A 142,663-nucleotide genomic window follows, 5' to 3' on the forward strand; every position below is an offset into this window, starting at 1 on the left:
TTAACTTTGAAGGAGGAGGAGTTTATCTTAGCTCAGGCCTTCACAGTCTTGGGCTCCACTGCCTTCAGGGAAAGCAGAACATGCAAGCAGCAGAGCACACTGGGAGGGAGCTGGTGACCTGGAGACTTTGGATAGCGGAGCTGGGTATCTGGTTCTCAACAGGCTCTTCGAGAGCACGGCACTCCACCCAGTGACCTTCCTCTTTACTGGGTTCCATCGCCTGAAGATCCCATCACATGCCCATGACTCCATCAGCTGGAAAACAAGTCTTTAGCCATGGCCTCCCGGGCCTCTTGGACCCAAACCATAAGGCCTCATAGCAAAATGGATGGCAGGCTGGTTAAGGCAGAGGAAGGCTTCTGCACTTGTCCAGGGAAGAGGGGCAAGGGATTAAACAGGTGTTTCACAAGCAAAACTGTAGTGTTAAGCTCTCTGAATACCAAATTTATGATCCTTCAAAATACCCCAAGGTCTGAGAAAGGGCTGGTGACGGTGCTAGAACTAACAAGTCAAGACAGCTGGGCGGCTTCACTGGAGTGCTTAAAATAAAATAAAATAAAATAAAATAAAATAAAAAGCCTGGTACCCTAGAATCTCAGAGATAGAAGCAAGAGCACCAAGAGTTCAAGGCCAGCTTCAGCTACATGACACCATCTTCTAAAAACACATCGTCCCTGAATTCTGGCTTGTTAATCTTGCCATCTACAGGATCTGGGGAAGGCCCAGTTCCCCAGCCTTGCCAACATCTCTGAGCCCCGTGCTGTGGTGCCAAGGAGATGCATCCAGTCGGAAGCCTCAGGTGCAGTAATGGGAGTTGTAAAGAAACCACTTCTGTGGTTCCAAATGCAGATGCAGTGAGATCAAGAGTATTTAGCTACAGATGTTTTACGTAGCTTATGCAAGCAAAATGCGTGTGGATGAGTGGCTCTGTGGTACAAAGAAGTCTTCCCTAGCCTGGTGCCCTGAACCTGCCCACAGTGCAGTGTGCGCAGCTCTTGGATAGGCCAAAGGAGGCTCCAAGTTGCAGGACAGAGAATCCGGCCCCTGGCAACTCAGGCTCCTGCACTAGAAGCGTCCACCCTATCTTGCTGGGGTTTCCTGGGCATTTGTGTTTTCGCACCAGGTTAGAATCAACAACTGCCTGGCTCTTGGAAACTTTGAGCTCTGGGTGGATACCCAAGTGCGCCTCAGGAGGAAGGATTTGTCGTCCAAGACACTTTGTAGATGGTAAGGTTCTAGGGGTGTATTTGCCCCAATAATCCACAGAAGCAACAGTAATCTAAAAATAGTCTTGTTTTCTGTCCTAAGCTCCTTTTAACTTTGTTAGTCATCGCCAACCCTTAAAATAAAACCCGTGTAACGTCTCTCCTGGTAGCAGCTATAAACAGACCTCCTCTAGAGGAGGCCGAAGGAAGAGGAAAAGAGGCGGTAGGGACGCGCAGGGAGCGCGGCCACAGGACGAGGCTTGAGCCCGAGGTGGCCGCAGGGCCTGGCGGACAGCGTGGAGCTGGCCGAGCTCCTGCGCCGCTGCCTCCGGAACTCCCTGCGCCTGGCGTGCGGCCACCGTGGTCCCGGCAACGGCATTAAACAGAGGGAAACAGGCCCGGGATTCCGTCACCCGCGGGGGATAAGGAGGGCATTGAGACAGACAGGAAAGGGCTTTTCTGGATGGGGTGAAAAGTTATTTATTGGAGAAGGAGGGGGAGGAGCAGACAGGAGGAAGAGGAGGAGCAGGAGGAAGAAGAGGGGGGAGGAAATGAAGGGTGAGGAAATGAAGGGTAAGAGCAGAAAGGAGAGAAGATGAAGAGGAAAAGGGGAAGGAGGAAGAGGAAGGAGCGGAGATGAAAGACGATCCTGGAAGAGTCCTGGCCCCTTCCTCCAAGCTTTGCATAGCCAGTCACGTCCGGAAAGTCCAAGAGTACGGACAGGCCAGTGTGTCTGACGCGACGTGTCATCGGAACTCCTCTGGCCTCCGGAGTCCCCAAGTTCTCGGGTGGGCCTTAGTCTTACCGCCACGCCCCGCGGATGATGCCTCCGCCCTGCCCCGCCTGGTCCGGGAGGGGGAGCGGGGGGGGGGCGGAAACTCTCAGGGCAAAATCTTGGCACCTTGTCTGGCGACACTAGGACTCACTGAAGAATGGATTTTTGGGAGGTGGGGTGGAGAAAAGGGTCTTGGGCAATGGGGTCTTGGCACCCCCTAGCGGCGGCCTCTTCTGAGTAGCGCAGGGAGGCTTCCGCGCATCCCAGCAGTTTTGGGGGGTTCCGCTTTGGCATCCTCGCCCTACACCCCAGCACCCAGCATCTTCATTGAGCTCGCAGCTACTTCATAGCTGCTCTCCACATCGTCGCGGAGACACCCTCAGCCTCGCTTCCCTCACTATCCTCTTGACCTATACTAGTGGCCCCTTCCTCTCAAGGCCAGAGGCAAGAAGTCCGCACCGCGGCCAGGTCTCCAAGCGAGCAGCAGGCCAGCAGGCAGTACACCTGAGACATGCTAGGCATCGATTGTGGCCATGCAGCCCCCACCGCTGCGCTTCTCCGCTGTGGTAGGAAAAGGGTGGCTCAGGGAACACTGGAAGGAGCAGGTAGATGCTTCTGGTGGAGTGAATGGGTTTTATACAAGCACTTTCATATTATTTAACATGGGGCCAAGTTGGTGAGCTCTGCTTGCTTGTTGGAACAGATTTCCCTAGGTTTGGGGGAATGTGAAGCCACTGGCTCAGTACACGCCCCTCGCGCCCCACAGTCTCGCTGCCCCACACCCAGACACGATTTTATGCCTTGTGGTTTTATTTTAACGCTCATGAGGTGTGGGCCAATAGACTTATGATTTCTATATACCAGACGTTCTAACTGCCCAACCCTCCTATGTCTTCCATCCAAAGCCAACAAGAAAATATGGTCGACTTTTGGCAGAAGAGCTGCGCCCTAGAAGATGCGGGGAGATTTGAAAGAGAAAAAGTGTGAAGCGAGGCGGGACAGAATCCGCAGAAGTTCCCAAGCACCAACTTCCTCCAAAGCCAGAAACCTCACGGTCACACTACAAAAATCATCCTGTGGTCCCCTTTCAGGCCCGCGGGCGGCAGGGCAAAGACACGGAGAAGGAGCTGTGTAGGTGGGCGCTCTCTCCTAGACGCGCTGCCCCTCTCCTTCTCATACAGCAAGAAATCTAGTTGCTCAGATATTTACAGAGTAAAAATGACAATATCTGGCTGTCCCGGGACGCCCATGCAATCTGTTAGTAATTTAGCGGGATGGGAATTTCCTTACTCCCGCCTGCCAGTGGAAGCGCTTTTCCAAATTTCCACAGCGGGGGAAGCCTGCGATTTTACATAATGACTTCAGCATGCAAGGCGTCTCGGCACCCCTCCCCCGCCGCCCGTACCCCCCCAGTCCCTCATTAAAGGGGAGAGTAACTCTCTCAGGACACCCCTTGAAACTGGGGCCGTCCAGGCTTGTCGCGTTCACCTATCGCACCCTAGCAAGCCCTTTCCTTTCCATTTCATCCTCGCCAGTCCCTAAGTCCCCACTCTACCCAAGAGTCTTTTCTCTTTAAGTCTCCCCTCACCTCCCTTCGCACCCCTATTTTCCCTCTTGAACACCTTTGCCCACCTCTGGGTGCCACTGCGCACCTCTGGGAGCCCCTTCCAGTCCCTTGAGTCCTCATTACCCCCTGCTGAGTCCCTTCCCTCTCCGCGTGACTGGCCGGTCCACCCCGGGGTACCCCTGCCCAAACCAGGGCTCCCCGCTTGCCCAGTGAACTGCAGCCGCTGCACACGGAGGGCGGCGCTCCGCGACTTGTCCCCCGGGCCCCGCGGCGGCTCGGGAGGGCAGGGGCGTGATGTCACTGCAGGGAGGGGGCGCGGGAGCGGCCGGGCGGGCGGGAGCCGGGGGAGGTGTTTTCCAGCTTTAAAAAGGCAGAAGGCAGAGCCCGGCCCTGCGTCAGAGTGAGCCCGAGAGGCTCCTAACTGGGCGGCAGAGTCGCCGCGCGGATTCGAGCGGCTCGGAACCGGCTCCCGGGAGCGGCACACACCTCCGAACTCGCGGCGAGTCCCGGCCGCAGACAGGTCTGCCACGCGTGCACACCTCCCGCATGCCACCTCCCCACAGTTCGCGGCGCTGAGCCCGGCCCCGCGCGTGTCGGCGAGGAAGAGGTCCGACTAGGGAGCCGGCCGGGGGCTGCTCGCCGCGCCAGCTCCCGCTCCTCCTCCTGCTGCTCGCCGCTGCCGCCACCGCCGCGTGGATGCCAAGTACCAGCTTTCCAGTCCCTTCCAAGTTTCCACTCGGCCCTCCGGCCGCAGTCTGCGGGAGCGGAGAAACTTTGCGGCCCGTGCCGCCCGCCGGAGGCACCATGAAGGCGGCCGAGGAAGGTAAGCTCCGCGCCCCTTCCTTCGTCTCCGCGTGCCCTCGCCCCCAGTGCCCGCCCGCCGCGCCCCTCGCCCATCTCTAGCCCTCCTCCGGGACCAGGCTGCCGGGGCCGGTCTGAGCGTCTAGGGAGGGGCGCGGGCGTCTGGCCGGACAGCGTGGCACACACTGTGAAGGGTGTCCCCCTGGTGTTTCCCCGGCGCAGCCCAGATTTCCAGCGCGCTTTCTTGCCAATAGGTGTCTCCTCTTCTCTAACGCCGAGTACTCAAACTTGGCTTTGGCTGGGGTCTCGGAGATCCCAGTTGGGGAAACTTGATTCACAGGGGTGAGATTTAAGGATGGGGCGCGTCGGGGGGAGGACCGTCAGAACCTGGGGGGATGAGGGCGTGGGGACACCCTAGGATGAAGTGAGGCTTCTTTGGAGATCAGATGAGGCAAGAACACCCGTTAAGGTGAAGAGCGAATCCATGACATGAAGTTGGAGGGTCTTACACCCTCCCAAGTGGGTCCGATGGTAGGTGCTTCTCACGAAGTAAGGGCTTGGCCAACTGGCCCCAAGTGGTCCAGGCTGCTAGATGCTTCTCAAGTTCTGCCTTAGAAAACGCCTTGGGAAAGATCGAAGAAGGACTGCCAGGTTTCAAGCTGCTTCTTCCAGGTAAAGAATAGACGCTGGAATCTTTCCTGATTTGGTAGGATCAGAAGGATAGCATTCCCCAGGACCCTTTGTGTCCCTTCACAGGAACCAGTAAAATAACTTTTAAAACATGTAGGCTCCTGCAGGTGTCTCTAGAACACCCTTTAAAGGATGGCTGACTCTTCAGCAGGAGATTAAGATAACCTGACCTGTGTACTATGGGACCTGGGAGTCATGCGTCCTAATTCCTTTTTGGCTCTGAAGATGTTACTTAAATTAATGACCACGAGCTGGACCCCTGCTAGGGTTGGGGTGCTCTTATTTATGAGGGCAGCCATCCTTTAGACAAGCACTTGGAAGGAAACTTTAGCTTCCTGTGAGACTCTGAGGAGTGTGTCAGGCAGGGGCAGCGGTGGTCCCCAGAGTCAGCCCTGGACACCTTGCTTATCTTCAAACTCAAGACCTATAATTTCATCACTAATGGATTCAGATTTTCAGGGTCGGCTGTCCTGGGTAGAGAGGATTTGAGTCAAAGGGAGCAGGTATTGCTTGTACCGTGCCATCGCCCTCAGTTTTAAAGAGGCCTAAATGTTGTCAAGGATATGTCGGTAGTCACAGAAGGAGCTCTTGCTGCCAGGAAAATTAACAGTGTTTTTGTTGTGGTTTGGATTGTGGATTTTTTGACACTTATTTCCACACACATTCATCATCCCCCCCCCCTCGGAACTTAAAGCCTACATTTCCTTAATTGTAGAGTTGCTATTTCGTTACTCAATAAGAAATCTTTTCTTCTAAGCTGAGCTTGACGGCTCACCCATAATCCTAGGTGTAATCTCAGCACTTGAAAAACTAAAACAGGAGGATTGCCATGAGTTTTGAGGCTAGCCTGGGCAAGAAACCAAGTACCAGGCCAGTGTCGGGCTACAGTATAAGACCCTGTGTCAACAAAACAAAACACACAAAAATGATTGTGTGTGTGTACAAAAGGAAAAGTCATTATGTGTGTGTGTGTGCGTGGGGTGGGGTAGTGGTCATCTCTTGTGTAACCTGCCTAGAAAAGGAAGTTTGAAATGTCTTTGCTGAAGCAGTGGACTGGAGGTAATAATGTCCTCTGACCAAATCATGTTGGTCATATTTTGTAGAGAGTATGTGTACGTAACTGTGCTAACCAGAGACTGTGTGATCCAGGCCTGAGACAGGCAAACCCATACAGGGGAAGGGAACTATATGAAGCAGGTCAGTGTCCAGCATTGCTGAGGACCACGGGGAAACACTATCCTTCTTGAGGAGGCCTTGACCTGGGCTCCAGCTTCTCTCTAAGATCTTCCCATTTGGTGGGCATCTGGATGGAGGCTCACCAGGCCCAGCCATTTCTGAAGGCCTTGTTGCTCTGCTCTGAAAAATTCCAAGAAACACAAGCCTGTAGGTAGCCACGGCATCAGAGTTGCCTCACACAACACCCCACAGGCTCTCCGGAGTGGAACAAAGCTTGCCCTGTTCCTCAGCCACTTAGTTTCATGGCATTGTTTCCTAATCCAGATTAGAAAATGCTGCGGCCTTGTACCCTGCTTCATCACACTCAGCCCTGGAGCCAGCCCATTAACATCTTACAGACTTGGGAGGAAGTAGTCCAAGTTAAACACTTCTATCAAAAGTGGAGTGTCTGTGGAACTGGCAAACCAAGCTTCATATCATGTAGAGGAAAGGCAAGGAGGCTGGCAGAGGCATGTGGGAGCATTTCATAAGTAGCTGTGTTGACTGACTCCTGTGTTAGTGAGCAGACAAGGAGGGAGCCAGAGCAGCCCCTGAGAGAAAGGCCCTGTGGCTTCCTTCCTATAGTCTCAGCATCTGGGGGCATGCAGGCAGCAGAAGACAAGTGCTTTGCAACTTTAGCAAAAAGCTTTATTCAAAAATCGGACAAGAAGGGTTATGTGTAATTGGGGAAAAGGTGGCTGAAGAGAGATCGAGGTTTCTCCACAGAAAACAGAACTTCCATTTCCCCGAAGGTCAGCAAAAAGCAAACTAAAACCAAACAAGGCTCCACCATGCATCTCAAAGTAAGAACTATTATTAGAAACTAAATCAGGCCAGACTGAACTATAGTTTATCACGGGAGAAAGCCAGCTATTGAAACAGGGTCTTGGGAGAAGTGGCAGCCCACGTGAGGCCCAAGTTAGCCTCCGGAAAAAGCCATCCCCCAGGGCTGCAGGGCAGGAGGAGGACACAGAGGACACTTGCATCTGGTGGCAGATACTGACACCGACCTTCCTCCTCTTTTCCTTCCTGCCTCCCTCCCTCCAGGGTTCTGATACTGGCCTCTCCTGCACTGGCCACCATTTCCCTGATATTCCAGATGTTGGTTTATGTGGTGCCAAGACACTAGGAAAGTTAGAACAAAAAGTTGGGAGAAACAGGAAAAGATGGATGGGGTCCGCACAGGCCCAGCCTTTTCCTCCTGATCACTGTGTTCAAGGCACTGTTTGAGTAGGTAACACCCAGCACCCAGTCAGCCTCTGGGAGCTCTGGAGTCACCCCTATCAAAACGGGAGTGTGTAGTGTTCTGGGAGCCGAAAGACGGAGGTCATTAGCGCATGAACAGTATTTGCTTTGAGTGAGGTGCCCACGGAATGAGGTGGCCACCATGGGTAAGCTTGAATGGTTTGTGAGCAATTGTGTCAAACCTCAGGAACCCCCACCCACTTCTTCTTGTCGCTTTCAGACAATTTCTTTAGTAAAAGCAGACTTAGTTACTTAGTTACTCCAGCACTTACTGCTAGAAGTTGTTCAGCTCTGAGGAGGGCTCTGGGATGCCTCCTTGAAGGTGGGGTTCTTCCTCCAGGAGTTCAGCTCAGGAAGCAACCTGGAGGAAGCCCTAGATAGATCAGCAGAGGTCATGTTTTATATATATATATATTCCTTTCTCTTCGAACTTTTGAACTAATCCAGTAGCCTTGGTCTTTTTCCTGGTGCAGGGAAACAGCACGACCCAGGGCACCTCCTTCGGCTGTGGACTGCGCACCACGCTGAACAGGAACCAGGGGACCAGCTGCGAGGCCCGGCGACGGGTCCAGGACGTAGCTCCAGCGCCGCTGGCCCTGCGCTCTGGTCTGGAAAGACTGTGCACCCCTAGGCTGTTGCGCTTGCCTTGCTGCAGCGGCAGTGCCGACGTTGGGGCGCGGACGACGGGGCTGCTTGCGGGGACAGGGTTCCTGCGGGGAGGGGGACATCCTACGGGAGACCGAAGTCCCACGGGGAGGCGGGGACCCGAGGAGCTGCGCGGGATCCAGCGGGGGACCAGGCATCCTGCTGAGGGGCGGGGATGTCCCTCGGACCGCGCGGTCCTGCGGGCGCGAGTGGAGCCCAGGCTGCGCTCGGGCTCGCGCGCGGAGTTTATTTAAAACTCGGAAGCCGGCGGCCGCGAGCGGCTTGTTTATGTAAACCCGGAAACACCCGGGGGGACAGGGGCGGGACCGGGGCGGGAGGCCGGGGAGGGGACAGGGGAGGGGACAGGAGGCGGGGGCCGCGTCACGCCGGGGACGCGCGCGAGCGCCGGGCGCACCAGTGCCGCGCGACCCCGACATGACAGGGCTGGAGCAGGACCCGGAGTTCGACTTCGATTTCCTCTTCGAGTTCGATCAGAGCGGCGGGGGTGCCGCGGCCGCAGGTGGGTCCGGCGGGGGGCGGCGGGCGCCTGCACCCCGCCGTGGGCCTGAGTTTGCTGAGGTCGCCGGTGCCCGCCCCAACCTGGCAGCAGTCGGGACCCCGGGCCGCCGCCCTGTGCGGCCAGGAGCGAGCGACGGGGACCAAGTTACTGCCCGCCGCAAGGAGGCGGGAGGCCACCTGTGGGGCGAGCCTGCCACGCTCACCCGCCGGGCACTTCCTGGCATCGGAGCACCCGGCCGCGGGAGAGGGCTCGCCCCTCCTTCCAGGAGGCCCTAACCCGAGGGGAGGCTGTGTCCGGCGCAGGACTTGGACCTCGTAGTTCGGGGACAGATGGTCAGCGGCGCTGCCAGAGGGCGGTCGGAAGCCGCCCTTTCTGAGAGCCCGACTGCTACCGCCGGGCCTCGGGATCCCGGAGCCAGGAGGCCCGGCCCTGTGCTGACCGCCACCGCAGCTCCCTCAGCAGGAAGGCTCCACCGCTTGGGTTTTCAGTCCACACCTCAGCAACCAGAACCTGTCTTTCATTTTCTCTCCGTCAAAAGTAAACCTTCCAGCTAGGCCAATAGTCAATGTGCTGTTTCCCCAAACTTGATTCTCCTAAACAATGTCAGCCCCCCGCCCCCGCACCCCCCAGCAGTTTGACTCTTTTCTCCATCTGACTTTCTGGTCCAAGTTGCACAGGGACCCCAGGCAGCTTTCTGTGCTTTCCTTGGGGTCTGCATCCCAGACGTGGGGATGGTACAGACAGGACACTTTTAGGGCACCTCTGAAATGAGCGTGTCATGTTTCCCATAACATCCACTACCCTCCCCCTTTAAAGTTCAACATCTTGTTTGCCTTTGAAAGTGAGTTCTCCAAGTTGGCTGTCACCACCCAGCAACTATCATCTGCCGCTTGCTAGCTAAAACCCTTTCCTGACTGGTCTCTTTCCTTCTTCCAAGGCCCAGGTTACAGGGCTCTGGGGTCAGTGGCATCCAAGGCAGGCAGGATCTGAAGACCTGATGGGAAGAGATCTGGGGCTCAGAATGGCGACTCTCTTGGTCTTGTTGCTTTGGGGAAGTTGGATTTGGCCGCTGTAGCAGTGCCTGGGGTGTTCTTGAGTTCTCTCCAGAATTCTCTCTCATGCTCCAGGCAAAAGAGCCTACTCCTGACCTCTTCTTAGGGTGTCCATGTTGGATTTGGATGAGTATGGTTCTGGTTCGCCTATGACACCTTTAGTTGCTGTCTCTTTAGGGATAAAGCCATGGGGTAGGGCATAACCTTCCTGGGCTCCCCAAGCTGCCTGTTATTTGGGTAGGGCCTTCCTGCCTTTCTGTGACCCACTTGTTTGAGTACAGGCCCAACAATAGGGACAGGGATAAAAATCCAGAACCACGTCCAGGTACCTGTGGACTGCTTGGGGGAAGAGTATCCTGCTGACCTGCTGACTGTTATCATATCTTTTTACCTGGGGAGGGGATGCTAACTTGGTAGTCATCTCCCCAGACCTAAGCTATGTATCTGAGGGCAAGGGTGTGTGTGTGTGTGTGTGTGTGTGCGCGCGCGCGCGCACGCTTGCTTGCTCAGGCCAGCATTGGCGACTCTCAGCACCACTAGCATCCTTCCCTCGGATCTTTGACTCAAAGTTGGACACAGCAGCTCTCTCACTAGGGTCTTTCCATATGGAAACACAGAATGCCAAAGCTGAGAGTCCTCCAGGCCCATTCGTGGAAGGAACACAGGATGCAGGTTTCTGCTGTGATCCATGAAAACACTGAGTAGGGGCTCCTGGGAGCCCCGGGCTCTATTCTGGCCTGGGAAGCAGGTGGCTCCTTGAACTTTGAGTGGCAAGTGGGTTTAGGTCACATCCTCCCCTCAGGCACGTGAAGGAGCTTTTGATGGTTTTTGTCTGAAGTAGAGTTGAGTGGAAAGGCGAAGCCTTGTGTGTCTCACGATAGCTCAGGCTGGGTGTGGCCCTAATGATACAGTGTCCCTGGAACAGAGTGCACCCTAGAGCCACACAGAGGTGCAGGGATATGCCTGTGGATGTCCCTGTGAATTGTGAGTCGAGCTGCTCCATCTAAGTCCAGCGCTTGCAGCTTGCAGGTCACGGGTCGCTGGAGAGAGCCCAGAGCTAGGGAGGTCAGCACTGGGACAAACTCTATTCTCTTTCACAGTGTTGAGAGAAGGTGCTGGAAGTCATTATACATGTAAATATATGCTACATTTCTCTGTGTGTGCGTGTGTGTGTAAGAGAGAGAAAGAGAAGGGGAGAGAGAGAGACTCGGACTTTTTCTTATTACCAATATCATAATTACATTTTATTAATTCCCCAATTACATTATTTATAATGCCTAGTCATATGAAGTTACCAAACTCTCCAGTCCCTAATGAATGGTAGAAAGACCTTCGCATTGTCTGGAATGGGTCTAAACCTACGTTCACTAATGAGCAAACATTTCTGAGATCAATTGCAAAACCAAGTAACCCTTGAGTTTTACAGATCATGCTGAGCACACAAATTCAAGTCCTTTCTAGAAAGAGATCTTGGCTACCTCAAAACAAGGGGACATGGTCCCCCTACCACTTAGCCATAGAGGGCAGGCTGGGCTGCCATGGGCCTAGGCAGGTTCACTGGGTTGCTCCCATGGTGTACCTGCCCTGTTGGGCCTTACCAGCCTGTTTGGAGGGAAGGGTACCTGGTGCTCTATTTCCAAAGCGCTCAGCACATGCTAGTAGTAGTGGCTGTACAGCAGCCATGTGTGAGTGGAGAAGAGAGAGGGTGTTTTGGAGTAAGCAGCCGAGGGCCTAACAAGACTAGACCCACACTCCCTTCCAATACCAGGCATCCTTCTGTCTCCACCCTGCCAACCAGTGGGCCAGGGTCAGTTTTGGGGGAGAAGCCGGGGCCCTAGGCTTCCTTCTAGGGCTCAGGAAATAGCTGCTTTGCTTGTCAGCTGGGAGGCGGGTGTGCCGCTTCCCGCCCCAGGGCTCCTGTTTTGTAAGTTATTTTGGCCTGGCCGCTTAGCTCTGTCTCCGTGGCAACTCAAGAGGAAACTGGCCAAGGCCCTGGGCCCAGACAGCTCTGCCCACCGGCTTCAGGCTTAACCAGTGTTCCAGTGCAAAGGGGGCTTTGCTGCCATGGGATTTGGGAGAGCTGTTATTCTCCAGTGTTTTCTGTTGAGGGGTGCAACTTCTCTTTTCCCAGCGGGATGGAGGGGAACCCATGTTGGTCTGTCACTCCCCACTGTAGGAATCCACGGGAGGGAGTGGACCTTGCCCTAGGAGAGTGTGCCCTGAGTGTGCTAAGGTTTGATGTTTCAGTCTTTGCTGGAGCAGCCTCCCTGTGATCAAGTTCTAGAGACGGTTTAATCAACGGCAGACTTCTCCGTGCGAGCAGGATCTGTTAGCTCTGTATCAGGTTTTCAAAGGAAGCCCTCGGCTGGGCAGAGCACCTTGGAAACCGAACAATGGAAAATAGTGCTTTATTATGCACCCGGGGGAATGTTGGAGTTCTTCGAGGAAAGATGTGGACCCAGGCTGGACACGGGACCCTTAAGCCTGCTGCGGTGAGCTTATTCGTGGATCGTTGGGTGACATTTTCTGTTACTCCAGCAAGCCCAGTTCTAGCCTGTAAATCTCCCTTCAGCACATCCTTGTGTGACAGTTCTTCAGAACCTGTTGCTGTCTGTCACCTCCCAGGACTGGCACAGTCGCCTCCACGCTGTCCTCCCTGGGTAGCACCATCCAACGCGCTAAATGACCAGCAAGAACTCTGCTGCCCCTGTCCTGTCGTCTTCTTTTGTTTCAGCTCTAAGTGTAGAAACGTTCAGCCTCACCCGCACCCCTGCAGACAGGCGCTATGGCGTGTGGAAAGACCTGGGTGGGCAGGCATCTGGAGGACAGGACCTGGCTGGCAGGCTCCTGCTGCTTCTATTTCTAGAGCAAGTCCTGCAGTGTAGTGCGAGGAAAGGCTAAAGGGGTGTTCCTTAAAACGAAAGGTGAACGTTGGCTGTAAAGTGCCGTGCTGTGTGTGTGTAAACAGTGAGTTCTGGTGGTGGTTCTGATAGCTATGCTTATGGGAGAGCGTCACATACGTTGGTGTGGCGGACGCACAGCGTTGTCGTAACTTCAGGCAAGATGCCAAGTGCCCTGAACGAGAGCTCCTACAGAGTGATTTCCCAGCAGGTGCCATAGGTCACCTGGTGGCCAGCAGGCATTCTCCTGCAGCTGCAGTGTCTTAAGATATACCAGGTGCTTTCATGGCATGTACTCTTCAGAAGCAATGCCTTGGCACAGCTGAAGTAAATTTTCCCGCAGAATCAGAGTATTTTGGTCAGCACTGGTTTGTTGGTTTGCTGAGGCCGGTAGGAGTTGGCCGGCCAAACGACTCTGGGTTTGCCCAGTGTTGCCTGCACCCCATCGCGTCCACACGGAGTTCTGCGTGCAGCAGGGTGGCTGAGAGAAATGAGCCAGGGCCCGATGACCTGTGGCACCTGCAGAGGACGGCTGTGCCTTCATTACGTTGGTTACGTGGCAGAGTAAAGGGCGAACTGCGAGAACTCTTTGCTTTCGACTATGCTGCTCTTCTGTGGTCCCTGCACCTCCGTTTAGTGACCCACCAAAAGCCAGGCTGCCAGGCACAGCAGTGTCCGATGTTACATAATCGCTTCCAACATCTCAGGACTGGTGAGGGAGTTACTGGGAAGCTTGGCATTCCCTATAGACTCTACAGAGAAACCCCTTTGAATATATAGGTGGAAGTTAGTGCAGGTGAAGGGCTAGCCCTGCCCCCAGAGGCCCAGGCTTTGAGGCAAGAGGAAGCTCAGCTGAAGTCAGCTGCCTGCCACAGAGTCAGTGGGCATGCTTACTCCAGAGGACTCCGAGAAGCAGACACACCTCTCACAAACAGGCATTTAAGCTTTTATTCTGGAGTTTGACCAAGGAAATTCATGTGTAGGTTAGTTAGTTTTGTTTCTAATATGTTTTTAGAAGGGGGCTCACATAACCCGATGCTAGTCTGACTCACTGTGTAGCCAGGATAGCCTCTAATTCATGATCCTCTGCCTCCCCGTCCCGAGTGCTGGGCTCACAGGTGAGCCTGCTTTATGTGGTGCTAGGTATTGAACCCAAGGCTCCTCCAATGCCAGGCAAGTATTTACTTACTGAGCTGTCTCCCTAACCTGTTAGTTTTAGGATTTTATTTTGCCCTGTTGAATACTATGTTATTAAACATTCTGGTTTAAGTAAAGGCCCCTCTCGTAATGTCCTGGGGCCTGTGCACCACATCCCACAACTTCCTGTCCCCTGCATCTGGGCCCAGAGTGAGAAAAACCTCCTCCTTCCTCCTTCTTGGGGCCTTAGAGAACCTGTTGCTAGGGCAGCCCCAAGGAGACAAGCAGAGATTTGCCATGCCATTTGCCCTCTCCCGGCCGCGGCCTTGTCTTCTGGAATCTTGCAGTTCCACAGGCAGCTGAGGCCCGCGCCTCGTATACTGCAGGGGTGTCGGGGCGGGACTGAGGAGAGCCCTTTGCTCGGAGTCTCCAGAGAAGCCTTCCAGTTTCCCCTTCCTACTGAGAGAAGGTGGTCAGCTGTGGGGCCAGCCCCGATCTGGAGTACGTAGGATCCTTTCACGTGGGGGACGGAGAACACGAGAGCCAGGTCTTGCACAATCGCAGGTGTGCCTCCTTGGGGTCTTGCAGCTCAAGACTGTGGAGGGCTGGCCCGGGTCTTCAGGCCACACCTCTGTGTGGAGAACTGGGCAAGCCCTGGGCTTGGCTTTCCCAGCATACACACAGCTGCTTGGACACCAGTGTTTCTCATTAGCCTCAGGCTCATACTGCCTCGTCTTCCAGAGCTGGTTTCCTTTAAGATGAAAACCAGTTCTTTTTTTTTTTAAAGATTTATTTTATGTGTGAGTATTTTGCCCACACGTATAGATGTGTACCACACGTGTGTTTGGTGCCAGCCGAGGTCAGAATTGGGCATCAGATCCCCTGGAACTAGAGTTCCAGGTAGTTGTGAACCACCATGTGAGAGATGGGAACTGAACCCAGGTCTTCTGCAAGAGCAGCATGTATTCCCAACTGCCGAGCCATCTCTCCAGTCTTGAAAGCCCATTCCTTCGAGTGTTAGGTTATTTACTGGCAGGCTTCCTGCTTTGCAGAAAGCTCTAGACACATGTGGCAGAATAATATTGGCAAAGCTTGACTTCCCAAGCTGATTAGGCTGGGGCCTGTGAAGTCAGCTCACCTGGGTGCTGTTTGAGCAACCATGGTACCACATGGGTGTGGTCACCACCGTTCTTAGAATGTGCACCTCCGGCACCTTTGTTCAGAAGTGGCGCCTCTGGCAAAAATTTGCCTTGCTGTGCTACTCCCCATGCCTGCTTGGACCCTGGTGGTACCACGGCTCAGAAGGCTGAAGGGCAGAGCACAGATGACCTCATCTTCAGGGGCCCTTTGAGTGATGAACAGGTGGGGTCATGAAGGGGTCACCCATCTGTGGTGGAACGGAGTCTATAATTTCTGAAGACCTTGGGAGATGACCAGAAGGAGCGAAGTGATGACCTCCAGAGAAACTTCCTGAAGGGAGCATGTTTCAGAGGATGCCGTACACCTAGGAGCACCAAGCCAGAAATCCTAGCTCAGAGGTGAACTGAGGAAAGAGAGGCAGACATTAGTTCAAGTTTAAGTGACTGCAAGCCCCCAACACTGCTGAAAGTTTTGTTGAAATAAGTTACCAAAGCACCCACCGTATTAGACTATCGTTTCCTTCTTCCTTCCGTCAGTATTCCAATTAGCAATGACACGGTGACATTTTGGGGTCCCCACCTTACACTCTGGCTTTGGTGGACTAGTTAAGACCTGAATTCTTATCTGAAGATGGGCAGATCCTGGCCTCTGAACCATGGAACACTGATTGTGCTTTTCTATTGAAAGTTCCAGATTGGAAAAGGTTGCTGGAGATCTCTGCAGCAACATCTTTCCTTGTGTCTGCTACCTGTGTGCGACAGCAAAGCATAGGATGCATTGAGAACCCCTCCTTCCCGGGCCTCCCCCTTCCCTCCCCCTCCTTTCTGCCTCTCTCCTCCTTTTGCCAAGATGAGTCTTCAGACAGCCTCTGGCAATAACAGCAGAGAAGACGGTGTCTGGACGTAGACATCTATCAATGCTGCTCCCGCATGGGGTCCCTGGTAACCTGCTCCAGACATGCCTGTGGGTGACCTCACAGAGCAGCCAGGTCGTCTGTCTTAGGCCTGGTTTTCCCACTTGCTCATCTCATACCTACTGGGTCCTCTGGGACTAGTGTTCTTATTATGTACCACCGCAGTCCGTATCCACCCCTATCAGTCTTCCCCATGGCTGTACTTGGGGTACTGGGGGTGGCCTGCCTCTGTCCAAGACTGGGATACACAGTTGGACCTGAAGGGGGGCTTAATGAGAGTGGACAGCTCTACAATCTTGTCCGGTGCTTATGAAGACAGCCTGAGCTTAGGAACTCAGCAAAGGCCTACTCTGAGACCAGACAGCAGTAGCCACCAGTTCTGTCTCTTCAGAAGCTTTGCCTTCTCTAGAAAGTGGCTTTAGAGTAATTTAGAACGGTGTCCTTTTCAGCGTTAGGCTCCAGCTTCTTGAGCTGTGGCGTTCCGAAGGGCAGCGGTGCTTTTGTACTACAAGGACCCTCCAACCACGGCCTTGGCTGCAGGGTCCACCTGGCGCAAAGGCAGCTTCCTGTTTGAGTTGCTACTGATTCCTCCAGCTGTCCCTTGTTCCGCTTTGTCTCAGCTCTAGTCTTTTCCAAAGGGCCATGGTGACCTAGGAATTGAGGACTACAATGTGTCCTCTTGCTGGACTCTGGAGTGGAACCCTTGCCTACCTCATAAAGAGGCTGCTGTGTGGCTGGAGGGATTGTGAGCGCCCCATTAATGGGAGAAGACTGCAGTAGGCAGTGATGGGAATTTTCTAACCTACCCGAGGCCTGGTTTGTTCCTCCTCAGAAATATCCTAGGGTTTGGCTGGTGCTCCGAGACCCTAACATTCCTGGAGTTTCCCCTGCTGGTTCTGAACCAGGGATCAACAGCGAGGTGTGCCTTCCCTGAGCACACTGTCTCGTCTCCCAGGCGGGCATGGAAGCCCGGTGTGGAGCTAGGACTTCTTTGTGCTGATTTCCGTTATTCAGAGACCTGGAGACGCTTGTCTCCAGACACACGTGAATGGCTCTGGGATGCTGAGAGCCTTTCCTGACGAGAAATCCAGAAGCAAGCCTTTCCTGTTGAGTGCTAATTAGAATAATGATTTTAAAAAAGTGTTTATCAAGATATAATTAGCACATAATGGCTCGGAGATCTAGCCGTGCCTTAGAACCATCTGTTTTGTTTAAGAAGCTCTGGAAGATAGATTTCCAGGTACCAGCCAGCCTCGGTAGCATAGAGAAACTTCAGAATTCACATTCACATCCATCCTTTGAGTGTGCTCTTTGCAGTCGAGCATGTGGGCTGCTGGAGAGCGGATTTCCTGTAAACACCTGTTTAAATGTCGGGGTCCCTGAGTCTAAAGCACATACCTCCGTTGACCTGTGCTCCTGTCATTCTTCCTCCCTCCCTCCACAATCTGCCCAGCTGCTGTCCATCCTTCTGTCCATCACCTGCCACTTGTGCACGGCCATCCGTGAAATACAATGAACACCTGGCTTAGAACTCACACTCCCCCTGCCTTGTCCAGCCTCTGAAATGCTAGAATTGCAAGTCCAAGGCTCCGCAGACAGCCATGAACCAGAAGGCTGGAGCATGGCTTCTACTGGTCAGAGGGATGGGAGAATAAAAATGTATGTTAGCTGGTGATGCATGCCAGAGAGAGGGATAGGGGAGGGATAAACTGGAGAAGATAACTCAGCTATTGGAGTAGGATATGAAATCGTTACAGTGGCTAGGGAATGCGGAGTTTAAATAGAGAGGACAGTAAGGGACAGCTGTGTGGCATTTGGCGGGGGACATCTGGCTGAGGAAGGTTTTCGTGCTAGAACAGAGTGAGGTCTATCAAACCTTGGAGTCCTTGGGGCAGCCTACTCCTGGGGCCTGGAGTCCTCAGGGGATGCCCCGGTCTTGCCTTTGTGAGTATCTGATGCTGCTCCCTGGCCTCATCTCTTCTCTTTCTCTTTTCTTCCAGAACACTACAGTTATGCATCCCCTGGCATCACCTCGACTCTGCCCCTTCCCACAGCGCACAGCTCCCTGCCAGCCCCATGCCATGACCTCCAGACATCCACCCCGGGCATCTCAGCTGTTCCTTCAGCAAATCATCCCCCGAGTTATGGAGGGGCTGTGGACAGTGGGCCCTCGGGGTACTTTCTGTCCTCTGGAAACACCCGGCCCAATGGGGCCCCGACTCTGGAGAGTCCTCGAATTGAGATCACTTCCTACCTGGGCCTCCACCATGGCGGCAGCCAGTTTTTCCACGATGTGGAGGTAGAAGATGTGCTTCCCAGCTGCAAGCGGTCACCATCCACGGCCACCCTGCACCTGCCCAGCCTGGAAGCCTACAGAGACCCCTCCTGCCTGAGCCCAGCCAGCAGCCTGTCCTCACGGAGCTGTAATTCCGAGGCCTCCTCCTATGAGTCCAACTATTCGTACCCGTACGCGTCCCCCCAGACCTCTCCGTGGCAGTCACCCTGCGTGTCTCCCAAGACCACGGACCCAGAGGAGAGCTTTCCCCGAGGCCTGGGTGCCTGCCACCTTCTGGGATCTCCACGGCACTCCCCATCCACCTCTCCACGCGCCAGCGTCACCGAGGAGAGCTGGCTCGGTGCGCGTGGCTCCCGGCCCACGTCCCCCTGCAACAAACGCAAGTACAGCCTCAATGGCCGGCAGCCCTCCTGCTCACCCCACCACTCGCCCACACCGTCCCCACATGGCTCCCCTCGGGTCAGCGTGACCGAGGACACCTGGCTCGGGAACACCACCCAGTACACCAGCTCTGCCATCGTGGCAGCCATCAACGCCCTGACCACTGACAGCACCCTGGACCTGGGTGATGGCGTCCCTATCAAGTCTCGAAAGACAACCCTGGAGCACGCACCCTCAGTGGCCCTCAAGGTAGAGCCAGCTGGGGAAGACCTTGGCACCACTCCACCCACCTCTGACTTCCAACCCGAGGAGTTCACCTTCCAGCACCTTCGCAAGGGTGCCTTTTGTGAGCAGTATCTGTCGGTGCCACAGGCCCCGTACCAGTGGGCGAAGCCCAAGTCTCTGTCCCCTACGTCATACATGAGGTAAGCAGCCTCCAACTGGGGTTGAACTGTGTTTGGGGGCATGCAGAAGGGGATGTGGCTGGGGTGGAGGAGAGCCTTGCCCTGGCTTCTCTGTAGAGATATGGTGTGCTGGTACATGTAGCATGTCCCTACCCCCTTGTCTCCTCTGGTGGCAGCTCCCTACGGGCCATCTCTGTCTGCCTGTTCCTTTTCTAAGGACACCTCAAACTAGATTAGGGGACCCCCAAAAGTATTGTTTCACAGACACTAATTTTTTGGAGGTTACATTCACAGGTGCCTGGGCCAGGGTGGTTGCTCTAGAATTCTGTGGCTGCCGTTCTGCTCAGACTGAGGGTCATCAGACACCCACAGATGTGTTTTGAGTAAGCCCAGCGAGGCAGTCATCCCCCTGTGTGTTCTGCCTGCTGCCTACCAACTTCCTTTCTCTGCCTTAATTGTTGTCGCCATGCTGGCGCAGATGGGCTCTCTGCTCCACGGTTCCCCAGAGCAGCCAGCTCACCAGGGTTCCAGCACCAACACTGCCACCGCCTCCCAGGAGACCAGCTCATGCTTGCTGGCAGTCTGCTCAACAGGGAGCTAGAGCGTGTTACAAAACTCCGCTCTTAAGTTGTTGGTTTTTCTTTTAAACAGGATGTATAGGGCTGCTTGCCATTTACCAGGTTCATTTAACCAGCTCAGGGTTTTTATTTTGAACTAAACAGCTTTCCGGACAGGTGTGCCCCTTGTGACGCCTGGCAGGCTGCTTTCTGCTCCAGGGTTTTCACACGAGGCATTAAAGCATCTAATCTGACACCAGAATCTGGACCACTTCCATGTGCTGAGGCACCTCTGGCCCAGGCGCCTGTCATGTCACAGGGACTAAGGCCTGGTGCTTCCCTTTTGCCTCCTTCCTATCTCCGTCTCTGCAGGGCACTCAGGCCACCGTGCCCCCCGTGTTGGCACTCGGTGCGCTAGACCCCAATTCCAGAGCTTCGGGCAAGGGGACTGGAGGTTAAAATACACAAACACAGACAGAAAGACAGCGACACGGGTCATCCTTGAATTCCCCAAGAATGCCCCCTTTATTGTGTTCAGGGGCAGATTATATGGAGATAGCCACGCCCCAGCCAAACCCACCAGAAACCACTCTCCTGCCATCAGGAACTCCTGAAGGTCTCGTGCTCAGAGCAGCTGTAGGCACTCAGGTCAGGGGATTACAAGAAATTCAGGATCTGGGGTCTCACTGCTCCCAACAATGGCCGCCTAGTGTTTGGTACCCTGATCTCTAGTGACTGTGAGGCCGCTAGCTCCAGAATTCAGCTGGAGTTTTTGGGTTCTTGTCACAGTGCAGCCATGCGGCCATGTGGGACTGGGGCTACTCCAGGGGATGTAGTGACCGGCTGTGAGTGACACTACTGGACGCTCTGTAAGGGGCAGCAATGGGAAGGAAGACTGATGTGAACTGAGGGCAGGAGGGCGGAACAGAGCTGTTGGCTTGCGGGATACAGGCTTCTGTCAGTCTGTCCTCTGTCTCTCCCTCTGTCCCAGGACCTCAAAGGGCTGGCAGTTCAAGTCATGTTACCAGAACCTGTCAAGATTTATCTAAAATACCGGAAGTTAAAATACATAAACAACTGCTGGGCCTACCGTACTATCACTGTGTTTAACTAAAACCAAGAATATTTCAACACTGGCCTCCCAGCTCACAGCCATCAGCATTACACGATTTGTTTGTGGTTCATGGACAGTGAAGGCCATTGTCACTCACTGAGACTTAATGGGATTCCTGAGATCAAGGGAAGAGGGATGTCCTAAAATATAACTGAAGCCGTAGCAGTAAGATCCTTGTAAAATTAAGATTCAGGTAAGCACGTGAGTGGCTTACTGGGGCTGGAGTGACAGGAACCACAGACTGGTGGCTTTCCCACCAGGCATCTGCTTTCTCCCAGGGGCTGGAAGCCCAAGGTGAATGCGTGTGTGGTCAGCTGGCTCCTTCTGCGACTCCTTCCTTGGCTTCCAAATCGCTATCATCTCTACCGTGTTCCACGGTCATTCCTCTGCCTTCCTTTAACTCCCCAGACCTGGATGTGGGTTCATGCTAGTGACACCACCTTGGTCACCCCTTTAAAGGAATTTTCTCCAGATCAGTCATCCTCTGGGGGGCCAAGAATCCAAGTTAGAGCTACGAGGACACAGTTCAAAACTGACTGCATGTCTTTCTTTTTCAGGGAAACAGCAAACCTCCTCTAAACATGAGATCTGTCCCCATGTTATGTTTTTTGGTTGGGTATTTCTGGTGGCGCACAGCTGGCTGGCTGCCCGTCGCAGCCTGCCAGCGTCACAGGCCCTGGAAGGCGGTTGATGTTGTTTTCCTCTGCTTAGGAGCACTGACAGGAGCCTACTGGCCTGCCAGCCTATGGCCTCTATCTCATGGTCATGAAATTCCTGTGAGCTAACACAAACACCACTCTATCCTGGGGGTTGAAGTTCTCCTTTTCCCACTGTTTTGCTTCACCTAAAATATGTTTCCTGGTCCCTTTTAATGGATTTCCATAAACTCACTAATGGTTGCTCCAGGCAGCTTGGAGCTCCCGTGGAGAGGAAATGTGGGGTGATTTGACCATCACCGTGATCTTAGAAGCCAGACTCCCTCCCCACAGATGCTCTTAGTGAACAAGCACCAGGCAGCAGGGACCTGGAGGTATCCCTGGAAGGCTGTGTTCCCATGTGTCCCCTAGATTTGGTCTGCCTGAAGAGTTTCCCTGGGGTGAATCCCCACCCCCACCCATCCTGGGTACGGTGCCTCCCTCATACTTTGAATTTCATTTGGGGATCTCGTTTGTTCTTTTCTGTGGTGTGCACTCCCTGTCCTGCTCAGGGTGCTCCAGTTAGCTCCATGGCAAAGATCAAGAGTGACACTGAGTTCTTGGTACAACTGAAGAAATTACATTTGTGGCTCTAATAAGGACAGTGGACAGGGTTTCACGGTTTTAGCCGCAGGCTCTAACTGGATGTTGCTGTGGAAAATGGCACAGTCGTGTGGTGACATGCTTGAGTCTCAGTGATAGCCGTGGCAGATACCTTCTATGCAGGCAGAGCCACCATTGTGTTGCTGCGGAGCCTGGGGAGGAGTGGGCCAGGGGTGGCAGTGTGCAACCAGGGCACTGGCACCTATTGAAGTGTGGGAAGAGCGCACCCCAGAGTGCCCGTGTCTGGAGATGCCAGTTCACATTAGCTTGTTCCTGGATGTGGTTTTCAGATTGTGGCTTTTAAGGAATTGTGTGAAGTGTATGTATGTACGTGTGTGTGTGTATGTGTGTATGTGTGTGTATGTGTGTGTGCATGTATGCACAAGCATGCCCGCATGTGCTCATGCACACACATGTGGAGATTATAAGTCAACTTTGGATGTCTTTTTTCTATTCTCTTTTTTTCTTTCTTTCTTTCTTTCTTTTTTTTTTTTTTTTTTTTTTGAGAAAGCACACGGACTCCGCTAGGCTGGTAGGCAGGTGAGCTTCAAGGATTCACTCACTTTCCCGCCCCCAGTGCTGTGGTTACAGATGTGTGCCACAGCTCCCAGCTTTACATGACTTTTCAGGCATGTTTACATAAACAGCAGGCACTTCACCGACATGCCACTACACAGCCACATGAAAAGACTTTTGGATTAACCTGAGGTACCTAAAGTTTAAATGGCTGTCCATCCATCCCATCCAGACTTCACAGCATACCTGTGCTGTGTGTCAGAGCTCGGGCCAGCTCTCCATAGAGGCATTTTCTTTCCTTCTAGGACAGGCTCATGGGACATGTCTTATTGTCCTAATGTCCTCAGCCAGTAAGATCTCTGGACTTGCCTATAAAAAGGCAAAATCACATGAGTAATTCAGATAAAAAGGAACTGGTTTGGGGCTGGTGGATGGCTTTTAACGGTGTCTGCGGCTTCAGTGGCATGTTTGCTGAGTTGGGTTGGATGCACGAGCCATTGCTTTCTGAAGAATAGCATTCCCAAGGGGTGGGGCAGGTTGGCAAACAGCTTTGATTCAGGGAAGCCGGCTTGGTTCAGATGATAAGAAACGGGTGCTCCGTTCAAATCTGTTTATGTCAGCCGTTGTTTCTTTCAGGCTTTGGCTGTGATGTTGGATGCCTTGATGATACCAGTGGCTTTGATGCTATGCACAAGTGTTAGCTTCAAAAGGGCCAGCCAGTCCTCTTGCATTTAAGGTTATCGGAGTAGCTCAGAGTTTATCCTACGTGGGAATAAGATTAAATACGCCTGTAGATGTTCACAACAAATCCAGGTCTTGTCTTTCTCCACGCTTGCCCAACCACTCTCATCAGGGGATTTTCACTTCGGATAGCTGCTCTGTGGATCCAGGATCCTTGCAGCCCAGAGAGGACACAATGTCTGTGAAGATCGTTCTGGCTCCTGCTGGTCTTCGGGTCCTTGGTGGTGACAGCCCACCTCAGGGCTCTGGAGGCCAATTGGCCTCTTCGTGTCTCTGGCATCGGCCAAGAACATCCAGACTCTGGGCTCTGGGAGGCTCATTAGAGACATGATGATTGTGGATTCATTGCAAGCTAGAGTCTAGGAAGGCCCTGCCCTTCTTTAGAGCACAGAGGGGCAAATGAATTGGTGGCTACAGGGAGCAGAATCTCCCCAGTGAACTCGGCTGTGCTGTGGACTTAGTGGTGCTCACAACAGCTCCTTGGGAGATGGTTCTGTGACTAACCAAGCCGTTTACAGCCATTCCTAATACCCTGTCTATACAAGGCCTAGTCCCCTATCTATACAAATTTCAGTATCACACCAAAGGATTATCAGTACTCTGTCTATACGATTCCCAGTACTTTGCCATAGGATTCCCAGACTTATATCCAGTGACCAGTACTGTGTCCCTTGAGTGCCACTCTCTTCTGGGAAAAACCTAGTGCCATGTTATTTCCAAGCGGTTCTTACTGCATCCTGAGGGTAGCATCTTAGCTCTTGTTTTAGGACCACCCTCCTAGGTGCTAAGCGTGTTGACTCTCCTGCATCTCCCCCTAGCTCTCATCAGTGTGCAGTGTTCAAAGTCAGGTATTGAGTGAAACTGGGAAAAGTCAGTGACCAGCATTGGGAGCTCACAGAGACTGCCTTCCCCTGTGCTTGTGAGAGCATTGTAGCGTCTCCACCCAGCAGAGCCAGACTCCTCTAGTGAGTGACACACACAGACAAGACATCCAGGCAGAGGCTGGAAAAGGGCGAGGCTGCCACAGGTTGTGGGTCCACGGACATGTACTTTGTGTTCTCAAGAGCTATCTGCTGTTTGTTCTTGGTTTTGGCGTTGGCCTTTGATTTCCCTGCCCCAGTTCCAGGAGAATGTCTCACCTGGTGGGGCGCCACACCCATCTTCTTTCTATGCTACAAAGATCCTGGATGTCTCTGGGGACTTGGAGAAGAAGGAGGGAGGGCTGGTTTGAGACTGGGAAGAAGTCTCTGTCACCCCATCCATATCTTAGGAGGCTTTGCAGATAAAGAGGCACTGGACCATGTCAGGTCCCCACACAGCCACCTCATCACTGACAAAAGCCCAAGGAGGTCTCTTGTTAATGTGTCCAGATGATAACTGATAAAGCCGGGACAGGCGTTCAGGATGAGCTGATCCCAAAGCCTGCATCCCAAATGCTACCTCTGTGATGTCCTCAACTCTTAAGTTGTTCCATGGGGTCAGCCCTCACATGAGCCCTATGTAATACCAGGAGGGCATAGGGCTCCAGAGCAGGGCTGTACCCAGGCCTCCTTGGGGAGAGCCAGAGCCCAAGAACTCACTGGTCCTAGAGAATGGGGCTGCCTTCTAGAACCTTTGGGGTTATAGGCAGAGCACTTAAGACCTGGGAGCTGTGTATGGAATTCTCTGTCCACTCCTGCTGTGCCTCTGTAGTGGGTGCCTGAGATGTTGGGTTCTTGTTTCTGGTGTCAGTTCACAGTTTGATACTTGGAGGATGGGCCTTGCTTCATTTACTTCTGCCTGGACAGTTAGCCTGCTGTTTCAGCTAGGATGTTCAAGAAGGCTGTGAACGCGAAGCTCCATCAGTATAGGGGATGTTGGCCTTTGGTTTCCTCTGAGCGTTTTGTGAGGAAAGGGAACTCACACACTTCCACGTTCCAGGGGAAAATAAGATGACATCAATCTTTGAGGATTGGAGCTCAGGCTCCCCTGGTTGTCCTGGAACTTGCTTTGTAGGCCAAGCTGGTCTCGAACTCACAGAGACCCACTTGCTTCTGCCTCCCAAGTGCTGGGATTAGAGGAGTGCACCACCACCACCCGGCTGAGCTGAGGATTTTTAAATGCAAACCGCCTAGACCTTAGTTGTTACCGGTCTCAGATAATCAAACTGCAGCTTCATGTCCTCAGGAGGGAAAAGAGGCTGTACCTGGTCTTGGTTGTCTCCAGTCAGGTCTGGGGGTGTTTTGGCTTGGAAGCTTTCACCAGTCTCGAATTTTAAGAATCTGCCAAACTGCTAAAACCCCAACTGGGAGGGAGTGTCCAAGGCCACATGCCTCCGTCAGCAATCACTGACGAAGCGGTCAAATTTCTGCTCACGGCCTTCCATCTGAGAAAAGTTGCAGGGAGTCATTGCTAGTTAGAGTTGGGGCTGCCTGTAGAGCATGCCTGCCTCAGGAGGAAACCCAGGTGGGAAATAATTGCTCACTTCTAATATACAACTGTTAGCTGCAAGACAGTAGGGCTGTGTGTGTGTGTGTGTGTTTTGGTATGTGTGTATATGTGAGTATATGTGTGTGGTGTGAGTGTGTCTGTGTGTGAGAGACAGACAGACAGACAGACAGACACACACACACACACACAGAGAGCCTGGAGGACATTCTCAGGTATCATTTCCTCAGGCTCCAGCCACCACTAGTTTTTTTTTTTTTTTCTTTTCTTTCTTGTTTTTTTCTTTTTTTTAGAGAGAGGGGATCTCTTACTGTCCCGGAACTTGCCAAGTAGGCTAGGCTAGCTGGCCCTGGAGCCCAGGGATCCACCTGTCTTCCCTTCATAGCCAGCACCTGGCTTCCCTGCATCCCCTGAGATGGGTGCATCTGACTTCCCCCCATACCCCAAGAATATGGGTTCTGGGGATTAAGCTCGGGTCCTGAGCTTGCAGGACACACATCTGACTGACGACAATCCCCACAGTTTGTCTTTTTGTAATCTACTCGGAAGTCTCTCCCAGTGGCAGGAGTGTGATGTGTTGGGACCTATGCAGCCTAGTCTTAAAGACCTTTGCCAGGGCAAGCGCCTGTAAGGCAAAGGAGGACTTAGCTACTACGGAAGCTTAGGCATGGCATGTGGACACTGCCCACCACGCCTGGCCAGCATTGCAGATGCAAGGGTTCCAGCCCCATCGGAAGGTTTCCCTTGGGACATGATGGTCATATGCACATAGTCTTCAGATGCAAACACTGCCGGGAAGTTTGGCACAGGAGTGGTCATGCACCTTTGCCCCTGCCATGGGCAACCCTGCACAGGTTGGCACCCAGCTCTGCCCCTGGTATATGGGCTACTGCTTCCAGAAGAGCCACTCAGGTCACCAAGATGCAGACTTCAAAACCCCTGAAAATACTTAGCTCACCCAGCAGGCAAATGTGGCAGTATGTGCCTAAAGCCCCAGGCAGTAACTTCCTATGATAACCTTGTTTTTGCTGGAACCAGGACTGGAGAAGGAAGGAGGCCTGGGCAGCCAATGACACTAATGGTCTAGAATCTCTAAGCTAGGCACAAATCTGTGACACCTTAGTGGGTGTCTGACTATAGGTGCTGATTCTACAGGAGACAGAAGCCCTGTGGCATGGCGAGGTTCTCTGACCTTGGGCCAAGGTGCCCAGCCTGTTTCCTGTCTCCTGATGATTGAGGGATGTCTGTGGATGCTCTGTGGGTTGGCACGAACTTAACCAACTTTCAGAACTTGACCAGCAACCGTTTTGGTATCACTTGGACACCAAGTTGTAGGAACTCACAGAAGCGCCGTGTGACTTGCTTATCCTTCAGCCTCTACTCCCTCGTGCTGTGTTCACGATATTGTGTTTGTTTTGATTTTCATTTTTTAGTAAATAACTCATGGCAGGTGTGGCCTAAAGCATTCTCATTATTAAAACATCAGGGATGTGTGCGCGGATCAGCGGCAGCTGCTAGGAGTTGTTTGGTGGCTAGAGAGAGGCACGGTGTGGAATAGGAAGGGGGGTGCACAGGAGAAATGCCGGGTATGCAGAAGTTGGGCCTGCCTCAGGGCGGAGAGAGCAGGAAAGGGCACACAGTTCCTTTCCCACAGAAATCCTCCTGGGAAGTGTTCTCCAACTGTCCTTCCTCCTTTCTTTGTTCTTTGTTTTCCAGTTGGAAGCAGGTGGGCAGGGCAGAGACCCAGAAGCTCTGGTCTCACCGTGCCGGGCTCATGAGTTCTGCCCTCCACTCACCCGGGTGCCAGGTGGTAAGAGTTATCTGGACAATGATGGGATACCAAGCCCTGGAGGGCAATTCTCGAGCTTTGGATACACAGGAGGAGGCTCCTGGGATGTCCTTGGGTCAGGGAGGTCTGGGAGTGAAGGGCAGAGTGTCCAAAGAACTGGAAGAAGTGTTTCCTTGGAGACACTCCACACCCTCATTGATGAGCTCTCAGAAAGCAGCCAATGTATAAAGTCGGTTAATCTGCAGTTCTAATACACACATGTAGGCCTGGATGAACATACACTTGATTGCGTATACACGTGTGCCTACTGTCTGTTTCCTGGAAGTTGCAGATTTGTGACTTTGACTTGGTCTCCTGAGCCAGGCATGTCCTTTGCTTTCCGTTACAGGGGCTGCCTGCCCACCGGGCTCTGTTCCCCTCCTAGGCAGGAGTCCCTGCCCCACACCCCACTACTGGAGCAGCACAGGGGTAGAATGGGTAGGGCACCGAATGCGTGGAACACACACTCTGGGTTATTGCTTTTAGGCTGTGTTAGGTCCTAGAGCACAGGGAGAACTTTGCAACACACAGCCGTCGTGGTAGAGGCTAGACCACAGATGGTGGAGCCAGGCAGAGGGCAACTTCTTTATCCTGAGTCCAGCTCTAGGCAGGAAACTTGGGGATCAGGTCATTTTCCTTCCCTATTCCTGCTTACACCTGGGGTTGAGGACAACACTGAGGACCTGTCTCCCACTTGGATGTAGAAAGGAGTCACTTTTTAGTGGCATGCCCAGGATACTAGTCCAATAGACAAGAATGTCTGGACACTAGTCTCCAGCAAGGACAGTGGTGTTCTGGAGCCCTTAGAATATGCCAAGCTGTCCTAGTTAATAAGGTCTTGCTTGTACCTTTACCCTTACCAACTCAAAAGGAAACATTTTTGCTAAGGCTCTGACTGTTGAGTCCCCAGGTCCCTGAGGCCCTCCCAGCTTGTCTGAGAAAGGCAGGAGCTCAGGAACCAGGGCTAGGCAGCTGGAAATCCTGTCAGAGGTGACCCTCGTGTTTAGGTGGAGTGAAGAAGGCATAACCCACACACCTGCTCCCCATCTGACCATCTTGAGGCTGTCCATCTTGTCTGAGGTGGCCATTGGTCCTCTTCTGTCCAGGCACCAGGTCAGTCTCTAGGAAGGCCAGCCCCACTTGGGTGAGGCAAGCTTTCCCAAGCCAAGAGTCCTATGGTCAGGGGCCATGGCCCAGATGTGCCCTCTGGACAGTGTTGCTGGGTGGTCTTGGCTTGGCCTTGGATGGATGGACAGATGGAGCCCTTGAGGCCCAACCTTTACAGAACCAGCCAAGAAGTGCACTGATTGACTTCAGCAACCATTTCTCCTCCTGTCTGCCTCCTTCCCTCTCTCTCTCCACCCCTCCATCCCCGTTCTATCCTCCCCTCTCTCCCCATTCCTTTCCTTCCTGCTTTCCCTCTTTCTTTTTTCTTAATTAAAGGAAGGCCTTTGTCTGCTGCCCAAGACAATGTGTTATAAAGCTGAAGTTTTAATTTGCTTCGATTTTCTTTCATGTGGGCAGACTTTGGCTTAGATTAGGCTCAGAATAGAGTCATGGATTTTAGGATGATGGAAGCACAGATAGCCCTATAAGACATGTACACATAGCGCTTTTATCTATGGAAGTTTTACAGTCGAAAGGATTTTACCTAAACTAAGCAAAACCGTGCCCCCCACAGGGTTCTGATTCCCAGGAATGACTCTGAAGCTCCTTTGCTGTTGTACCTGTATCTGGGATGACTTTCCATGGAAACTGATGAATGCAGCGCAGCACGAGGAGCTGAGTTGAGCTCTCAGATGACACAGAAAGCCGGAAGTGGCGTGAGGCTGGACTCTCAGCACTCCTAGCAAACTGGGAGGCAGAGACTGGCTTCTCTTTAGAAGGTCGTGGGCTGCCGTATGCAGCAGGGAACCACCGGCGAGACCCGGTCTTAAGTAAGGTGAAGTCGATGACCAACACCTTAGGCTGTCCTCACACATGAACATATACACATACGAGCCAAACTGGGCTCATTACTGTGTAATCTTTTTTCCTATTTGTTCTTTTTTTCTGTTTTTCCAAAACTGGGTTTCTTTGTGAAGCCCTGACTGTCCTAGAACTCACTTGGTAGATTAGGCTAGCCTCAAACTCGGAGCTCCTCCTGCCTCTGCCTCCCATGTGCTGGGATTATAGATTTGTGTCACCACAACCCAGCTGCCATTACTGTGTAATTAAAAAAATACATAAAAAGAATCACTTATCATGTAACTTAGTCTGCCATGGTGATTGTTTTCAGCTCCAGCTCTCCAAATCTGCCCCTCACAAGTTTCAAGTCTTTTGCTTTCCAGTGTAAGGCATTTTAGGTCTGGAGCCCCAGCATGGAGGGTCCTGGCTCTTGTCCTTCACCTCTGCCATGCTCGTCCTGTCCTCTGAACATCCCTGGGCTTCTCAGAGCTCCATCTGTAGGTGTTTTAATGTGCACAAGACAGGAATCCAACCTTCAAAACTGACTGTGACACCATTGACACACCTTGGAACCTCATATAGCATGAGCCCCATCTCAGGCCAGGGTTCGCAGCTCCCACATCTGGAATTTCCTTAGCAGTTGTTGGGCTCGGGTTTGGGGTTTGGGGTGGATCCTTCTTCAGTCAGCGATTCCCTCCCTCGCAGCTACACATTTTGTTTTCCTCCCCTTTTTCTTCCTGGCAGAAATTGTTCCGGACATTCACACCCCCACACGGATCTCGCTGAAGGTGTCACTTAGGGCCCTCTGGATTTGGATTCTATGGTAGCCCCATGGCCTTTGCATGTGGGGGCAGATGCCTATGTCCGTCCGTGGTAGCCCAGGTATCCAGTGACTGCTTTAACCCACTTGTCCTTTCTACTGCCTCCCACACAAGGTAGCTGTGAGGCCATGCCCTGCCCCCCTCAGAGGTCGCTTAGGAGTTTGAAAGGGAGAGGAAATTGCGTGACACTCTGAGTCGTTAGGGGTCATCTACCCAACCTTGGCTTTGAGCTCTGGTGTGAGTAACACCTTTGCTTTCTGAGGGTCCTCCTGTGTTCCCTGGGACCTTGTGTCGGGAGAAATGCAAAAGACAGAACTCAGAACAAGCACAAAGCAAAGCTCTGTCTTGGAAAACTGTTGCAAATGGACCTCTGTGGCCCACAGGTGCCTGCTGATACTTGGATGAGGTTCATGTTGGCTCCAGTCAAGGGCTGTGGTGCTTACATGACAAGCTTCGGAGCTGGGATTTGAGAGAGACCTGTGTGTCCCTGAGCAGCCTAGCTGAGCTGGATGAGGCATGGATGAGGTTGTGCAGAGGGGAAGTGATACTGGCAACCCCCAGTGGCCAACTGGAGAGCTGAGCGCCCCAGAGAACCTCATGGTCCCTATGCTTCAGCCTCAGATGCTGGGCGATGGTGGAGCTGGGGATTGTGGGTCTCGTGTAGACAGGAATCAGAGAATGTGAGCCCCCTTTGGCCTCAGGTCTGTGATCTCATGAGGAGTTGGTCTCTGTGTTGTGACCTGTGTGCCAACAGCATTTTCATGCTTCCTGTCAGTGGGAGGCGGAGCCCTTTCTCATGGGAACAGTGATTCAAAACAGGAGAGCTGGTGGCTTCTCCCTGCACTACGCCCACATACCAAGCACTGTGGAAGGTCTGACTTGCCCGTTATCAGGGGAAGCTGCCCATCATTCCCACGCAGCCTATCCCTCCCTCTTCCCCCCGCCCCCCAGCATAGAGGCTACATTAGCCGTGGTCCCTTCAGCTTCTACAGCTGGAGGCCATACAGCTGTGTGACCCAGGACCCTCAGGACCCCAGAATCAGGAAAAAGCTACACAAAAAAAATTCTTACAAGAATTCAAGAAAAAAAATCTAAATTTGTTCAAAACCACTGACTACTTGCTTTGAGCAGGCTAAGAGGAGCAATGGGTGCTTGATGTGCCTGTGGGAGGAGGGCAAGCTCCAGATCTCTAAGTCTAGCATACTGTAGATAACAACATGGCCTGACCACAGGCTGCTCACCTCCAATCTGCCTGTTTGATTCTGTAATGTGTTTCTTTTAATTATCACTACATATTTATTTCATTATTTATTTTGTGAGTGTGTCACAGTGCACACGTGGAGGACAGAGGACAACTTGCAAGAGGGCATTCTCTTCTTCCACCACGTGGGTCCCGGGGACCAAACTCGGGTCTTCAGATGTGGTAGCAGGTGCCCTTAGCTACTTCGGTGCTTGGTTTGATTTTTGAAAGATTTCTTTTATTGCTTTTAAGTGTGTGTGTGTGTGTGCTTGTGCGTGTGCATATGAATATTCACGCCTGCAGAGACTAGAGTTGGCTATGAGCAGTCTGACACAGAAGCTGGAAGTAAATCTCGGATCCTTTGCAAGAGCAGCCACTACTCTAAACCACTGGGCCGTCTCTCCAGCCCTGGGACCGTGTCTCAGGGTGTCTGTCATGTGGAGTGAGCAAGGCCTGACATTCCCTCTGTGGCATTCTGAGACTTTCCAGCACAGATGACAGTTTTAGACAGAGACGGTCCAGACACATGCTAACTGACGAGGGGTGAGTTGCAGAGTCATGGCCAGCCTCTGTTGGGGTGGCAGCTGAGCCCTGGAAAGTGTCGCGAGGTCCCAGAAGATCTTCAGGAAGACACAGGACCGAACTTCAGCAGGTGGTGAGGGGCTAGGCAGTCCCAGCTTTCCCAGCTTTGCTTCAGGGAGAGCAGAGCATCGCTTTCTCGCAGATGTGTGCTTTACCACACCCACTGCCTTCTGCTCTGAATTCAGGGCTGTGTGGAGGGGCAAACAGCAGCACATGAAGCCAGTCTGGGGGACAGTTTTGAAAGTGAGTAAAATATGTTAGGTTAATGTTACGACAAGTTGGGGCTGAGGTAGGAGGCTCCCTCATATCTCAGGGGAGTGTGAGACTAATACCTCAGGAACCCCAAAATGCTGACCCTGCATTTAGGATGGGGCAAATATTAATCCCTGATTTAGTTATGTGGACATCAAGTCAATGGCATTTATACTAGCTATGGACTAGGTAGTAATCAAAGTCCAGCTATAAAGAAATATTTGTGTAATAAAATGTGGTGTGGTGATTAAACCGCTTTTTACCATTACAGTAAGATGCTCAAAAATTGGTTCCTTTTTTTTAAAGGTTGGGATACCAAATTCTATGTTTTATGTAAAATTCATGCATCTCCACTCCCATTTATTTAGACGGTATCTTTGGATCACCGGTGTAGGTTTTAAACTATGCAGGGAACTTCAAATGACTTCATTTGTAGAAGTCGAGGGCTCTTAGGGCCCTCCCTGGCCCGCTGTTCCCTGGGTTGCTTTGAGTGTGACTTCCAAAAGGCGTGGAACTGAATTCACCGGGTGCACAAAATTTTGGGTCAGTCCTGGGCACTCATCTTCAGCAGGCAGTCACAGCCCCTATGTCTGATGTCAGAGACCACCCCAGGGGCAGCAGAACCATGGCAGTGCCCTGAAGTTTGGACCCCAGGAGGGCGGCAGTGGGCAAATGGTATTCAATCATTTCCTCCTCCAGCCCTGACCCCAGCTCTGATCCGAGGTGCAGTCCTGTGGGGTTGGAGAGATGTCCTATTTGTGGTGGGCATTTCTACCCAGAGCTGACAGTCTTAAACATGTAAGTCATTCTACATCCTGCCCCTTCCCACAATTTTTGTCTGTCACACTCTTTTTAAGAGTTTCCTAGGGGTTGAAACTAGTTCTTTTCATTGTGAAGCTTTCGATGTTTTGTTTCTGTTCACGGCAGAGCAACTCAAATGTACGTATAAGAAATACGACAGAGAGCCACAGGTGTGGGCTGCTTCGCAGTTGCCTCCCACACCACACCTGGGTACCCACGCTGCCTCTGGCTTTGAGGACTGTGACCCCACAGCCCTGGAAACACATCCCCTCCTGGAAGCAGGAGGCTGCTCCGCTCCCATGGGGTGCCTTCCCCAGGATGCGGGCCTCCCTCCCGGGCCGAGCCCTCTGCTCTGTGGCTCTTCCTTCCGCCTGACAGCTTCTGGAAACGGGGTGTGTGACATACACAGGAAACGGCCCTGACAGGCGTAGTGTGAGCTGCCGGGTGCATGGCAGCACTTCTACCTCTGCTCTGACGCCGCAGCGGGCCGAGCTCCGCCACCAGCCAGCATTTATCTGTGCTAGGCTAATGCAGCCCTTCAGGACTGTGGGTTTATGAGTCAAATTCCTGCAGGGATGACCCGGCTTGTACCTGCATAGTAACAAACACAGGTGCATCTTGTTAGAATTGGAACGGAAACAGGGGACATGGCAGTCTGGAGGAGGGAGTGGGCCCAGGAGTTCCTTCTTTCTCTTGGGTCTGCTGTAACTTAGCATTGTAGGGTAAGTTATTCCTAGAGCCCCATTTGGTCAAGGGTGCCTCTCAGGGCTTCCCCTAGAGGAAGGTGTCCTTTACTGTTCCTTGCAAAGGGTATTCAGAAGCCTGTATCCCACTGGTGGCTCTGCTAGCTACGAGCTGGCTATCTGTACCTCTTCATTGCTCTGGGTAGTAAGTTTGGTTAGCATCTTAAAGACTGGCTGGTTTCTTTTATTCGTGAAGCACTGGCAAGCTGTGACCACACATGAAGACATGGTCACCGTGGCCATACGGAGACTTTCCTTTGCCATCAGGATGCTAAGGGTGTTGTGTCTGTCAGCGGTGAGCGCTGTCCCACTGCCGGTGCCTCGGGGACAGCGTGGGCGACTGTGTCTTGGTGTCTACCTGCACTGAAAGCTCCTCTGTTCCTTTGCAGCCCATCTTTACCCGCCCTTGACTGGCAGCTGCCATCCCACTCCGGTCCATATGAGCTTCGGATCGAGGTGCAGCCCAAGTCCCACCACAGGGCTCACTATGAGACAGAAGGCAGCCGGGGGGCTGTGAAGGCCTCAGCTGGAGGACACCCCGTCGTGCAGGTATGGCGTCTGCTGTGACCAGCCAATAGCCCATGCCTTGGCATTTGTCAGTCGAAAACTGTTTTTGGATCCACAGCTAGGGACTTCCCTCAAACTTTAAACACAATCACCTCAGAGCTAGTTAGACATGCGCTATGTAATGTACCCCATTTTCTTCTGAGTAGGGATGTTCCTCATCTTCTGTATGGTTATGCCCCAGTGAAAATGCCAGAAGTCAAGATATATGCGCTATACCTGTGTCTTCTCACAGGCACAGCGTAGGCAGAATGTCAGCCACTCCTCTCGTCACAGAGAGGCTGGCTGAGTAAAATACGAAAAATTCAAAGTGTAATTTTTCTGAATGGGCATCACTTTCATACTAACCTAAAGTTAAAGGGAAGAAGATAAGTGGAACCACGGTGAGTCAGGCGCTGACGTGGGTACCATACAGTACTTTTCGTGACGTCTGTAATGGTTTAAAGGCTCACCCCAAACTGACTTACTCGCAGGCCTGGTTCCATTGCATCAACCGTTCTGCAACCCTATGTGTCCCTTTCCGAACTCTCTGCCCCTGGAGCAAATGCAGACTCTCCACCCACACCACAGACAGGGAATCAGTGGTCAGCCTATGCTTGTGCACCTGCCTGGAGGTGTCAGGGGTAAGGTCTGAGGGAGCAGGTAATGAGATGGCGTGCCAAGGGGAAGATGGCTGAGACGGGCACAGTCACACCCTTGGGACTTTGGAGAAGGAAATATACTCAGAGGGCAGATTCAATGCTCACCCCTGCTGGCCAGGAGGCACACTGGAAACGAGGAGGTTCGAGAGCATCACAGATCTAGCTTGCCCCTGCTCCGCCTGCACATCAGTGTGACATCCCAAGGGGCCGTACGAGGTTGTCCTTGCTTCCTTGTGTCACACCTGTTACCTTGTGAGCTTTAGACCCCCCAGACATTACTGTTTTAAGTGGCACAGAGAAGTGCTTGTTTCTCTGGCTGGCTCTGGTCACATGGTGTTATAGAGAGCTCTCTCCCCCAATACCCCAACATCATAAACCCGGGTGCCCAACCCTATTATTTCAGGACTGATGCAGACTGGAAGGGGGACTCGGCAGGGAACCATGTACTTTTATTTTATTCCATTTAGGTAAATAAAAAGCTGGCCAAGGCAGGAGGCCATGGAGACAAATGGCTGTTTGCCAACGCAGCAATCAGCCCCATGGCATGAGCCAGGCGAGGTGCAGAAATGAGGCACTTTAGCAGGGCTTGTGGGTGATATTAAGGTGATATTTGTGGCCCGTGTGCCTGATGCCAATTAATACCCACTTTGTTAGCGGCTTGATGTGATAAAATGCGGGAGAGACGTCAGCACTCAGCAGCCAACTTGACATTTTAAGTTTCTACCTCTTCCCAGGTGGAAGCCAGGTAGAGCGGGCCCTCAGCTGTGCAGGGTAACTACAGGTATTTACCGCTCCTTTCCTGCCGTGGTCGGCACTGAATGGAAGTGCATTATTGCTGAATGGAACAGGTTTTAATAAGAGAGGGCGTAAGCCCGTTAAAGGAAGGCAGGAAAGTTAGCGGAGAGATAATGGCCAGCCTCCTCCACTTACTTGGATCATATAGGCAAGGGGTGCTGGGCAAGAGCCAGGGGGTGGAAATACTGTGCCTTCCGCAGAAAGATGAAGCCATGGACGCGAGTCTGTGCCTTTCGGGGTTTCGTTGTTGGTGGTTGTAAGACAAAGTCGTTTTGGGGAGACAAAGCCAGGAGGAGTGTGGGGAACCCTTGTGTTTGGGTGGGGGGAGTTTGCTGTCTGCCAGCCTCTGATACTCGCTGACTGTGTGTCAGGTGCCTAGGGGACCTGCAGTCCCTGGAGAGCGGCACAGGGCAACGTTTATGAACCAGTGCAAATAATATCCAGGAAATGGAGGCATTTCTGAGGAATGGTGAAATTTAAAACGGCGTTTAAGAAGCACCCTCTGAATTATTTAAAGTGGTATTAAGGGAAGGTGGCAAAACCAGGTCAGGCCGGTGCTGCTTCCACCAAACAGCTACCCTCTTCCCCAACAGTGTTGATAGGCAGAGAAAAACAATCCCTAACCAAAAATGCCAAGTTCTGTGGCATGTCTCATGGTGAGAAATGAGGAACCCAAAGAGTTTCCTGGAATATTCTTACAAAGTAAGCTCACGCCTATGCCAGTGTGAGGTAAACAGCTAAAAAGAGAGGGCATTTTAGGGGGTTTGTTTTCTTTTTTCTTTTTTTTTTTTTTGGTTGGTGGACCACAAATTAGATAAAAATAGAATTTGCACATAATTATGAAACACGCAAAAATAGAAAATTCTCTTGGTTGCCATGAAAGCGCCGTAACCACAAAGTTCTACCCCGAGCTTCTGGGTTCTTTTGACACACCCTTTAGTGCCATCAGCTCTGTGCCTAACCTTTTAGCTCTCAGAGGTGGGTACATTGCACAGTAGTCTGGGTGAGGCCACGGGCCCACCCACATGTCCGGTATGCAGCCACTGCACGGGCCACTGTGTGGCCGGTGGTATTTGTTGTGCTCCTAACTGTTCCTCCATCTCACACATGAGCCCCTAGAAGCTCCCTTTGATCCAGCCTTGTCTCTGTAGTGGATCCAGCATCCTGTTTTCCTCTGTGTCTCAAGAAGTTGTCCATAAAGACAGCAGCAATCTTCAGAATGGGAGACCCTGGTGGTACCCAAGAGGAAAAGGGTGAAAGGGAGGAAGATGTGCCCTTAGAGCCGGGGTCCAGAAAGAGCTCAGGTCAGTGACCTCTTCCTTGTATGTATTGTCCAGGACCATATGGACCAGACCTGGACATATTGGGAGAGTCAAGGGCATGCATTTCAGAAAAGAAAGGGGCAGCTGCATCTGGCCTAGCTGTGCTTTCAGTGAGGTCAGGACCTGTGAAGGTCCTGCCTGAACAACCAGCTGTCTGGTGGGAGGACTCTCCCTCTGACACAGACTTTCATTTTGAGCGGTGTTCTCTTCTCGGGGATCATTGTTTCCCACCAGGATGGTGTCGCTTCTGCTTCTGTTGTGCTAGGATCTAAGCATCCAAAATGGCCACAGGCTCCCACTAGCCGTTGCATTACCACAAGCTACCCAGTCTTCAAGAACATTGGCTTTATAATCTGACATTATCTAAAAAAAACAAAACCAAAACAAGACAAGACAAAAAAACAAAACATCATGCCAAATCGGAATGAGCAGCCACGAGTTACTCTGGACTCAAGGAGGGGCTGGTAAGGGCTTACCTTTAGACTGTCTTGGCAGATCCCAGGATCAGTTTGAGACCCACCTTGCAGTGTCTACATGGACACTGTGCAAAGTCTGTGGGGAATATCCTTGGTGACATGGTAGCTCCCCTTATGTCCCTCCAGTTCCACTGTCTTCCATTAGTTACCAAGACGGGGGCTCCCACATCTGTCTACAGTGTGCTGTGGTCTTGCTTCCAGTATCACACTGGAACCAGTGAGAAAAGGCCTAAACTTCCCTTGACTCTGAAATTTGCTTTGGTAGACCAGATGTCTCAATTACTCTGTCTAAGGTAGAGGCACCTGCCTCTCCAGCTCCCCACAGTATGACTTCAGTATTGAGCATCACCCCTATCCAGCAAGGACCCTCCTGAGCTTAAGCTGGCCTCTGGCTATCAGGTCTCTGTGTCTGTTGGGTCTTGGCCACTGCTGACAGAAGTGGCTGAGGACCCCAATTCTCCAGAAGTGAGGCAGGTAATGTCTAGGTTGTCCTAAAGTGAACTGTGGCCTTGTAGGCTCCTGTTTTTAGGGGCCCTGACTGCAGCGCATTGTGGGGTCTGAAGATCACCTCCCACCCTGGGGGTCACAACATCCAGCTCTGCTTACCAATCACCAAAATGACTTGCCTGATAGTATCTGCGCATCACACACAGGCCCGCTCTGCTTGAATAATTGATAGGCCACTGACATATGAACACTCAGAAGCTGGTCAGTTCCTAACATTTAGGTTTGCAGCATGGGGCTTGCCATTTAGAACAGGGACCAGAGGAGCCCCTGCCTGGCCATGAAGGATTCAAGTCAAAGAAACACAGATAGTGACCCAGACAGGTGACCCAGCACTCAGCATGCATAAGTAATATACTCTCAGGATACAGACAATCTGTACTTGAGATTCTAAAGAAACCAGGGCAGTGTCATAGAGGAAGCCATCATAAGCCTTGGCTTGTGTTCACACACCAGGGCCAGGCAGAGGCCAGTGGGATCTCATGGCCTTAGGGACCCTTCAGAGGTCACTTAGCTTGCTCCCTCCCATATAGATTTATGACAGATGATTTTTCTGTCATACATGACATTTGGCAGCTGAGGACGTCCACTGGGGGATGACTTGCATTTCTCAGGTTGTTAAAATTGTCTTTGAGCCAGGCTGTTGTTATAATTACGTTTCTTTCTTGGTGGTGTCTTTCCTCAAGTCCCAGGGGAGGTTGAGAGTGGTGAAAATACTGTGGAAGGGGGTTGGTGAGGGTGTCTGACCTGTGGTTAGAAGGTCATTTGGTTCAGTGGCCTGGGATGCTCTGTCACGTGTGAACCTGCTTTCCCCAGTCTCCCAGGCTTCTCCTCTGGAATGTGCACACCTGGAGGCCAACAGAGCCAGGGTCCTTCAAGGGCCAGTGAGGGGTTTTGCTAGGTGTTCTGGTCAAAGCAGCAGGGCAGGGGTGGGGGTGGGGGTGGAGGTGGGGTATAAAATGCAGCACTTCACTCTGCCTGGGGCACAAGCTGTTAAAACATACACATCGCAGAGGTTAAACTGCAGCCTTGACCCCAAAGCAGAAACGTGCTGGCCCTGGTCTGCCCAGAGTCAGCCGACTCCATGAGGCCTGGATTAATTTTTTATGGATCTGAATGGACAGTGCACGGAGTCCTCTCTTCTTTCAGGGCCTTTCAATGCAAACGTTTTCCAGTCCCTGCCCACCACGCACAGGCTGACTGTTGGTCACTTAGACGTTGCTTCTCCCTTCCACACGTACCCTCAGCCCCCAAGTCCATTGTTCAGAAAGCACAAGGGTTTCACGAGAATGCCCCTTTGCTCACTGCAGCTTTGCTTACCATACAAGCTCCCAGTGGCACAGCTAAGGGTCAACAGACAACTGGTGGTGAGAGACGAGTTGTACCGGGAAGACCTCTGGGGACAGCTCCCACACCAGTGTGACAGTGGAGTGGAGATGGCCCTGTCGGCTTGCTCTGTCTACAGCAGTGTGATTGGAAAACTTCTCTGGCCTCTGTTTAGTTGCGTGGATGTACTCAAGGCTGGGGCTTCCTGTGGCTCTCGGTATCTGTGTGTGAGCTTGTTTCAGAACCCTGCTGACATCTTGGGCATGAAAACTGCAGCTGGCTCTCTAGTTGCATGCCAGCAGAGCTTGTTCTTAGGGTCCAGATGAGACAGGCCCAGTCGAGCCCCTGTCCTACCCTGGGATTTCAGCTGCCGAACTGGGGTGCCGTGAGATGAAGAACATGACTGGTGACGAAACAAGAACCAGCATCTCTAGCAACAGTGACCAGGAAGAGGCATGTCTCCAGCTGGCTCCTGGACGTGCATGGACCCCCTTCCTGGTGACTCCGTGGCTTTCACTGGCCCCGAGGACCTATAGGCACCCCGAGTGGAGTGTCACAGTCTACCCCTGAGCAGCTGTTCAGATGTGAAGAACATACAAATAGCAGGAGTGGAGTTAGACTGTAGACAGTGTTCTCTTGGGAGTCGGTCAGGGAAGGACTGGTGCTTTCTCTCTGAGTCTGTTGTGTTACTGTCCCCACTGTGGGGCCACCATGGGAAGTAGGGGTACAGAGAGAGACTATTTTTGTATGCCTGCCCTGGCCCAGCGAGCTCTTTTTCTGCCACCTGGGAGAGGAGAACACTGGGCTCCTTCCTGTGTGGATGGAGGCAGTTGGCTCTATATCAGCACAGAGGGCCACAGGCCTGTCCTAGGCAGCCACACAGAGTCCCCACCTCACTGGTCATGTGAGTAGATGCCCTCAGCATGGAACTCAGGGCCAAGAGATGGGGCAAAAAGAGAGCCGGTGCCTCTGGTGTGACACACAGGATCTGGGTAGCATCATGGGACCACTGCAACTAGAAGCCTTGGTAAGCTTTAAGTATCTTCAATCCTTCCTATCACATCCCAGCCCTCCATCCTCCCTTGACATTCCTGGGGCCCTAATAGTCTAATGGCAAGGCTCAAATTCTCTTACATTTACTCCGTGCATGCTTAATGCATGCCCTGAGCCCTGGTAGCCACACTGTAAACAGCAAAATTCACCGGTATGTTGGCACCCACAGGCTGGACTCTACAAGCTGGAGGGGTCGGGGTTCAGGACAGCAGCCATATTCTCTGGGGTTTCCTTGCATGTCTGGGTCTGAAATCCCCACAGTGGTATGTTGCTCCTGAGGGGCCTCCGCCCTGTGTACAAGGTAAGCACTAGCCTAGAGTGTCAGTGTGGAGCCTGGATAAGTCCCAGGAGGGTGGACAGGCGGCTGCTTCCGAGTCCATTGGGTCTAGTCTATGAGGGAGGGAGGGAGGAGCCTATGTTGGGAGTTTCTGTACCTGCTCACCAGCTTTGCAAACGGAATCTGCTAGCTTTTGGTGCCTCTTTCCTTGGATTTGGGTGGACAAATTTGGGTGGGTAAAGGCTGCCATCTGCAGGGCCAGCCTCAGGGATGCTAAATGCCATGCGTCACACAGAGATGATCCAGGTTGGTATGCAGGGGGCTGATTGGGCTGTGATCCTGGCCATGTTGACAGTTCCTAAGGACACCCAGGCCCTGGGGGCTCTCTAAAGCCTGCTTTAGGTCGCAGAGAGGTGAGCAGTGAGGTCCGCCCCACCTGTATGTTGCCCGAGTTTGTGCCTTTCTTTGTCCCCCGGCCCCTTTTGACCCCTCAGGCCTGGCGGGAATCAGCCCTGCCCAACAGTCCCACTGAGCCTGTGCAGAACAGATGGGCCCTGATTCGATCACACGTCCTTGATTTAATATCCCCACACTACCTTGCTGATGCCCAGATCTTGAAGGGTGATCCCATCCACTTCCATCCAAGAAACCTTCAAGTAAGGGGCATTTCCAGCAAGGGTGGGAGTGGGACTCCCACTCTCCCAAGCCAGCATGCAAGGCAGGAAGGTGGCCATTGGAGAAAAGCAGGGGTGCTGGCCTAAGATGCACAGCCGGGTGCATCCAGGCTGTGGATATGAACAACATTCCTCCGATGTCCATTCTGAGCTGTTCTGTGGCTCCTACCTGACAGGTCATAGAATTCATATCTGATGGTGGTCTGAGGCTCAGGCCATGTCCCCCTACCCCACCTCCTGTCTGCCCCAGCCTTCTTCAGGCCAGGAGAGGAAACATGAAATTTGTGAGGGAATTATTTCCTGGGATGGGGCCAAAGTTCACTTTCCAGGACCCTATAAGAAAGTGGATCTGGACCCTTTGACCCCAGGACAGGCAGCACTTGAAGCATCTGCAAACGCGCTCTCTGAACATGTGCAGTGTTTCAGGGGGCCATGGATGAAGACGACAGGGAGCCAGGGTTCTAAAACCTGACCGGCCAAACACCTCACCAGTTCCAGCTGCAGGCGAGCCATGAAGCTCATGGTCCATCTCTGAAAGCCGTGGAGTGTGGCTTCCTCCATGAGAACCTGCACTAGGGCGTTTTATCTGAGAAACTGTACCAGATGCTGGGGAGGGGCTAGTCCTAGGACGTGGGAGGTTGGATTCAGGGCTCAATAAAGAAGGAAAGGCATGCTTGAGTCCAATGCTTCCATAGACAGCACATGCTTTCTCATTGGGGCTTCAGGACGTCAGACTTTCTCCTCAGGAAAACTCTCCGCGGCACTGGGAATGAAGCTTGGGTCCTTGGGTGTACCAAGCAGGCATTCTGCCTCTTGAGTTACGCCTGCAGCTCTGAGACATCGTTGAGTAAATTAAGCAACTGATTATTAGAGGCCTGGATCAGCCTCAGGCCCTCAGCAAAGTGGGATGACTTTGCCGTGGGAATCAAGTCCCCGTGAAGGTGTGAGATGCAAAGTTCTCAGTGAGGGCCTAGCAGGCATCATCAGTGCGTGTGGTCTCTAGCTTGTATACCTTTGAAGTATTTACACAGACACGCCCATTTCGGTTCATTTTTTTATTAATTTGACTTCTCAGAAAGGTAGAGAAAGTGTGTACATGAAAAGACCTGAAGGAGCTACGTGCAGCCTCTCACGGTGTCCCTGTGTGGCCCTCAGCTTCGGGCTTTACCGGAAGGGGCCATGTGTATATGGCCACCGTCCCTTGGGATCTGGGGAACAACTGTAGGCCTCATTTTGTCTGTGTTTATAAAGATGGTTTTGGTCTTTAGTATGATGATTGTCTTCATGGGAAGAGTCCTCAGAATTATGTTGTATAAATGTCACATATGTGCAGACACAAAACCAAGTGCACACACTACCATAACCATGTGCTTGCTCACCCAGGCACACATTCATGAAACAAATTGCACAGGCTCCAAAACACATGTGTGCCCATACAATTCAGGGTCAAATGCACACCACATACACACATACCTACGTACATTCATAACATCCACATGTACACGAATCCCAATAGGTCATATTTACAGACACTATATGCTCATACATGTATAAACACATATATAGACATACACATGTCACATATATCAGTTTATGCACAAACACACACACATACACAGACTTGTACCTCCTGAAAGCCAGGGAATAGTTTCTGTGCAGACACTTAGTCACTAACACAAATTCTGTGGGTAGCCCATTGAGCAGCAGTGATGGTAACTTTGCTTTCTGTGCTAGGGAGCTGTGCCCGGAAGCTCTGCCCTGTACCTGCCTGCCTCATGGGGAAGCCCTGGGACCTTATGTCCTGAGCCCATTTGCTGGGACACAGGAGCTCAGGCAGTGGGTGTTCTCACCTAGCTAGGCAGAACAGGATAAGCAGTGTCTATCTGGCATCCTTCCAGGTGCTGCTGAGTACGTGAAGCTGTTTTTGTTTTTGTTTTGTTTTTGCAATATATGCTAGGCAAATCATTTACCACTGACCTACATTCCTAATCTCCCTTTTAACTTCTAATCTTGAAATAGCAGTCTCCTTGAGTTGCCCAAGCTGGCCTTGAACGCACTCTATAGCCCAAGCTGACTTTGAATGTGTGATCCTTTTGCCTCAGCTTTCTGAGTGCTGAGATTATGGTCCTGCACCACACAACCTGGCTCTGAAGTTGTGCCTTAATTGTCCCACTGAGTGTCTCCGAGGGGTCCTGACCCCACTGGTCACTCCTTTCCTCCCAGACAGGCACATGGTGGCATCTGGAGTGACAAACCGTTCTACAGCTGGCGATGTCCCGTGATGGTTGTTCTGAAGGGGGTCACCCATGGTTAAGAATAGCAGCTCCCCAGGGCTGTGCCTCTCGCTGAAGCTGGCGTGGTAGCCCCCACCTCACTAGAGTGACATTTGGCTCCCACCTTCTCAAGTTGTGAGACAGGAAGCTGGTTCAGACCTGGCTCCTGTGGGTGCATCGAGATCTCCAGGGCAGAGTGGTGAATTCCCAGGGTGCCTCTGTGCCCTGCCTGGAGACCAAAGCTCTGCAGTCTCCAGGAGAGGAAAATAGAGCTTCCAACAACAGAAAACTTCCCGTCTCCTGGCAGTGGTGTTTGTAATGAAGAGTTGGGCCTGAGAACAATCTGAGATAATGTGAGTTAGTACAACACACGAACTCTTGGTTAACCAAGTGGAGGGAACTGGGTTTAAAAACATAGTGAAACCCACCCTGGTGTGATCCTCAGCAGGAGGGAAGCGAGACCAGTGTGTGAGCCGATTTCTCTCGTCTTCGGGACGTGGTGGCATGTTCATGTTACTCAGGGTCTTAAATGCAAATTTCCCTTTAAGTTGATTATTTCAAGAGCACGTTATGTCCATGTGGAAGACTGTCACATGACCCTGTCCTTTGCTTAGTAACCAAGTCAGAATGGCTGGCTGAAAGGCAAACTGTTTTCCCCAGCTAATTGGCTCTGCTAATTCAGATCTTCCCTCCGCCGTGTAGGAAGGTGTGCACGCTGGCCCGACTCCAGCGCTGAATAAATTTGTCCTCCATCAGTCCGTTGGCCTGTCATTTCCCTGTGTAAGTGCTGAGGTGGCACAGAAGCTAAAAACAAACATTTTAATGTGCAGGAAACTGAGGAGTGCTTACGCCTTGCAAACGAAGTGATGCATTTTGCTTCGTTTAGAGGGAAGCCGAGGAGACTTGGGTTTGACAGGCAACTTTAGAGATGTAGTTCTGACAGACATTGTGGGAAGCCGGAGGGAGACGGTCCCTGCCGTGGGATGTGTGAGGCAGCTTAGATTTCGTCTCTTAAAGTGAACTTCGTGCTTTAAATAATAGATATTTACCTCCCAGGTTAAGCCTTAAATATTCCTATTTTCACTGAAATGGCATGTTTCTAAAGGATAAAATTATACCGTGTTCACTGCCTTCCATCCCGTAGGAAGCCTGGAGTAGCAGGGGTCCTGGGAGAATTTTCAGTTGTCATTTTAAAGTCATCTGACCCAAGCCAGACTTGGCCTTGGGCCTCTCTGAGGATTGCCCACTGAGAAGGTTTTGCTTATAGATTCATTTATATATTCTTGTGTTAAATTTCACAAGGTAGAATACTAACTGGCACAATTTGCCCCTGGATTTCTGATTTTTACTTATTTATTTACTTTAGTACATCACATTGTAAAAATATTCTAGCCCAATACAGAGTAGTGGTTTCTTAATGGATTTATCCCATTGCAAGAGGCAAGTGCCTGGCTCCCAGGTGTTGAGGGGCCTGGACCAACCAACCTTGGTTTCTGACCATTCTGGGCACTGTTTGCAGGGACTTTGTGCTCCACACTGAAGATTTAGACAGTTGCTAGCCTAAGGTGGCAGAGGTAGCTTTCTGTGTTCATGGCCTTGGGTGGGAGATTCTATGTAGTATCCATCCATTCAGCCAGCTAGGCCCACGGCAAACTGGGGAGAGATTCCTTGTACGCTTTGACTCACCAGACTTAATCAAGGGTTTTCACTGCTGTTGTCTCAGAATGGCTGGGTACCTGTGGTCTGCAGGCACCCTTCACACTCACATATATGTGCCCTTGGTGCTTAGCCCACCTGAAAGTATCCACGCAGGTGTTTAGTGACTCTGTCTGAAGTGATCAAGTTCATGGGTGCCGTGACTACACAACAAAATAAAAACAGATGCCTGGCCCGTAACTCCTGACCCAAGCCCAGAAGGAAATCTTTCCAACCTGACCTAGTGTCTATGAGTACACAGGGAAAGACAGACACAATTACACTGCCACACCAGACTGTCTCATGAAGGGGTTGACACTTATAAAACCCCCCAGATGATGGTTGGAGTCTGTCGGCTGCGCCGCATGCATCCAAGGCTCGTCACAGGACGAGCATTGATTTTAAGCATGAATCAGAGGTGCTCGTCATGCCGTGCAGAGGCCCGGGAGACAAAGATTCTCTTGGAGCCTCCTATGGTGTCAGGGAGTGGCTGGGCTGCAGATTCAGGCGTACCGCAACAGCATCTCCCACCTCTGCAGCACAGATTCTCCTGTCCACAGTTATGACGTCTGCATGGTGTCAGCCACAGGGATGGGTGGCTGTTTCACTCAGCCCCTCCACCATGCAGTTTGCTGTAAGCTCTTGATCCCCTGTCCTGTGTGGTGATTCACCATAGAGAACTGCTGTTCTCAGCCTCCAGATTCCCTTACATCTCCAGAAGTGAACCGGGGTAAGCTCCATCCCCGGCCCTCAGCTTGCTTGTGTAGACTTCTCTCCTGAATGCTGTCAGTAATGGACCATTTGACAGGATTCTTTTCTGGGAACTCAAATTCAGAAATAGTTTCTTTCCCTTTACAGGAACCAGAGGAGGGTCTGTATCTTTTGCTAATACAATGTGGAGGGATGGTTCCTACAGACTGAGCCGGGCTGTGGACACAGAGGTCTCTGGGCCATTCCTTACTCTCAAGCCTAAACCTTGCATGTCTGTATTGAGGAGTCTCTTGGGTTGGGGGGAGTTCGTAGGCTCACAGAAAGTTATCCCTACTTGCCTCTCAGGCCTTTGCGTTGGGAAAACAGAAGGTTTTGCTGAAGAAAATGTTGGGGTGCAGGGTCATCCCTCAGATGAATGCTCCTCACATTTGCCTTCTCAAAGTTGCCAGTGGCTATCACTTTGTATCAGCTCAGCAGGAAAAGGATAAAAGTCCCCCCAAGCCCATATGCAGGTCAGCCAGCCTCCATGTGGAAGCTTTCATTCCAGTCGTCAGTGGTGAGCCCTTTGTGGGGTTCCTAGTCCACCTGGCCTCCTTTGCTCTTGAGGCAACAAAGCCCTGGGCCTTTGCCCATTAGCCTCTGAGGAGTGGGGAACACATTTGTTCTTGCTGCGGCTGCTGGCACTGGGCTGATAATTGACCTTCAGGATCTTGGTGGTACCTGTTTGAAGTCCAGCCTTAGTCCCCAGTCCTTTCATCTTGGGTAGAGCTGGCACTGGCCGCATGCCACATGCTGGTGGATCACAGGACGGCTGTGCCTCTCCTAATGAGCCACTGGCATGCATCAGGCCAGAGGCAGTGGCTGAGGCCTTTGCGTGAGGGACATGCGAGCGGCCCGCTGCCTTGTAAAAACCCAATACCCAAGGCCCACATCAAAATCCAGCAGCAGCTAATTACACTGTCTGATTTTCTTGTTCCCATTCCTGGGTTTCTTTGTTTCCTTCCCAATGTTTTAAAATGAAAGGCACAACCCCTCTAAGAGCCTGTAAGGCTTACGTTGGAAAGGCAAGAGGTAGGTGGGTAGAGCCTGGAGTCCCCTGGACTCCCTCTCTTCCCTGTTGCCTCCCTGTCCTTTGGAAGGAATCTGTGGATCCGTTTCTTGTGCTGAGGTTTTTTCCGTTAGGTCTGTTTCATCACAGAGCTTCTTCCTCATTGCTTCATGATCCTCAGAGACTGCTGGCTGCCCTCTAGATGGGTGTTCATAGCCCTCCTGTTTGAGGGTGCTGAAACCAAACCCCTACACTCCAGCAACTCATTTCAGGTTCCCATCTACATGTCCCTCTTGACTCTGAGTTCCGTGTTTCAGGCCTCAGCCTCTCTACTCCACTGTGGCCAGGCTATTCCTGTGGCCTCCATGAAGGGCCCCAGTCTTAGCCCTTGGTGAAGTGGGTGACAGTGACTAGGGGAGGCTGTACTTTATCATAGACTAGAGCCTCGATGCTCATTGCAAGCACAGGTGCCCCCTGCATCCCGCAGTGTATGTCATCCAGTCCAGGCTTCTTTCAGGATAGTGGGGCACTATGGGACATTGTAAGCATGGCCCATGAGGTGGGCAGATCTCAATACTCTGAATAGAATGACTGGGAGGGGGCAGAGCTGCTAGGGGTGAGGAGGAGCCAAAGCCTTGCTGAAGATCGACTTCCCTCAGCTTGTGTGAGTCTCTCTGTCTCACACATTATCCCAGGATCCTCTGTGGTTGGGACCAGCATCACCCTGTGCTGGCACATCACCCGCACCTGTCTGGGCTGCTCGCATCATGCCTCATTGTTCATCATGTGTTTGAGTGGAGGCTGTAGGTCCTGGGCTCCTGGCCTGATGGACTTTGAGTTGTGACATTGGTGTTCTTGCTCATTCTGTGACTGTGACTTGTCTGAAAAGAGAATGACTTGTATCACGGTTGCTATTTTCAAAGAGACGAGAGAGAGCAGAAGAACTGTAGGAGAGTGAGCTTGCCCTACAGGACCAAGCAGTTCCAGGCCTGGTGGTATCTGAGTCCTCCAGACCTCCCCTGTCCTCACAGAGCCTTGGGGGCATCTTCCCACCCTGTGATATAGCACAGAGGGCCCCCATTTGGCCACAGTCTCCACGAGGATGACATTCGTTAGCTGATGACCAAAGGCAGTGCTGGAGATGGCACACACAGGGCTAATGCAGAGCTCTTGAGGGAGGGAAGGTGCATTGGGGACAAAGGAAAGTAAAGCTGATACCTGTGGTGACCCCACTTCTAAACTCTGGTCATTTATATTGAAGGATGGCTTTTTTTCTAGCACAAGGCCACATTATGGTTGTCCCCTGAAATGTAGGCCACCCATCCATGGCCTGCAAGAAGCATCTAGTTTTCTTGTCCTGGTTTGATTTATGCAGATATGGTAGGAAGGATAGTGGCTACGAGCATGGGCAGTTTCTCTGTGTCTTATCAGTGATGGCAAGATATTCTGTCTTCCTGACGAGCCAGCTGTGGGGCAGCAGAGCAACTGGCATCGATAGGATGTTTGTTGTTACCTCTTTCTGAAGGAGGGGTACACAGAGCAGCCATGAGAGGATGGCCTAGACACAGTTTGGTGTGTGTGTGTGTGTGTGTGTGTGTGTGTTTGTAACATTGCACTTGTTTGAACTGTATATAACTTTTGCATATGATGTACACACAATGTTTTATGGGAGTGTGTGTGATGGTGTACATGTGTGCACATTTGCACATTGCCTCTAGACATGCATGTGAGCTCATGTGCACACTGCCTGTCTGGTTATACCTGTTCAAAGGCATGTGTGAGGAGTGCATTTGTACACTGATGCATGTATATAAACATGTGTTATGATTGTTTGAAGATAGGACCAGGAATGTTCAAATTCTAATCTAGATTCCCAGGGCCTTTAGGATAGTGAGGTTTTATCTTATTTTTATTTTTTGAGATAGGATCTCACTGTGTAGCTCTGGCTGTCCAGACACACTCTATATAGACTCTGGCTGCCTGTGAACTAAGATCTGCCTGCCTTTGACCCGCAAGTGCTGGGATTAAAGGTGTGCACCACTGTGCCTTGCTGGATTTTGTATTATAATTTTAAGAAGTACTGATATTACACCCCACGAAGCTGAGGGACTGGGCATGGGGCACTGAGCACAGCTTTCCTTCTGAGCTTTCCCCTGCTGACGAATGGACCCCACTGTTTCTGTGCATGGAGCTCACTGGGAGTTCTTTGTTTTCCTGCCAGCTACACGGTTACTTGGAAAACGAGCCGCTCACGCTACAGCTGTTCATTGGGACGGCCGATGATCGCCTGCTGCGGCCCCACGCCTTCTACCAGGTCCACCGGATCACGGGGAAGACTGTCTCCACCACCAGCCACGAAGCCATCCTGTCCAACACCAAAGTCCTGGAGATCCCTCTACTTCCGGAAAATAACATGCGAGCCATGTAAGCTGAGTGGGGCTCCCTTGGGGATAGGCTCCCACTGTTGCCCCAGCTCCTGCCCTCTGCCCCAGCTTCAGCGCTCTGCCCCAGCTCCCGCGCTCTGCCCCAGCTCCCGCGCTCTGCCCCAGCTCCCGCGCTCTGCCCCAGCTCCCGCGCTCTGCCCCAGCTCCCGCGCTCTGCCCCAGCTCCCGCGCTCTGCCCCAGCTCCCGCCCTCTGCCCCAGCTCCCGCGCTCTGCCCCAGCTCCCGCCCTCTGCCCCAGCTTCAGCGCTCTGCCCCAGCTCCCGCGCTCTGCCCCAGCTCCCGCCCTCTGCCCCAGCTCCCGTGCTCTGTCCCAGCTCCCAGGGCTCTGCTCCCAGGCCCCAGGCCCTGTAGCTCAGACCTGAAGGAACTTTACAATTATTTGCGACAACAGATTTGCTTCATTCTGGGTTTTCAGTTGCTATGTAGTGTGCCACCTATGAGAACTGTCTTGGTCACAGAGCTGTAAACGCTACCCCCAGCGCCTGCATTTGGCGCCTAAGCACAGCACCTGTTTACTTCTGAATGCAGCCGCGCTCATTCAAGAAAAGGTTGAGATAAACACCGAAAAGGTAGAGAGGGCAACACCTCTGAATTGTGTTTTCAGTGAAAGTTGCCAATGTGGCTGATGTGGCCAGCTCTGGTGCACAAAGCCCATACGGCACACAGTTAGCTTAGAAAGGAATTCGTTAGAGCACATCACATAGTATGACGTTTTGAGGGCCCCAAACTGTGAGTGGAGCAGAGAGAACTTGTGTTCTGGTAGTTCTCATGGGAGTTACACTGAACCGGGACCCCAGACTGGGGACGGATGACAGCACACATGTAGGCCGTGTGAAAGCCTGAGCCTTACATGCAAAGGCTATGGGCATGGGTGAATTTGGGGTGTGTGTTCACACATGAGGAGGCCAGCATGGGGAGGGAAGGGCAGAAGACAGGCAGCTAGTGTGGTTGTATCACGCAGTACTTTGTGTGTGTGTTGATAAGTTCTTCATAACGTTAAGCCTTCTAAGCCCATGGCAAAGGGTGAGCTCTCTGTGTGCATCATCCTCTCAGGGATCCCAGGGCTTTACTGATCAGGACTTCACTGTCAGCCCCTAGGTTCCCTTCTCTAACTGTATAATCCAAACTTCCCAAGGACAGGACAGAGCCAGCGCATCTCGGAGGAGCCAGGCTCAGCCACAGCTGCTGGGGCCACTGTGACACAGCATGCTCCAGCAGGGGACCAGGGAGCAGCCATCAGCTAACACAGCCACATAACGCAAGACATACTCTAAAGGCTACGTGTGTGTGTGTGTGTGTGTGTGTGTGTGTGTGCTGAGCTACAGGGCCCCATACAACTGCTTGGCATGGGAGGCACATACTTATTCTCTTCTTGTATGGGGGAAGGAAAGGTACTGGTTTTATTATATCAAGATTTTTGTCATATTTGGAACATTTTACTGGACTCTAGATTTGAATGAGATTATGAAGTAAAATGAAATTATGTGAAACCCTAGAAGACAAGTTTTACAAATCATAAAAGATATCAAAGTGAACAAAGAGAATAATATTTCAGGCCTTGAATACATTGGCTAGAGCATGACAGGACACACAGGGAGGTGGAGCACAGCAGGATGCACAGGGAGGTGGAGCACTGCAGGACGCACAGGGAGCGGAGCACTGCAGGACGCACAGGGAGCGGAGCACGGCAGGACGCACAGGGAGGTGGAGCACGGCAGGACGCACAGGGAGCGGAGCACGGCAGGACGCACAGGGAGGTGGAGCACGGCAGGACACACAGGGAGGTGGAGCACGGCAGGACACACAGGGAGGTGGAGCACTGCAGGACACACAGGGAGGTGGGGCACTGCAGGACACACAGGGAGGCATATCCTTCTAGGCTTTTCCTCTCAGAGCTGTTCTGGAGTGTCTGTGATGTCTGGGACAGAGACTGTCTGGTCTCCAGGGGATGGAGCACTGCAGGACACACAGAGGTGGAGCACTGCAGGATACAAAGGGAGGCGGGACACTGCAGGACACACAGGGAGCGGAGCACTGCAGGACACACAGGGAGTGGAGCACTGCAGGACACACAGGGAGGTGGAGCACTGCAGGATACAAAGGAAGGCGGAGCACTGCAGGACACGTAGGGAGTGGAGCACTGCAGGATACAAAGGAAGGCAGAGCACTGCAGGACACACAGAAAGGCACACCCTTCTAGGCTTTTCCTCTCAGAGCTATTTTGGAGTGTCTGTGATGTCTGGGACAGCGACTGTCTGGTCTCCAGGGGCCCCAGGTGGAGACTATGGTCTACATAACTGCTCAGTTCCCATCCTCTGACATGCATAGATGCTGTAATCTTTCCCATAGGCTTCTCCTCAAGGAGGCCTGCACAGCATGAACAGGCTAGGACGGCTAAGTCTTTTGGCCTGGCAGCCAGATGGCTGATGCATCTCATATTCGGTGCTGAGATTTAAAGACAAGTCATGGCTTTTGTTTCTGGCAGCATTGACTGTGCTGGGATCCTGAAGCTCAGAAACTCGGACATAGAGCTGAGGAAAGGGGAGACAGACATCGGGAGAAAGAACACCAGGGTGCGGCTGGTCTTCCGCGTTCACATCCCACAGCCCAATGGCCGCACGCTGTCTCTCCAGGTGGCCTCAAACCCCATCGAGTGCTGTAAGTAGAAGTAGAATGAGCTGTAGTTATAACTCGTGAACTGAACTGTGCCATCGAAGGTCTGCTTCAGCCCACTTGACTGCTGCATCACCATAAGGGTGTCTGGCTGGGGTACATATCCCACATGAAGCTGGTTAGTACCTGACCAGAGTACACAACGTTCCTGTCCCTGGCAACTACAGACATTAAAAAAAAAAAAAAAAAAAAAGTTGGCCATGAAGCAGTCATGTTGACTGTATCTACATTTATTCCCTCTTTATTTGGGGGGAAATTGGGAAAAGGAAGTTTGGCTTTGCAGTCACCAGACTGGGCAAGGGGAAACAATTCCTCCCTATCCTTTCCTTTTCCTCTTCTGCGTTCTGCTCTTCTTCTCTTTTCTACCCAGTTCCTCTTTTCCCCCTTCTCTTTGCTACCTGCATCTCCCTTATTCTCCTTCTCTTCTCTACTTTTCCCATCTCCCCAGTCCGTGTGTGTGTGTGTGTGTGTACATGCTCACACATGCACACACTTCTGGGGATGGAACTCAGAGCTCCATGCATGGTAAACCAATGATCTGCTAGTAGACTGTACGCCATGTCCCAAACATGAATTTTGTAAATTCTCTACGGTTATCTTCCCTGGTGGTACCAAATTTTTGCCTTTAATATGGGTGGTGGCCACCAGACCAGCAACAGGTATGGCTATTGCCTTCTTATGCTCTGCTTGGCTGGTTTCTGGTTAACGAGCCTGGTCACTGCAAACCTGTTGGTTCCCATCCTGTCTACTTCCCTGCATGCTGAGAACTGGATTCATATGGGACCAGCCAGACCTCTGAGGAGAGACATAGTCTCTACCAGCCCTTGCTGCTTATTTTTGGTGCCTTCAGACTGTTTTGCCCCTCCCCAGCTCTCCTGGCTTTGTCTCCTAAGAGACTCCCACTGTGGGGTCTTTGGTTCCATGCTAACTCCCTATTCTACACACCCCACTGTCAGTGGCCCCCGGACTGTAGAGCAGGTCCACCTATGTGTCCAGCTAATCCCTGCTTCCCCCGAAACAAGTGGAACCTTCCACAGTCACACAAACTGAATCCATGTGGCTCTTCCCTCTGCCCCTTCTCTCTCAAGCCTCTGGAGACACAAATTTATAAGGCTGATCCTCTTCTCTGTGAGATGAACTCTTCGCTGCCCTGAACTGTGTGACTCAAGGTAGTCAAGGTCACCCATCTGACACAGATGTTAGAACGTCACGCCTCTCTCCAGGCCTCTGCAGCCTCCCTTGCATCTACTGCCCTCTTGAAGCTGCCAATATTCCATGTGGCCCCTCATGATACCTGTCAAGCTTTCCACTTTGCCCCTGCCCCCAGGCTCAGTCTAACACTAGAACCAGCTTTCCTATCCAGCTCTTCTGAGGGTCTCACTGCCCTCCCACTCCAGGAACCAGCATTAGGAATCTCCGATCCTATTGCTAGCAGCTTCTGAAGATAGTGTTCCATTCTACCGTGGACCATGTCCTGATGGGGTGCTGCTATACTCCTGACCAATTGGAGCAGCACATCTCTGGTAGTCCACATAACACAGTTTGAGACCCTCTACAAAGTTTAGGGCTTGGTCAGTCCCATATGTCGAACGGCAGCATACAGGGCCCAGCATTCCAGCCAGGGTTCCTCCAGGCAGGAAAGACTGTTTTACAACTATGACCTCTTCTGATACAGCCCAGCGGTCGGCCCAGGAGCTGCCCCTTGTGGAGAAGCAGAGCACCGACAGCTACCCAGTCATTGGCGGCAAGAAGATGGTGTTGTCTGGCCATAACTTTCTGCAAGACTCGAAGGTCATTTTTGTGGAGAAAGCTCCAGGTATGTTATCCAGGATCATGGGTGAGCTCCTGCTCTGGGTGCTGATGGGAACTGGCTCCTGGTTAGCAAGATATAGATTCTCCACCTGCATGATCCGTTTGCAGAAGGGTGTTTGGTCTTAGCATGGGCAGTCACCAGGCTCTGTATAGCCTGTGATTGCATCCCCTTTGCGGTTTTGTGTTACTGAAAGTCAGATGAAAGCTCCCCTTGGCATCTGCAGTCCCAGATTGGAGTTAAAGAAGCCTGAAGGCTGGGTATTTCAAAGGTACTTGCTTGGGGTCGTCTGGTTGCCTAGAGTGGAGACCAGGCCTGGCACCTGTTTTTTGCTCTTCCAGCCCTTCCTCCTGGCTTCCTCCTCCCCATTTCCCTTTCGTGAGGGAGACCTCACTTGACTTCTCTAGGAAGTCAGTCCCCTAAGCAAGTGCCAGTTAGTACCATAGTGGATTTAAGTATGAACCTGCTGACCTTCTTGGTGTCCATATCATGGACATCACAGCCCAGGACGGTACTCTCTTTGTCACTGGAACCTTCAGTGCCACAGCCATGTGTGTGAGTGTCCGTCCATCTCCATGGACCCCTGTACCCTATAAAGATCTCCACGAGAAGACAGAACATGATACTGGCACTTATAGAAGGAGACAGCAGTTTTGTATCCCGGCCGATCAGACTCAATCACACAGAAACTATATTAATTAAAACACTGTTTGACCAATGGCTCAGGTGTATTTTTAACTAGCTCTTACATCTTAAATTGACCCATTTCTAGTAATCTATATATTACCGTGGGGCTGTGGTTTACTGGTAATGTTTTCCTTCGGTGGCTAATGGCATCTCTTTTACTCTGCCTACTCTCTTTCTATATCTCTGGATTTCCTGTCTGCATTTACCCTGCTAAGCCATTGGCCAAAACAGCTTTATTCATCAACACATACGCTAAGGGACATCTCACATCAGGCACTGTCTCAGCTATAGCTTTCTTCTCACACTGTTTCATAATGGAAATATCTTATTAATTGCAGATATTGGGAATCAGAAAGGGTGATGTCCCGAAGAGTTGTGTGAGCTGTGTATTTTCTTTACATCTGGAGCCATTGTGTCTGTGTAATCCACGGGCCAAGAGGGCAGCCCAGGTCACTTCATTTGGACACTGGGCCAGTTGCTTATCATTTCTGGAACAGTGGGGACCCTTTCTGACTTCAGATGGAGGCAGCAACTTGGTAGAGCTGTGCTGACCAAAGAGGCTGCTGGGCACAATAGAAAGACCCTAGTCCACTGATACTCAGTTTTAAAGAACAAGGGGTAAGCTCGGCATGAGCCTCTCGGGTGGCTGTGGGTAGGTGTGCACTGACCCAGAGGTCCTCAATTGTCCTCCTCTACAAACGCTGTATGGCGTTTTGAATTTTGGACCCAGGTCTTCCAGATGGCATTTCTCAGGTATGCCACATGGGCAGCCCGGGCTGCATCTACTCAAGGCGGGAGTGTTAAAGACTTTTCCTCCTTTCTTACTTACCCACTGGAGTTTTCTTGCAGGTGGTCAGTCGGTACTTACCCTAATCACCAGAAAGCATGGAGTCATTCAATAGCCTCCATAATGGGATCTTGATTTTGTGCCATTCACAGGAAACTTAAGCACTTCAATCAACATAGGCTTTCAGATTTAACTCAGCTCGCCTCTGTAATCGTGCATATAATTGGAAAATATGTTTTAAATTATAAAGAAAACCCAACTAAGTACAATGATAAAGAGAAATTAGCAGTGCCCACACCCTTCTCTGGGGAGGTTCATTCTGAAACCATTTGACCTTCAGAACCTCGGGTACACCTCCCTGTCGGACGAGGAGCACAGACTTAATGCCTGCACTCTGCACAGAGTACATCTCTGTGCTCAAACCGAGGACAGCCATGCCTCCCCCCCCAATCCGGCCTTGTCACAAGCAGGATCCAGACAGCTTTCCTGCCTGTTTGTAGTTCTTCAGGATGGGGAAGCCTAGGATGGTGCCTCCCACATTGGAGAACTGATCAGAGCTGTAGACTTGGCAGTTCTCAGCCAATAGCAGGCAGCTGGGTCAGAGCCTGGCATGGTGCAGCAATAAGGGTGCAGTGGCAAGATTCACCTTTCTGCCTACTAAGTGAGAAGCCCTCCACAAGCCCCCACTTCACCAATTGTTCCTGCCTTCAAGCTAAGCCCACGAGGTTGCATGCTGGTTCCCTGACTTACTCTCCCAGGTTGCAGGTGATCTCTAGTATGCATAAGGCATGCAATACATGAGTAGCTATCACCAATGCATACAGCACTGTGAGCTTTGGCATGTGGGAACACTGCAGTTCTTTGTCTAGACGATGTTTGTTGTTTCGTTTTTTTATAATTAGATTATTTGCGTATCCACTCAGGTGTGTTCATGCAAATGGTATTTTTCTGAAGGAAGGAAACCAACATCTGCATAATTCTCTTCCTCTACAGTTGGTTTTCTAAGCAAATGCCATCACTAACCTACCATACCATGTGAGGTATGTAGAGACTAACTTTTTCTAGTTGTTTCTTTCTGAGAAACCACTAAATTTAATTTGAATTAATAGCAGAACTGGACTCTTGTCTTCTGATAGTATGTCTGGTCCATTTTAAAGTTCTGTTTTTAAACTGCTGCTTGCAGGAGGACCACACTGGGGTGCGAGGAGCCACAGCTGTGTGGAAGCTGCGAGTTGGGCAGTTGTTACCCTCTCTGGAAGAGGCCACCCCTGTGGCTGTGACCATTGTTGAGTCAGGCAATTGGGACTACAGCCAGGGTTGTGTTCTAATGTTACTTCCCTGTGTGATCGATGCAGGATGCCTGTGTCACAGGTACCCTGCTATTCTGTGGGTCACCATCCAGTGCTCCGGGCACAATGTTCAATGACTCAAAGATTCTGTGTATCCATCAGAGCGGTTCCCCTGCCCGGAAGGCCGTGGGAGTTGGGGCGTTTCTGCTGCAGGGACTTGGGTAGGGGTGGTGGAGCCAGTGGCTAGCTCCTGCACCATGCACACCTCACTTTGCCTCTGCACTTAGCAGTTAAGGGAAGTTACCCTATGGTTTCTGAGGCTGGCCCCTACCATGGTCGTCCGTTGATGCTCTCTGAGAGGGATTGATACCACAGGGCATTAAGCAGCCTGACTCTGGCTTATCCACAATGGAGAGGCTGCGGCTCTTCTCCGGCCTCCTCATCATGTTAGGCAATTGGTTACTGGTTGAAATGAGCCTTTCTTTCAAGGGTGAAGGTCAAAGGTTTATTCCTGAGTATCAGGGAACACTGCCGGATGATGTAAACCCTTGGAGGATATTTGCTCAGGAAGCAGGGGTAGAAGGTGAGGTGTGTGGGCATTCACATGGGTCCACACGTCCTTCCAGATGTTGTGGCAGACTTTCGACCCATTCACTCCAAATGCCGCAGGTGTCTGTCATGGGAGATGACAAGCCAGCTGTTTGCCCGAGTATGACTGTGTCTTCAGACATGCAGCCTGGGGGGCATGTTTGAATGTGAATGAGAGCCCCCGATCCCTGAGCAGTGAAAACGAGAGGCATCTTCCTGAGGCAGGCTCGCTCTTCATTGGAGAGTGACCCAAGGAGAGCAGAAGGTACTGGTTTCTAAAGCACCACCCAGCTCTGGATGTTGGCATTGCATTCAAAGTTTATACACTCACTTTCTGCTCTGTTTAAAAACCTTATTGAAGCCTGCTTGGGCTTCTATTACTGCATTGAAACTGCCGTCTGAACACCCGAACCCCAACACAGATAGATGACACCTGACCCTCCTCATGCCATCTTCTGCACTCAGTGCCACTGCCCTCTGAGGCCCTGAGATATGTCTGTCTCCAAAGCACAGACCTGGTATGCTCTGCTGCCCATGGATCTACTTTCCCGGCTGACCCTTCCTGGGTTGCTTGGGAAGGTGTGGGTGCAGGGACACAGGCATGGTTAGGCTGATTCTGGAGCATGCAAACAGAAGGTAGAGTTAGGGAAACGGTGCAAAGTTGTCTTCTATGTTTCTTTCAATGGGCATGGGAAGGCGGAACTGGCAGGTGGGCACGTTCCATCCCTTTGAAGTAAGGCAGGTGCTTAGATGGGAATTGCATTTCCTTGCTAGCTGACTTTCCCTGTTCTTGCAGAGTAGGGAGGTTTGAACAGGCATGGTGATATGCTTTGTTGAGAACCAAAGAGAAGGTGACCGTGGGAGTGGAAAGTCTCAGGGTAGAAGGGCAGACATGGATCCTCCTGAGTCTAGGAGAATGTGTGTAGGAGAAAGCCAAGGGGGCCAAGAGACACCTGTTCACCTGGAGAATGGAGCAGAGATATTTCATCACGGTGTGTCTCTCTGGGAACAGAGCTGGTCCCAGGGCTGGCCAGAGGAGAAGGTGCTAACCTGGGGAAGAGAAACCTCTGGACAGCTGAAGACAGCAGGGCCCTGGGAGGGGTGGGGACCTTGGACTCTTCATGGGCCATGTGCTCTGACTCTCTGCAGACTTTCAGCCTGCATGTTAATTGTGATGCATTCCAAGGGATCTCTGTGTGGGTAGCACCCACTCCTGGCTAGAACACATAGCTGGGAACCTTCAGTCTCCAGTGCATATAGCTGACAGTCTTTGCTCATTTCTGTTTTATTTTTTAAAGTACGAGTCTGCTCATGATTGCAGACTTAAGGGCATACTGTCCCGTGTCTAGGAAACAGTCTCCAGGGAGATCTATGGCTTTAAGACAGTATGTAGGGAGTGGAGGGTGTCAGTATGGAGCTGTGTCCCTTCATGGGGTATGTGTGTCCGTATGTATATGATATGTGTGTATGGCAGTGTTTAATGTATAACCGAATGGGGATGAATGTGTATGTATGTCAGTGTGTCATGAGGTATGTGTCTGTGTCTGTGTGTGTGTGTGTATGTGCATGCGGTAATATTAGTATGTGCATGTGTGACGTGACCGAGTACCCCATTGGCCCCAGGTGGAATGTCCCTGCCACTTGCAGTGAAGAGCAGGAGCACCTCAAATTTTGTGACATCTTTCCACCATATGGCTGTTACAGTTAGAGACAACCAGCCATGTTTCATCCACTGTAGTTCCCACTGTTCCTATCGCCAGGCAGTCTCCTGCCTTCTATAATCTCCGTGCCTCAGCCATGTGGCCACAGAGACCTCGTCTCTTCTGCTTCCTCAAGAACTTCTGAAAGTCCCCCAGATGCAGCTTCCATGGGCTTTTTTACTCACCGGGTGTCTCAGGGTCAGCTGGAGGCATTACACATACCCTGAAGCGGTGACCAGCTGTAGGAAAATGCTTTCCTTTTTCCAATTCCCTGGCCGTGGTGCTGGGTTGGGCCAGATCAGAGGACAGCGTCTGCACATGGGCTCTGTACGTCATCAGCCCTCTGAGCGTGTGCTTGTTTTCATCATGGGCATAAAAATACCACTGTGCTGACCTGGTCAGGCAAGGCTCCACGTGGCTACCGTCCACGGTCACTCAGCAAGATTTGGGGAGAGAGCACCCTTGAAGTTCTGCCTCACAGACATGCCCAGCTCTACATGGTTCAAGAAATCACTGGCCCAGTGAGTAAAGGAAGCTGGGGGACTGGACCCAGAATCTTTTGCACTGACAGCATTTCTAAGAGCCTTAGGCGGAAATGAATTGTAAAGGCAATGATAGACCCACCTTGGGCATTCAGAAATTAGACACTGCCCAGAGGCCTCCGTGGAAGGAGGGGTCTGCCTTAGCTCCTGGTGCTGACAAGCTGTGTACGAGCTGTGTATCGCTGGTGGGCTTCCTGGGCAGTGTGATGGAAGCCACACAGGGTCCCTAAAATGACCAGCTGGTCCTTGACCGTCTTCTCCTCTGAGTGTTGTAAGATCCCATTTGGCTGTCACACTCACAGTCCCACTGAGTTTCACCTTTCTGCCTAGTGTCTGCAGACAACAAACAACCAGATCTCTCATGGGGTGCACTTCCCGTGGCTTTATGCTGTCTGCTCTGTGCCCAGGATGCGTTCGTTCATCTTGACGAGAGAGGTCCCTTTTCCACGAGCAGTGGCACAGGTGTGATGGGTGTGTCTTTGACGCTCTGGGACTGGAAGTACTCATTGGAGTGGCTGTGTGGGAGACGCTGGACTTCATGGGGTGGAGTACAGTGAGAGAATGAGGTGTGTGTGTGTGTGTGTGTGTAAGTGGGGGGGGGGGTCATCATGCAAGCGACCAGAGTGCTGGTTAGCCAAGCGACCTGTTGTGAAGGGCAAGCCTGGTCCTCAGCCCTCTGGCACCCTGCCTAACTGTGGATCCTCTTCCACACAGACTCCCACATGGCACCATGACTACCAGCCCCTTTCTCCCCTGGGACAGAGTGGCTGCTGAGTCACAAGCTTCAGGTGGTCTGTGTTAGCCACAAAGAGCCCGAGAAGCCATCAGCGCTTCTCCTCTCCATCCAAATGCCCGCTCCCCCCCGCCCCCCTCGGCACACCTTGTGGATTTGCCTCTGGGATACCTTTTGGCAGTATAGTCAAGATGGTGTCTGTGCTTTGCTGTCTTGTTTCTTTCACATGATGGCATTTTCATGCCCCTAGTAGTAGAGCCCAGTGCTCTGCTCATTTCTTTGACTGACCAGTACCTCCATGTGGCCAGTCCATATAGATAGGTTGTCCAGTAGATAGGCATGAGTTGCTCCACTCTCTGTGCTCGTCATGAATGAAGTTATTGTGAATGTTCATAAACAAGGTTCTGTGAGTGTCTGAGCCTTCCTCCTGGCACATACCTGGGCGTGCATCTGTCCTCAGCTAGCCAGAGCCACCAGGCTGTTTTCCAAAATGCTGGGCAGTCTTGGTATACCTTGGGGTGCTGCTGAGGAGTGCAAAGCTGTCCTCCTAACTGGAGAAAAACATGCATCTCAAAGGTCATTGGCTTAAGGAGTTTCCCCAGCAGGGACCCAAGGGATACATATCTGTATACACCAGCTTGCATGGTCCATGGAAGGTTAGAGAACCCACACACGTCCCAGGCTGTCCACATCAGAGCCCCTCTGCAGTGCAGCTCTGCACAGCCTCTGTTGTACTCCCCCAACCTCCTAACTCACCATGCTGGGATGTTTGGACCCGCCCCTCTCGAGGATGGTGTGCTGTAGATGCAGAACAGGAAGGGTGAAACCTCCTGCCCCACCGAGCGGGGGAGGTAGAAAACATATCCCAGGATGCTCCTCCACTCCTTAGCTGGAAACAGTGGCTCAGCCCCTTCCCTGGCCTGTGACTGGCCTGTGGGCCTGTGGTGGCAGCAGCATCCTGCAGCCAGTGGAGCCGCTTCAGACCTGCAGGCTGGCTGTGTGGAAACCTTGGGTGGGTGCGGTGGGGAAGCCTTTCCGATGACTCACACTGCAGGGAATTCCCTAATGATTTGGAATATTTTTACTTCTGAACTGGAGCACAGTTTCCTACTGAGAGCCTAGGGAGCTCCCGATAAGATGGGACACAAAGGCCCTTTTAGGATGGCCGGCTGGCTCCCTGCTGGGAGAGGCTAGATTCTCAATAGGGCTGTGTTAACTTGCTCTGAGCATGGTCTCTTTGTTGAGGATGCCATGCTCCTCTGGTTCTAGGGCACCCCTCGCAGTTGACACTCTGACGATTTCCTTGGGATTATAAAGGGCCATCTCCACGGCATTGGGCTGCTGGGCTCCTGCTAGAAGCAGCCTGCCCTGTGTGCATTTGGAAGTCAGGTCAACTGTGTCAGAACAAGAAGAACCATCACTCAATTTGCTCATTGTGTGGCACCTGCAGATGGAATAGCGAGGTCCAGATGGGACCAGCGCTTTGAATACCCTGACCTGGGAGGAAGTGATTGACAGCAGCCCCTTCATCTTGGTGGCTGCAAGGAACCATATTTCAATGGGAAATGGAATCCGATGAGTTATCTAACTTGGTACGAGTTAGAAGACAGGAATGGAGCTCCGTCTTGTCTGCTGGTGGTAGGCGTGGTGCTGGATGGGAGCTAGCCAGCGTCATGGCAGCTCACGACGTCCTCCTCAGTCGCTCTGATGGAGGATTCCTCACAGGCAGCTGTGATAAAGGGAGGAAAAAGGCCTTTCTTATTTTGTGCGGCCATGTCCACAGTGTCCAATCCACCTGTGCGTTTCATTAAGTTTTTGCCACATGATTTGAACTCAGGCAGAGGCACTGCAGTTTCTCTGCCGCCAGAGAGTGGCCTTGCCCGGGGAGATTTCAGAAGCTGTGGCAGAGGTCGTAGAAATGTGCTGCCTCTGCCTTGTAGACGTCAAACCGAATCTTCACATGCACAGCATGCGGCAGGGCTGCACAGCCAGCACATGGTCAGAGAGCTGCATGTCGGCACTTCCCTCTCACCCTCGTGGTGACATGGTGACAACATTTCTTCTGCTCAGCTGAAGTCCCCGAATTGCCAGGGCCAGGGGGTCCACCGCTCATGACATTCCAATGCTCTAGGGATGGCCAGGTGTATTTTTAGTGTCCTGTTGTCTTCTCTGAGGGGTGCGGCTACGGAATCCAGTTAGAGCTCTTCCTGGGCTCAGCTGATGGGTGATTTGCTCGGGGCCTGGAGCGTCTCGTAGGCTGCTGTGGCCTGGTGAGCCTGGGTGGCTCTCGGAGCCTCTGATGACTCTGACTCACATTTCCACCCTGTGCCTCCACCCTCCACCCACCCCTGTCCGGGACTGAGGGAAGTAGCTGGTGTTTGATTTATCAGTAATGTAGGGTTAGCGACAGACAAATGGACTGGGAGCAGAAACCAAGCATGAGCCATTTTAACGGCTCACCTCAGGAACTGACTTCATTTGGGAGAAGATAAAAGCTGGGATGGATATCTGTCAACTCGGGAACCACCCAGCTGTTCCCAGGTCATGGGCCTGTCAGCAGGCCTGGGGACTCAGAGCCTGTGAGTGGCAGACACCCTTCCTCTAAGCACTGGGTCCACACCTCACCGCCAGCCGAGAACAATAAGAGCTTTCACTGTGCCTATGGGAGCCTTTTAAATTTTTTTTTTTTTTTTGTAACATGCAAACAGCCACTGGACTAAGGTTAAAAATACCGCGTGTTTTGCATTTCCAGGTCCTGATGTGGCATGAAATAGCCAAAGAAAGACTTTTCTTATCCTCAGCATTTCCTCTGGACAGAGGCTTGGGCATTGCCCTGAGCTCTCCCAAAACACACAGGGAGGCTGGTGGGAAAAGGCACCAAGTGCAGCGCCAAGTTGGGCTCTGTACATGTCTTGCCTTGCTGGGTTTCAGGGTTTCCCTGCCTCTATCTCTCTTCTGTTTTTGTCTCCCTCAGAAGAGGCTGAGGTAGGAACCCTCTCTTGATGTGTGCTGGGGACGTATGTAAAAATGGATACAAGGATGGACCATTAGAAACATTCTTGACTGTGTGTGTCCCTCCAGCTCAGAAGTTACACTGGACATTGTCTTTGGACTTTACTAACTATACAGTGCTCACCACTGGAAGGGTCTAGGGAGCCCAAAGCTCTGCCCTGACCCACACCCTGAGCAGCTAGGCACTATCATTCCCCACTATCACCATTCCTTCCCATTGTCCCCTCCTTGATCTTCAGTTTCTGGGTCACCTGGAAGGTTTTGAAGACAGACTATGCCCACACAAAGTGACAGATTTCTTCCTGCCCTTTGTTCCAGATGGCCACCACGTCTGGGAGATGGAAGCAAAAACTGACCGAGACCTGTGCAAGCCAGTAAGTACTTAGGATCCTGAATCAGGGACTGGAGGCCAGTCTAGGGCTCCTGTTTGTTAAAATAAAGAAATGCTAAAAATAAATAAATAAATAAATAAATAAATAAATAAATATAAAAAAAAAAAAAAACAGACAGAGGCGGTGAGAAAACACAGCCATAAATCTCTTGCCCAAACAAATGCCATCAGGATACAGTTGGGGCAATAGCAGTGACCATGAGGACAGAGACTGGATGGAACTTGAGGCCTCTTTGTGCTGTGTTTGCTTTGTCTTCTAGAGGTACCAGATTCTATCTCCTCTTACTAATGCTCTACCCCCCGGGAGATCTTGGTGTTCTAAGTCTCATTCATGGACACCAAGCACCTGCCTGGACATGCCACCCTGCCTGTGTGACTTGCCACCACCCTCTCCAGAGAAGGCCTCGACTACCTAGCACTCTTGTTTTGAACTTGACATGGATGAAAGGGTAGACCTAACCGGCTAGCTTAGATCTGCTGGTTGGGTTTGCGGTGAGCTGTGGTAACCATGTGGCATGACCCGTGGGTGACATAATTAGTCTCCCGCCTGCACATAGACATGGCACCTGCCCGTGCCTCTTCTTCACCTTCGCATCAGGCCGTTGTTGTTTGTGATTGGCTAATTATGTTGGAAATACATTTTGCTACCCCAGCGTGCTTCTGACTGTTGGTGTGGTCTCCTTTCTCACGGCCGCCAGTCTCTTCACCTCCAATGGCCACTGGGGACAAATTGGAGTCAGGCCTTGTTTGCAGACTGCAGTCTGTCTCCACCATTCTCACGGTTTTCTCTCTGGTTTGCTTGGCTTTTGCAGTGCCGGAAGTTGAACTAAGAGCCACACATGCTGGGCAAATGCTCCACCACTGAGCTATATTCCCAACCCCAACAGTGTCCTTTAATTGGACATTAGGCTATGGATGCTTAAAGCAATTATTAGTTCAGACAAGTCAGAAAACCCTTGCTGAGTTCTGTGTGTGTTCTCTCCAGTCTCAGGATAGCAGAACATACTACAGCCAGGGAGCGGGTTTTCGTGAAGGCAACTAAAATCCTCCCAGACTATAGCTCATTCCACTGACTCCTTTCCAATAGTCCGGGCAGCTCTTGTGAATGAACGCAGGACAAAAGGGGCCTTTGGTGTGCTCTGAGTGTGTGGAAACGGGGTTTAAATGATTTCAAAACCCTGGGCAAGGATGAGTATTTTCTCTTGGGCCACCTGTGAACACTGGGCAGCCAGAGTCACATAAACAGGCCATGCTGGTAACGGGACTCACAGAGCAGACAGGTGGTCACGGCTCTCGTTAGCGTACAGTCGTCAGGGAGTTTGCTTCACTTGTAGCAGGCACAGGCTGCCTTCCCGCCCTCTGGGTGACTCCGTCAGAATGAAACAGCTTTGCTTGGCTACCACAGTTCCTCTTCCAGGCACCAGTCCACTCTCAAGAAGCCTTTCAGAGTCTTTGTCAGGTGGACGAGTCTTCTCTGGCCAGGATGATACTGTTCGTGAAGGTGAACATTAATCATTCATCTGCAATGCCTGGCTTCTCCCTCCCACTGAGGAAGCCTTTCTCTGCCTCAGTCTAGTTTCTCAGCTTCACATAAGAAGCCCTTGTGGAAATATTGAAGATAGTGGCATGCGCCTAGGTGCACATGTGCGCATGTGCGTAAGCACACACACACACACACACCACATAGAGGCATACACAAACATACCTGCACTGCACACGCATTGTATCTGCAGATATTTCAAAGATGGGTTTCTGCTGTGTTTGTGGTTACACCTTGCATACAACTAAGAATATGAACTTGAGGCAGCCCATGCTAACTGCAGCTCGTGTTGTTCTGACAACATCGACAAGTCCTATCGTTGGATCTCAGGTCACGTTTCATCCAGCTCCTCCCCTGTGTCCTAGGGCGGAGCTTCTGTAGAAGCGGTCTCGGTATAGAGTTGAGGTGCCTTGATGTGCCAGGGAGGAGAGCCTGGCACTCGAGGCCATTTTGTATTCCTTATTCAGGGGCTTCAGAGACTTTTTTATTCTTTCTTCCTTCCTTCCTTCCTTCCTTCCTTCCTTCCTTCCTTCCTTCCTTCCTTCCTTTCTTTCTTTCTTCCCTTTCTTTTTTTCCTTCCTTCCTTCCTTCCTTCCTTCCTTCCTTCCTTCCTTCCTTCCTTCCTTCCTTCCTTCCTTCCTTCCTTTCTTTTTTTGGCTTCAGCTTGAGCATCAACAAGATGTGTCTCCTTGTATCTTCCCTTGCTTCCTTCTGAAGAGTTGTTTCTTTCATTACCTGGTAGCAGCTGCCGCCCCTGAGTGCCAGCTGTGCCTGCAGCTTCCGTCAATGCAGCACGTCCTAAAAGCCACCCAGTGACCGTCTCTGTCCTTTCACCTGACTGAACTCAAGCTTCACAGTGAGACCACTAAAAGCTGGACACAGCCCAGACCTGAGTCGCCACAGTTTGGGGCAGCCCCCTACAACGACCACGTAGCGTGGGCGAACGCGCCTTTTACCTGCCCCTCCCCCACCCTCATTTCCTCCAAAGGAAGGGGAGGAAATGCAACAGCTGCAACAGGTTGCTAAAGTGAGTGCTTCCTGGGGGATGGATCCCAGGAGACAGAGCCCAGTGCACCCTGGCCAGTCCTGCCCTGGTGCTGGTGTCAAAGGGCTCTCAGCACTGGGCTCCCTCTGTAATCCAAGAGGCTGGATCTGAAGTTCTCCTGATTTCTGTTTCTATTACTGAGGTTTTATTATTAACACAACTCAATAAAGTTTGCTGCAATTGATTTGCTACCATTATAACAAGCTATGGTTAATTACTTTAACAAAAGAAATGATGGATTTTCTGATATATATTTTTCCTGGCCTGTTAAACTAAAATCACATGAAAGAAACAAAATGAAGAAACTTTATGGATTTGAAATCGCCAGCAGAAATGTGGTATTGCCCTACGAAGCACTGGCTCTCTTTAGCGTGACTGTGCCAAGCTCCAGGTTCACCTAGGACCAGGCACCCCCGGGAGTCTACATTTGGATATTTCCACTGAGTTCCAAAGGCTTGTGCCTTGCATTTTTGTTTGCCCTTGAAAGAACATGTCCAAAGTTTGTATTTTTCTGTTTAAAAACAGGAAAGAAAGCCCCAGCCACCACAAGCTGTCTAGTTTTTTCTTCCCTGTGTTCTCAGCTATTCCAGGGTCCTGGACTGAGAGCTGCTTTGTCTTCATTTTGAGGAAATTGGGGATTGTGGCAGACACCACGACTGTTGTTACACCTCACTCTGGACAGTGTCCACAAGCAATGCCCCCTCTCATGTCTCCAAGTAGGCAGAGAGCAATTCTTTTTGTCTGAAGGTCACTGGGTCTTGGATGTTGGGGCAGTAGTAGTTCTTAGAGTCTGCTGCCCCAATAGCAGGGAGGCGACTCCATTCTCTGAGAGATGCTCGTGGGTTCTCTCTTCTTGGGCTCTGTTCCAGCATAAAGGTCTTCCAGCCTCTAGTGTGGGAATTCAGGGTTCCTCTTCCCTGTGAGTACACCTTATAGCCAATTCGTGATCAAACCTGAACGGGCCGCACACCAAAGTCGCCGTCGGAGGCCCTGTGGGTAGCCAGAGACGGCTGTTTGAGTTGATGGCAATACCTCAGTGCAAAGCATTTCTGGTCTGTGAGGTCCTGACTGCCTCTTTCTCTCTGCTGTTTTCTCACCAGAATTCCCTGGTGGTGGAGATACCACCTTTCCGTAACCAGAGAATCACCAGCCCTGTCCAAGTCAGCTTCTATGTCTGCAACGGGAAGCGGAAGAGAAGCCAGTACCAGCATTTCACGTACCTTCCTGCCAATGGTAACGCTGTCTTTCTAACCTTAAGCTCTGAAAGTGAGCGGCGAGGAGGCTTTTACTAAGCCACAGAGGCCGTGAGAGGATGTTGTTATAAAAACAGTGTGGCTGTGTTGCTCTGTTCACACCACATGATTGCCTATTCACAAGACCAAGTCGCCCATCCACTCAAAGAAAAGCGAAGCCTGGGTGTGTTTGCCTGTGACTGGTGCATGCTGGGGGAATCACTTGCTAGCCTTTTTGCAAATGCTCAGCGGCCAAGCAGCGGCACTCAGAAGCTGATGAGGTCGAGGTGTATCTATCTACCCTCTGTGAGTCTTTGGGGTAGAACAAGTATTTGTTAGAGCAATTTTGTAGGTAGCTTCAAAAATAAGCCTGCCACAGCCATATTGGGGAACATACACAGTGTTCACAGTGTTGTCCTTATAGCGATGGTCCCACACCGCATGCAGGGTCCCCGCTTAATAACGCCATCCCCTGGTGATGGGGCGCCTTCAGGTGGGAGGTCTTCTGCTTGAGTTTGTTCATTTGGGGAATGGCTTCTTTTCATTCAGATATGATCAGTTCACTGTTTCAACTTTCTAGACTGTTTTATTTAAGAAAATACTGTTATTGTTTTTGGTTTTTTTTTTTTTTTTTTGCTTAAAAAAAAAAAAAAACCCTCTTTAAGCTTGTAGGAAGGTGTGTCCCAGGCATCCGGGGTTTTCCTGTGTGGTGCAGGCCATTCTCCTGTGGCAGGATGTGTGTGCAGAAGCAGAGTGGGCTGTTATCCTGAGCTCTATTGTATTTTGAGTAAGCTCAGCCATGTCAACAACCTTTTTATACTGCTGCTTTCCCTCCTAAAACCTTAAGATATGCATATCATTTAAGAGCCCTGTTCAAGTCAGGTTTCACTACCTGTGAAAGCAGCCACAATGCTGTCTTAGTAAAATCAAGATTTTCTTTTTTTAAAGGTTTCAGGGTCTCTTTTTGAAGTTTAAAGACATTTGGAATATCTTAGTAAGAAAAATCAGTATTAAGATGCTGAAATCAACGGTCTTATCAGGCAAGCCCTAGGGATGCCCTTCAAAACTAGAACAATAACTTTGTTAAGTTCCCATACAAGGGTATCAGTGTAAGCAACTGTGAGAGCCATGGCGAGCCTCAGCACAGCTGCCCACACCCCATCCTGTCACTGCTCTGGAGTTTATTCCACAAGGCTTTTTCGTTCATGAAATAATGTACAACCTTTCTTACAAAAACAAATATTTGGTCTTTTTTATTTGTTTGAAAATGCAATGGTTGTGTCCTGATTATACTTTAAGCATGGTTGATCCAAAATTTACAAAGTTCTAAACCTTATAAAGAAAAAAAATTGTTTTCTAAAACAATGTAAGAAATTTCATGAAGATTAATGTTCCCTTGTTTGGTGGCATATCTGAGTCCTTGATAGAGATTCTGTACGGTGCCCAGTTTAGTAAAGAGCATTGTGCCGGGGAGGCTCTGTGGTGCAGTGAGGCCCCAGCGCCTGGTGTCCGAAGTTCACCACTGCCTCCCACACTGCCACCCCACATGGAAGCAGCTTCTAGGCAAGCCAGATGCTCCACACTTTGGTCTGTACCAGCCTGCCTCCCACAGTCCGCAAAGCCTCTTGCTGGAACCTACCAGCTGGCCATCACCTCCTGTGTGGTGCAGGTCTTCCTCAGCCCTTCTGGGTTCAGCCATATGGTCCCGACTTCTCTTCAACCTTTTCATCTTGCTGCCCCGACTCTTGACTCCAACCCCAAGATGGCTGCCCACCAGCAGCATGGCCCTGGGGACTGGCCATGTTTCCACACCACTAGACTGTGAGCTCCTTCAGAGAGACCTTGGCCATCGCAGGGTTGAACCCCAGCATTATTCATTGCCTGGTGCCTGGCTGGCTATCAACATGTGTTGTTTTTTTTTTTTTTTAAATAAATAAACACACAGATGGAGAACTCCCGCTCCCGTGTCCCGTGTTCTGTCTGGCGCTCTCCCTCCGTGCTCTGTGCCATCTGTTGCTCAGGGATGTGTCTCTGAGCACGTTGACACTGACAAAGGGCTGTATTTATAGCACCCGTGTTCTCGGATCGATGCGTTTGAGTCCTGGAGACCCTCCAGGGCCTGAGAGCTCGTAATTAACCTGGGTCCATAGTGCTTGTGCTTTGCTCCTTAGACACTGGCTGTGAAGTTACAAGCCTTCCCCCCAAGTCTTCCTGTACTATTAAGTGGACTTCACGTACATCCCTATTTCACGTACCTGTGACCACTGTGGACGCAGGTTCTCAAGGCCATAAAATATGCTGTTAGATGTTTGAGGAAGCAGGAATAAATCCTTTTAAGCCCTACCTGTGAAATTCATTTTCTTCCATAGACATATAAAATCAAAGCTCATTTTAGTTTTCCTTAAAACTTAGGTGTGAGGCTGCTTCAAAGGACCACATCAGACCCCCTTGTGGAAGGGTCCTGTTCTTCCACACAACTGCCCCTTGTTCAGGCTCCTCTGAGTTCCAGGGTGTTGGGAATCAAAGTGCCCAAGGTACTCTGCTCCTTAGGAGGCAGGAGGGACACCTCTTGGCCACTAGCTTTCTGCCCCATAAGCTCGGCGGGTTGACACCCACCTTGTACCATCCTCCTCCTTCCTTACTCTCAAAGTAAAACCGTGATAGGGATCAGGTGGCAGAATAATTGGACCTCTAGGTTCTGGGGTGGTGGTGGGGGAGCGATGTCTTTGGTGCATGGTCTGTGGTGGCCCTGGAAGGGCAGTTTGGCCTCTCCCTTCCCTGCCCCCATTTGGGGTGTGTCTAAGGGGAAGAGTTTCCACTTGAATGCAAGGCACTATTTGCAAACCGTGAACACCCCATTGGAAATCCTGCACCGGGCCCTGTGGTGTCTCTGGGATAGTCATCAGGCCCAGATGGTAAAAGCACCTGCAACCTGAGAGGAGGCTTTGGAGTCCCAGAGCCAGCCAGAGAGGGCCTCCCGGGCTTCCCGAGTCTCTTGCTTGTCACTGGTTTTGCTTTTCTCCCTGCAAGGGGAATATACTATCTTCCTCCCTGAGCCATAGGGACTGAGATGGACACCATCGTGAGATGGGGGCTATGCCAGGAAAGTGTAGGTCCAAGCCCTTATTCCAACATGTCAGTTAGAATTACAGAGTGATAAGTGGGTGTGGGGATGTCTCCCTTCTGAGTTGCAGGATGGGCATCTCTGCTAGTCTGAGCCCTCAGAAGAGCTCTTTCTCCCAACCAGACATGGCAAAAATCAGCTGCAGGGGTACTCAGAAGAGAATCGATCTATCTTGAAAACACACCCCAAAGTCAGTGTTCCTGTACCATGAAAAGATAAATGGAAATAAACTGTGGGGTTCTGGAATTCTGTCACCTCATCTGAAGCTGTTTCAGGTGGTTAGGAGCCCTGCCCTTCCCAGCCAGGGCAGGGCTGTGCAGGTGAGAGTGAGTGCTTCCTGTCCTGAGCCCAGTGCTCCCACCCCAAGCACTGGGGACTCACCTGGTGGCAGAGACCAGTGCCTGACTGTAGGACAGTAAAAGCACTCCAGCGGAACCGGTGTCAGGCAAGCAATCCCCCTGAGCAGGTGAAGCCCGGAAGGACAGAGCTGCCCTAGGCTCAGGAGTCCTTGAATCTCTGAGGCCCACCCCGCCACATACTTCTTTGTGTGAACTCTTGGGTGGAGCCATGTGCGACCTAGAGAATAAAATACCACAAGTTGCTTTCTTGAACCCTTCCTGGTTATTAAAAAGTGCATCTTCTGGTCATATGCCAGTTACCGAGATACATTTCCATCTCAGAGGAATAGGGGCAACCATGAGACTCCTTCTGTCAGGTCCTTGGCTGTGTCACTAGGTTCTGGAATCATGGAGACGCGGATGCAGTTTAGCAGAGGGCCTGGGCCCAACCATAGAAGTGGAGCTCCCACCTTATGGTGAATTTCTGGCATCATGGGCCCTGTAGCTTCGTCACTGCCCTGACCATGACAACCATGACTGCACTGAAAATATCAGGCCTCAACTTGTAACTGCCCTGGCCTGGGTTCAGAGACCATGATGACATGGCAGAATTGAGCACAGTTTATGGCTGTCTGCCTGTGTACCCACCGCCTCTCATGCAGCCGCTCTCCTATTAGAAGCCTGGGGCTGGAGAAGAGGACCAAGACTGCCCTGCTCCAAGGGTGTCTTAGGAGGGGTCACAGAACACAATAGCCTCTTAGGATAAAGGGCGGGACAGTTTCCCTCACTTGCCATCGTTCAGCTTGACCCTGTCTTCTTTAAAGAGCCCATGAAGACTTCAAACACAATGTAGTGTGTGCCATATAAGTATGATAATTCTAGGGACTGTGCTGCCAGATTTCCTTCCTGCAAGCTAAATAAAGTCCTTGTGAAGATGGCAAAGAGCAGGCTGGGTAAGGGAGTTGTCTCCGGCTCCTGGAGCTGCAGGTGGCAACTATTCTCAACTCCCAAATGACCTCAGTAACCAACTGGCCGTTGTAGCTGTGGTAGGTGTGTGCCTCAATGTTCAGGTGACACTGGCCAGTAGGCATTTGGGATAATGGCCAAGGGCTGCCTAGACATCTGGATCACAGAGTCCTGATCCCTTAAACTCTCAAATCCATCTCCAGTGAGGAGGGATGTTTCTCATCCTGACACCAATGTGACAGAGAGATTTGACTCTTGCCCTATGCCAGCCTTCTGCATCCATGAGGAATGTTGGGCACTGAAAGAAACCATTTCTGCATCTTTGTGGTCTCCCAGGTCTTTCCAGCTGTCAGAAGGCCTCAAATTGGAGTGAGAGTTGCTGGCACCCTTGCCTAGATGCTAACATAATGTCACAGCGATGTAGACAACTTAACCACGTGATATAACTGTGTGCACACACCTGCATCTGTGGACTTTCCGTTTTCATGTAGGGGAGGAATTGAAGGGTAGAGCTTGTCCTGAAGATATAGGATGAGAGAGAGGGGGAGAGAGAGAGAGAGAGGGAGAGAGGGAGAGAGAGAGAGAGAGAGAGAGAGAGAGAGAGAGAGAGAGAGAGAACGAACTATGGAACCTATGTGACACCCGGTTGCTGGGGAAGGAAGGGTTGGAGAGAGAGGTCCCAGGAGCCCTGCCCTGTGACCTCTCATGGAGAGATAACAGGACACAATAGCCTATTAGGATGGAGAGTAGGAAGGTAGCTTTGTTTAGAAATCTAAGGGCCATGTGCCACCAAAAACAAACAAAAATGTGAGTCAGAGTGAGCCGAACACCCAAGGAGATGAGTACCTAGACATGCATGGGCAGGAGGGTGGGCAGAAGGTAGCTCTGCCTGTGTTCTGCCAACAGAGCTGCCTGCCAGATGCTGCCTGTGCAGTACTTTCAGGTCCCTGGCTGCCCCACCCAGCTCTGTCCTATGTGGTATCGCAGCCCCTGAGCCCCAGCCGCTGGAGCGGGAGCTATGGTCACAAAGAGAAACTCCGGCAGCTGTTGGATAGAACATCACTGATGAATGTTTTTGGTGTGTGTGGTCTTTTCTGACCACCACTGCCATGGAACATAAATGGCCTTTATCACTCTCTACCTGACTGCGTCCCAGCTGATCCATGTGGGCAGTGGGCTGGTGTTCACAGACAGTAAAAATCATTTCCCTTCTCTGGGTCAAGAACTGCTCCATCGCTGGGAGCTAGGACCTAGTGACATGTCTAATATCTATCAAAAAAGCCCTTTGATGCTCTGTAAAGGGGATATTCCCAACCCTCACCTGCAGGACAGGTAAGAAGACTAATGAGGCAGTGTACAAAAGGCTTAAGTCAGCCAGCCTTGGCATATGCTGGGGATAGCTTCCATTCCTTAAGCACCGCCCCACCCCCCAATACATCCCTCAGTCCAGGTCTAAGCTCTCTGGGAGACTAACTCCCATGTTCCCAGGAAGCTGGAAGCCACACACATGCAGAGCTGTTTTGTATGCTGGATGACAGGTGTGTTCGTCCATCTGCCAGCTCTCGGGTCCTTGACCTACAGAATTTGTGGACCCTCAGTGGGAGATGCGTGAAGCCTTTTAGCCTGGACTTGGATGGCTCTATGTGTTCTTTACCCCTGACATCTTGCCCCTGAGTTGTCATTCCTGAGCTGCTGATGTTGATGGTGAGACCCGGGCTTTAATGCCACTCTGCCATGAAGACAATCTGACTTCTGTTCTCTAGGAATTTTAGACTTTGAACAAAACTTCTTTTGTATGGAAACATAGCTAGTGAAGTAATTCGAGACAGAACACTTGAGTGTGCCTGAAAAGGCAGGTGTAGAGGAAGGCGTCCTGGATGGCAGAAGTGCCCGCCTGGACTGAGCATGCTAACTAGGAAGGCCATGGGAAGGTATCCGGTGCCTGTTTCTGCCCATAGCCAGGTTTCACTGAAGGGGTTCTATAAGGGTCCCTGACTACCTGCTCCACAACGGTGACAAGATACCACCAGCTGATTAAACATTAGTCACCAACCCTATGGGAGGCCCAAAAGCCCCATCTCCACATAGTCCTGTTGGGACTTGGTTCTTCATGAATTTGGGGGGCATCCAAGTTCTCCCAGCTTCTCAAGATTCAGAGCTTGGGAAGTAAGGTATGGCCTGTGATTGACAGATGCCCAGAATGCCTGGTGAAGCAGGCTGTGTACCCACAGCTCTGCCTCAGAATCCTTAGGTCCTACTGACTCAGAGCTGGTAGAGCCTTAAGCTGTAGGACTGAATTAACCCAATGATCACACCTTGGTCATTAGAGTTTCCATCCTGTCTCATGTGTGATGACTGCATTCATGAGTGGTGATCTCCCACTTAGTATGCAGGAGCACCTCACACACTGAGGCCTGAGCTGGGCAAGCATACTTAAACAGAAACCCAACAAAAGCACCGTCTACACAATGTGTGGTTTCTCTTGGTGCACACACGCCTTGTGTGTCAGGTGCTGGGTCTTCTACAGAGCGAGAGGACTGGGGGCACAGGAGTCAGATGTCAGTGAAGCTTGGCGGGCAAGGTTGCTCAGTTGTCCATATTTTCTTAGTAAGCTGTCGTCTTTTCCCAAGTAAATGGGATTCATGAGGTGCTAATGGCTGGTGGAGCCTGGAGCCGATACCCCAGAGTAGGAACCATTCTGTCTGTCTGTCTGTCTGTCTGCACAAAGGCCTGTGTGATGTTTGACTAATCCCAGACAAAGACCAGGCCCATCTGCATGGCTCTGGTCCACAGTAGATACATGCAGGTTTCCTCAAGCACAGATGATAGTCTGTGAGTGCCACCAGGCCCCTTTTGTGGGCATCCCAAGAGGGGATGAAAGACCTACCCACATCACTGCATCAAAGTGTCTCCTTGTTCCACTTGCCTGTTTTGGAGAAAGGTCATACTCTACCCTGCTCCCTGTTCGAGCAGTCAAACCTAGTGTGTCCTGCACCCTGGGCGAGCCACATTCCAGTCCAGCTGGAGGTTATTGAAGCCAGTGTGGCACATCGTGCTTGAGACACCCCAGACTCCTCTCAGGAAGATACACACTATGTTAATGCACAGGAGAGCTGGCATCACCCCCTCCCTCATTGAGGTGGTCAGTCTTAAGACCCAAGGCCAAACTGCGAACAAAGAGCCTCCATCTCTTCTGGGTCCTCTTGAGGACCCTACGGCTGCCTCTTCTCTATTCACCTAAGTTCCCCAGTGGGTGTTCATGAAATACACACTGAAGTTCCTGGGTGAGGTATGGGTTGTAGGAACCAGCTGTCCACTAGCAAGCACACAGAAACACGGGGCAGCAGAGAGAGCTAGGACGGTTAGGCAGAAGTGTTTCCAGACTTACCGTGTAGATGGCTTCAGTGGGGCTGTGGCTAGCAAGCACGGAAGAGCTGGATCTCCTGGGAGCCTTCAGTGTACACACACAGCCCCGGTCCCAGGAGGGATTCAACCCACAGTTTCCTTAGCCACCATGTAGAGAGTGCCTCCGCTCTGAGTCACAGAGACCCTGGCTCTTGCTGAGCCTTGTGCACAGCAGGCAACTTTAGAGTGCACCCTCTAAGACATTTTAGAAGCACAGCTGCCCAGTCTCCCAGCCTGACCTAAGGACATGTGAGGCCTAGGAGTAGAGCACCAGCAGAACGTGACCTGCCCAGTGGCACCCAGAAGAAGCCTATTGGTCTCCCTGGGCGGCATCCTCCACTCGCTATTGCCATGCAGGAACAGGAAAGCATTTGCTAGGCCTAAGTATCAAGTCTAGAGGGCAGGGATTCTCTTTAGGGCTCTTTGGCCCACGGACCATCAGTGCAGGGGGTGCGAGATATTATGGGACTAGGAGTGAGCCTTCCTCATCACACATCTGAGCATCTGTCTCTCTCTGGTGGTGTCACCTATTCATGACTTGAGGAATTCTGAAGGCCTGGGGAATCCCAACCGGGGACACAAACTCTGAGGTGACTGCAGGCCAAAGCTGGCAGCTGTCCCTAGTCTCTGTGAGGACTGGGCTCCCCGCACCAGCACTACCTGGGAGAGCCCTTCTGCACTGTGCAAGGGACTGTACCGTACAAGGTTGCTGGACTAAGGGTGGACGGCTGTCAGGTGCCCATGGCATCAGGTACACATGATGACACACACCTCTCACAGCCAACACAGACACGGCATTGTGTTGTACTGGGTGTGAGGGCCCAGTTCCAGCAGGAGCCGGCAGCCCACCTTCTTCATGAGGGCATTCTTTGTACCTGACAGCTGGCCCAAAAGATTGCCATTAATCCTCCGTGTGCTCGCTCCCTGTAATAAACCTTGTATTATAAACTCACAGCTTGGGTAATGTGATGTTTTCGGTGTGCCGTTGCATAGCCCTGCAGTGAGCTACACGGCAGGCACCGGATCCCCTTACCTGCCCCCCACCCGGCCTAGCCTGGAGACATTGCGTCACATTCCTGCTTCCCTGTGGCACAGAAGGCAGAGCAGAGCCTGCACAGCCTGCACTTCTGCACAGCACGTGTTCTTTCTATTTTCTGACTAATAGGAAACGTCCTAAAAGACCCTCAACCCCACATGAGAAATGCAGATGACACAGGCAGTCTTGAGACATGGATACTCTGAGGGGTGGTATGTGACTACAGTTGAGGAGGCAGCCGTGGGGAACCTCAGGAAAGGGCAACAAAATATGACTCTTGGTTCAGTTTTCCACCAGAGGGGTAGGCCACTCTGGCTCCGAGCAGTCCTCAGCTGTTCTGAGTGACCACCCAATCATCAATGGCCTCCATCTTTGAATGGCATGTGACCCAGCCGCCTCCATCAGAGATGAATGTGTCAAGTGTGGGACCGTGGCAGTGTCCTCAGGGCAGGGATCAGGCTTGCCACCTCAGGGTCAGCAGGTGCTGGGAGAAAACACTGTGCCTTCTTTCCCTCTGTGTGGAGCTGTGTGACATTGCCATGTGCCCTGAACCCTAAAGGACCTGGATATAAGATGGTCTGTCTCCCTCTGTCCAATCAAACAGGCTACATCCCCAGGGTGGTCGTGTGGCAGTTCATAAATGGCACTGATGTCGCAGACCCAGATGGTTAGAAAGAAAGAGACAGCAGCAAGAGTGGAAAAGGGGTTGCAGTGAGGTCTTGGTCCCCAAAAGGGACTGCATAGGCTCCACCACAAATCCCCATCCTGGTCCACTCTGCCCCTCCGGAGATAGAAACCCGGGAGCCCAGCTGAGACGATCATGACTCGTGTTCCTGCAGCCCAAGCAGTCTTTTACGTTCTTCTTGTCCAGGCGACCGAATGCCAGGAAAACTCTGAGGTGGTCAGCAAGATGCCGCGCTGGTTCAGGGCTGAGGTAGTTTCAACAGGTCCTAACAACAGAATCTCCAGGGCTCCCCAGAGTAACCACCACACCCTCACTGTGCCTGGCCTCTGGATTGCTGGCCCAGGTCCCGCCCACGCTCGCTGTCCCTGCCCCTGTGTGGCAGGTAAATTACATTCTCTGGCATTTCCTGGGCAGCTGTGTTTGGGACTGTGCCTTTCATGTCATACTGGGCAGTTGGGGCTGGTTTTACAGATCTTATAGGCTGCTTCACTGGCCTTGGGACCTGGCTGGGGACCCAGTGACGTGAACAGAGAGCAGTTTAGTCTGGAAATAATTCCACCTTCTAGTCATGTACAGTTTAAAAAACACTAGCTCTGAAAATGACCAGTCTCATTTAGAATTGAACCATCAAGTATGGATATGGGCTTTGAATGGAGCCACTCCTACCCAAGAGCCTTCTTGCTGGTCTAGTTGCGTTCTCAGCAACATTGGTACCTGTTTCCGGTAAGGCCTGTGCTCACAGGGACTGGCTGGGTACGGTTCTGCCTCCAGGTGCCTCTCAGGGCCTGTTTCTTGCCAATTCTACATTTACAACGTGGTTGAGCCAGCTGGACTGCTGCTGAGTGGGGGTCGTTCCTAAAGCACGGCTTTACCCCCACAGAGCTGTCTAGACGGCATCGTGACTGGAGCTGAGTTAGTACCTGAATAACACATTTCACTGCGAGCTGGAGAACCCAGATGGCCAGGGCTTCCTGCTCCTCAGCAGCTCCTGGGAGATGCCGTCCTTAGGAAGGGTGGGACCCACAGCTGATTTCACATATTCAACTTTCTAATGTCAGAGGGATGGGTTTCCCTTCCTTCCGTTTTTTTGTTAAATGCCAGGATGTCCGCCATCTTTTTTGTTCCTAGCAGAGTCTCCCAGCCTAAAAAGCAGTTGGGGAACCTGCTGAGAAAGGAGCCTGTTACCTGCCTGAACCTGGGATTTCCCTGGCCTAGGCAAGAGGACACACAGGATGACCGACTGTTGAGTTGAATGAGTTGAAAAGCCTTCACCCCGAGGCTTTTCCAGGAAGCTCTGTGAGGAGTACTGGCCTTGAAGATTCTATTCCTTGTGGTCCCTCTTCCACCAGAGCTCCCTAGACAACTAACAGCCACATGAATGGGAGGATAATAGGAAGGACTTGGAGAGGAGCTCTTCCAGGTCCCATGCTGATCAAGCCTCCAAGTGCCTACCTACAAGTAATCTGGAGCCTGAGGCACTGCCATCTCAACATGTATCTGGTCTTCTTATGTGACTGGGTCCCCGCCCCTGTTCAAGGGTCCCTTCCTACTTGCCACCCTGGGATGGCTTAAAGGTCAACCCTGGATTCCAGGCAGGTGAACTTTTATAGATCTTCTCAGGAGGCCACCCAAAAAGCCCACTGCCAGGCCCCCATGTCCCCTCTCTGTCATGTCTGACTCACAGGAAATGCTAGCAGCACATGGACCACCTCCCCACTCTCTCACGTGACTGACTGACCTCTGACTCCTGGCTAGTCACCCTGGCATCATATGTATGTAGCATCTCTGGTATGAATCCAGTGCACGCAACCTGGTTTCCAGAGTCATGGTAAGCCCATGGCAAGGTGTCATGAGCAGGGGACCCACAGCCTCTTGGAAGAAGGGTCAACTCTCTGTTAGCTGTCAGCTGACAAGTCGCACTCTTTGAATGAGCCACCGTGAAATCATCCTGGGGTCACACCTAGGGACGCCTGAACTTGCATGTAGAATCCAGACCTGAAGAACCCAGTGCTACGTCAGCCAAGTTTGGCTTCTGGGTTGAACACAGGCGTCTCAAACTGAAAGTCTGAGTAGCACGAACCACTTTTGTCGCCTCAGATGGAATGTCTGAACGTCAGCGTCTCCTGAGACTCGGCTGCTGCAGAGCCCGCCTCATCAGCTCAAGCCGGGAGAAGTCTTAGAGACTAGAGTGAATGAGAATGGAATGAGGGAACTGTGGCAGCCAATGGCTCTATTGCTTTCTAGAGGCTGAGCCACTGGCGTTGAGTGTCACGCAGACTTACTACTGAGAGGGGAGGAGGGGGCACCTAGACAAGAAAACCACAACCTACCCCAGCCCATCTCTAGGGCAGAGCCTCCAGGCCTCCAGTGGGGGCTGTGCTGTGAGGGAGGCTGCCCTTCCCAGGAAGCTCCCAGTGGAGCCAGGCTTCAGAAGAGCTGTGCCTTCATCCCTCACAGCAGCTGGTGGCGCAGAGGCCAGGCTCTAACGAAGAACACATGGACGTTCCCGCTGGCACAGACCATGGCTAAAGACTTTTTCCTCAAAATGCAAATATGCTTTTATTTATTCACGGAGAAGCCGGGCCTCCCTTTGCGGCACGTGTGTTTGTATGTGGAGTGTGTGCGCCTCTTGAAGAGGCCACAGTGGTTGGGTAGTCCCTAGGTAGCTGACCTGCTGCCAGACCCAGCCATGCGTAGCATGTGCAGATGTAATAGAGAATTATGTGAGTGTTCATCATGCACACGACTTATGCAGCACAGTGCTGCTGGGGGGAAGGGGTTGTCTAGGACCCCAGGGTCTGTGTGCCACCTCTTCCTCTGCCCTGTAGAAACTCAGGCCCTGAGGAGAAGTCCGGCGTCTACTCTGGGGCTAGTTCCAGGCCACAGAGGTTACCTGTCTCTGTGGCTCTTGCCTGAACTGGGGGCCTTCTTGCTAAAAGTAGAGAGGGAGAATCAGGAGGCCCTGCTCGGGGCTGTGGGGTCTCCTGGGGCTGCGGGGTTTCCTGGGGTTACCAGGTCTCCTGGGGCTGCCTGGTCTCCTGGGGCTGGCTAGCTGCAGAGTCCTCACTTGGGTGTGGGAACCAGGAGGTATGCATGGGAGACATGGTGCCCTTGCCCAGAGTGCACAGTGTCCTTCTGGCTCAGCGTCTACCGGCTTCCCGACGATCTCAGATGGCCACCCGCCTCTGGATGCTCACGGAAGCCAACTCAGTGCTGCTCAGTTTCCACACTGACAGACTCACTAGAGCCGTCAGTAGCAGCATTGCGGCAATACGCAAGCTGAAGTTTTCACTTTGATTGCTACAAATCCACGGGCCCTCGGGCCCTAAGCTCCCACTGCATTTGCAAATAGATTTTTATAGCACGCTAGTGCTGGGGGAAATTCCAAGGAAAATAGTCCTCCTCGTATTAGAACCAGCTGTGAGTTTCTCAGCCAGTGACTCACCCTGTTTTTAATTGGGTGGGAGAACCGGCAGAGACAGAGGGGCTCAGTCAGGACGCTGTTTGTTTTGCACGGGGTATCCTAGCCACAGCCTAGCCTACCCATCTACAACTTAGGTTTATTTAACTTGCTCTTTCCTCCTCACAGTTCCAATTATAAAGACGGAACCCACGGACGACTTTGAGCCAGCTCTGACCTGTGGACCAATGAGCCAGGGACTTAGTCCTCTGTCGAGGCCCTACTATAGCCAACAGCTCACCATGCCTCCCAACCCCGGCTCCTGCCTCGTGGCTGGCTTTGCCCCCTGCTCACAGAGGAGCACACTGATGACCACGCCTCCCGACGCAAGCCCGAAGCTCCATGACCTCTCTTCCACTGCCTACACCAAGGGCCTCACCAGCCCAGGCCATGGTGGTCACCTCGGACTTCAGCCACCAGCTTCGGAGGTTCCCGCCATGCAGGAAGTGCCGAGACCCATGGCCATGCAGCCCAACTCGCCTGAGCAGCCCCCGCCCGCCCGGCTGCAGCCGCAGGTGAGTCCACATGTGAACAGTAGCTGTCCCCTTGGTTGTCAACAAGTCCTCTGTCCCAACAGCCCCTCTTCTCCACTTCCGCCTGCTGCCCACGAGCCAGCCTGCTTACAGCCCTCAGCCCTCCCTCCTGATGTGGGCCACCGGCAGCAACAACCGCAGAAGGTTCAAAGAAATGAATCTCCAGCCGCACTGCCAGCGGTGCGTGAGGACAGTGATCATAATTTGGCCCCTATTCCTGTAGTGATCAAGCAAGAGCCCGAGGAATTGGACCAGTTGTACCTGGATGATGGTAAGTGCCTGCAGCCGAGCAGGTGTGTGCACAGCCGTGGAGTTTGGGAAGGAAGGGGTGACATGGGTGGAAGACAGTCCCCATGTTGTGCCATGCAGAACAGTCTCCAGCCAACAGGCTGCATGTCAGTGGTTTTGCTCTGGTAATCGTGGCAACCCCAGCCTGGTTCCAACTTGAGACTCGGATTTGGTGTGAAAAGTGAAGCGAATAGCTGTCCAGGTCACCCTCAGAAAGTCACATCAGAAAAGGCCTGTCGCAGAGTGGCCTTTGTGGTTCGAGCATCTAGAAGCAGCTTCCTAGAGAAGAGTGTCTAAGTTAACACCCAGTTCAAGGCAATAGTACTGTAGGCAGCCATGTACAGATGTTCAAATGTGACAGCGGTGTCATGAGCCCAGAGGTTGGGAGCAATACCAAGGTGGCTGTCCCCATAGGCTTTGGCAGGATGTAGCATCTCCTTCTGGGACAGCACGGCTTGCTCTGGACAGAGGGACACACTGTATGTAGTCTGTCCAGCTGTGCCCAGTCTGTGTGTGGTGGCACAGGATCGCTGAATACGAGCGTGACCAGGTGTGTCTCTGTTGCTCTGCACGGGTTTGTAACTCTGTCTTTGGACACCTTGCTGCTGTTTCTGTCAAGTGATAATTTCTGACCACATGACTGCCACAGTGGCCAGACATGTGACTGACACACTGCCCACTGGGAGTGGGTTCAGCGGTGTTTTCCAGCTTGTTCAGATAGTTTGTGGGTGTTGGGGCCCCCTCGGAGGCCAGCTGGTCTCCCCAGATGTGGGCTGTTTCCCAGGCCAGGTGCAGAGCTGCACACCTGGAACAGGTCCAGCTCCTTGCTGCACCTGGAGTCAGGTGAGGCCCAGGACCAGGCCAGGGCTTGCTCAGCTCCCCCTCTCTGAGCTTGAGGCCTTTCAGCCTCTCCGTCACTCTTCTTCGTGCTTCTGTCTGCGAGCCTGACGCTCCTTTTCTTCCAAGGGAACGTTTGAGAGGAACATTTGAAAGAGGGTACTAAGTCCCAGGTTCTGCACCTTCTCCTTGATACCTTGGGTGTGGGGTGAGCTAGATTAGGGATCAGAGAATATCCCAAGCTCCCTGTGGACAGGCCCAGTGTTGGCATCCTGGTTGGTTGACAAGGATCTTGTGTTCAGAGTTGTAAAACTTCTTGCTGAGCATTTCCCTTCAAATCCATAACTTAAAGCTTTGGGGTAATGATTCATGAAAAAGTTTTTTTTTTCTCAAAAATATATTCAGTTCTTGAACCTAGAACACAGTGTCCTGCTCCATGGTGCATTTGATAGACATGTTCATCTGCCCCGAATAAGCCCCCATAGACTCCTGAGAGGTTCCTGGCCTCGCTGGTCTCTTCTCTTTGGATTCAGGCCTGAGGACTGTTGCTACCCTTATCCACCTCCACACCGCTCCGCTTACACGTCACTCGGGGCTAAGATCACAGTGATGGTGCCCAGTGCAGCTTCCTCAACCTGAGGATTCTGCCTGTGTTCCTCGTACCTGCCCAGGTGGACAGTGTCCAGGCTGGGCATTGGTGTCTGTGTCGAGAGTCCCGCCTTCTACTTGGCCTCGGCGAGTGCCGGTGTAAGCCTGTGGGATCATTGTCATCTGGTCAGAGGCAGCGTGACCGGTCAGCCCAGGACTCCCACATCTGGGCAGTACCCTCTGGCCCAGAGACAGGAAGTCGGTCTTAACCAGGCTTCCCTCTGACCCAGAGGCCAGCATAGCCTACGTCAGAAAGGGCTTTGTTGTGGGCATGGAATGAGAGCAGGTGAGCCTTCAGGGAGGAGAGGACGCTGTGTCCAGGAAGCGACACAGCAGAACTCGGGACTAGGAGTGCCCACACGTGGCACAGGACTTATTTTGTTGAATTTTACTGTGTCCCTGAGAGAACATTTCAAGAATCTCACATGTTGGGGTGCAAAAAAGAGGTGCTGATATAGAAAACAGGAAACCTCTACAGGAAATGAAGGTGAAGAAGAGGAGCCGAGAATTGGGCATGGGTACCTGTCCTGGGTGCTGTGTCTTTTCCAGGGGGGTCTTAGTTTAAATTCCCCAGGGAAGGAACAAAGAGAGCAGAAACCACCACAAGATCTAATTCAGAAAGCCAGATTCCATTTTCCCCAAACCCCCTATTTAAAGGAGGTCAGTCGTCAATTTACCCAACAGAGAGAGGTACACATGGTGGGAGTGGGGCACTTCATTTGAAAGTAGGAAGGCTTGGGGGTAATCACCTCCCGGCCGTTAGGTTGGACCCCTGGGCCATGTGAGAAGGTCAGGCTCCTGCCCTCTCTTGGAATCTCCCTCTTCAGCTATCAGAAGGCACTCAGCCCTCTCCAGAGTGATGCTGGGTCTCCAAGTACAGAGTCACTAATGGGAGGAGCACGGGGACAAACTGGTGACCTGGAGGTTCCTGAGCTGCACAGGATGGGCAGTGAACTGTCTAGGAGGGTTGACTGACATACAGACAGCCCTTCAGCACTTAGGGACCTCCTTTAATACATCTGTGGGCTTCAGGGGTTCACGTGATGCCGTGCTATGACTGCCCCGCCTGAGAGGGAGGAGGTAGGGAGGGGATCTTGCTCACATACTGGTTCTCACATGGTTTTTGGCATTTTGATTTTGCCTTCTGAGAACATGGAAAAGGCAGTACTAAAATATGAACTCTGGTGGTTGAGCGCCAGCAGCTCTCCATACGCACAAATTCTCAGCACTGGCATCATGAGGACGCTGGGAAGTTAGTGCCTACGTGAACAGCACATGGTGTGCCCCACGTCATTGGGTCCGCAGGCCACACATGAGAATGTTCAGGGCGGCACACTTCCCAAACGTCTCCTTATCTAAGGAGTCATTTAAATTATGGATAGAAAACCAATCCCACCTTTTCCAGGGGTCTTTTTCATTTCCACTCTGAAGTTTTCCTGAAAATGTATTTGACCCGTTCATAAGCCTCGGTGGTAATTTCTTTGTCCCGACACTCTGCATATGACGGGCTTTTCATTTCAACTTGCCATGGTTAGGTTTTGAAGGTGTTGGCACTGTCGCTCTCACGTGATTTGAAAGGCAGACCTTTAGAAGGTCCCACCGAAGCCGCAGATTGACTGTTTCTGTAATGTTTGCTTACACTGCCTGTCACGGGACTGAAGTGTGTGACGGTGTTCCTGTTGGAATGAGTCCTCTCGGTCGCGTGTGTGAGCGCCTCCCTTGCACACAAAGCTCCTGCTTCAAGTACATCTGGAAACTCCTAAAATACTGTGAGGCATATAGGGCTTGTTCCCACATCTGTGCAGATGAGAGCCTGGCACGGAACTGCGTTGGTGCCATGTAGCCAGCCTGCTTCAGGTTCTTTGACTGAGGCATCCTAAAGGCCTTAGCCTCTTGGTCTCTGTACCCCCGCACCCCATACACACACTTATGGTGACCACCCTGTGGCCTCTACCACAATCAAGCCTTTCAGCCCTGTCGGTGGCTGCTGGGTGTCCAGAAGTCTAGATGTCATTAAAACAACAAGCAGGTAGACCAGACAGCCCAGCCGTGTCTGTCAGCTGGCTGAGTTTCTTCGCCCTCCCCTTCTTTCCTGAGCTTAAGCTGCTCTGGAAGAGAACAAAAAGCTTTCCTCATGGAAAGTTTGACTAAGTTGGCAGCCTGCCCAGACCCAAGCCTTCCCCGTTGCTAGCAATGATGGCAAGAGCCTGTATACAGCGATCAAACACACCAAGTCATGAATACGGTGGACACAGGCCACCCCATGACAGATAGGAGAAAGAATTTAGCTGTGCATCCATCTCGTCAAGTCAATACTCCATGCCCTGGGGTGCCTGCCCATGAACTGGGAGGCATAGAAGTTATACCACACACCACCAGAGTTGGCGACTGTCATAGGCAGTGTCGACCAGCAGGCTGCTTAAGTAGCTCCTTGGAGTCCCCAAGGGAGGGATCTCCCAACATTCATGAGCTCACCAGGCCCAGGCCTGTAGCTGCTGCATGGTGGAGTTTCCAACTGCTCCCTGCAGGGCAAGTGAACCACAGAAGGCTGTTTTCCAAGCCTTCGTGCACACCACAGGGTGTCAGGAAAGCAGACATTGGCTTAAATCTTTCGTTTGTATCTAGATGCGCGCCTGTAGGGCTGCTCTGAGTGTCAGGCGGTCGCTACCAGGAGACTTGCTGGGAAGGACGAGGGGTTAGTGTGTGCTCTGAGTCAGAGAGAGGCAGGGCTCCGGCGCAGGCCTTCTGCTTTCTGGGAGCTCTCAGTCCCTTCCATGCAGGCAGGCCCAGCAGGTGGTGAGGATCCTAGGCTGTCTGTGGAGTCAGACTTTCTAAAAGGGGCGTGTTTGGCCACCCTGGGTCAGTCCTGGTGCTGCTGCTGCAGGCTGGCAGCCTCTGACTTGCAGTGTCTGTGCTTTTGACATGGCAGGAGGGCGGGAGGAGGGCTGCCACCCTGCACAGGTGCTGTATGAGGGGCTAGAGCGGAGGTCTGACTCAGCCCTGCTTCCAGTGACATAGCTTAAATGGTATATGCTATACGTAAAGTACTTGGGGTTACCCTGGATTTTAACTGTGGTGCCCTCCTACAGTCCCATCATATAGTCTACTTACCAGGCGGGAAATTCGAATATATTGCTATCAACCTTTATTAACAGTCTACCAAGCTTGATTTCTTCCTTAAATAAAGAGTTTGTGGCATTGTAATTTGAAGTAAGGCAATAGGGTAGGGAAAAAAATGCTAAAGGCAAGAGCTAGAAAGGCTCCATGGGCCTCGAGATTGTACTAGTTAGTGTCAAAGATCTTTCAGAAATTCAAGGCCAGGAGGATGCTCAGATGTAACTTTGAGGTGGCTGTGTGGGCGTTTGTGGGACTTCTCATAGGCAAACGCTAAACAGCAGCCATGAGTTCGTGTGTGTTCTGTGAGTGTGCAGGCAATCTTCTGGTATGGAAATGCCCCTTTCTCCTCTAGACAGGTTAAAATCCTCCCAGAGCATCCTAAGGGCGTTTCTCTGCGTCTGTCGGTTTATGTAGCAGTGCTCTGCCCTCCGGGCCGTGTCTCTTTCACACGTCCTGTTGATTCTGCAGATCTGTGAGCCAGGGAACAATGGGCCACTCTGTTGGCTCCGGAACACAAAACCATCAAGTGTGGGTGGTATTTAGAAGTATGTCCACCACATTCCACGAGTCCAGTGGTTGGTGGCCATCAGGAGTGCGGTGCCCTCTGAGATCTCTGCCACAGTTGTTCCAAAAAACTGGCAGGGTCCCTAACTCTATGCAGCCCTGCTGCTGGAGCTACAGAACTTGTCTAAAGAATCTTCTAGATGTGAGAGTGTGTTTTTGCTTCTGTGATCCAGGGGATCGAGAGGACCTGCAGGGTACCCAGGGGAGCTGAGCGTTTATTTTCCCCGAGTGGAGAAGAACACTGGTAGCTGCCCTCCCACTGATGCTAAAACCATCGCCCTCGGCCCAGGCTGACACATGATGCTGAGACACAAGAGGCCCAGGGGCAGCAATGTGTGAGCACAGTAGTGGTATGTGTCACTTCTCATACCTCCCCATCCCGTGAGCAGGAAAGATGCCCATTTTCACCTCTTTGGGCACAAAAGGCAACTGAAGCTTCTAGAATGACCATTCTGAGCAGCAGATGTGGAACTCCAGCGTACTGTCTTCCTAAGGCGCACCTCGACCGTGGAATACCCCTCCCCCCACCGAGAGATGCAAGCAAACACTCCCCTCTGGCATGAGCCGGCCCTAGAGCCACCGAGGGGCCTGCTCTGTATTGGTTTCTTCACCACAGAATCTCTTCTGGTACTCTGAAGTACTCTGCTAGCCTGGCAAAGGTGGAAGATGGAACGGGAGTAGATGTTCCAGAACAAGGACAGAGGATCTCAATATGTCAGCCATCCCCGAGGAACTGCGATGCTCACAAACCTACCAACTCTCCATGTTGGGAATCTAGAAATTAAAAGGGGAAGGCGGCAAGTTGAAAAGCTTGTGCTCAAGAAACCTGTCTTATCTTGGGGTCACCCGCCCCCATCTTTTTCCCATGGCACGAGGAACTGACAACTTACCACAGCGAGAGAGCCTGGAATGCCCAAACCCAATGTGCTGTCTGAGCTCAGCTTGGTCCCTAAGCTCACTGGACAAGTCCCAGTCTCAGGTTGGAAAACACCTGCCACTGGCTTCACTCAATGATGGTGACACTGAAGCCACTCAACACTGTGGTGTCAGTGGGCAAGCCAGCCCAGGGTCAAGTGAAACCCTGGGACCTTTCTCAGTAGCCCAGAGAGCCGCACATACGCAAATGGATGTGTATGCTCCGGAAAAGAGGCCAGGTCCTCGCCTCTGCTGCCTCAAGACCACACAAGCAGAAGAGAAGTCAAGCTGGCCCGCATCCTGCAGTTAAAGGTGTGGTCGAGCGTGGAGCATTTCCCGGTGAAAGCTCAGGACTTAGAAAAACCTCCTGACCGACTGACCATCTGCAGACCAGCAGCTCGGCAGACCTAAGTCTGAGCCCCAGGAAAGAGGCCTGCTGAGCAAATAAGAATTTCTAGAAAGGGAACTGAAAGCTTTGCATCACTGCCCTGCAAGGAATACAGAATCTAAAGAATTAGTCCAGGACAGTCGGCAGCCAAATGAACAAGAGGCCCATGCCCCACAGTAACAATTCCTGAGCAATGAGAGCCTTTACCCACAGCTGCTGTTATATGTTGCCTATAGTGCCCAATCCTAAGGCAGAAAAAGAGATATGCAAATTAACAGAAAATATGTCTCATAAAGAGGAAAAACTACACCAGTGGAAAATGTCCCTGTGAGGTCTCAAATCTTAAACTAAGTAACAAAGGCTTTTCAAATTGGCTATTTAAATATTAAATTCAAAGGACTAATGGAAACAACACTTAAATAGTTACATTGAAGTATGATAACTACATCTCACCAAATAGTAAACATCAGCAATGACACAGACTAAACCTTAAAGAGACCCAAGTAGAAATTCTTGGGTTTGAAAAGATCAATACTTAAACTTTTCCTCAAAGTGTTGAACCAACAGATTTCAGGTGGAAGAGAAGAACCAGCAAGCTTAGGGAAAGATCAAACCTTTATCCAGTCTGAGGAATCGAAAGCAAAAGGCGTAGATAAGATTGAGCAGAGCCCACGATGCAGTGAGCAAGGTGCCTGCTGCCAAGCCTGATGGCCCAGGCTCCATCCCTATGACCCACACGGTGGAGGGACAGACCGACGCTTGCAAGTTGTCCTCCCACCTCCACATATGCACATGAGCAGCATGCACCCCCAAACCTCTGCAGACACAAAATAAATGAATAAATATAAAAACTACTTTTTAAAAGTAAGCAGGGTCTTAGAGACTTGGGGATGGCACAGGTGTGCAGACAAAAGCATGTTGGGAGGGAGGTAAACAGGAGGGTAGGGAAGGATTTGAGCAGAAAGTGGAGGGAAGCGTCCTAAACTTGGTGGGAATGATTCTAGACATCTGTAGATGTTTGTGAACTCCAAGTAAGATCAGTTAAGAGAGATTCGCACTTAGATACATCGTGACCAATGTCCAGAGTCACAGGAGGCAATCCTGAAAGGTGCAGGACAAACCTTTCAAATGGACCATGTAGGAGACAGACCCTGAGTGTTGTAGATGCAGATACAAGGGGCCTGTACATTCAAACCCCTGAGAGAAACTGCCAACCAGGAAGACTTCTGACAAAACTAGCCTTCAAAAGTGAAGGAGAAATAAGGTTGTTGAGTTTTTTTTTGTTTGTTTGTTTGTTTGGTTTTTTTTCTTTGGTTTTTTGGTTGTTTTCAAATAAATCAGGAGACACAGAATGCTTTGCTGGGGACTCTGACCTACAGAAATACTAAAAGCAGCCATACAGACTGACAGCAGATTCATGCAAGGAAGTAAAAAGTTCTTGTGTGTCAGTCAGGATTCTTTGGAGGAACAGAATAGGATAGTGTGAGTGCGCGCGCGCACATGCGCACATATCTATTAAGTCAGGTTTGAAATAGTACCAGCAGCAGACTCACACCTCAGAGCTAAGAATCCAGTAGGTACACAGTCCTTGAGGCTGAGTGAGTCAGCATCAGAGTAACCCCATAGTGTCTGTCCCTCACTGGAGGGCAGAGCCACCAGTAGTTGTTCAGTCCACAAGACTACTCGGTTCAGCAGTCCAAAATCTGGTGCTAGGAGCCTGAAAGATTTCTGGGAAGGCACTGGTCCTTAGAGTGCTGTGAAATCTTGTAAATCTGACCTCAACAACAGCAGGGCACGTCAGCTCAAAAGAGGCGAGAGGGAAGGTCAAATAAACAAAAGTTACCTTCCGTCTGCCAAACCTTTTCTATCTGGGCTGCTAGCAGAAGGCGCCTGCAATAGAGGTGGGTCTTCCCACGACAATCAAAGCAGTCACAACACTCTTCAGGTGGGGCTCCCTACTCAGATGATTCTAATTAGTGGCAAGTTTGACATTAAAACCAACTATAATATCTGGAAAAAGTTATATATAAAAAAAGGTGATATTGACAGATTTTCATTTATTCTGACCTAAAACCGTATAAAACAATGGTTATAAAATTACTTGTGAACTTAACAGTCTTAAAAATACCTCATTTATATGACAGTAGTTCACAAAGGAATGGGTAAGAAAGAGCTGTAGCATGTCAAAGTGTTTATATATAACTAAGAACTAAATTAGAATAACCTGAAATGGCAAATGGAAAAGTGCCATGCCTAAACCTGTCTACGGCAGCACTGCATTAAATGTAAATGGACTGAGCACATCAATAAAAAAGACAGAGATTGCCAGACTGAATTAGGAACTGAATCAGGATCCACCTATGTGTTACATATAAAAGACGTACTTTCTATGTGGGCATAGCAGCAGGCTGAAAGTTAATGGTGGAAAAGGGACATCTTACCAAACAGCCCTAGAGAAGTTGCACTAAGGTGAGGTTCAGCCAGCTTTGGTGGCTGATGAAGGCCTGGCCCAGGCTTGCCTATAGAAGGCTTATTTAATCATTATTCAAAAGGGCAGGCTCACACAGTGCTAGAGCAGGCCACTTTGGGAGGAGCTGATCTCAGCTGCATCCCATCACGACAGAAATGTATGAAGATGGGAACACCTCATCGGGTATAGAATAAATCAGAGATAGAGACTGGGACTCCACAGCCCCTTCTAACGGACAGCCCATCACATACTGGATCCATCTCCGGATGGTGTCACCTCTCAGTACCACCACCTGGAAAACAAACCTCGGTTCACTTCTGGAGGCTCAATTAAACCACAGTCAAAGTAACTAATACCAGATAAAACAAACTTCAAGACAAAACCAGTGTTGCTGTTAAAAATACAGTGACGGTAACGTTAATTAGAACATTTTGTGACTGCAATTCTAAATTGGTAGCGCAGTAGTGCACCATAGGAAATAAAGCAGAAAGTTCCAGAACTGAAGGAAGATGTAGATCACTAAAATTGCCAGGTGCTGCAGTATCCATTTCTCAGAAGAACAAAACGATTGCACAGAAAATGAGCCAGGAAAGAAAGCAAGGGTGACCCAAGAGGTGCATGTAGAGCCTTCCAGAGAAGCGTGCACGTGGGAGATTCCAGAGCGGAGTTCTGCCTAGAATGCAAAGCAAAGCCTGTGAGCTTATAAATATTGATTTTGAGAAGCCAAAAGATTACTCTTTGAAAATAAAGACATTGATAAATCTTCCATGTGATTAAAAATAAAAAAGTTAGAAATAAAAGGTGAAGTTCCTCCTGGCTCTGTAGTTACTAAAAGGATTATAAAGAAGTACTATAAATAACATAGTACCAACAAATCTGACAACCTGGATAAAATGGAAAAATCCTTAGACACAAATTACCTAACCTGGCTCAAAAAGAAACAGGAGGATATGAATAGATCTATAGCAAGCAGAGAAAGTAAATTAATAATTTTAAAATATGACCATAAAGAACAGTTCCGGTCTGGACAGCTTCATTGGTGAATTGTATCAAACATTACAAGGAGCACAATAATGTCAGTGCTTCACAAGCTTCTGGAAAACACAGAGGGAGCACCGCCCTGCTGATGCTTGATTGTAACAGCAGATGAAAGTCAGAGGAAAACATCACCAAAGAGCCAGAGACAAATGCAGGATGGGACTACATAGGCAAACGCCTATACCAAACTGGGCCTGGTGGACAACATCTAAATAAATGGTAGCACATCATCTCCAGGTGAACTTCTTCCCAGTAACGTGATGTAGATTTCACACCCGAAAAGCAAAATACCACCTGCGTAAAATAAAAGACAAACATTGCCCAATCCTCTCAATAGATGGAAAATCCCATCCCATACAATCAAGCCCTCACCTGATGGAGATCCCTAGCCCACAGTGGACATCACACTCACGACAAAGATGAAACACCATTCCTCTGAGACAAAGAATGAGATGAGGAATCCTCCTCACTTGCCGTTCCGCACTGATCTGAACAGGCCTGTGCAATCAGGTGAGAAAAAGATTGGGGAAAATATAGGTAAAATGTCTTCCTGTGTAGATATATGACCCCATATGTAGAAAATCCTAAAAACTCTGCCCCCCAGAAGAAAACAAACCCCATAAACTTATTCATAATCAGATATGAAATTACAGAATATTTCTACATCTTCATAGAGTAAATAATTTAAACAAAACCGAATGAGTCCTACTTATAATATTGTTAAGAGGAATAAGATGCTCATGAATATGTTGACTCCCCAGCACTGCTGAGGGGTATGTGGGCTCTGAATGGACAGAGGGCCTGTGTCCATCAAGAGGTAGTACGTGACAACGTGACAGCCTTCTCCAAGCTGGTCTGTAGAATCTACACGACCCCTACCAGACTACAGCAGGATTGCCTCTAGGGACCGACAAAGCCTGAAAGTAAAGAGAGGATTTCCAGGAGGCAGAATAGCCCAAACAATTTTGAAACCAGAGAACAAAGTCAGAAACCTCACACCTGTAGATCTCAAAACCTGCTACAAGAGGTTGGGAAGACGGCTCAGTGATTAACAGTGCCTGGTGTACAGCATGAAGACCTGAGTTCAAATCCCCCAACACCCACATAGATGGCTAGACGAGGTCACGCCTGTGTCTGTAACCCTGGCGTTAGGAGTAAAGGGTGCAAAGTGGAAGCTCACTGGAGCTTGCCGACCACCAGCCGACCTCCAAGTTCAGCGAGACTAAGGCAGAGTCACAGAGTAGGGCACTTCCTCTGGCCTCCCTGCATGTACAGAGACAGACACATACACTTACACGTGACACCAAACATACACTCTCATGCAAAAACAAACCCATACACAAAAAAATTTCTATAGTTCTTAAAACAGTGTGACTCAGGTCTAAGACATATACACCAGTGGAATGGGATCCAAAAAAATGTATCTTTATATTTATGGTAAACTGGTTTTTGACAAGGATATCAAGCCATTTGATGAGAATAAAGACTAGCCCTTGAAACAAATGCTACTGCATCAGTTGAGTATCCAAATGCAAGCAAACAACCAAGCAAACACAACACATGTCAACACACACACACGCACACCTCGCTCGAATGTAGACTTAATACTTTTTAATAATGTGAGAAACACACTGTCGTTGGGCTAGGCAAAGGTTTCTTAACTATGACATTAAAAACACAGACCATAAAGTAAAAACCTGTCAAATTGAACTTCATCAAAATTCAACATTGTTGTGCTTCAAAAGACACCATTGAGAAAGAGAAAAAAACGAGCAATGGTTACCCAGTACCACACAGCTATCCGATCAAAGACACCATCCTGAGTTTACAAAGGATGCTTGCAGTTCAGCCCAAACTGCCAGAGATCAGAAAGGTATTTCCCCAGAGCTGTGCAGTCATGGGCACATGGAAGATGATATTTTTGTCAGTATTGGGTCACATATGAAACGTGGTTCACAAGGTTATATCACTTGTGAACGGACGCTGTGGCCCCTGTAGTCTGTATGGGTGCATTCTGTAGTATCCCCACAATGATGAAACTACCCAAGGACACATTTTCCAGACCATCTCCACACGCCATGGAGTCACACATGATTACCTATCATTCGTCATTAGGTTGAAAATCTAATTGAAAGTTGAAAATCGCAGCAAGATTCCATTAGTGTGACTGAAATAGCAAATTTTGTAAATGACGTTGGGGAAGTGGACTTCTGGCAAGAGTAAGGTAGACTAGAGACTTGAACAATTTCTTAAAAGCTAAAGTAAGTCTACCATGTGACCCATCCTAAATGACACAAGTGTTCCTCGGAGTTCTTTAGAAGAGGCAAACCCTTGAGACACCCGCGACATCCAGCAATTGGCAAATAGTCAGAAGTGTGATTCTCCTGAAGATTCGAGAAACAAACCCAGGTCTTGTTGGGCTCAGATGGATTTGAAAGCCTGAAGCTGAATAAAGAATGACAGGCAAAGGGCCAATCCTTCAGGGTCCGTTTATATCAACTGTCTTTAGAAGGACGGGGCAGAGATCCACCATAAATGAGGACAAGGGCTTTCCAGGGAAGTTCTGAAACACGCATTAGGATCACATAACTTTAAGCTGGATGTGGTGGCTTTTTGTCTAAAAAAAAAAAGAAAGAAAAAGAAAAAAAAAAGAAAAAATTAATAAACTTGTTAACTTACTAAAATATCATTGGATGGCACCTCTGAAGCAAGACTATTACACTGTATATAAAATACACTTTCACAAACGTTATGGGACCAAGGTTATAGAGTGCAGCCTTCTAACTTGGTGAAAATGAATTCTCTTTGTGACCTAAGAACATCACTGTGGTCTTGTATATGTGGCATAGAACACCTTCCTTGCGGTCCTGCTCAGCATTAGACGGCCATGTATCGTCATCTGGGTCTTTCTCTGACCTTCTTCCTAGACTGTTCTCTGTGGGGTCTCATGCAAAGAGATGGAACCCAGTGGATGGAAAGGAGTGACGGCCTGAGGTGCTCATCTCTCTTCCCGATGAGAGTTCAAACTCAAGTGCAGTTTTGTGACCTCTGTCAGCCTTTCAAATGCCTTGAGGCCAGAGGAGCAACGGCGTTCATGCGGTCTCTAGGCACCATTCTCAAAGGAGTGTTAGAAGAAATAGAATGGGGACCATGGCAGACATTCTCATAGGAAATAAGACACTTAGGGGTGTCTGCCTCACCAGCCCTAGATCTAACAAGCCCGATACACAGGACAATAGGCCCACAAGAGGTTATCTGTCCGCCAAGAGACTCTGTTCCCAGGCCACAGACAGTACAGGGGGCTGCCCTGGTCGCTCCCTGGGAGGGATAGTGTTATCAGCCCTGTTCCCACACTGAAGTCTCCTCAGATCCAGCCTAGCCCTATCAGGTCTTCCAGCTGCTGCTTCTGATATGGCAGGAGGTTGGGGTCTGGAAAACACAGAGGGCCAGGCTCTGGGTCCTCTCAGAGCAGGCTGATTTGGGGACGTGGGACTGGGTCCCAGCCTGGTGGGTCACTCGATAGTCGTGTGGGTTATCGGGGCTATGCTTCAAAGAGCCAAGGCGACAATCACAAGTGACATTTGAAGGCTTAGGGTGGCCCAGGTCTGTTGTACCGCCCACCCCTGCCCAGGGCTCTTGCTTCTCAACCACTGGTTTGTTGCAACCCTCCTCCCTTCCCTCTTTCTGCCCGTAAAGTGCATGGGTCTACAGTTCATTCTCGCTCGTCTCCACAAATGACTTGACCAGGCTGGAAGTTCACCCAGCAAGGACTGGAAAATCCGTGGCAGAGGCTTGGTAGCAGGCTCTCTGCGGCAGATCACTGTAGTGTTCAAGCTGGGAGGAGCCCTCCACCCAGACACAGCGGCCTTCTTGATGACAGGCTGACTTGGAGCTGTATTCACTGGGCCGTGCCTTCAGAAAAATGGAGGATGGGGAGAGAGGGGTGTGTGTGTGTGCTTGCGTGTGTGTGTGTGTTTGTGCATACACATGCATGTGTGTGTGAGTGTGTGTGTATTGCTCTCATGTGTGCGTGTGTGACTGTGTGTGTGTATGTGTGCGTGTGTGTGTGACTGTGTGCGTGTGTAAGTGTATGCTCACGTGTGCACTATGTGAGAGTGTGTGTATGCGTTCATGTGTGAGTGAGTGTGTCTGTAAGTGTGTGTGTGTGTGCACGCACGTGCGTGTGTGAGTGTGTATGTGAGTATGTGTGTGCGTGTGGTGGGCGCAGACCTGGGGAACTCTGTTTCATGTCGGCTCTGCATGCTGTTCGCTGCCCTTGGCCAAGCGCCCCACTTCCACAGCATCAAACTTAGAATCGCCTGCGTGTGCCCTTTCCTCTTTTTCCACAGTAGCTGTTGCCAGCGAGCTGCAAACTCCCGTATATCACTCCAGTTTAAGAACCTAAACTTTAAAACAAATTAAACTCTTGTTGACATTGTAATAAAAATCAGAATGAAGCTGAATGGCTCAGTAAAAGTGAACTTCAATTATTTTTGTGGATTTCTGATTGTTTCCTGGGTTTCCTAGACTCCAGTATGGGGAAGTTATTTCCTCTTGGCAGATGGCTGGAGAGGGGAAAAAAAGGTGGAGGAATGGCTGGGGTGAGGTGGCAGGCGCTGGTGAGGTCTGGGGAGAAAGCCAGTCTCAGGCACCTGGATATTTGCTCTGGCCTGATCTGCAGCGTCTGGAGTCGGGGTGTAGGCACAGGGTTGGGGTGGCGGGAAGACCGGGAGGGAGCTGTGGCATGTGGGTCTTTGGTGTTTTACTGAAGAAAGGAGGTCAAATGTCTGACCGATCCTGTATGTGAACTACGTGGTCATGCTGGATTAACAGAAGCTAAAGGCGGACTGCTGCCCTTCCTGTCCAAACCCTGATGAATGGGTACGATAGCCTCTCATGTCTCTCTCTGTCTCTCTGTATTTCTGTCTCTCTCTGTCTCTGTGTGTATCTGTGTGTCTGTCTCTGTCTCTTTTTGTCTCTCTGTGTGTCTGTCTCTGTCTCTTCCTCTCTGTCTCTCCCTTTATCTCTCTCTGTCTCTCTCTGTGTGTCTGTCTCTGTCTGTCTCTGTCTTTCTTTGTCTCTCTGTGTGTCTCTGTGTCTGTCTCTGTCTCTTCCTCTCTGTCTCTCTCTCTTTGTTTCTCTTCCTTTCTTCCCCATCTTTCCTTGTTTCTGACTTCATGTCCCTCTCTCCTTATATCTCTATTGTCTCTCTATCGCTGTCTTTCTTGTCTCTAGTTTCCTTGTCTCTGAATCTCACCCTTTCTTTCCCTGCCTCGTTTCCGATGTCTGCCTCTTTCTTCCTCTCTCACTTAGACCATTTCTTTCATCAGCATATTAACTGTGGTGTTCGAGTTATTTTTTTTCTTTTTGAGAAAAAGTTTCTTTCTCTGGCTCAATGGAAATAGCTCTCCTCAGGACTGAGGGCCAGTTTTCCATCCTTCACGCTGTTTCCTGTTGTGGCCGTCCAGAAGTGAAACACTGCACCGCAGCATGTAGACGCAGGGCAGGCGATTCGTTGATTTGAAGAACATCCTTTGGGAGGTGTGACTCGGGGGAGGGGGCCTTACCTGAGTGAGTTCCAAGCCAGGCCTCTCCATGAGACCTTTGTGGTCCCCTCCTTAGCAAGCCACTTCCTGTCCCCTCCTCCTGCTTCCTGTTTCTCTGCTTTCAAGGCCAAGCTGGAAACGGGTTCATGACCTTCGGTTCCTAATGTGCCAATGTTCATGAGGCACCTTTTGGGTCAGCTCTGCTCGCAGCTGCTTTGCGGGCCCGGGTGCCACCTCCCCCAAATTTATGAGTTGGCTGAGCAAACTGAGACCTGACCAATCAGACGAGGAGCTAGCCCTGGGTCCCAGGTGGGCTCCCAGCCCAGTGATTGCCCTGTGTGCCTCTCTGGAAGCTGGGAGAAGGCTCTGGACTTGTTCATGCTTTGCTCCCTGTAGGATCTGTGCAGTCATGGGTCTCTGTTTAAGCAGCTGGTGGCCAGAGCTTGATTGGCTCAGAGGTTTCTAACAGAGCATCTAACGGTGCCTCTGGAAATGAGCAAACCTTGACTTGGTAAAGTCTACCTGTTTGTGAAGAAGTGGGAATGGAGCCTGAGCAGGGAGGCCCCTGTATTGTGCCCCACAGGCCCTGACTTCTGTCCTGGAGTCTGTCTGTCTCCTTACCTGGGGAGTTTCCTGTATTCTGTCTCCTTTACCTTGGGGTTCACCCCTGTCTCCCCTGTCTCACTCGGGGGATCCTATCTCCCCAATCTCCTCACTCAGAGATCCCTGTCTCCTTTGTCTCTCCACCAGGGTACCCTGGGTCCTCGTCTTCTCATTGGAATCTCAGTTAGGGAAGTCAGAACACACACAGTGTGTGGCGTGTGGAAGCTCCTATGATTCTCAAAGCCTCTCAGAATGCCTCTGGGCCTCACACTGAGTCCTGGCATCCCAGGAACTAACCATTTACTGTCTGCGCGTTGCTCTTTATTCTGCAGATGTCTTTAAGGTTCCTCAGATATCAAATTTAAGGGAGCAGAGGAGGAATTAATGCTAAATTTACAGAACTCTGTCGGTAGCTCTTCAGAAGGAATCCCACCAATGCAGAACGAATGTAGCCCCCAGAGTGGCAATTGCTCAGCGGTGCGACTCAGAGGGACTGTGAAGCCTTTCTCCATCCCTGATTCCCAGCATCAGGGAAGAATGCAAGCAGCACGATATGCTGCAACCCTGACGTCACTTTATCCCAGCACCATTTCCTGCATCGCGGCTCAGAGTGTCCCATAAACAGGTGCAGTTATTACAAACCAATCACAAAATCAAAATCCAGTCTTGGGAGCTAGATCAGTCATTTGAGCGCTTACCAAGAGGATCCGAGTTCCATTCCCCAGTGCCCATGTCACAGAGGCTCACAGAGATCCTGTAATTCCAGCACTAGGAAGGCAGAGAAGCAGATACCTGGAGTTTGCTGACCAGACAGCCTAGTCTGCTTGGCAAGTTTCTGGCCAATAGGAGACCCTGTCTCAAAATAAGTTGGTGGCATTCAGGAATGACAACTGAGATTGTCCTCCGGCCCCCAGATGTGTGTGTGTTCACATGTTCATGCACACACAATATTCCCAAGACTCTTTGCCATCACCATTGTAGGTCTATGAAGCTATCGGATCTCTGACCCCTCAGGAAGCTGGGTGGATGTGATGAGGAGAAGTTCAGCACCCGAAGTCTGAACAGTGGGTGACAGGAAGGATCGCACTCACTGTCCCCACGAGTCAGGATTAGATCTGGGCTCCTGCTTTGGACGTGAAGGAGCTGAGATTGCAACAAAACAACCACGCTGGATGAACAGGCAGGCTCCCCAGAGGAGCGCTGTTCCCACCCCAGCTCTCTGCTGGCATGGGGTTGAGGGGTAGCGATAAAGGCGGAGCTCTGAGGACTGGCTCCTCTTCCAGCCAGGCTGCTAAGGTGTTAGACACTCACACCCGGGTCCCTCCGGATGGGGCTGGAGGCCATCCTAGAGACCATGGTCTTTGGGAGCCAGGGTCCTGCAGTGAGGCCTGGTGTTGGGTCTCACGCTAGTGGCGTGTGTTAGCACACAGAGTCCATTAGAGCAGGTGCACACCAGTCCTGTTGATTTGATTTAGGTCTGAGGAAAGCTCCAGTAATGTGCAATTACAAAGAACTTAATGGCTCTTTATACTGAATGCAACTTCCATGGCACCTAATATACTTTGATGAATTGCTCATTATGTGCAGTGTCGGAATAGCCTCCATAAAGATTAATAATTGGATAATCAATACAAAAATTCAATCTTGGGATTTTTTTTTTCACTCCAGGGTCAATATGTGCTCAGGATCGCAGAGTCTCATTTGCCTGCATGCTTCTGACTCTTTCTTCCCGCTCCCTGATTTCTACGCTAGGAATCTGTTTTCCATCCAGATCCCAGAATAATGAAACAGGGTCTGTGACTGATGGCTTTGTCAGCGGTGGATGGCAGGGTAGGCTTGCCTTCAAAGTGGCTTCATTCGGGTGAGGAGGGGGCACTCGGGATCCCTGAAGTGTCTGTCCTATGACAGGTGCTATGAGAATACAGGGGGTAAGCTAAGTAGTCTTTTGTAGATGGTCAGAAAGGTAGAGTGTGGACATGTGTGCCCTGGGTAGAAGATTACAGGTGGAAGCTCTACAGGGAGAGAAGTGTCCTGCACTCAGGAGGTAGAGGGTAGCCTGCAGAGTTGGCCAGGGCTGCGGGTGCTCAGAGTTCTATCCCCGTGTGCCTGACTGTGGCCCAGGAGGGAACAGCCTTGGCAGAAGTTGATATAAGAGAAATCTCCTGGCAAAGCATTGTATCTGAACTGATCTCAGGGAGAAGAGCTGGCTTCGTATCCCCCTGGAGCCTTCCAGGAGGTCAGCAGACTCACTGAGCTGGGGTGAAAGAGAGGAGGCTGTGAGGGTCACCACCAGAGAAGAGGAGCCATCTTCCACTACACCCAGTGGTGAGAGAGAAAGACAGGGAGCCTGGAGCCGACAGGCCTGTTGGTATGTCAAGTTCTCTCTGGCAGGAACGTCTGCATCTAGAGACTGACCAGCCACAGCTTAGTGTTAAGTGGATGTAGACATCGGTGGCTGAGAGATCAAAGGCTGATGCCAGTCACAGTGAGTGGGAGAACAAGAAGGCAAAGCCAGGGTACCACCACAGCCATCTGGACCTGGCTGAGATGGACCTAAGTGGGAGGCAAGATAAATGGCAAGATGATGGACTCACAGGCTGGAGGTAGAGGTGAACAACCTTAATCCCAGTACTTGGAAGGTAGAGGCAGACAGGTCTCTATAAGTTCGAGGCTAGCCTGGTCTGCATAGCTGGTTCCAGTCTATCCCATGCTACATAGTAAGAATTATGAGACTCTATCTCCTGTCTCTTTATGAAAACAAATAGACAGTTCAGTGGTGCATGCCTCAAGGAACAGGGTCATGCTCTCCATCCCTGTGACAGGGGAATCAGATGGCCACCAAATCCAACCCCATACCAATGTCCTATAAACTCAGGGCCCTTGCTGTGGATGTGCTGAGATGAACCCACCTATCTGCTGTGCCTCTTGGCTGCATGGCTTCACAGGGCCTTTGCCTAAGAGACATGAGTTACAGCTGTCATAGTCAAAAAGAGGCCTGTAAAAGCCATATTGCTCACCCCAGAGGAGATCTACATGAGTGTCATTTGAATTCCTTTTCCAGCATCTGAGAAAGGTCTAGGCAAGCCATGCCAACTCACACAGACTCAGAGCAATCGGGCCCAGCTGCTGGCCTCAGGTGGCCCATGCTGAGCAGGTGAGCTCAAGTTGCTGCCTCAGGGGGTCCCAGGGTTTGGGACCACTCCAGTAAGTGTGCCAGGCTCTAAAACTGTGGCACAGGAGGGTTGCAGCCCCCTGCTTAACTCCACCTCTGTAATAGGATTCAGAACCCCTGGGAAGCATGCAGCCTCAACCCCTCTGGCTGCATGTCCACTCATGGTGTCCCTGCTTCCCTAATACCATCTGCTGCTACGTCCCTGAGAATCAGTAAGAATCCCAAAACCTTAGCCAAAGTATCTCTTTTAGCATTATGATTTTAGTTTTTAAGAAACAAATTCATGGAGTTGGAAAGAGCGCCAGCTGCTCCTCTAGATACCCAGCACCTCCATGGCTACTCACAACTGTAAATGACGCAGTCCCAGGGACTCTGACTTATGTAGGTACAGCATGCATGGGCTACAGAGGTATACATGCCGGCAAGGCACTCATACACATAAAATAGGAGTAAAGAAAAATATAACAAATTCATAATTGCTTCCTGGGATTTGGGCAATATTTGGACTATTTTGAAGAAGAGGAAAACGTGTTTTCCCTGGGGAATGCACACTGGAATGCATGGAGCAGCAGTAAGATGCTTAGGATATCCTGCTGGGACAGAAGGACAGACACGGCCTCAGGCTCTCCTGATCTCCTCTGTGGACACTGCTGTGACATGGATCAGCCGGAACCCATGGGTGTTCTGATCGGCCCCATGCTCATAGGAGGTGTGTAAGGAACACAGTCCTAGTCCCCAGCCTCAGGCTCTGCTCACTGTGATCAGCGGCAGGAGTGGGGAACCTGTGGCTCATGAGGAGTGAGGATGTCAAGGCGGTGCCGGCTCCAAGAAGGTTGTGGGCATAGTGCTCGTTTGGCCTTCCCTGCATGTGGAACAGCCCTCAGTTACATCAAGAGATAGATTAGGAGGTAGGTGTGTGCTGCCAATCACTGAATCCTCCTCCCTGGGTTTCGTGTGTGTGTGTGCTCGCATGTGTGCGCACGCGTATCTCTGTGTGTGTGTGCTCGCGTGTGTGCGCACGCGCATCTGTGTGTGTGTGTGTGTGTGTGTGTGTGTGTGTGTGGTGTCAAAGTCAGCCATGGGTGTTATTTCTCAGGAGCTAGCACTTCGTTTTTGAGACAGAGTCTCTCCCTAGGACTTTGTAAGTAGGCCGGTGGCTAGCCAGTGAACCCAGGCATCCTGTCTCTGACTTCACTTCCTCAGCTCTGGGGTTACAAGCACATGCCCCAAAGCATGGCTTTTTATGTGGGTTCTAGGGACTTGAACTCAAGTCCTCATGCTTGCGTGACAAGCCCACTATGGACACCTTCCTAGAGCTCCAGGGCCTTCTGGGGCAGGTGCTCATCTTCAGATGGGACCGTTTCCAGCAAGCATATGACAAACCAGGCAGATGCCCTCACCTCACACCCACTTCATCTGCCTTGCCCCAAACGCCAAGGCTGCTGGATCGTTCAGACATCAGATCCTGACCTCTCTCCCTTGCTGAGCTGTCCCGTTTACTGAATGAGCAGCACCTGGTGCCTCACACCACCTGCTGCTGGGGTCACTCAGCTGGGGTCTCCCCAGGCTCCGGGGTCTCCCTAGGCTCCAGGTAGAAACCAGGCTACTGGCATGTGGCTTCTGCATCTTGGTGTGGTCCCTTGACTTTCTCACATGTCAAACAGAAACACATGAATCCCACTGTTTCTTTCTTTGTGTTGTGAAGGAAGGAGGGCCTAACGTGGCCTTTGTACCCAAGACCCTGCTCTCACACCAAATGGACCAGAACAATACGGGGAGACAAAGGGGAACGCATGCTGGTCGCTCTCCTTCGGGTCCACTAGTTTTATTTTCACTTAAACTTTTTGTTTTCTTTTTTTTAATTTCAATTCTGTAAATTCTGTTGAATGGCAATTTCATGATTTGGGGAGATATTATATTTCTAACAACACAAGGAAAGCCCTGGAAAAAAAAAAAAAAAAAAACCTACTTGTTGGTGGTTTAATGATCCCGGTGAGTAATTGCTGAATGGAGCTTGGCGCAGATAAAACAGCAGAGCAGATGATATGGAAACATTCTCCAGCCTGCATCAACTGGATGGCCAGGCCTGTGGAATCTCCCGCCACGTGGCCAGCCCCGCTGGAGTTTCCACATGGCTGTCTGCATGCTCGGGAGTTTTCAGGCTAAATAGGGAAGCAGGCTACCTACGGTAGGAAAATCATTCCGTCTTCACGGCTGACAGTCCTGCGTAGCGGCAGCGCCCGGCAGCACAAGCCCCGCTCCAGGTGGAGGGTCATGTTTTATTAAAACCGTGACTTGTTGCCACTCAGCCCTTCCACTGTCCCGCTCTCTCCTTCCAGAAATAGCAAGCCCCGTGGCGGTGGCTTATTAGTATTAAAAGATAAAAATAAGCGAAGGCTGAGATAGACGCAGGACCCCGAGGTAGGACGGATGCTTACTTTTTAATGAAAGTTGAGAAGCTGTGCTATTTTCACTGCTTCCCGAAGCATCTTCCAGAAAACCAGAAGCGTGGACCATGCTCACACATGCTGAGGGTACGCATTTTCCAAGTTGAAGTGGTCATGGCACACGTACTGGAAACCGGTGTCCTCTGCCCGGTTCGCAGACACGGCCCTGGTGCCTGCAGGGCTGGGCTGCTGGCCGTGGGCAGTTGCGGGCTTGCAGACTACTGGGCACAGGAAATGGCAGATTGAAGGGCAGGCTTGTGAAGGAGCGCTCCATCTCTAGATCAGCGTTCCTCCGCCTTCCCAATGCTGTGGCCCTTTAATACAGTTCCTTATGTTGTGTTGGCCCCAACCAGAAAATCATTTTCTTGCTGCTTCATACCTGTATTTCTCCTACTCGTATGAATAGTAATGTAAATACGTGGTCTGTAATCCAAAGGGGTCGATATTCACAGACTGAGAAGCACTGCTGTAGGAGGCTGTGCCTCCTCAAGAAATCTAAACGTTCTAGGGGTACAGGCCCAAGCCAAGCCTAGATGGCGTCAGGACGCTGATGGCGAGATAAAAACATCTCTTTCTCCCTCTTCCTACGCTCTAACCTCTAATTCATGCGACATTTTTCTTCTTAGCTCCTATCTAGTGCAGTGCTTCATGTAAAAACAATCCAGTCTGTATGTGCAACATGTAGAAATATCAAGAACCGTGCCTCCTGCCGCTCCCTGAGAACCCAGAGTGGCGAAGACGTGTATCATAGCCTGGAAATGAAAGTTGCGGCAGCGGAAATGTGTGTGTACTGAGTTTCAACCACCATTATGACACGCTGCTCTTGTTCCGAGAATCATTATATCGTAAAAGTTCAAAGTGGCAAATGCAAGGTACTTCTTAGAAGTTAGTTATTTGAGAATCACATTGGGCTTTAGGTATTTCTGGTTCCGCTTACCTAAATCACTATCCTCTTAGATTCCAAGCCTAACTTTAGCTAAAGGTTTTAGCTAAAGGTGCATTTTCTGGGAAGGTTAACGAATACTTTTTTGTAATTATCTTTTAGTCATAGGAACGGGAGAGAATGCCCTTCCTGTTTGGTTTCACTCCCCAAAAGGTTATTTTGGCTTCCCTTAAAAATAAAAATATTCTCAATGGCTCAAAGTCTGGGAAAACAAGCATTCTTCTGTCCCTCAGGAAAATGGAGGCAGCAAGTAGCCATTGCTTCTGTGTCATGGACTTGATGTCATGTGCCAGCCCATGTGGAAGGGTCCACGAGACCTCCATATGGTCCAGCGTGGGGTTCTGTAAGGATCGTTCAGGCTTTGCTTCCTGTCCTGGTTCTGTGGGAAAGATCGAGAGCTCTGAGAACAGCGTTGCTGTCTCCAGAAAAGAAGGGTTCCTTTGTGCCCGTAGGCGGTCCTTGCTGAGAGTCCCCGGTTGGTATCACGGGTTCCTGGGGCTGGGGGCACAGCTGCTTTCCCTTGTTGGAGCCGGTGGCACTGGTGAAGAGGCAGGGTATTTGTGTCACGAAGTGAACAGTGTCTGTGTTATGCGGAGATGGTTCTAGATGCCCCGTCAGTGGTGTTTTGTCTGCTCTTTGGAAGTACGGCCTTTCTCTCTGCTTAGTAGACGTCTTGAATGTGAAAGTAATGCTGAAATTGATGAACCAGAATTCTAAACTTTTAAGTCTGAATCTAGTGTCTAAGAACGAGAATCAGGCATCTGAATATCATCAAAAACATTTTTACCTGTCCCTCCCGGTTCCTCATTCCCCAGGCTGAGGGCGGCCCCCTCCCCAGCATGGTGGCATCAACTGGTCTCTTAGCTTATTTGGGTCACTGCTCAGCCTCAGATAGTTTCACCCAGAAAAAGGGACAGATGGACCACGTGGGCATGTGGGTGGCCATGTAGAGGGGACTCGGCTGTATCAAACCACCGTTTTGCCGGATGTCATGGCTACATCTGCCAGGAGGCTTATACAGCTAACCTTAGCACTGACCTGAAAGCCCAGCACAGGTGTTTGTTCTGATAACCAAGATTCACGTGCATACTTCAGAGGACCTGGAGGATGATGCTCCCAAGGCCGAGGTAAGGCTGCAGAGCTACTTCTGGGTAGCCATTTTGAGCCCCATGTACGGGCTGGGCTACGCAGTGCGGTTGCGCAGTGCGGTTCTACTCTGCTTTGCATTCTGTTCAGACCTTGTGATTTCCAATCCACTGCCGGGGCTTTTCCTCCTCCAGACGGACAGTGACTAGAAACTTCACCAGCGAACGCTAGCACCCTTGTGACTGTCAGACCCAGAGACGTGGATGAGTGCAGTGCTGGCGCCATTGCTTTGCCCTGCGGTAACCTGGAAAAGGCTTCTGTTCCCTGAGGTCGTCACAGCCAGTCTTCCCACAGCCGTCTGGGTGCTCCCGAGTGATAGTACCACACCCATGGGCTGCTTCCCACCTGTCCCTGCCTTCCCTCAGCACCTGAGCACCAGCTAGCCTGACCTCTAGTCAAAGTTAGAGTTGTAGTGACATGAGTCTCCTGGGAGCCACACAAGATGAGGCCCGTGATCTGTTCATCCTGTACGTGGTGGGTACTCAGTGAATGTTAGATGGGTTATAGGGAGAGCCACACGAGACGAGGCTCCTGGGCTCTTCATGGCGGGCACTCGATGCATGTGCATTGAGTTAGTAGAGAGGCCAGGCATGGTACTCATAGTGGAACCGGGCTGCCATCACTCCTGATTTGACCCTCCTGCTCAGGGGCCATTTACTTTCCCGTTAGCTGACAGAAGGACATAAAATATGGGAGCCCCTGGGGCCTTCTGCCACCCTCCCTACCACACGTTTCTCACCATAGCTTTCCCAGGCCCAGGGTGAGTTCTCCGAAGAAGAGTCTTGAATCTTCCACACAGAAGCTTACTCACAAGTTTGAGTGATGCTACCCCTTCCCCCAGCCTGCAGACGCTCCCAGGAAATTCGTGATAGGCTGGTGCTTACTGCAAACAGGGCCAGGGGATTTTCTCACATGGTACACCATGGGTTTCAAACATTGCTCCCTTCTGGGGGTTCTTTTGGGCCGCCATTCCGATGACGAGGCATCCTGCATTAAGGTGGCAAGCTAGGCTTCAGAGCCTGGATTTTTCTCTTACGACAGTCACTTTCCGCTGCAGCTTTGCCCCTCAGCAGAGTCCCACACAGACACACACAGACAGACACAGCCCTGCCAGTTTGCCTAGGGCTGTAGTTAAGGTCTGTGAGGTGGACTGGGTTGAACTCTCCGAGGGCCAGGTTGGAAGATGTCAGATTTTAAAACAAGGCGAGACGCAAAGAAATGGTGCTTATGTCAAGTTGGAGCCTTCTTTTAAAGCTTGCCTCCTCTCATCCCCCACTGCTCCCAGCCAAGAGCAGCCCACCTGACCGAAACCCACCACCCAAGGGTAATGTGAATGTAGTTTCTGAGATTGTGCCAGCAGCTTTGCCCAGTGCCAATTGAACTACCTGCTTCTCTGAGGGATTTGTTCACTGGCTGGCTGCCTCATAGCAGGATACTACCTTAGGGCTGTTTGTTCTTGCAGTGTCCCGGAAAACCAGCGACAGCACGGGCTTTGTATGCTTCTTCCCTTGTTTACCTCCATCTGCCCACCTGAAGTGGGAGATTTAAGTCCAGGAGGAGGGATTAAAACAAACAAAACAAGCCGGCTTTTTAGCCCAACAGAAGCCCAATGTCTGTCGTGAGCTGGTAATGGGGCAAGCACCGATGTGCAATGCTTTGTTTCATCTTAAGAGACGCGGGCAGCAGGGAAAGAAAGCAATAGTAAATACGAACATTGCCAAGGAGACAGAACTCTGTGCCCTGGGGAGCTTTGCAAGTTAAACCATGAAGATCAGGGAGGGCGTGAGAGTGAGTTCAGAAGCAGGAGCTGGCCACAGGATTTCAGAAGCCCGGGACACCCAGTTCCCTGCCACCTTCTCACAGGTCCTGGGCAACCAGTCTGGGCTTTTCATGAGTTTCCTAGTGAAGATTTTCAAAATTCACGTCTAACCCTGTGGACTTTCAGTGGGAACGCAGGCAGCAGAAGCAGAGGACAGTGGGACCCTGATGTCCAGATCCAGCTCCATAGAGCAGAGCGGCTGGAAAATAAAGGCCATCAGTCCCCACGTGGCTTCTGTGGTGTCTCTCCCTGACAGAGCTGGTTACTTCAGAACCTGCCTTATTCCTTCCCATGACTGCTACAAGGACCCCCAAATACAGACTGAAGCCTAAACCCCACAAAGGGTGTGTAAATGGTGGGCCAAATAATTCATTTCTTAAAGTTTGATTTAAGACCACCTCGGACAACTTTAGAAACTAAGAATTCAACCATGTCAGGTGACTTTGCCTAAAAGCTTTGCCCTTCAAAGGACAAGAGAGAGGTGGCAACAGGCATGCTCTCATGAACCCTTGCTGGTGTGCAGGGTTCTCTGCACAGATGCACAAAACCCACAAGTGACCAGAGATGGGAGCTCTGTCTCTCATGGGCACCTGAGATTCTCCTGCCGGTTTTCTGAAAGGCACTGAAAAAAGAAGACACAGCTATGTGTATATGACTGCCTCACTGGGGAGGACTTTCTGTCTCAGTAGGGGAGGACCTTACTGTCTCACGAGGGGAGGACCTCACTGCCTCACTAAGGGAGGACCTTACTGCCTCACTAGGGGAGGACCTCACTGCCTCACTAGGGGAGGACCTCACTGCCTCACTAGGGGAGGACCTCACTGCCTCTCTAGGGGAGGACCTCACTGCCTCTCTAGGGGAGGACCTCACTGCCTCACTAGGGGAGGATCTTATTGCCTCACTAGGGGAGGACCTCACTGCCTCACTAGGGGAGAATCTTACTATCTAACTTGGGGAAGGAAGACTTTCTGTCTCACCTTGGGAGGACTTTCTGTCTCATTAGGGGAGGACCTTACTGCCTCACTAGGGGAGGACCTTACTGCCTCACTAGGGGAGGACCTTACTGTCTCACTAGGGAGGATCTTACTGTCTCAGTAGGGGAGGACCTTATTGTCTCACTGGGGAGGACCTTACTGTCTCACTGGGGAGGACCTTACTGCCTCACTAGGGGAGAACCTTACTGTCTAACTTGGGGAAGGAAGACTTTCTGTCTCACCTTGGGAGGACTTTCTACCTCACTAAGGGAGGACTTTCTGCCTTGCTAGTAAGTTGCACAACTCATAGGTGACTAGCCAAGAAGCCTCTCTGCAGAACTTGGAAGACCCTCATTAAGATTTATAGGTACTGTGAGCACAGGTGGAAGGCTATGCCTGCACTTTGAACTCTTTGGCTCTTATACTTGAGAAATTGCTGACTTTCTATTTTGCTCAATTCCAGGCATGCACTCAGGGGTGGGTGTGAGTGTGGGTATGTAGATGAGATTCATAGGGACACACGCAGCCTGTGGGCACATCCCAGGTTATTGTAGCAATTCAAAGTGCCACACACATACTTTAGAGAGAGAGAAAAAAGCAATAGTTTCCACCTTAGGAGCATTTTAGAGAAAATCAAATATAAGGGAAAAAACCCTTCTTACTTATTAAATTGAATTGTGGTCTAACAGTTTGCCACATCCTGTCAAGGGACATCTGACTGAGTGAGCAGAGGTTCCTCTTTCAGGCAAGTCGTGAGGGTCACATGTCACCTGCAGTTCAAAACACCTCTATAAAGAGAAGCCTCCGTGTCAGTGGAAAAGCTGAATAAGAAGATGGAAATTATCAGTGGAGAAAAGACTCGGTGGGAACTCGTGGGTGGCATCACCACAGCTGTGTCAGAGAGAAAGCCACCCCAGAGGAACCAGCAGAGCCAGGGAAACGTGGGCCGATAGGGACCCAGAGCGATGACCTCATGGAAGAGAAAGTGGTAGCAGGAAAAGAACAGGGGGGATCGAGTTGTTGGTCAGCCATCTCCACCAGCTCAGGGGTGTCCCTTACCCACCAATGAAATGGATATATGGGCGACTGCACAGGCTGTATCACAGACATGTCTGTAGAAAAATGTACCCCTCTGTCATATAAATATATGGCATGTCACCATTGCAGCACTGTCTGTCCCAGCAATATGGACAGTTGTCCAGAGTGCCCCTAGAAAGAAGCCCTCCATCTTGGTTGTCGGTCAGTTGCCCCCTGCCCCGCTCAGCTCCACGGGCAGCTTTGGGAAAGCTCTATATGGGACGGTGTTTGTGCTTGTGAAACTAACTGGGCATCGTGAGCCTGTCAAACGCTAGGACACGCCTCCAGCCCACAGCCTAGGACAGGGAAGCTGGTCAGCCCCCTGAAGGCAACAACAGGCACCCACAGGGACAGGCCTTGAGCTCTCCAGAGATCTCGGTGGAAGCCCCAAACAAGACTGAGAAAGCAAAGTAGACATTGGGTGGCCGACGGCTGCCTCCAGTGGGGGACCCCTGCGGCTGAAGACCACTGAGTAATTCCCCTCCCTCAGGAGGGTTCTCCCTTTGAGACTCAGGTGCCCCAGTGGGCAGCAGGGGGAAGCCCACATCTCATGTTTCTTCCTCTTTTACCTTTAAAGCATTTTTTTTTGTGTGGTCTTGCCAGGCCCATGAGTAACTAGAAGATTCTCAGCTGCTTTTTAATGTCTCCAACATAAAAAGGCCATCATCCTTATCCCTCGGAACTCCCGTGGTCACAATTGCTTTCCAATCGTTCTGTCCCATTTGTATTACTTCTCAGATCTCTCTCGTGGTCCGTCATCACTCTGCCCGAGGCCATGTAGCTATTCCTCCAACATCCCCCTCCCATTGTGTGCTGTATGTACACTTGTGTGAGTGCATGCCTGTGGCACACAGGGAGGCTAGAGGAGGATTTGGATATCCTGTTCTGTCGGTCTCCACACCATTTCCCTGGAATTGAACTTGGAGCTAGCCCAGCAGCCGGCAAGCCCCAGGAATCCTCCTGCCTCTGTAGCCCACAGTGCTCGGATTACAGGTGTGTAGTAGCCACATCTGGCTTTTGACCATGATTGATGGGGATTTGCACTCAGGTCCTGACCCTTGGACACTAAATGCTCCTACTCACCTTGTCCCCAGCCCCTCCCATCCTTCATTATTACTCCCCAGCCCTTCCTTGCTCTCCTCATTGTTAGTGCTCCTTAGATCTCCTTCTGTTCCTTGGGTTTCCCGTTCTCCTCAAGAGTCTCCTTTACGCCTCCTTCTCTCGTTGTGACTGCGCTTCAAGCTCCTTTTCACCACTAAGCCTGACGGTAAACCATCGGTCTGTTGTTCAATCTGTCCTACGATTTGAATGAGCAGTAAAACGCTGGTTCCCTTAGTGTAGTGTGTTTGAATGGTGCCTTGCTCCTTGTATGGAGCCTGGTTAAAACGTATTTGGAACCCCTGAAATTGCTTCTGTCTCATCTCCCAGTCTTGGCATTTCATACCCCACAGACATCTTTCCCAGGACCACGTGCCCACCTGACACTCAGAGATGGTCACCCATCCAGAACCCTAGGTGGAGTGTTTGTCTTGACTCTGCCCTTACCTGGGAACCCAGTCTGGGCAGTGAGCACTCAGAGCCCTAATGCACGTAAGACTTGGGGACAGTGTGAGACAGATGGGACACCCTGGCAGTCAGGCACAGCTGTCTGTCACCGAAACAAAGATGGGTGTGGCACAGTGGAGGGGCCTGTGGCTTGTCTCCACCTCTGCACAGAGCTCTGAGCTTCAGCAAAGGTCTAAGCCCTTCTGACTTGGCCCCCCCCCCAAGAAATCCTAATGTCAGGCAAGCCTTTTTCCACACACACACAGAGAGAGAGAGAGAGAGAGAGAGAGAGAGAGAGAGAGAGAGGGAGGGAATGAAATTTGCGGTCTTTCCTTCTCAGCTGCTCTCTGACCTGGCACTGATGAAGCAGAGTACAGAGCAGACGGTGCGGCTCTCACAGGAGGGCTTCACAGGGAAAGGGAAAGAATAATTCAAGCCTCTTGTCCCGAGGTGTCCCTGCCAAGGAGCCAAAGGGGAAAGCTCAGCCTAAAGAGGTTGTCGAGAGAGCCCTGAGAAAAGCCATGCAGCTCAGAAGGGATTCAGGAAGGACATGTGACAATGGCTTCTACTGCACAGAGCAGCTGGCCCTTGGTGCCCCCCCCCCTCGGGGACCCTGCTGCCTGGCTGCTTCTCAGGGCTGTGCAGCGGCCCCGCACCCACACCCCAGTATCATGGAAAATGTTGGTAGCTACCAGGGCGCACTCCAGGGACAAGTTGAATCCTGATTGCTGGTCCCAGACCAGCCTGCAAGCACCTGGGCCTTGTTATTCCTCATTAGTGGCTGTGAAGTCACAGGGCCAGAGGGAGCCTGCATGCCTTCTGGTATTTTCCACACTAAAGACTGAGCCCTCTCTACAATGTGCTGGGCCCTGTGGTCAAGCATCGATCCTGGATCTGCACTGACCCATGAAGCTGGTCAGGAAGCCGCCATGGTTCATCTTTGCAAGTGTGACTCTGGAGGGAACAGCCTGGGGAGCAGCAAACACACCCTAGGCAGGGGAGTCCAGGAGTGGCAGTGGCCCTGGTATAGGGAGCCTCGCTCTTGTAAGGCTCTTGCCAAGGCAGCCCCTTTAGGGCCAGCCTGAACTGTTTGCCACCAGGCTTCCTTCTGCTATCAGTTCCCATGACACAATTCCTGGTTCCGCCAGTTGCGTTTTATTATTGTTATTCTTAAAACTATTGTTGGGGAAGGGGTGTTGAAAGGCAGTTTAGGGAAGGGAGTGGTGATGAAGCACACGCCCCCTGATGGCTCCAGGAAGCGTCCTCAGACAGGCTGGGGCCTCCATCCCTGAGTTCCAGGGGCTTATCTAGGTGTGGGGCGGGCGCTCCAGCCCATGGGGAAGGGAAGCCCGGTGGTTCCCTGACGTCAGCGTGGGTGCCCTGCCTTCAAACTCTGTTAGAAAATGGGACGTGGTGACAGCCGCCCAGTGACATTTCCTATCTCAGTGTGGATCAGGTGGCTGGGCCGAGAGAGGCAGGGGTGGAGAGGGAGAGAATGTTGTGCTGTTTGCTGGCCACAGCCTTTCCGAGCTTCTCTCATTTCCTGTCCATCTGCCAAAAATCACACGCTGATAGTGGCCATCACTGGCTTGTGGGTGCCGCTGTGACTTGACCCTCTTCAGAAAAACAAATGAAGTGTCCCAAACAAAGGGAGGTTCGTGACCACGGGAGGTCCCCACACCTTCTCTCCCCTCCTCTGAGCACACTCCCATGGGATGTTGTAGTGTGTCAACATCTTGTCGTTCAAACTAGGGACGTCCTGGAGTTGACTCCTGCCCTGGAGAAGATGTTCTGGGCCATCTCAGCGCCACAGACTGAATATAACCAGTTAGAAATGTGATGTTGGCATTCCCTGCTGTTACCTTGGAGGTTGGCAATAAGGGACCGTTTCCCTAATATTCCCTCCTCTCATTTTCTTGCAGTAAATGAAATCATACGCAACGACCTCTCCAGCACGAACCCCCACTCCTAATTCAGCGCCTTGGAGCTGGCAGAAGCTGTGTGGAGCTGGCTTGGTGCAGACAACTGGGCTTCAGCGAGCGAGACTTTGATGAAATAAACTGAACCCACATCTGGTACCACTCAGAAATCCCAACTTACCGATTCTAGGAGCTTATGTCTGAAGAAGTAACTCTCTAACAAGGATGGAGCAGAAGAGGAGGCCACTGCAACTCCTGAGAGAAAAGTCATCTCAGCGAAGAGAAGGGCTGGCCTGTGGGGCCAGGAGCAGATGCTGGCCCACGAAAGAAGGGCCTGTATGGCAGACTGACCCCAAGCCTGATCCTCCTGCCTACCGGAGTGAAACACTGGAAGTGCCTTATAAAATCCAACCACCACACCAGGGCATTGTGGAAGCAAGCATTGAATTTCCTACCCTAAGAGAATTTGTAGAAGCCAAAGCTATTTTGAAAACAAACAAACAAACACTTTGTTAGGAGCTTTTATCCTTTGTATTAATTGACAGGATTCTGGTGAGCTATGGCTTCCTATTTATTTCTGACTTTGCTGGCTGCCCTCCACAGCTTGCCTGCCTTTTCCAGTGCGTTCCTGAGGTCTTCCAATGGTCATCTCGGCTCTTTCCTAGTCAGCTCCATCCGTGTGACTAAAACCGCAGCTTTGTGAATAATAGTATGCTGAGCTTTTAGTTCTTAATCCGGCTTCCGACACAGCACAAGGAAGTTGAACGGCACAAGACAGGGATCCTGGACAGAACAAAACCTACCGGCTACAGGACAGAACCTTGTGTTTGCATGCGTGTACATATAGGCATATATTTATGTATAGATATTAAAGAACGGAGATGGTGATGACCAGTCCGTGCCCAGTGGGGGCTCCCGTGTTAGCAATAATGAGTGTCCACCTTGAGAATGCACCTCAGAGTCCAGACCCGATTTCCCAGCACCTTGCATCAGCATCTGTCGCCCCTGCACAGACAGGTGGCATTTTCCTATCTCGAGTAGTTACTGAGCACTCTAGACGCAGGAGAGCCGTGCCCAGATATCCATGACTATCGAATGGCCAAGTCTGAAGGTGGTTGGTTGTAAATAACCGTTACAGAAGGAGTGTAATATATTTGTTCAATTATAAGATATTATTTCACAGAAGCCTTATAGCTCTCTGCTTCATCTAAGAGGACAGTTACCAAAAACAATGTTTCTGTATGCAGTCTGTGGATAGCGTGTTTTCAGGTTAGTTTCCAGTAACAGATAGGCTGGTGTCAGCTGTGTGTAATTAGCTGCTTATTACAGTTGCTAGCAGTGACCTATTATTTCTTATAACCAAAAAGCATGGTTTAATTAAAACATGTTTAATGATTGTGCCTTAGGAGTTAATGCCCCCTTCTGGAACATGCCTGAATTGCACCTGTGGGTGGACGTTGTAAGTTAGTCACAGACGAAGTCATGAGAGGAAAAGCTCTCTCATAGGAAGGAAGATGCATCTTTAGAATGGTCGTCTGTAGATGGTGTTTTACCTTTCTCCAACTCTCAGAAAGAAACAAATGTCTGAAAGCCATATCGAACGTTTTCACACGACTGTGAAGAGCTGACGTGTGCCACCTTGTACACACACAGCTCCTGGTCGCCTGCAGGCTGCCTCCTGCCTGCATCTAGTATGTATCTGTGTTTGTTAGCATCATGGAGTTGCATGACCCATTTTTAGCAGACTGTCGTATGAAAGCAAGCGTTGGATATTTGTGTCAGCTATCTTTGTAGTTAGAAAATGGATCCAATAAAGCAGTATTTTTTTCTTTTTTTCCTCTGTGGCTAGACAGTCTGTGTGGGAGTGATTATGGGTCGCCACGCTTTCTTCTGTATTGCACGTGAACGTGAGGACCCGGGACAAGTGCTTTATGACGTGGAGCGGGATGTTCCTGTGTCGTCTGGGCACAGGAAGAAGCGTGTCTTCCCTTCCGGAAAGGAACGAGTGGATATGTGGTGGTGTTCTTAGGCACTGTAAACAAAGCACTTCAAAAATGCTCATCCAGGCTAGGTGGGGAAGGAACTTCTGCTTATGCCAAATACTTTCACTTAGAGAGACTCTGGGTGAGGCTCTGGCCACCCACATGCTCACTTGTGATTGGGCAAGTTGCTTAATCAAAAGAGGGATTGTGCTTTAGTTGACATGGCCGGTACCTTCTCTCTCCTCTCCTTCTACCCTGCTCTCCTCCCCCACACAGACTTCCCTTTAAGCGCTGGTGAGAAACCATATTGAGATACTCACAGACCAAGGAGACATGGAACAGCTATAGTATATCTGACCTTAATTATCTCTGAAGCAATATTCTGTGCCGGGGACTTGAGTGCCAAGGGTCTCGTGTCCTTTACTAAGAGGTTTACAGATTGATTTACAGCACTAGAGAAGCCGCCCTAAAGTGATATGCATGTGTCCACCCCGTCAGGTGCTGCCACAAGCTCATGGGACCTGCCCAGGGAGAATAACAAGAAAGGGATAGAGGATGATGTGGGAGAAGATGGCAGTTTATTATATTCAGAATCTTTGACCTGTGGCTGAATGTTGAGTCTCAGATCCAGGATGCTGGGTCTAAGGGAGGCAGCAGACTCGTGTGTCTGCTGAACAACTATGAAGCTACTGCTCCCTGACTGTGCTGAAAACTGGATCGGCTGGGCTTTGAGTGTGGTGGCTTTGTGCAGCCTAGGGTGCTGGGAGTTGTCCTTATCAGCATGTACTTTGTAAATTCCCATCCCCCACTCCAACAGTAGAATCTTCTAGCTCCCCTAGTGCACAAAAATTTACGAAATTATGGATGGATCCGCCCAGGAAGATGGGCTTCTGGAAATAGCACTGTTAGTTTTTTAAACCTTCCTGGTTGATTTTGATCAGTGAGGAAATATTGAAGAGTCCCTGGGCTCACTTGTAGCAGTGAAGTTGTGCAGGTTCGCAGGAAGCAATCGGAGCGGTTGTGTGTGGCCCTCACGTCTCCTTGAGCAAGGCTATAGCTCTCAGGGGAAGTGGGGGTGGGTAGTTGAGGCCGAAGCTTAACTGGGATGGTTGGGTCCTCTGGAGTACTTCATGCTCTGCTGGATACGGGCTTCCCATAGTGTCTGTCCTCGGTGACCAAAACTGCTCAGGGGCTTAAGGACTCGTTGAATGTGAGAAACAGCAACACAGAGCAACCCCACACCTGCTTCATTTCTGACCTAAGACTGCAGGTGAAGACTCTGATGTGTATACAATTTGTCCTCATGATCCAATGCAGATGTGTTGGGGTCCAGCTGCCTACCCTGGGGTCTCCCAAGGTAGGTAACAACGTTTGACTGAGAGTACAGTTAATCCATCCCTGTTGATGGACAAGACCATCCTGGGGTCTCTGACCTCACTCGTGAGCACCGCTGCAAACCTCCTCTTCCATGATTAGACTGTGGGCGGGCAGATGTGATGAGCCGGTCTCTTGCCAGTGCCAGTAAAGTGTGTGCAAAATTTGTTCCCCGTAGAAGAGGAAAAGAACTCTTACAGACGTCTCTCTCTCTCTCCCTCTCTCCCTCTCCCTCTCCCTCTCTCCCTCTCTCCCTCTCCCTCTCCTTCTCCCTCTCCTTCTCCCTCTTCCTCTCCCTCTCTCTCTCTCTCTCTCTCTCTCTCTCTCTCTGTGTGTGTGTGTGTGTAAGGAAGGTATCCTTGGGGGCTGTTCTTCATGAAGCGAGGAGCCATCAGCCTTTTTCTTCTGAGACAGGGTCTCCTGTTTGCTCGAGCTGCCCATTGTGTTAGGCTGTCTGGTCAGCAAGTCCTGTCTCTGCCTCTCCAGTGCTGGGATTTCAGCTATGTACTGATGTGCCTGTTTTATTTAGTTTAAATATGAGTTCTGGGGATCAAATCAAGGTCCCCATGCTGTCTGAACCTTGGTTTTGGGATTCACAGGAGATGAGGATAACCATTTTTTAGTGTGAATCACTGTGACCTTGTATGAGTGTGTGTTCACGCGATGTGTGGCCTCCATGTCCAGTTCCAAAATGTCTTCATTACCCCCCAGCAAAACCCATGCTTGTTCTTGAGGGAGATACAGAAACTTAACTCTGCCCTCAGTAGTTTCTTGCTTGGGACAGTTGGCACAGGTGGGCTTACACCCCAGTGTCCTGTGAACCTGGCCTCTGTCTCCTGCCCATCTTGACCTGCATACATCTGCAAGGCAGTGCTCTCATAACCCTGTGGAGTTGCACAGGGCTGCATCGTGCAGCCCCCGTTGCCATGCACTCCTTCACCACAGGCAGATGCTGACTCCTCTTCGCTTCTGCGAGCCCGGCTCTTGTAAATGCTCACACGCATTTATTCTCAGCTCTGCAGTCAACGCTGAAGAGTGGGCCCCTGGTCATGTGGCAACTGAGTGTAAGTTTACAGGACTGTTTAAATTATCCATCCTCGAGACAGACCCGGCTCACTAACCTAATTTGGAATTACACATGTGAAGCACGTCACATTTATAATTCTTTATGCCAAAAAAATTAAGTTAGGTCAAAGATGACTGAACGTGTGCTTAGACAGAAGCTGAAAGCAGACCCTTAGCCCGCCTGGGACGACTCTCAGCAGAGCTGGCCCGTCTAGGGTTTCTGCCGGGAAGTTGGGACCACAAGCTATGTGAGTCATTCCTATGGTGCCAGCTAAGCCCCTGGTGACACTTATTTTACTTCATGCACAAACTAACCCAGTGAAGAAAAGAGCCATGCATGGCAAAGACTTCCAGATCTGGGAAGGGCCAAGCCTGGAGTGAAAATGTCCTCAAATGACAGAGTCACTGTGGAGATGGGCAAAGGAGCAAACCCAGTCCTTACATTCTGCAAGCGAGGCTCAGAGTGTCTCTGTTTCTAGGTGGCTTTGTCAAAAAAGCAGTCTCGCTGTCTCTCAGCCCTGTAACCAACAGGCTTCCAGACACGGCACCTCTGTACCCTCTGTTTGACAGCACACGGGTTCTTCCTCACAGGGCATAGGACAGAGGAGTAAGCCATGCCGCTGCTGAGAGGCCTCTATTCCAGCCTGACATCACCCTTAGCCATCCTGCTCTCCACAGAAAAGGAAAACAAACTGGGAACCTGAGACTGACCTGGAGTCTGTGGGAAGCACCCTGGTTGTCGGGCTCACTCTCAGCTTGCTCCCCCTTGCTATCCCCTGGTCTGGCCTGGTCTAATGAGAAGCTGAGCCCGCTTACTCCCACCGCCTTTCTTTCTCAGCCATGAGTCTGCCACTGGCACAGACCTCTTCAGGACGAGGGCATTACCCATACCATGTATCTCCTAGCTTTAACCTGTGAGACCTGGAAGTCAGTTTGCAAAGTGTCTCGGTTCTCTGTACACCACAAATTCTCAGAAATGTCCTACCCTCACCTTGTCCATCACAATAGAGGCCACCCCTTCTCTGCTTAAAGAGACCTGTTCCAACTTTGGGGTGGGACTTCGTCATCACTGGCTGGAGAGAAGAGAATTGTGGTACTATGACCATTGGTTGTGGGGCCACCCAACTGCCAAGAATCTCCCTACCTTCCTAGACATTTGCCTTCATTGGCAACAGTGGAGCCCTGAACTTCCAGGGACCAAGGCTGGCAATGGCTGTAGACTCCAGTGTTGCTTCTGGTCCATGTATAAAGCATAAATTTCATCCCTATGTAGACAATGGGGTTTGGATGTGGATAGCTGTATTGACAAACCCTGCTTGGACATTGGGACCAAGGTGTGGATAGTTGAAACCCTCTATGGACACGAGCCTCAGTGTGGATGTCTGCCCCCACAGCCCCTCTGCAGACCCTGAAATTTGGGCATAGACAGCACTATGCACAGCCCTCTGTGAATTCTGGGGTCTGGCTTCCTTTGGCCCATTGTTTAAGGGAATTCTTCCAAACCCCAGTTTCCTCACACAGAGAAGTTGCTCAGTGGTGAATCAGGAGGCTGCACGAACACCCATGGGGCAGAGGGCTTAGTGGGGAGGGAGAAGCTGAAAGAAGCACCACACTGGCAGATCTTAGCTCCTGAAACCTTTTACCCCACCCTGGACATGGGACGACTTGGTGCCATCTGCTGAAGAAGTGCTCAAGACTCCCAGAGGTACCAGACTCAGGGAGGGCAGTACAGCTTCCTCCCATGGTCACGGAGGCTGCTCCCCCTGGGACAAATCTGGCTACAAAGAAGGCCATATGAAGGTGAGCATTGCTGGGAGCTGGCTAACGCCTCCCAAATGAGTAAAAGAAAGGAGATGAAGTATGGGCTGGTGAGCAAGGGTGAGTTTTCCTGCCCAGACTTGGGCCTCCCGGGTGGACACAGGACCACAGGGCCCAGCTGTGCCTGACGAGCTCCACCCTATACAGACGTCATTAACTTTAGAGATCTGTATTGCATGTAGGCAAAAGCAACGGTCTGAGGACGTGCAGGGTTTTTGTGTGCTGAGACAAGGAGTAGACCTCATCCTCTGGGACAAGGGGGCTGCAGCAGGACCGCAAGGCTGTTTGCCAGATAGGCTTCTGAGAACAGATTGTAAAGGAGGAGAGAAACGTGATCAGAAGCTGATCAATCACCAGAGAAATCATGATGAAGGAAGAGCCATAATCACACAAACATGTCAATAAACTTAATGATCCGGCATGTGTCTTGAGCCAGGGTCATCAGCACAGCCACCACGGGGAGAGTGGAATGTAGCAAACCACAATCCCAACATGGCACTGGCCCAAGGCACATCCTGGACCAGCCAGTAGTGTTCCTCTCTCTGTACAGCCATCCTCTGTGCAGGAAAAATGTGACCTTCTGCTCCAGGACCTAATGTGAGCATGGCTGCCCTCTAAGGAGCTGTTGAGGGCCGTCTAGGGCCACTAGTACTCACCCCCATGTGAGCCTTGTTCCTTTGTTCCCAGTCCCAGCTAAGGAAATCACCGACCTGAAATCTCTTGTGGCCTTCTTGTTTCTGGTACTCACCTCACTCCCGCTCACATGCCCTGAGTGACTCTCCAAGTGACTATCTCCACTTCCCTTTTACTCCCAAGGCTTCCCAACAAGACATTAGTGTCCCTGCCTATAGAGGAAGGACAGAACCCCTTGCAAACCCCTTGCAAAAAATTCCTTTGCCATCTCTGGGATTTGTGATTTTTTTTCAAGTGATAAAGAAAACACTTGAGAACCTTGAGCAAGTTCCAGGCCATTTGGGTTGATATCCAGCAACAGAGGTAGCACGTCCAGTTTGGTGTCTGCAAGTCCCAACACTATGTTCTCCCAAGTGTTTGGCACCCACAAGTCTACTAATGGCACAGAGAGTCACAACCACTTCAAACCTGCATCGCCAAGTCTCTGAAGCGCAGCCTCTACGCAGCCTACTACCCGGTCCTCCCATGCACTCAACAAGTTTTATATTCCAGCAAGCAATGACTTGTATGTTTGTTTTCAATGCCAAGTCGAAAGAAAGTTCAACTAAAATACTCCATCTCGATGGGACATTGCTGTTTGTAGTCTCCCTTTATATAAGGTTTTATTGGGGTGCCTTTTGTGATAGGACTCCATCTGAGAAGGGGGGCAGTCCTTATTGGGAACCTGTGCACCCCATAGTGTCTCTGCACATCCAGTCGTGCTGGAACCTTCTTCTCACACCCGTCTTTCTTCACAGCCTCCTCACCACTCCCCGTGGTCTCTAATCCCCTCTCCTTTTAAGAGCCATACCGGCAGAGGATTCAGGGAAACACCCCAGGCAAAGACTTGGTCCAGGAGATTGGGGAATCCTTGAACCCACCTCAGTTCTTTATCAGACACAATGCAAGCCTGGCGTGGCTTCACTCCACACATGAGGGATGATGGCCCAGCACAGACACTTGCTTCTCCTCTTTTTAATACAATAATTTATTTAACTTTATTTTATGTGGATTGGTATGAAGGTATCAGATCCCCAGAAACTGGAGTTACAGACAGTTGTTAGCTGTCATATGAGTGCTGGGTATTGAACCTGGGTCCTCTGGAAGAACAACCAGTGCTCTTAACCGCTGAGCCATCTCTCCAGCCCCCACTTGCTTTTCTTCTAATATCTTTGTCTGATTGTAGCATCGTACTGAAACTAGCCTCAGACTAGGATGGGAAGAACACACACACACACACACACACACACACACACACCTTTAGTCCCTGAAGTTTATGTGAAACTCAGATGTAATCCCTCAGCAAAACCATCCATGTCTGCTGTTTTCTTTACGGGAGTTTTTCTAATACAAATTCAATTACCTCAATAGTTACAGTGTTACTTGGTTGTTTACAGGTTTTCTCTTTTGTTTGGTGTGTTGTTGTGTGTGTGTGTGTTATATGCCTGGTATGTACAGGCATGCACATCCATGCACACAAACAGTGCAGAGGAGGATGCTGGGTGTCCTAGTCAATCTCTCTCCATTTGTTCTCTCAAGAAAGGTTCTCTCATTGAAACTGGAACCACTGGGGCTATAGGCATGCCTATGCACACCTGACTTTTTACATGGGTTCTGGGGGTTTGAATACAGGTTCTCCTGCTTGTTTAACAAGCACTTTGAGCCAGTGTGATATCTCCCTAGCCCTGAGTTTGGGGAAGTTTTTACCGCTGATAGTTTCTGACTTTTTGGACAGCTGTCCATGTCATCTAAGTTACAGACTTGATTGGCATGAAGTGCCCTAGGAGTACCTAGAGCTGTGACACCTCTTTCACCAGTGACCTTGGCCATTTGTATCCCCCCACCACCAACCTGACTCCAGGTTAACTTTTGGGAATGTTTCTAAAGGGAGCTGTTCGCGGCTGAGGCAATGCTCGTAGGGCCAAATTCATGCATCAGTACATCTTCAGAGTGTCCTTTGGGGGAAGAAGCTTAGCATGCTCCCAAGGATTTCCACCCACCATTCTTCGTCTTGAGTCGTGGCCTTACACCAAAGGTGCAGCTCTCCCACATGAACATGTATAGACACCTCAAATCAAACCCCAAGGCTTCCTTTGTTCGAGGAAGGCATAGCTTTGGAAGTAGGTCCTGTACTCTCGTTACCTGCTGCTGGGAGTTAAATCTGTCTCCACTCTTTATTTCTTGGCAGCGCTGGTTCTGGCTCTGCGCTCCCTCACCAGGCTGTGAAACACTGAGCTCATTACCAAGCCGCTTCCAACTTCATTCATGAGCGCTGGTTTTAATCCTCTCGCTTTCCTACCTCGTTTTCATCCCCTGCTGTCCTGGATAACTTTAACTGTCCACTGAATGCATCCTGGAGTCATTTGAGAAGGCAGTCTCAGCTGAGGGACTTACCAGGTCAGACTGGTATGCCAGCATGTCATAAGGGTTTATCTTGACTGTTAACTGATGTAGGGACCAGCCCACTGTGGGCAGCGCCATTACCTGGACGGGTGGTCCTGGGCTGTGAGTCTGCTAGGGAACCAAGAAGCTGCATCCGCCACAGTTTCTGCCCTGACTTCCCTCAACGATGAACTGTAGCCCGAGCACTGAAATAAACCCCTTCTGCTCCTAAGCTGCTTCTGGTCAGTGTCTTATCAGAGTAAGTAACACATACTTTCTAAAGATAAGGGTTAAGATCACAGATCTGAGACCTTTGCCAGTGTACGTTTACGTTGACATGATTTTCCCTCGATCCTTCCTTCCCCACTTCTTATTAAATATACTTTCAGTTCTTGACATCCAAAGTGACTCCTTGACTTCTTGAACCCATTGGAAGTGGAGATTTTCCTTTAGCATTTGGAGATTATCCAGACTGTCCAACACCGTTTATACAATTTTTACTTTTGAGACTTACTGAGCCTTGTTCTATAGTGCAGAACATGGGTTATCATTGTAAGAGTCTCAACACTTGATAAGATAAAAATATCTGTTGTGTATAGTTGAACGAACAGAACATTCTAGAAATCCAGTTAGGTAAAGCCACTTGATAATGCTGCCTGAGGGTTCTGGCTCCTGGCTGAGGTTGCACCTTCTCGTTAAGAGGTGCTTTTCTTCATAATACGGGTTTGCTTTTTTTTTTTTTTTTTTTTTTTTGTCTGGAACTTGTGTATTTTGAAACCCTGTTATTTTGCTGTTTAGGTTATTTAGAATTGATATGAGCCCCAACTTAATGAACCCCTTTGTTTTTTGTGGCGTCGCTCTCCCTGTCTCTGGAAACACTCTGCTGTGAAATTGTCCTGCTGTGGTTTCATTAATTTTGATTAGTGTAACATGGTATACAATTTATGTATTAATGATTGAATTTTAACCCTTTCACATCTTCTCCTGTAAAATATGTTTATAGGCATGTAGGTTGGTAGGAAAGTATATTTACTTTCATTTTTTCTGCCTCTGAAGCAGGGTGGTTTAAACTAAGCTACTGCATTTAATATAATTATTCAAGTGGTCAGGTTTAATTATATAGTCTTGTTTCCTATTTTTCCTATCTATTAACCCCTTCCTCTTTTCCACCTATTTTGGGTTCCTGTATTAGTTACTTTTCTTGTTGCTATGATCAAATTCCTGAGAAGAGGCAACTTAAGAGGGGTTTGTTCCAGCCCACAGTTCAAGAGGATGCTATCCACATTGGGAAGGAGCGGCAGCAGGCAACTCATGGCGGCAGGAGCCAGCAGCGAGGGCTCCTTATTTCATCACATTTCCGTAGATCAGGAAACAGAGAGTGGGCAGGAAGTGGGGCCAGAATATAAAACCTCAAAGTCCACCCACAGTGACCTATTTCCTCTAGCAAGGTTCCACCTCCCAAGGTTCCTACAGCCTTCTATAACAGTGCCCCCAGCCGGAGTTCTAGTGAAGCACCCCAGCCTGTCAGGGACTTTCAGATTCAAGCCACAACAGTTTTCTCTGGGACCTTTGTCTCTGCATGCCCACTTCTCTGCAGCGGACTTTTGTGCTTTTCTTGCTAAGCACCTGACTGCTCTCCATGATGCAGGTCCTGCAATGTGTTGCATTTGCTTGCTTAACGAGTAAATTATATGCTACAGAGATTTCCATAATAAAGTAGAAGCATTTTACATTTTCTTGTGTGGCACCACTCCTAGAGCTGGCCCATTTCATACAGGCTTGACCCCTGGGGTCCTTCCAGGAGAATCTAGAACCTTCTATGCTACGCCTAGGCCTGGTAAAAAATGTTATTTCAGGCTTTGCATGTATGGAAAGCTTTTAGGTTGTCTCTTTCCTTAATTTCTGCTTTACATAAGTTTAGATTCACAAGAAGTTGTAAAGACTCCTTAGCACTTTGGGAGATGACTTAGTCAGTAAGAGCATTCGCTGCGGGAGTGTAAGGACCTGAGTTCTAATCCTCAAGTTAGTTCTCCAACACCCACAGCAAAAGCTAGGCATGACCATATGTGCCTATAACACCAGTGCTAGGACAGCCACGGGAGGATCACTGGTGTCATGGACGCAAGACCCCATCTCAAGGGAATACGGCAAAGCGTAATAAAGCTGTCTGCCTGGCATCCCTCTCGCCTAGAGTGTGCGCAGCACACACCACAGAAAGCCACCACACAGGCCAAAATTTCTAAAGTGCACAGAGGCCCTACTGACGCCTCACCACATCCCCCTCAACACAGGAAATCAGCACAAGTGCAGCTCTCGTGTGCACTCTGCTTCCCCGGGCCCTGTGCTGAGTCCTCTGGGCTTTACTTGTGTGTGTATATTCTCATAGCCACCACCAGGATCAAGAACTCAGACTGTGCCTCGGTTTCCTTAAGCCCTACAGCTGCTAATTTACTCTCCACATTTGCAATGTTCTGTAAGTAAGTGTGACAATCTGCACCCCAAGGCTGGTTTTCCTCACTGCTGTCCTCTGACCCAGCCAGGCTGCCTCTATGTCACAAGCTCCATCAGTCCCATCACCAGTGTCCATGGTGTAGACAGATCAGCTTGTTTAACTACTGTCCTGCAGAGGGATATTTGGATTTGAGGAGAGTGTCTCTTATATAATTTTTTTTAACTTTGCTGTATTCAAACCCAAGACCCTTTGCATGCTGGGCAAGTGATTTAATGCTGAGTTATAGCTCTAAGCCTGTTTGTTATTTTAGTTTTTGAATATTATGAATAAAGCTACCGTGAATGGTGGGGTCCAGGGTTTCAGTGAACACAAATTTCCATTTCCCTGGGATGAAGGCCTAAGAAACCAGCGATACGTTAAGTGGATCTTTAGTTTCTGAAAACCTACACACGTCCTTTCCAGGGCTGCGGTTCTGGTTTCTATTCCCACCAGGGATACACGAGTCCTTGTTTTTATTAAAACTGTTCTGATATGTGTATAGTGACATTTTATTGTGGTTAAAATTTGTGTTTCCTTGACAACTAATGATGTTGAACATATTTCTGGACGTCTGAACCCATGGGCATCTACAAAGTGTCTCTCAAGTCATGTCCTCATGGGTTGTCTCCTGGCAGGCCCAGAAGTCCCTTGCGTATCCTAGACGTAGCCGCTTTGTTAGGGAGCTGGCTTATGAGTATCTTCTGCCAGTCTCTAGCTTTTCTCCTCAGTCCCTTGATAAACTCTTGAGATAGAACTCCCTTTTTGTTCTGGTGAAATCCAATTGACTAATTTGCCCTTTTCTAGGTCAGCGTCTAGTATCGAACCTAAGAACTCTGCACTCAATCCTGCATCCAAAGAGCTCTTCTTCTGTGTAATCATACATTTTATATTTCGGTTCGTGATCCACTGGAGTTCATGTTTTGAGAAAGGCAAAACTTAGGTCAAAATTTATCTTTTTGTCTTGCTCCTCCAACTGACCTAGCACCATTTGTAAAAAGGGCCCCTTTGTACTTTTCATTGTGGAGATATAAATGTCCTTCTGAACTCTCTGTTCTTCCTTCTTGATCTGGGCGTCTCTCCTGGCCAACACCCTCTGTCAGCATGACCATATCAGCAGCATCACCCATTGCCAAATCCACCACAAGGCCAGCACCACTGTGTGGCCAGCTTCACAATCACCCTTGGCATCTGACCAGATGGCTCTTTCACTTTCACTTCTTCATCAAAACCACCCCAGATATTCGAAGTTGTCCCTCTGCTAATTTTAGAATAGGCCTATCTATTTCTAACAGAAACTCTGCTAGGATCTTGATAATGATTATATTAAACCTGTCAACCAGTTTGGATAGAATCAACACGTTTACTAGCCCACGAGTACACGCATCTCCCTCTTGTTTGGGATTCATTAATCTTTCACCTGCACTAAAAAATGTTGGTTTGATTGATTGATTGGTTGGTTGTTTATGACAGGTTCCCTCTATAGCTGTCCTGGATCTCACTATATAGACCAGGCTGGCCTTGAACTCAGAAAAATCTGCCCACCTTTGCCTCCACCCCATGAGTACTGAGATTAAGGGCATGAGCCACCACACCTGGCCTGCATTTTAAATTTTAACACAGACACACACATTGCCATTGTTTATACCTTTAATTTCATTTGCCTCATTGTAAATAATACTGTTTACTCAATTTAGATAGATGCGGAGATTGCTAGAACATGGAAATGTGGTTGGGTTTTGCATTCCAACCTTACTGCATCACTATTAGCTCTAGGAGTTTGCTGTAGAAGCCTCAGAATCTTCTACATAACTAGGTTATATCAAATAAGGGCATTTCGATTACCCCTTCTACGTCTTCCATGTCTTTTTCTTTCTTCCAAAGATTGAAGGGTTTTTTTGAGCATAGATTTTCTGTTCACTTCTTTCCTTAGGGGTCTTTAAGGATACTGTTCTTTGGTCTTCGCGTGTGCACACTTGCAGGAATTGTCATTTTACAGAAAGCCGTAACTAGTCAAAATGCAGAGAACAACCCGCCTGACACATCTACAACACAATCCCTACACCAAACGCCCAGGGAGTGTCAAGGAAGAGGGGGTGGAATAACTGTAAGAACCAGAGGACCCGGAGGTCTGGTGTGAGATCGAGCCTTTTAGATGTGACGGGGGAAACCACGCCCACAAAATCTCAACAATGTGGCTACGCAAGCAAGACCTGAACAATGACACCAGCTGACAACCCAGTTTATATGTGAAACATCAGAGAGCAACCCTCAGTGGCTGAGAGGGGGAGAGTCAGGCTTCCCCAGAGATGAACCCCCTTAGTCCAATCCCAAGTGGTCACCCTAAAAATACAAATACAAGCAGTCAGTGCTAGCCAGACTCAACTCGCTGCATCTGTATATTTGCTTGCAGATGTATAATTAAATGAATAAGAGGCCATGGATTTAAAAGGGAAAGAGGTGTTGAGGGGGGTAAATGATATAATTATATTTTAATTAATTAGAGAAAGATTCTCCAATTGCATGCTGGACAACTCCTTGCCTTAGTTCTCATCTTGGGAAAGTGTCTCTTTTTCCCTTATAAATATGATGGCCACTGAGGGTTATGTGGGTGACCAGTATTGGGTTAAGAAATATCCCACTCAGCCGGGCGGTGGTGGCGCACGCCTTTAATCCCAGCACTTGGGAGGCAGAGACAGGCGGATCTCTGTGAGTTCGAGGCCAGCCTGGTCTACAAGAGCTAGTTCCAGGACAGGAACCAAAAGCTACGGAGAAACCCTGTCTCGAAAATTAAAAAAAAAAAAAGAAAAAGAAATATCCCACTCTTTCTACTTCCTCCAGTGTTTTTATCACGCCTGTGTGTTCAGTTTTGACATCCTTTTGTCTATGAGATGACACAAGTGTACTTTTTCCCTCCAGTCTACTGACAGGCTGGATCACATTCAACTTTATTTTTAAAAAATTTAATTACATTTTTATTCATTTATTTGTGGATGCGTGGGTGCCACAGCATGCATGTAGAGGTCAGAGGTCAGCTTTTAGGAGTTGGATCCCCCTCCTATCACGTGGATCCTGGGGATAGAATTAGAATCCTCAGGGTTGTGCAGCAAGCGCCTTTACCCACGGAGACAGCGTGACACCCTAAACTTTATTTTTGAGAGATGATATGGTTCGTTTTTTTCCCCCTTTGGGTCCTTTAAAGATGCTGAGAAGGGGACATGAGAATGATGCTCAGTGCGGGTTCAGATCCCCACTGCCCTGCGAAGTCCGCCGTCATTCTGACCTTTGTTCTTTTGCGCACGCCACTCGCTCCGGCTGCTGTTCCCGTTTTCACTGGTTTTCAGCAAACTGATTACATAATTTGGTCTACTTTTCCTCTTCTCTCTGGCATTTAAGGTTTTCATGGATCTGTGGACTGGCGCTTTTCATAAAATGTGGAAATTTCCCAGTAGTTGTGCGTTCAGGTTCTTCAGCCATGACCACAGCGAGTGTGATCACATATATTATCAGACTTTTCCGTTTCTCAGTTACATCCTTTCCAGTGCTATGTCTTCAACTTCACTCAGTTTTTTCTTTGTAGTACTTAAGTTGCTGTTAAGCCTACCTACTGTCCTCCCCAATGCCAACACCCTACTTTCAAAGGCATTTGTGTTTTTAATACTAACCTCTTGAACCTGTGGGCAATAGCTCCAGGGACACTTCACCGCCTTTACCGGCCGAGTTACTCTCCCTCTCTTCTCCGGTTCTCTGCTTGCCCAGCCAATTCAGGCATCGTGGCCTGTGCTCACCCACACGTCTCAATGCCTATTGGTTTCTGACTGGGTGCCAGGCATGTGGGTCTCACCACTCTGGGTCCAGGATGTGTCTTGTGTGCTCATAAATTCACCTGAGCTTTGTTCAGGGCACAGCCGGGTCACCCCAGAGCGCCTGATTCGCTGGGGTCTTCCTGGCTTTAAAACTTTCCTAGTTTGACACAAAGCCCCCCCCGGGACACTGCTGGATGTCCTTTGGGATCTCCCACTCTGGGTGAAATGAGACATCGCCCTAACCCAGTGCGAAGCCCCAGGTGTTTTGAGGTGGTTCCTTCCCGGGCCTAAAGGCCCTACCGCGGGAACAGTCCGAAGAAGCTTCAGCTGTTCGGATCTCCCTTCCTCTCTGCCCAGCTCTCTCCCCTGCAGCCATCTGCCCCAAGACACCTAGCTTTATCTCACCCTACAGATTAACAGGCTCTGGGCCTTCCAGCCTCACTGGGGCCTGGGGCCCTCTCCAAGCCAAAAACGGAGGCCTCACCTTGCTCGTTTGCCGTCCCTCGGGGCTGCCTGTCCTTCATTGCCTGAGACCTAATGCCTACCACATGTTTCATTTATTTTCTCCACTCTTGAGTTGTTTTGGTGGGAGAGTCAATCTGGTCCTTGTTAGTTCATCTTGGCTGAAAGCAGAAATTCTGATGTTTGATATTTCAAAGCTTCCCTGGTAGGCCAGATTCCAGTCAGTGCACCAGTCAGTCTTCCTTCCCCTGCATTTTATGTCGTGCAACAATGATGCTATTCAGGCAAAACCATGCGTCTAGCCAAGAGAGTGGCTCGAGATCCCTGGATATGCCTTGGGGCCTCATATAGTTTCAGTCGGAAGGGAGAGCATCAAACGGGCTGAAAAACACTCGCGCTGCCAAATGTGCTCTTTACCTGGAGGAAAAACAAAGGAATCCTGGGCAGGAGCCAAGAGGTTTTCGCAGTTTTCACAAAGCAGAAGTGAAGCAAAAGTGTCTCTGTTCGTGGGGTGTGGGCGTCCTCCTACGTGGCTCAGGTGGCCTGTGGTCACGTGCAGGCAGTGTGCCTGGGGCTCTTCACGCTCCTCTCCATGGCTCAGGCTGTCCACAGGTTGCCGAAGGCCTGCACGCTCCAGCTGCCGCCATCCAAGTCCAGCTGCTTCAGGGGCTCGTACTCGGGACCCATCAGAGCTGTGACCCTGCACGGCCAGGGTGCAGGTCTGGAGACCACCCAGCAAGTCATCTCCCTACTTGGTTTTATAACCCCAATTGAAGATGCCTGGATTCTGCGGACGTTTCTCCGCTGTGCGTTTCCACATACTGTAACAGGAAGCCTTAATGGTGACTCCCTCCACTCAGAATCCCTGGACAGTAATGATGGTTTGGCTGGGTTCAGCTTACCTTTTGGCTTCCTCTTGAGAAAGGGGTTTGCCAAGCAATTTAATCACTTAAAACAAGAATGCCAGAACTACTCTTAGGGGAACAGGGTTAAAGACTTTAGGAACACTCATTGTCTGCATGCAAATAAGGCTGCTAATTATGAGATTTTCCCCCCATTCATTGGAGTAGACCCAGCAGGACCTCGACTTGAAAATATGCTATTAGCAATTAGTTCCCATAATGACACGTACTTGAAAGGAATAAACAAAATTTTTAAATGCTACCTAATCCAGACTTTTCACTAATTAAGACTCCACTTAACCTGGGTTACAACAGTTCATTTGTCGAGTTCAAATTCTGTTTTCAAAGAGCTATTCAAAGGGGCCCCATCCTCTAAGATCCAAGTGAGGACAACTAAGCCAGGCGACTTCCGATCCACAGATGACCTGACTTATGGCGCACAATGTACTAGGATTTGCTTGTGCATACTGCAGGTCCAGCTGATTGTGCTAATATTCATGGCGGAAGGAGCAGGTCCTCACATCTTTTCATATGCCCGCCACTCACGCCTTTGTCTCCCCACCACCCGTCCCCTCACTCATTTGTCCACGCATCCATCCATCCATCCACTTCCCATCTGCCAGTCTCCCAGTCCACTGGTCTATCCAACCCCTCGCCCTCGCACTAGCCATCCACCCGCACGTCCGTATATCCCCTGCTCTTTATTCTTTGTCCACCTCCACCCTCATCTTCCCACCATTTCACCCATACTTCATCGGCCTGCCACTCTCTCACCTCCCCATCCTTCATCTGTCCACCCACCCACCCATCCTCTCATCCCTCCACCCACTCACCCCATTTCTAGCCATCTATATTATCCTCCTATCCACTAGCCCACCGGCCCACCCATCCTTCCTTCCACTACTCTGTTCCCATTGTGTTGTCTGTGTTTCTATGTTCGCCCCTTACGACTCATCATGAGAGTTAACGTTGAGATTCAGTCAACACTTAACACAAATATTTGATATGACCTAGAGAAAACTGGACCCTGGAGGAGCTGTGCTGGTTCAACACTGCCCCTCTCTAGTTGAGTATGGATCAGGGTTTTCTATGAGTTGGCTCTAGTTTCTTGGAAGACCTGAGTCCCACTAGGTGTGGTTAGGCATAAGTGACAGAGCAGTTTTATGTCTGGGCTGCACATCCAGGTCGCGAAAGTCCCCTTGCTTCCCTCAGATGTATTTCTTTCAACAGACACGGGGCACACCCCTAACATCTTGGCTGTTAGTGATGGATGGCTTGGGATTCCCCTTGGAGACAGATTTCCTAGTTACTCTGTGGAGCCAGAGCAGGGCCTGGGATCCCACCAATTTGGCTGCCTCTGCCTGGAGCTTCTTTGGGGTCAGACCAGGATAACAGAGCCCTAGCAAGAGAGGTCTGTCACTCTGGGGAAACTGGCTAATGTGAACACAGGCTACCAGGGCTAGTACAGATGTGGGGTGGGGGAGAGGGCTGAGAAAGGAAGGGGTGGAATGAATCAAGGCACATATTCAGCGCTCCAGATATTTGGGGATGCGCTGTCAGGTAGAGAACCTTAAGCACTGTCCTATCAAAGGTATATTATCGCATTTGATACCTACAATAACTAAGAAGAAACCTTGTGTGGGGTTAGAAGTTCTAACTTACAAGGCCAGGACAGAGTAAAAAATCAGGAGCCAGACATGGTGGCATCTGCCTAGAATCCCAGCCCTTGGGAAGCACGGGTGGGAAGATTACTGAACGTTCAACATCTACCTAGTTTACATAGTGAGTTCTAAGCCAATTACAACTACATAGTGAGATTCGGTCTCAAAAAACAAAAGAAGGGAAAAGAAACTAAATAAATCTGGAGTTAATGAGCCTGATGTAGAGAGGTATAGGGTGTTTGAATAAAGGATCTTTGGACTTTGTTTTGACTATGTCTGCAGCTCCTTACCTTACTGAGGACACATAGCTTCCCTGAGGGCTGGGGTAAAGATCAGGATGTCGAGACTCAGAGATGCTTGTTTTTCACCCTACTCTGAGCTTCTGAAAAGGCAGCAAAGCCTGGGCTGTCAATCCTTCCTGTGGATTATCCAGCTCCACTGTCAGAGCCAAATGCTTTCCCTTCTAGCCGCCACATACCAATGCCGCACCAGGACAATGCCAGCTCTAGGCACTGGCCATGCCCATGTTCCTTCAACTTGCTGGATTTCCCAATGGGTAGGCTCAGTCAGTGTGGGGAAAGTTCTCTCAATGGACTCGCATATGCAGAGTTTGGCTGAGCTCTGCCAACCCTGCCCAGGGAAGAGGTCAACAAGGATGAGAGTTGGGGTAGAGGGGCTCCCCAGGGCGTGGGAGGGTAGGAGGAATGACCATGGCTCCTTGCTGGTTGACTGCTCCCAATGACCCCCACACAGATGGCTGTGGGAACAAGATGACAGTCCCTCCCTGGCTCTGGCTAGTCTCTGGCTCCAGCTCAAGCCAGACTATGGCATGTCATAGGCCATTCCCTGCCTCTTCCTTTTTCTCCTAGCTGTGACCCAAATTGCACAGCTCTCTACCTTTGAGAAAAGATTGTGTTTCCATCTTTCCAAGGTTCAGTCTTAGTACCAACAGGAAAATCTACCTCCAGCAAAGTCAACTGAGTGGTCTCCCACAGGAAGCACCTTACAATCATCCTTGCGAGACAGAGAGGAGCCACTGGACTTTTGTGGAACAGAAGTGCACAGGGTGAGTATGTGGAACAAGCCTGAAGGGCAAGCGCCATGTCTGCCATAAATGTCCCCTGGTGGACGTCAAGGATCTCCATGCACAAGAAAGATGAGCATTTGCAGTTAACTCAGGAGAAGTACATGGAGCTCCACCTGGGCCTTGGGACCACCTTGGGTACTTCTGGAGCATCCTCCTCCCACTGAGCCAGCCAGGGGCCTCTGGTAGTTCTGCTATACCTCACAGATGTGGAAATAACTTAGCTAACCTTGTAAAACCAAGTGCAAGGAAGGATCTCTCCTTTTTCTTCGGGGTTGTGTTCAGAGATGCCAAGATGTCAACACACCAGCACATGCCAGAGGTCAAAGTTGACTAATGTATTTGAGGAAAAAACTCCCAGCACACGATCGTAAAGCCAGATCATCTGTTCCCTGCTCGTGTGTTAACCAAAACTTTCTGGTTTATCTTTTGCTGGGATCGTGATGAGCTGCAGGGCAAGCCCCTCCCCGTTAGTGGAGAGAAGACCGAGAGCAGCCTTGAGCACAAAGCTAATTAGATGCAGCCCAAGCAGAGCCTCGGCTTCAGAGTGGGTGCAGATCAGACAGGACATGTTGACTTGAGACAACACTAACAGGCTGTGGCAAGGGGGACTCTAGGGTGCAGCTGGAGGCTGGGGCAGTCCTTCTGAGTGCCCAGTAGGATGACCTAGTCATAGATGACAGTTCTCAGCCTGTGTTCTCACAGGAACCCTTGTGTTTGAGCAAAGAATGGTTCTTAGTGAGTCCTTGATTTCAGAAGAGCCTTGCCCTATGAGGCTACAAGATCTGCCCATCTCTGCTTGGAAGTATACTCAAGAGTCTAGGCTAAAAACTCGCATGTATGTGTGTGTGTGTGTGATGTGCGTGCCCGTGTGTGTGTGTGTGTGTGTGTGTGTGTGTGTTAGGCTATGTAGCTGGGGAGATGGATCACTGGGTAAAATGCTTGCTGTGCATGGATGAGGACCTGGATGACATGTTCAGCACTTAAACACCTGATTGCAGCGCTGTGAGTGTCTGTGACCCCTGTTGAGACTGGCAGATGCAAGACTTGCTGATTAGTCCATGGAATCCACAAGGCAGTAAGTTCCAAGTTTGAGTGAAAAACTGTCAGGCACACCCACTGGAGTCCATATGTCCATATGCAAATTAGTGTTTTTAGGGGGGCGCTTGTCATTCAGGACGGTGATTATGGTTGGCCAGTTGTAGAGAGCCGTGTGGAGTCACAACTGATGGCAATGTGTAGAGAGCTGCGTGGAGCCGCACCTGATGGTGCTGGCTCCCGCCCTCCGCGATCCCGAAAGCGAGTGCTCTCTGTGATAATCAACTCCTAATATCAACTAGGCCTGACTTATGCTATTATCACGCAATGATTGTCAGCTGCTTGCATATGCGTGGACCTATGGGCAGTGCCCACCTGGCAATCTGGGGTTGGCGGCCCAGGCCTACTTAAGGGTGGAGAGAGGAAGAGAGAGAGAGAGAGAGAGAGAGAGAGAGAACGAGAGAACGAGAGAGAACGAGAGAGAACGAGAGAGAACGAACGAACACACACGAGAACGCATTGTCAAAAGGTCCTGAATAAACTGCAGCAGGAAGAGCTCTGGTGTTGCGTCTTCCTTGTTGGACAAGGGGGACCGTGACAGCCAGTGTCTATTTGGAGTTGCTAGGTGTCCATTGATCAGCCTGTATGACAGGGACCCTCTGGTTGGACCCAGGAGGAACAGCTGCTGTCGTGAGGAGGCAGGAGACCGAGAGACACTGTAGAGAGATGCAGCTGGGGCTCTGCTCCAATGAGACCCACACCAGACAGCCAGATCCTTGGCCACCCTAAGAGCACAAACCATGAACATCAAGATCCTCACAGCGGCTCTTCAGACCTCTGGGACTACGGAATAAGGAAGCAAGCCTCCTTACCTTCACCCCTGAATTCACCAGAAGTCAACATCTGCTAGGACGTTACCCCTCCAGACCGCCCTTTCTCTCTTCCAAGGTGGCTGCTACTTCATGGCATCTTCCTGCACAGGTCATGCATCACGTCCAGTGTGGTCGACACTGATGGCCTGTCTTTAAACCTCTGTGAGGCCACCATGCCCCACCCGCCTGTCTCTTCATTCTGCTGGTGTGCGTTCCTCATCCCTCTTGCTTCGCTGTCTTCTTGAGTCCCTAGTATGGAGATGTCACTGACATCTCTAGCTGCAGGGAGCCTGCAGGTTGGCAGTGTGTGCCCTTCACTTTGTGTGGGATGGAAAATGCTCTCCCATTCTGAGAAGTTTCCTCAGGTCCTTAGCAATTTGGTTGCAAGACTTCGATGTGGATAAAGTATCTCACTGCTTTAACATTCAACTTCTTTTCTCTTTGGAATCACCCTAAAAGGAAAACCTAGTTCTGAGAGCATTAATGAAAGGTAGATTTTTTTTTAAAGGAGATTTTCTGTTAAGGGAGAAACTTATGGACCCAAACCCTGATTCAACTCTGTTTAGATGTCTCTTCTTGGTAGGAGTCTCTACTCCAGGCAAACAGCCGGGTTGCTGACCCCTTTGCCCTGACCCTACCCTATCCCACAAGACTCCTTTCCTATGCTCATGCAATTTCTCTGAGGAAAGTCAGGATCTCTGGAGGATGGCAGGAGCAACTCAGCTCAGAGACAAAAGGAAGGTGGGGTCCACATCCTCAGTTGGGCACCAGCCACTGGGGCCTTCCCTGCTTCTCTGGTTCTGATGAAGCTGAGATGACCCTGTGTCATAGTGTTTGGGTGACGTCCTTCAGAACATCACAGAAGGTTCTAGCTAAGTTGGTGGCCTTTTTTACTATACTGCTCATTCGTCAGATCCCATGTCCCTCTCTCTGCCTGTTCCGTTCCTCACTCTGCCACTTGCCAGTCTTTGGAGAGGATCCTCTTGTTGGGAAGTCAATGACTATCACCTGAGCCCAGCCCTCATCAGTTGAAACACCTTTCTAGGACTGAGCTCTGTGTAACGCAAACACGCAAATACTGCACGTTTTTTCTAGGCATTGAGGGTCTTAATGAAAGCATGTCCTCTGACAGATGGGGGCGGGGGCGGGTAAGGAGGCTGTGCTGGCCGCCATGTGCCGCCGGGGCCCACGGGGCGCTGGCTAGGCTCGGCAGGCTCTTCAGTGGCGCATTCTAACCCGGCTCTGGCTCACCTCACGACATGCTTTGTTCTTGAAACAAGGGTGTGTTGTTTCCGTCTTTTATTCTTGGTGGGTGAGCAATATATTTTTTCTAAGTACTAAACTTGTGGTTTGCAAAGCAAACATTACCCTCACTTGCTGCCAAGGCTTGTGCTGAGATGTGTTCTGTGCTGTCGACCTCCTGGGGCCAAATCCCACTTTAGTCTCAAATACGAGCCTAGAAAATTGGAGTCCTGAGAGTCCGGTGTTTACACTGCAAACATTGTTCTGTTTCCAGGATTTCCCTGAACCCAAGTGTGGTGACAACAGCTTAAGGACTGAAAAGAGAAAATGACGCTCCCCTCTCTGACGAGATTCACGCTGCCCCTTGGCTTCACTGCGGAGCTGGAGACAGCCACTGCCCACTGTCCCCAGCACTCAGATGGTCAGTCATAAAGCACCCTCCATAAAGAGGCCTTCCAAGTCATTGCAGCTTCTGTGCTTCTCTGACACTAGAACACACACAGTGGTGGTGGAGCTGCAATGTACCAACGTTAAGTTGCTCAGCACCTCCTAAAACCATGTCTGGGGCTAGCCTATCCCAGCTCCTGGCATTAAAGCTGCGGAAGGTGAGAGCCAACAAGGGATTGGTCTCATGGTTGGGGGAATCTGCCAGAAGTTTCTTTCCAGGACAGAGAGGGTGTGTGTCTAATTGACAGCACCTACTCTGCTGTAAAGAGAGCACTGCTTGACCGGGAGCCAGTCCCCATTAGCCTTCATGGCTAGATACTTGTCAGTCTGTACATAATCAGTAGGCCAGGGATGCCCTGCCCGTCCCATCTCACCCCGATCATCACCCTAACCTTAACACGGAAACTAACTACTGACTATAGTTATTAGCCAACTTCAGCCATTCTCCGACAGGAACGCATCAAACACAGGTATGCACCACATAAATATATACAATGATGTATACTCATTTAAGACATTTGATGCCAAATTATTATTCTGGGTGTGTCTGTGAGGATGTCTGGGAGAGACTCACATTTGAGCAGTGGACTGAGTGTAGCAGAGTGGTGGCCCCAGCCAGTCTGCTGAGATCCTGAATAGAACAAGATGCTAACCCTCCTTGTAATAAGGGGGGCGTTTCCTGCCTTCAGACCCCAACTGCACGCAGAGTGAGAACTTGTGTCCTGGCTCTCCTGGGTCTCCATGGCAACTGCGGGCCTCTGTGATCAAGTTGGATAATCCTCGAGGGGTTGGAAGCCATGTGTGTGCAGAATGCAGAGTTGACTTCTCCGAGGTCTCTGTATAAGCACTGAGTATGATTTCTCCAGCAATGTCTCTGGTGGCACAGTGAGAGAGTCACACATGGGACCTGTTGGCAGGCCACAGCTGAGCAAACACCTAGCCACAGCAGCCACTTGGACCTCAACCACATGGGCTCACTGGATATCTCCAAATCACCCTGAGGCACCCAGTCAGCTTGTCGTGCTGGTCCTCAGTGAAAGAGCCTGCACTGGGCAGGAATGTGGCCATGTCCCTGCCTCGAAAGGCCCCCTCCTCCTGCCACCCTCTTTCTCTTAAGCAGTAGAGTGGTTGCTTCAGAGTTCAAATCGCTGAAGACAGGAGGACCAAGAGTAATCCATGTAGAGCTCCTGGCCTGCACATTCAGCGTTTCTCAGCTGTGCTCTTTAGTGGTGTTTCCCGCTGCAGAAAAGCAAGCTTTCCCCACAGGTGGCCATGCTGTGCGTCCTTAGCACTGTGAGCTCCATTGCTTATGGGATCTGAGCTTATTTTACCAAATAGCAGTTCTGCCTGTCGAGCTAGGAAGAGATTGAAAAGGACAGAGACAAGTCTGAATCTCGCTGCCACCGGCTACAATGTCCTGCTTTCTCAATGGATTGGGGAATGGTTCCTTCTACTCATTCCTCACTCGTGCCTCAGTACTGTGGTTAAGAAACAGCAGCTCAGCCGGGCGGTGGTGGCCTTTAATCCCAGCACTCGGGAGGCAGAGGCAGGCGGATCTCTGGGAGTTCGAGGCCAGCCTGGTCTACAAGAGCTAGTTCCGGGACAGGCACCAAAGCTACAGCGAAACCCTGTCTCAACAAACCAAAAAAAAAAAAAAAAGAAAGAAAGAAAGAAAGAAAGAAAGAAAGAAAGAAAGAAAGAAAGAAGGAAAGAAAGAAAGAAAGAAACAGCAGCTCAGTACTAGATCTTGGGGGAGGATCCTCGGAGCATGCCACACGTGAATGGCTTCCTGAGGGTGTGAGGGGTTGGGGGCATGGGGGCACAGGCAATGGAAGCAGAATAAAGGGAAGCGAGCAGACAGTCAGCTCCAGGGGACATGGGGACAAGGTAGGGCACTGGAGGGTTTACCCACAGTCGCCGGTTTAGATGCTGTGACGGGAATGTAGCAGGGCAGGGAAAGGCTGACTGGGTGACTGTCAATGGCTGTGCATGGACAAAGAGAATGGTGTGCAGGCCAGGGTGTTAAGAAATATTAGTTGGAGATGTGTTTCATTTGTTTATGCTGTGGGACATTTGTCTAGTGATGCAAAGATGTGTTGCATTCTTTTATGTTGCATTTAACTCTGGGAAGCTGTGTTACATTGCCTGTTTAAAAAAAAAAAAAAAACACCCAATTGGTCTAATAAAGAGCTAAGCGGCCAATAGCAAGGTGGGAGAAAGGCTAGGTGGTGTGGCAGGCAGAGAGAATGGATGGAAGAGCAAAAGAAGGAGAAGCAGAGGAGGACCACGGGGGCTAACCACCAGGCTACACAGCAAGCCACGGGGTAAGAGGAAAGGTATGCAGAAACAGAGAAAGGCAATAGTCCAGAGGCAAAAGGCAGATGGGGATAATTTAAGAGAAGTTGGCAAGAAACAAGCCAAGCTAAGGCTGGGCATTCATAAGTAAGAATAACCCTCCATGTATTTATTTGGGAACTGGGCAGCAGGCACCCCCCCCCCAAAGAAATAAGAGCCAAAAGAGTGGAAACAACCAGCAACACAGAGGACACTGAGGAATGCAAGAAGGGGTGCAGCCTCTGCAAGACCCTCAGTGCTGGCCTGGTCACTCCTCTCCCCTGCAGCCATGGTGCTCACTGCTTCTGAGGCTGAGCTCTGAGCAGCAAGGCCAGGCTGGGTCCCAGGACAGGGAACTGGACATGCCCTAAGGTGCATCCTGGGGACTTCGCAGCTCCAAAGCATGTGGCTCAGGCTCTGGTCTTCTAGAGTTGGGCTCCAGGACCACTTGGTTGGTGTTATGAAGGGGGAAATGCCGCTCTGGCCCATCTCAGAGCCTGGTCTGGCCTGTGGGCCTCCGGAAGCTCTGCTCTCCAGATTCTGAGGTAAAGCGGGTCCTCTCTACCTCTGTCAAGCGCAGTGTACTAAAGGCCTCCCCTTGTTTACTGCAAGGCTGCAATGTTAATTTTACTCTACATTGACTATTGCTTGTCCCTTGAATTCTGACTCTTCCCAATATGTCCCAGGAGTATCCCATCCTGTAAATCTGGCAAATATGTTCTTTCAAACTCAGTTCTGACTCCATTGTGGCTTCCTGGGATTCTGAGCTCACACAGCACTGGGACAGGGAAAGAATGATGGGCTATAACCTCATGGCCTTGGAGAGGACCATCCTTGTCCTAGCCCCAGGCAAACACACTGAGGAGGAGGAAGGGTGATTAGAGGTCGCAGTACATCCTGTGGCCGCCATCATAGCGATGGGGCATGCCTTCAATAGCAAGGATTTCTTCCTACGCCCAGGAAGCTGGAGTGCCAGAGCTGGATCCGTGAGGCTGGTTCCACAGAAGAAGAAATTCCTGCATGCTCTTGTTTCAGTTTCCATGAACTTTGGCTTGGAGTCTCCCCTTGAGCCTGGCCTGTCTGACCCCAGCCTATCTCTGTCCATAACCTCCATTGTCTATCGGGATGCTGGTTGCATGGGATGAGCTGCGGTGGTCTGGCCTCATCCCACCAGAGCAGATCCCGTCCCTCATCTGAGCAATGCCCTCCAGCCCAGGCCACTCTCTGATGCCAAGGCCAAGCCAGGGTATCAGAACATCACTACTTGTGTTTTGGGTTGCAAAGGCCACCTGTCCTACTGATACACCAGTGACAGGTGGTTGGAAGCCAGGAGCTGCCTTGCCCCCACCTTCCAACTGACTCTGTCTGGACCACCATCCTATGCTCCTTCCTCATCATGGACAATATGTGTGCAACAGCCTCCAGCCACTGATGGTCTGTAGCCTCAAAGCCCGGGTTGCTCCTTCCTGCCTTCCTGCCCACCTACTTCCTCCCTCACCTTCTTGACCTCTTGAAAATACGTGCAGTCTTTTTGATGACTTGGAGGTTTCACTCACAGTAATGCAGAGGGAACTGAATTCAATTTTGTTTTATCCCTCGTTCTCTCTCTCTCTCTTGCTCGCTTGCTCTCTCTTGTGTATGTGTGTGTGTATGCGTGTGTGTGTTTACATGATGTATTTGTAGGTATGACTGTGTAAGTGTGGGTGTGTGTGTGTCACGCTGCAGGAAAACCTCAGTATTGCCCCTCCCCTTCTACTTGTTAAGGTAGTGACTCTTGTTTGCCACTGTGCAAACCAGGCAAGCTGGCTCTCAAGCCTTGTCGGCTCCTCCCATTTCTGCCTAGTATCTCCCTGCAGAAGCACCTAGATTACAGATGTTCCCTGTGTGCCTGACTTTAGACAGGTTCTTGTTATCCAAATTCTGCATCCCACATTTGTGTGACAAAGGGCTTTGCCCACTGAGCTATTTCCTGCATCCAATTTATGTAGAAAATAATCAAATACAAATTTATCCGCAGCATGACCTCTCTTAAAAGTAATCCTCACTGGACGTTCAGTTACTGGTTTGCCACATAAACATGGGAGCCTGAATTTCCTCCTCAGAATTGATTAGAAGCAGAAACAGCCAGGCGTGGCGGCATGCGCTTGCCTTCTCAGTGTTGGAAGGCAGAGATGGGCAGCTCTCTGGCCCACTGGTAGCCAGCCCAGCTGAATCAGCATGCTCTGGGAAGTGTAGAGACCTTGTCTTGTAAAGCAAAGTTGACACTAAGGAGTAAGAACTGGGGTAGCCATCTCTCTTCCACACAAACGCTATACACACACACAATCGTCTGCATTCGGTCTATGGCGACTTCTTTACAGAACGGCAGAGAGAGAACCTGGAGACCTTCCTCCCACTGGCTGCTTCACTAATTTTAATGCCTTTGTGTAGCACCCATAGGTTTTTGCCCTGACCTGGATCAGAGAATCAACACATGCAGATCTTGGGACAGTGGTCCTATGGTCTCACCTGCTGCTGACGTGGCAGGGATAGAAGTGATTTCAGACTTGCTGTTGGGGCCGGCAGCTCTCTTGAGAGCCAGCCCTTACCCACAGGGTCACTCCCTCCTCCGCCCCCCGCCCCGACCCAATGAATTGGCAGGGCTGTGAAGTTCTTGTTTTAACTCTTCTAGTGGATTTGCCCAGCAAGGTGGGGCTCAACACACACAGATCCTGACCACCCACCTTTCCCATATGGGAGGTACATCCACTTACAGGGCAGGTGGCCCCACCAGCCATCTCTGCTCAGATGGAGAATGAAGCACCCGAATCCGTGGGCTCTGGGCTGGAGTAGCTATCAGGGAGTTTCCCTCTCTCTATTTGACAGGAGGTGTGGCTCTCCAGGGTGGGAGGCCCAGGGACAGAGGTGTCCAGGAGACTGTGGAGATCAGTCAGAGCATGCCAGGCACCAGCTGCCCTTGAGACTTTCTCAAGTCTGCCAGAGAGAGCACTGTGCTGACTTCCAGCCACACCCTGGAATGGAGAGATGCGGGAAACTGTAGATTTTGCCAAAGGCCATTGAGTCTTTTGTCTTAGGAACCGAAAATTAGGTAAACTGGTGCCAAACCTCACGCCTATGCTTGGCGGGGCTGAGTTTCAAGGGATCACACCTAGGGAGACACCTTCCGCCACAGAGGCCAGCGCCATCCCTGGGTGTGGCCCAGGTGATTCACATGTGACTCACGCCTGGCTGCCCCACCCAGTCCTGAGAAAGCCGAGCCTCCCAGGGCCAGCCTGGCCTGATCTAGACTCCCAGGAGGTCCAAAATCCAAGTGGATCAAACCGATTCGGGCCTTCTGTATTAAAGATAGTGTGGCTAACGAAACAGCCAGCCCAGAATTACCAAGCATTGAATGAGAAAGTTGGGGAACAAACCAGTAGGTTGAGTGTGTGCATGTGTGTCAGTAACAGCCTTGGAAAAGAAGGTAAGCAATAGCCGTCACAGATGTCACCCGTTGTGACAAGCGGAGCCCGGATAACGCTGGCGAGCTCGGTGTCTTGTGCGTGTGTCCTTTGCTCTGATCCTCACGGCAACGTCTCATCCCCACTGATTTTCACCATAAGGGTTAACGTTCCTGAGCTCTGCCCTAAACAAGGGGCATATACCTGGAGCCATCTTACATTCTCACTTCGGTATCCCTCTCTACTCAAAGTTTCCTGGTCACCTGGAGGTCCTGGGAGCACCTAATCACCTCTCTCTTGCTTGCTGCTCTCTCAGGGACAGCCAGATTCTGAGAGCAGGGAGCTAAGCCCCTCTCCACAGCACGCAGACCTTCCATACCATTCCTTATCCACAGCAACACCCCTCCCAGGCCATAGTGATGCTCCCCGGGGAGCCTAGATGCTCCTCAGCACAGTGCCTTGGGAGCTGCTGGACCTGTGGATGACCACCTGTAAGGCACGGCCCATTGGCCATTCCGCCTGATGCTCGTGGCTGGTATTGAATTTCACTTTGACAGAAGCAAGGGCTCAGGGACCCATAGCCAGCATAAAACCACATCTCCTTGCCTAGTTAGTGCTGCTCTGGGTGTCCCTAGATGCCAGCTTTCCTGAGTTTCCAGGTTGCATTAATGTCCTCATTCTAACTCAGAGCACAGCCGGCCTTTCTGCCTAGCTATGAAGATGGATCTTTGGGACAGAGCGTCTCCAATTGAAAACAGATTACGGCCTCCTCTTTCTCAACAGCGGCTGATGTTTCTCATGTTCCCATACTGTTTGGCTTAAGAAACTTGGGAAGGTGCTGACCTAAGTCCAGAAGGGATGTGTGACCACATTTAACTTTGTCCAGGTACTTTTTAAAAACAAGGTGATGGAACCAACCTCGGCAGGTCCCCAGAAAAGGGCTAAACATCTGAAAAGATCTCTACCCAGGCCACCCGCCAGAAGTGCTTCTCCCATTGACAGCTAA

The 142,663-nt window shown here is 50.7% G+C and overlaps 1 protein-coding gene across 3 annotated transcripts; it reads left to right on the forward strand.

The window, feature by feature from the left end:
* The first annotated feature begins 3,953 nt into the window (after nt 1–3,953).
* On the forward strand, nt 3,954–114,422 carry Nfatc1 (nuclear factor of activated T cells 1). 3 transcript variants are annotated; one of them, XM_057788747.1, is made up of 10 exons: nt 3,954–4,370; nt 17,806–18,907; nt 34,143–34,302; nt 49,334–49,536; nt 52,042–52,214; nt 53,905–54,045; nt 63,696–63,751; nt 67,454–67,586; nt 80,729–81,403; nt 112,592–114,422. In XM_057788747.1, the coding sequence occupies exons 1-10, from the start codon at nt 4,244–4,246 to the stop codon at nt 112,639–112,641; spliced, it is 2,820 nt and encodes a 939-aa protein (XP_057644730.1). In that variant the 5' UTR covers nt 3,954–4,243; the 3' UTR covers nt 112,642–114,422. The 3 variants fall into 3 exon arrangements, with proteins under 3 accessions (XP_057644730.1, XP_057644732.1, XP_057644731.1); XM_057788749.1 differs by having other exon boundaries at nt 80,729–81,114; XM_057788748.1 differs by lacking the exon at nt 3,954–4,370 and adding an exon at nt 8,535–8,663.
* Nucleotides 114,423–142,663: the final 28,241 nt, after the last annotated feature.

This window comes from Chionomys nivalis, chromosome 14 (assembly GCF_950005125.1).
Source record: "Chionomys nivalis chromosome 14, mChiNiv1.1, whole genome shotgun sequence".
Classification (NCBI taxonomy): Eukaryota; Metazoa; Chordata; class Mammalia; order Rodentia; family Cricetidae; genus Chionomys; species Chionomys nivalis.

Coding starts and splice junctions, on each gene's coding strand:
- Nfatc1 (XM_057788747.1), top strand. CDS start 4,244: ATGCCAAGTACCAGCTTTCCAGTCCCTTCCAAGTTTCCACTCGGCCCT. Junction 18,908..34,142: donor TCCCCTACGTCATACATGAG/GTAAGCAGCCTC, acceptor GTTCCTTTGCAG/CCCATCTTTACCCGCCCTTG. Junction 54,046..63,695: donor TTTTGTGGAGAAAGCTCCAG/GTATGTTATCCA, acceptor CCTTTGTTCCAG/ATGGCCACCACGTCTGGGAG.